General features: G+C 35.0%; 10 protein-coding genes across 10 annotated transcripts; 3 read left to right on the top strand and 7 right to left on the bottom strand.

The window, feature by feature from the left end:
- Positions 1-803: 803 nt before the first annotated feature.
- LOC133326367 (dynein axonemal heavy chain 12) lies at positions 804-18,657 on the bottom strand. The gene is made up of 11 exons (XM_061535019.1): positions 16,595-18,657; positions 13,929-14,109; positions 11,196-13,862; positions 10,824-11,138; positions 10,524-10,766; positions 8,671-8,898; positions 8,443-8,607; positions 3,885-8,367; positions 3,508-3,827; positions 1,345-2,090; positions 804-1,287 (listed from the first exon to the last, which is right to left on the bottom strand). Exons 1-11 carry the CDS (start codon positions 18,655-18,657, stop codon positions 804-806), a joined length of 11,895 nt encoding a protein of 3,964 aa, XP_061391003.1.
- A 6,267-nt stretch (positions 18,658-24,924) lies between these two features.
- Positions 24,925-41,775, bottom strand: LOC133326376 (T-box transcription factor TBX5). The gene is made up of 6 exons (XM_061535028.1): positions 41,565-41,775; positions 34,421-34,922; positions 32,480-32,636; positions 31,930-32,091; positions 28,605-28,672; positions 24,925-25,906 (listed from the first exon to the last, which is right to left on the bottom strand). Exons 1-6 carry the CDS (start codon positions 41,770-41,772, stop codon positions 24,925-24,927), a joined length of 2,079 nt encoding a protein of 692 aa, XP_061391012.1. The 5' UTR covers positions 41,773-41,775.
- A 13,857-nt stretch (positions 41,776-55,632) lies between these two features.
- LOC133326366 (uncharacterized) lies at positions 55,633-61,253 on the bottom strand. The gene is made up of 3 exons (XM_061535018.1): positions 61,183-61,253; positions 56,186-56,299; positions 55,633-56,110 (listed from the first exon to the last, which is right to left on the bottom strand). The coding sequence occupies exons 1-3, from the start codon at positions 61,241-61,243 to the stop codon at positions 55,641-55,643; spliced, it is 645 nt and encodes a 214-aa protein (XP_061391002.1). The 5' UTR covers positions 61,244-61,253; the 3' UTR covers positions 55,633-55,640.
- Positions 61,254-71,094: 9,841 nt separating this feature from the next.
- Positions 71,095-72,479, top strand: LOC133326375 (uncharacterized protein F58A4.6). The gene is made up of 3 exons (XM_061535027.1): positions 71,095-71,438; positions 71,513-71,627; positions 72,199-72,479. Exons 1-3 carry the CDS (start codon positions 71,095-71,097, stop codon positions 72,475-72,477), a joined length of 738 nt encoding a protein of 245 aa, XP_061391011.1. The 3' UTR covers positions 72,478-72,479.
- Positions 72,480-75,616: 3,137 nt separating this feature from the next.
- On the bottom strand, positions 75,617-84,446 carry LOC133326365 (bleomycin hydrolase). Its single transcript, XM_061535017.1, has 8 exons — positions 84,314-84,446; positions 78,777-78,943; positions 78,463-78,708; positions 78,264-78,401; positions 77,153-77,401; positions 76,867-77,093; positions 75,948-76,068; positions 75,617-75,883 (listed from the first exon to the last, which is right to left on the bottom strand). The coding sequence occupies exons 1-8, from the start codon at positions 84,315-84,317 to the stop codon at positions 75,668-75,670; spliced, it is 1,368 nt and encodes a 455-aa protein (XP_061391001.1). The 5' UTR covers positions 84,318-84,446; the 3' UTR covers positions 75,617-75,667.
- Positions 84,447-86,588: 2,142 nt separating this feature from the next.
- On the top strand, positions 86,589-87,814 carry LOC133326374 (uncharacterized). Its single transcript, XM_061535026.1, has one exon. The coding sequence runs from the start codon at positions 86,598-86,600 to the stop codon at positions 87,810-87,812; it is 1,215 nt and encodes a 404-aa protein (XP_061391010.1). The 5' UTR covers positions 86,589-86,597; the 3' UTR covers positions 87,813-87,814.
- A 2,729-nt stretch (positions 87,815-90,543) lies between these two features.
- Positions 90,544-91,286, bottom strand: LOC133326368 (uncharacterized). The gene is made up of 2 exons (XM_061535020.1): positions 91,097-91,286; positions 90,544-91,021 (listed from the first exon to the last, which is right to left on the bottom strand). The coding sequence occupies exons 1-2, from the start codon at positions 91,235-91,237 to the stop codon at positions 90,584-90,586; spliced, it is 579 nt and encodes a 192-aa protein (XP_061391004.1). The 5' UTR covers positions 91,238-91,286; the 3' UTR covers positions 90,544-90,583.
- Positions 91,287-92,083: 797 nt separating this feature from the next.
- LOC133326370 (ubiquitin carboxyl-terminal hydrolase 39) lies at positions 92,084-94,026 on the bottom strand. The gene is made up of 4 exons (XM_061535021.1): positions 93,973-94,026; positions 93,838-93,912; positions 92,605-93,766; positions 92,084-92,330 (listed from the first exon to the last, which is right to left on the bottom strand). The coding sequence occupies exons 1-4, from the start codon at positions 93,983-93,985 to the stop codon at positions 92,084-92,086; spliced, it is 1,497 nt and encodes a 498-aa protein (XP_061391005.1). The 5' UTR covers positions 93,986-94,026.
- A 3,165-nt stretch (positions 94,027-97,191) lies between these two features.
- LOC133326373 (uncharacterized) lies at positions 97,192-100,794 on the bottom strand. Its single transcript, XM_061535025.1, has 4 exons — positions 100,549-100,794; positions 100,247-100,473; positions 99,604-100,184; positions 97,192-99,116 (listed from the first exon to the last, which is right to left on the bottom strand). Exons 1-4 carry the CDS (start codon positions 100,741-100,743, stop codon positions 97,192-97,194), a joined length of 2,928 nt encoding a protein of 975 aa, XP_061391009.1. The 5' UTR covers positions 100,744-100,794.
- A 6,465-nt stretch (positions 100,795-107,259) lies between these two features.
- Positions 107,260-110,394, top strand: LOC133326372 (caspase-3). The gene is made up of 4 exons (XM_061535023.1): positions 107,260-107,650; positions 109,660-109,835; positions 109,910-110,066; positions 110,129-110,394. The coding sequence occupies exons 1-4, from the start codon at positions 107,281-107,283 to the stop codon at positions 110,392-110,394; spliced, it is 969 nt and encodes a 322-aa protein (XP_061391007.1). The 5' UTR covers positions 107,260-107,280.
- The last annotated feature ends 33,785 nt before the right edge of the window (positions 110,395-144,179 follow it).

The following is a 144,179-nucleotide window of genomic DNA, read 5'->3' as shown; positions in this document are numbered from 1 at the left end:
TCTTTAAAAAATCCACGCTTATTGGTCTGAAGATCCATGAAAAAATATTCTTTAAAAAATCCACGCTTATTGAAGGTCCATGAAAAAATATTCTTTAAAAAATCCACGCTTATTGAAGGTCCATGAAAAAATATTCTTTAAAAAATCCACGCTTATTGGTCTGAAGATCCATGAAAAAATATTCTTTAAAAAATCCACGCTTATTGAAGGTCCATGAAAAAATATTCTTTAAAAAATCCACGCTTATTGGTCTAAAGGTCCATGAAAAAATATTCTTTAAAAAATCCACGCTTATTGGTCTGAAGGTCCATGAAAAAATATTCTTTAAAAAATCCATGCTTATTGGTCTGAAGGTCCATGAAAAAATATTCCCTAAAAAATCCACGCTTATTTGTCTGAAGGTCCATGAAAAAATATTCTTTAAAAAATCCACGCTTATTGGTCTGAAGGTCCATGAAAAAATATTCTTTAAAAAATCCACGCTTATTGGTCTGAAGGTCCATGAAAAAATATTCTTTAAAAAATCCACGCTTATTGGTCTGAAGGTCCATGAAAAAATATTCTTTAAAAAATCCACGCTTATTGGTCTGAAGGTCCATGAAAAATATTCTTTAAAAATTTAAGCTTATTGCTCTGAAGGCCCATGAAAAAATATTCTTATTGACTTGAAAGTCTATGAAAAAAGTATTGCAAAAATCCAAGTAGAATTAACTTTTTAAAAAATGTATTTATTTTTAAGGTTATGTATAAAATAGAATAACGGAATATATAATTAATTTTTCATCGATTCTTCAGTCTCATCTCTAATCACTTGTTTGACAAATCAGGGCAGCACTACGTTTTACCCAATGTGATGGCTTGATTTTCGTATTCAAAAATACTGGTATAACATAATTCGTTGAATGACCGGTCGTCGATAGAGTTCCTTTACGTTCGGCAGTCTTATAGAGGGGACTTTTATAACGATTACCCTCCTTGAGGTCATAAATTGTGGTGGGGATGAGATAAATCGCCGGCATGGGATAGATTAAGACCTTTGGCAGCTGTTCATCTAAAATACGTTCTTGCCAATTCCATCGGGCACCCTCCAAAAACAGACCATTAATGTAGACACCATCATCCGGGGGTTGATCCCGATGATCCTCATCCAAAACCTGATGATCAAAAGTCAGTGTGTCAATGGGTATTTTATATTTGCGGGCATAATTTTGCATTGCCCCCGTGAGGAAAGCTTGGGTAAAAAAGAAACCGGATATCCAAAAGGTGGGGGGTTTGTTATTGTGGTGCCTGGAAATAGTCACACAAATTAGGGATATATCCTCTCTTAAAACTACTTCCACTTACCAATCATGCAACCAATTGAGTCGCTTAAACAAATCTTGTACATACGAAGCCAAGGGCTTTAAACTTGGATATGATTTCTTCATCCATTTGGTCGGTATGCGATTCAATTTAATTGAATTTATAACACCTTCCAGCTCAGGGGTCATAACTATTATTCCATGAACCGCTTGCTCAATATCCCTGCAGGATGCTCTAATTTCCAATTGCAACTTCAAAAACCTCTCCATTTCCTGGGTAATAACTGTGTTCATAGATTCATTATAATCCACCGGGTATTTCTTCTTAGCACCCTCCACATCCATATTGGCGGGCATTTTTGTGACAATTTCTTTCACCGTTTCCAATAGTTGTTGATCGGCATTTTGTGAACCTTCACCACCTGAGGTCACCTCACTACCCAATATCAAAATCATTGAATCCATCAATGTTTTGGTGGTTTGTAAATCCCTTGTAATGCCCGAATTGGCATGCAGACCATAAACTTCCGGTGCAGCCAAGCTGGGAAAATTCTCATCCACATAACGTAAAATTTCACGATGTTCTGTCTTGCGAGGCACAGTGAAGCTGTCATCGGTGGCAAATTTGTAGCGATTATCAGTTACAACTTCATGATTAACATAGTCGGCTAGTATGGTGACAATGGCACGACGATCCCAGGTATCTGTGACACGACCACCATAATTACACTCGGCAGTTAGGTAACCAATGGCATCATAGGGGACATGGTCATATTGATTTAGAAGCATCTGAAAAAATAAAATTAAAAATATAGTTCAGTAGGTCTTTTCTTTTAAATCTGGTTCAGAACTTTTAGAGCCCTTTCAAAAATTTATTGAGAAAATTCAGACTTATAACTATCCACGCATATTGTTCTGAAGATCAATGAAAAATATTCTTTAAAAATCCCTGCTTAAAGCTCGAAAGGTCCTTTAATAAATATTCTTTAAAAAATCCCCACTAAAAGCTCTGAAGGTTCTTTGGAAAATATTCTTTAAACAATCCCCGCTTAAAGCTCTGAAGGTCCTATGAAAAATATTCTTTAAAAAACCCCCGTTTAAAGCTCTGAAGGTCATATGAAAAATATTCTTTAAAAAACCCCCGCTTAAAGCTCTGAAGGTCCTATGAAAAATATTCTTTAAAAGACCCCCGCTTAAAGCTCTGAAGGTCCTATGAAAAATATTCTTTAAAAAACCCCACGCTTATGATCTGAAGGTCCTATGAAAAATATCCTTTAAAAAATCCACGCTTATGATCTGAAGGTCCCTTGAAAAATATTCTTTAAAAAATCCACGTTTATGATCTGAAGGTCCTATGAAAAATATTCTTTAAAAAACCCCCGCTTAAAGCTCTGAAGGTCCTATGAAAAATATTCTTTAAAAAATCCACGCTTATGATCTGAAGGTCCTATGAAAAATATTCTTTAAAAAATCCACGCTTATGATCTGAAAAATATTCTTTAAAAAATCCACGCTTATGATCTGAAAAATATTCTTTAAAAAATCCACGCTTATGATCTGAAAAATATTCTTTAAAAAATCCACGCTTATGATCTGAAAAATATTCTTTAAAAAATCCACGCTTATGATCTGAAGGTCCTATGAAAAATATTCTTTAAAAAATCCACGCTCATGATCTAAAGATCCTATGAAAAATATTCTTTAAAAAATCCACGCTTATGATCTGAAGGTCTTATGAAAAATATTCTTTAAAAAATCCACGCTTTTGATCTGATGGTCCTATGAAAAATATTTTTTAAAAAATCCATGCTTATGATCTGAAGGTCCTATGAAAAATATTTTTTAAAAAATCCACGCTTTTGATCTGATGGTCCTATGAAAAATATTCTTTAAAAAATCCACGCTTATGATCTGAAGGTCCCTTGAAAAATATTCTTTAAAAAATCCACGCTTATGATCTGAAGGTCCTATGAAAAATATTCTTTAAAAAATCCACGCTTATGATCTGAAGGTCCTATGAAAAATATTCTTTAAAAAATCCACGCTTATGATCTGAAGGTCCTATGAAAAATATTCTTTAAGAAATCCAAGCTTATCGATCTGAAGGTCCATTAAAAAATATTCCTGAAAAATCACGGTTATCAATCTGAAAGTCCATGAAAAAATATTCAGCTAGACCCTCAGAGATGGCTTCTATTCTACTTACACTCAATTGTAGCACCGATATCTGTAAATCGGACTCATTGAACCCATAGGATATATTCCAACCCAGGGGCCCATATTTACGCCTCTCCTGTACCACAGCATGAAAGAAGCAGATACCGAACAATAATCGTGTAAAGGCACGATCCTGCTTCCCCACACCCGTATAAAATGTAGGATCATTTATTGGCTCCGAATTATAAGAACGCATAATGTTCTCTTTCAAGCCCGTCGGAGGTTCATTTGTCATCTTGACACCATTCTGCAACAAGGCCACTGGGAATTGAGGTGTAGGGTAACTGGTCAGCCACAGGCGGAAGGAGGCTGGAAAAATATTTAAAATATAAAATCTATAGGTATGTGTGTATGCGTCCTACTCACGTGACGTATTGAACGTGTCCATATTCTCCCATAGATATTCCAATTTGGGCATCCATGATGCAGCCAGATGACAATTCTGCAGGCACACCCAGTGACCCATTTCCTGGGCATTTTTAATTAAATTCTGAGCAATCGGTCCCTGACCTTGACCCAACGAAATACTTTGGAAATTTTCGTCATGACCCATTTTTTCGGCAAAGGAGAGCAGCGATCCCAAAGGATCTGCTCCCGGTGATAGTATAAATATCAAAGGTGTCAATGCGGTAGATTCGATGTAGGATTTGCTAATATCAAAATCCGGAGGTGTTACAAATTGTGGACCAATTTCTGCGGCAATGAAATTCCTAATGGCCAAGAATACCTTATCCGGCCGTAGACATTTCAAAATTATGATTTTCTCAAAGCGGGTTGTGCGATTTTGCCAACCATCCGGTAGGGGTTGTAATTCCGGCTCGACATGATCATAAATTCGCTTCCAGGCAGAGGAATTTGTTCTAAATGAGCTAACAATTCCCTTGAGTTCAGGGAATTCCTCCAAACGCAGAACATTGGACCAAATATTTTCATTTATCCAAGTCGGATCAGGGTTGGCCTGTTGGCTGCCTGCAGTTTCCTTGGCCGTAGTTAGGAGATGTGATAAGTGACGCATCTGAATTTGATTGTTACCGAGAAGAATCCGCGTACACAATATAAAGGAGAACAGCAGTTTATCCTTTTCGAAAATGGAACGGCAAACAGTGTTGTAGAGATTTTTACTAACCGCATCGACCAGGAACTTGATGCGTCGAGGTAAATCTTTGGATTTATTTGCGGTCTCTATGGAATAGACATAGAGATTGATGTACCAACTCAACGAAAATTGATACATGGGATCGATGTTGGGAAGATCGGTAATGGAATAATAGAGTATGGACGAATGTATTGCCACTGGCTTATAGTTCAAACGGAAGGCCTCAATTTTGGCAGTTGTTTCGACGGAGGCTTCCTGCTTCGCCGCAATATCGGTGGAGAGGGTCTGAGATTCCCCCAGAATTTGTATGGCTCCCTCATTTTCCAAAATATCCCCCTCCGAACAGGTCAACGTTTTCAAAATCATATTTTCCGCATCAATGAGGGCCGACTTATTTTTAGCTGCCTCAGCTGTTAGGGTCATTCGTAGCTCCTGTAAATCTGGTCTCTCCTTGGCCACCACAATACTTAGCAGCTGATCTTCCAGGGCATTTTGTGTCAGAGCAAAATTTATGATCGTCACCTTATTAAAGGTTTCGGGTAAAAAGTGAGGATTCCTTAAGTTGCAGGTCATATAGAGCCGAAAATTCGGATGCAAGGGGACGATGTTATCACCCAGACTGATATACTTTTGACCACCTTGCACGAAAGTCTTTTTCAATAATATAGGGTCCAATGGGACCTCCAGTTCTTCCAGGATATTTTCAATAATTACCGGATACCCGTACTCCATGGCTTCGGCAATGATTTTCATATAATTGGCTTGATTGAATTTCACACAACTCAGACGATTTTTTCGTTCCATATTTTTCAACCAATAATTTGCCTGACCCTGAGGATCAATGAAAAGACTGTAGCGACTTGAATTTGCCGATATAATGGCATTTTCGGTGGAGAAAATATCATTCGGCAGGCCATTGATATTCCAATTTTGTATTTGTATTTCCACCCCGAGGGCTTTGAGTATGTTGTAGCCCTCCGAAACGGGTATCTCCTTGTCCACACACTTTTCATACCAGTCCTGCACACAATTGGTTCGAAATTTATAATTCATGGCCGAGAGATAGGCGATAATACCACATGAAAGTAAAATATCTCCCGGTAAATGGTCATACAAAATCTGCAAATCATCGGCAGCCTTGGTCCATCGCGACTTCTCACCACCCAACCCATCAATTAAGGATTTTGCCCGTGTCAATTTATCCTGACATAGATCTGCCTCATCTTGGGTCCTTTTCATTTCCATATTGGCCTTTTCCAGGTCCTCATTTAACTTGGCCACCTTGGCCTCCAACATGGCGGTCAATTCTCGCTTCTCATTCAAAAAGGTCATGGTGTCGGCATATTCTTTTTCGGCCGCTGCCAATTTCGCCTTTTTCGGAGCCACAATTTTCGCCACATGATCATACAAATCCATGGCAATTATCCATTGACACAGACCCTTGGCAGCACTCGAAGCCTTGGCCACAATACTTGGATTGAAGTCCTTGTGTGGTATAAAATCTTTGCGTATCTTTTTCATAATATCCGGATTAATATTGTCCTTATCAAAATCTTTCAGGGACTGAAGGAAATTTAAATCTCCCAGGATACGTTTACTGGGGCCCCAATAATCGTTAACCATTTTCCCTGTGGCAGGATCAGCAATGCGATCTGAGGGTATACCCTTAATGACACATACAGCAGCCATAACCAATTTGATAACCGAGGGTGGATTTTTCATTGATTTGACCAGGGTAATATCGGTGGGTTTTAGGGTATTCAACGCCTGTAGAGCTTCTTCGAGCACGGGAATGGCCTGGGCCAAATCTTTTTCACATTCATTTTTCAGATCCTGGGCCGCTTCAGCCTGTATGGAGGCCACCACCTCATCCTTTTTCACCTGTTCTGCAGCAGCCTGGGCCGCAATGGTCTCCTTGTTAATTTCCAACATCATTTTCCGCGAATTCTCTGCCATATCTAATAGCTTCGGTTGCAAGGCATTCAGTTCTTTTTGCATTACCGCAATGGCTTCCGCTGCACTGGCCAGGGTATCTAAACCTCCAATATAACGCAATTTCGAATCCATAACCTCTTTCTGTTTTCGTTCCATGACGGTTTGGAAGGATTGTATCAATTCGAGGAATGAGGCATTGGTGAGATAAATATGCCTTCCGGTTATCTCACAGAAGTTCTGTGACACCTTACCCGCCGTGGTATGGAAATATTGACATGTCTCCACAATGGCCTGTTTCATGTTGTCCGTAGGCACCCTTACATTTTCCAGCGAGATTTTGGCAATCATTTGCAAGGCCTCCTCCGGCCAACTTTGATACCAATCTATGGTACAACAATTCACCAGGGAGGGATATAATCTTACCCTTGTTCTCAAACTATCCCCAATAGGGGAGAGGCACAAAATTATGTGCAGCTTCCGTTTGCAGCGATTTACAAAAAATGAAAACACCTGTAGAGGTGAGATATCAATATTCCGATTGCCACCCTGGGCCGCCAGACGCACCATTTCCAAGATCTCCTGTTTCTCATCAATGGCATAAATATTCGGAACCTCTCCCTGATTCAGCAGACAATCGATGTCTTGTAAAAATAATTCCATTTTGATTTGATTCTCAGTCATCAAGAATGCGGTATGTTTATCCATACCACCCGCCTCCTTCAGAACACTTTTCAAATCATCATGCCAATCATTGGGACCATAATTTTTGGTAATTTCCGGTTGGAAAAATGATGTCTGTACCATATTTGTGGCTAATTTGGTTAGAGACTGTCGTCCCGAACCTCCCAAGCCTATTAGCAAGGCACTGGCCCCGCTGATAGATAAAATACGACAAATCCGATTCAAATGTTGCAGGGCAAAGGTGAACAGTATGATATCCATTTTGGATCTTCGTGTAGAATTATAATCCTCCAAACTGCTCGAAGCAAATTTGTACAGACTCTCAATATTGGCCACCTCTTCATAGCGCCGCTCATCCGCCACCGAATCTTCATCAAAGTACACACCAAAAAAGATGAGATTCGCCCCATCCATAGTGAAAATCCGATCACCTGTCTGTAACTCGGTGTGATATTGTTCCAAAGCCACATCCAACTTCTCCTTGAAATGCAATCGAATGCAGTCATTCAACTTCTGGAACATCCAACGCCGATCATCATCATCAATTAGCCGATCATAAAATATCCTCATGGCCTCATGATACCATAGGCGTATAAACATCTTCTTATCACTCACGGACTCTTTGCGTAACAAAGAACATCCCGTCACTACGCGGGCTATATCACGCAAATTGAAAATATAATGACTCTTGGCCGGGGTGGCCCGCATTTCGGTCTGGACCAATTTATAAATATGCTGAGTAGCCGAGACGATGGCATTGGCCATGCCAAAAACATCACTACCATGACCAGTTTTTCTTAGACCATTCAGAAGGACATTAACAAAAATCCGATTCATCGTCTCATCACTAAAGGTATCAATCGAAAAGATATTGAAATGATTGAGAAAGCGGGCATAGACATCCTGACGACTTCCACCCGGCAGGCCACATGCACTCACAAATATCAAATTGTGTATAAACACCTTGGTGCTATCTCTCAAATCATAAACATGACCATAATCGAAATATTGTCGCAGCAGCTCTAGTGGAGGTTGGGCGCCATATTCCTCTTTCATAGGCATACTCAAGTCGTCGACAAATAATACGGTCTGTTTGCCTTTAGGGGCACCATAAATACCACGTTTCCATTTTTGTAACTGGAAAAGAAACCAAAAAATTAATAAATTTAAAGTAAAACCCACGTTGGGCGCCAAATCCCTTTTTTATCATACCTTGGAAATCAGTAAGTCTTGCGTCTGATTTGCCGAAATCATCACCGTGAATGTCATAAACGCCGTCTCATAGGCCTCACCATCCAATTTATTCATAAGATAATTTTGTATATACACAGTTTTTCCGGTTCCGGTGGGTCCAACCAACAGGATTTTCTTTTTGTGCTGAAAATTAAAATTTTTTTAAATATTTATTGTAAGTGAGGTTATTTTGTGAGAACTACTCACATCAATATGCATTTTAAGCAAATGCATATACCGTGCCGTATCTATAGTTGGCACCTGAACACCAAGTGAGGTCTCCTCCACTTCCAGCCTCTTGGCAATATCATTCCATGAACGCCATGAACCTCTTTGCTTGAATATATACATATAGTCCACCAAGAGACCTTCCAAGGGCATGGATATATCCAATTTACCGATAGCTTCGGGTATGGTTTCCTCGTTGGTCCATAGCTGGAAATTAAAACTTTATATTATTAACCTCGGAATATTCGTGGGAAATCGCATATTTCAACAAATTACAAAAGAGTTCGCTTTGGCATTTTGGACACACACTGATACTACTCAAAAGATGTTTGGCATTTGAAATGGATCCACGATTTGTTTTAGCCCTCATACCATTGTCCATTTTTTTATTTTCAATGTTTTTAACCGAAGTGGCTGCAATTTGACATTCAGGGTCCTTGAGTAGCAAAAAATATCTTCGCAGAAAATGGTGATTTGAAAAGTGTCCTCATGGAGGCTGGGGGTATAGATAAACATACCGCCTTCTTGATGATTGAGAAATTAAAGTGAAATTATTTTTCAAGATATCGATTGCCTTTTAAATCAGGGTGAGGTTCTAAACATTTATGCCATTCATGAAAACAGGAGATTTGGAAAGCGTCTTTGCCAACACATTTCGATATGGGTTCATGTTTTGACATAGCCGGACTATATCCTCCCCTGGTGAATTGTTGTACCATAGGTTGGTATCAAAGTTGACCGGAGGAGGCTTGGCAAATGATTGCCAAAATCTCTTTGGAAAATGTGAGGGTGCCTACGGACAATATGAAACAGGCTATTGTGGATACATGCCAATATTTCCACACCACGGCGGGTAAGGTGTCACAGAATTTCTGGGAGATAATGATTATTGGGGGTCCCATTAAACGTATCCTAGGATATTTGAATTTCCTGCAATCCCTCAAGAATGTTGATAAGAATAACATTAATCCGGATATTATGAAAAAGATACGCAAAGATTTTGCACCACACAAGGACTTCAATTTCAGTATTGTGGCCAAGGTTTCCAGTGCTGCAAAGCAAGAATTGTACTGTGTCAATGGATAATTACCATGGACTTGTATGATCATGTGGCGAAAATTGTGGCTCCGAAAAAGTCTAAATTGGCAGAGGTCGAAAAGGAATATGCCGACACCATGACCTTCTTGAATGAGAAGCGGGAGTTGACAGCCATGTTGGTGGCCAAGGTGACAAATTTAAATGAAGACCTGCAAAAGGTCAACATGGAAATGAAAAGGACACAAGATGAAGCAGATCTATGTCAGGATAAATTAGCGAGGGCAAAATCCTTAATTGATGGTTTGGGTGGTGAAAAGTCCTGATGGACCAAAGATGCCGATGATTTGCAGGTGTATGACCATTTACCGGCAGATATTTTACTTTCCTGCGGTATTATTGCCTATCTCTCGGCCATGAATTATAAATTTCGAAACTATTGCTATTCGAAAAGATACGCAAAGATTTTATGCAACACAAGGACTTAAATCCCGATTTCGTAATTGCCATGGATTTTTACGATCATGTCAAAATTGTGGCGCCTAAAAAGCCAAACTATCAGCGGCAAAAAAGAAATTGAGAACATCTATATATGTTGATGATCCTATCCCAGTTTTACGATCTCAATGTCTGTAATTTGGTTCATATTTAAATTTTTCGGATAGCAGATAATTCACAATGACATAGTCCAGCCCCGCTAATTTAACGGAGTTTTTACATATTTCATTCTCAACCAGTTTGTCTCTCTTGGTGAATAAAAATATTCGAATTAATAAAAACTTCGACAAAAAACTTACCTCTCTATAAAACTTATCAAATTTCTCGCGTGATCTGTTATCCAAAATCCCAGCAATACCCCAAACTATACCATAAGTTATGGCAGCCTGGAAATACATGGGCAGATATTTTTGATAATCATCGGGATTTTCTTCAATGGCCTCATGTAGACACATATCAAATATATCGAAGGTTGTCTGCAGGCGATTAAATTCACCGGGTTTCAAATATTGAACGCACTGCTTGCGTATAAAATCCTGGCACTAAAAATGGAACACAAATTTAGAAATATTTTTTTTAACTGAAACCCTTTTTCCTACCGGTTCCAATAACCATGAAAACAATGCTAGGACATATGGTGAATTCTCCTCATCGGCCCAACGTTTATCGGCACGTTTTAGCCACGAGTTGGCAAAGGCACGCCAACCCAAGGAGGCCGGTTCCATATAGATCATGCCACAACGTGATACCGTGGCAGGGGAGGCTTGTGACAAATCCATTACCTCAAATATCATTGACATTTCTTTGGTCATGGTAATGACTTCGCCGGAGGTTAGACACAATTTTTTATTGTCATCCAAAACGGTGTTCATATTTTCAATCCAAACGGCATCGACGGGACCATCGAAGACAACCTAAAGGGGGGACACATTTTATAATTATTTTGGTACATTCTTTATTATCCCACTTACCCACTTCCTATCCGGTGTTGGTGTCATTGCAAATTCCCTAAAAATTCTGGCCACCAGACCATCTGTCCATTCGTAAGACACCGGATCAAAGGAACCATATAACTGATTCATGGTAATTGACTTGGGATTCATAATACCCATTTGAACATGTTGATAATAGGGACTTTTATCTGAGGCCTTCTCTTTCAGGGCTGATAAAATTTTCGCCAAAATCTCCAATGTTTTACTTTTACCAGCCATTGGATCTCCGACCAACATAAAACCATGCCTCACAATAATCATCTCATACGTCTGTATCACCTTGATGAGGAAACTTTGCGCCGGTTCCAAATCCATTTCCTCACAAAATCTATAGAATTCACCCTCAATGAGACTATAATCTATTGAAGGTAGTTCAATTCCAGGGAATATATCCGATATAATACCCTCAAACAAAGGTATATCAAATGACATAAATTTCGGTAGATTTACATCGATAAGGGAGCGTAGCAGCAAAATATCTTCCACCTCATTTGGGAATTGCTTCTTTATGTTACCACATGCGGAGAGCACGGTCTTCACTGCCCTCATACCATAATCGTAATGATTTTGCATGGACAATTGTTCGGAACATAGACGATAGGTTGTGACAATTTTAATGGCTAATTTTCGGGCATCCACAAAGCCATAGGAATACAAAGAGATTTCACCAATCATCGCATAATCAGGTACCATCATGGCCACCGAACGGAAAAGAACTTTTAAATTATCTGGCAACTCCGAACGTCCCGCATAGCCGGGATTCATGGTGATGCAAACATAGCATGCAGGATTTAATGTCAATTCGGTATTTTCAAAAACAAATTTCACTGCCTTGGCCCGCACTGCTTGAATGATTAGTAAAATTTGCTGGGCCACCACGGAGAGCACTTCCAATTCAATGCGATTAAATTCATCAAAGCAAGCCCAGGCACCGCAGGAGGCGAGACCTTTGAAAAACTTACCCATGGCCTTGTAATCTAAGCCATCGGAACAATTGAAGACCTTACATTGTACCGCCAATGCTTTGGCCAAATCTTTGGTTGTCTCCGTTTTACCCGTACCTGCCGGCCCTTCTGGCGCACCATTTAAATGCAGTTGGTATGCACCCACCAACGTGCGATAACATCTATCCGTCAAAGGGGTGATGACCAAACGATCTGAATTACCCAAATATTCATTGGCATAGGGCACAGTGGCATTGATAATCCTCACCCAACTATCATCCTCCTCCCAATAGTAACGTAACTGGGCCAACCACTGGAAATCATATTCATTGTTGATTTTCATCCTTATCAATTCCTCCACCACATCCTTGGCATGGACATCGATGACAATTAGGGACTTTATGGTAATGCGATTCAAATTGCTTATCTTTGTCGACCTCACCAAATCCACAATTTGCCGCAAATCCACATTCAGCTCTTCGAAGAAATTCTGCATGGCCGAAGCATCTGTTGCGGATTTCCTTAGACTACCATGAACATTACTGGCCCAATAGATTTGTGAGACACACAACACCACCATCTGTGGCCAATTTAAGACCCATTCATATCGCTCCAATGTGGGATAATTTTTATAAGACCATGCCATTTGTTGGCGCACCGCCTTTAACATTTCCTCTTCCACACCCAGTAACCATTTCTCCACACTGCCACCTGCGGCTGCCGTTGATACCTCATCGACAAATTTCACCACTTCCTTATCGGAACTAATCATGGATATGACATTTTTCTCTTGATCAAATTCCAAGCTATCGATGCCCTCAAAACATTTACTCAAATGCGGTAGCACTCTCAAGGGATCCTTGGTCTCGGATAGAATTTCCAACATTTCATCATTGGAGAGAAAGAAGAAGCGTGGGAAATACAAGCGTTTCTTTTCCAAATAATTATTCACGCCATTAGTAATATCATCCAGCAGCTCCACAGCCTTCACAAGGGACTCCAATAGTCCTGGGGCCGGTGCAGTTTCCATAACCAAGGGTTGACGCAAAATCATGGCCATATTTCGGCTAAAAGTTTGTTCCACAATATTAAAAAGCCTTCCCTCCTCTGGCATTTGAGCCACAATATCCTTGGACGAAAATATCGGCAGCAAATATAAAAAGTTCGCCTGCACCTTACCCCATTGATCCAGGGTTTCATTGACTCTCTTGATTTTCTCATACCAAGCCAAAACCTCCGTTTCACATGGCTTCATAAAGGCTGATCCTCTCATGGACAAAGTTTTCAAAATATGATCATCCAGAAGGGCTTGTATATCATCTAAATTAGAAAGTATCTGCACTCCTGTCTCCTTATAAGGTCCTGTGGGGAACACCCGTGTATCCCATTCATGTATCATGGCCTGCAAACTATTCCACAGTTGTAGCTCTTTATTAGCACTTATGCTTATTATTTCAAATTGATCCAATTTCGAATCCAAATTGTAATTTAAAATTTTTCGTAAAGTTGTTCCAGCATCGGGTGTAATATCGAAACCGGCTATTTCGGACATCTCCTTCCAGTGACGTTTCCTCAAGGCCGGATTGCACATGTTGTTGACAATAAACACTCCGGTGGTGAAATCTTTGATCGACTGTATCATTTTAGAACACAGACGCAATGGGACTGGATGATTATTTGGATCGGGATCTTCCGTTTGACCCTGGAGGTAGAAATATTTAACATTAGTTAACTGAGAGAAGATACTATTGTTTTGAGGGTGTATTACCTTAAATTTACACACAGGATTGTCAATGAGATCCTGTTTGATCTTCTGTCTATAGTATTTCTGATTCTTTTGAAACTCCTTGAGATAATTGTCGGTGGTATATTCCACAAATTTCGGTTCCAAATATTCAAACGGCCCATCCATCCACACATTATAATAACGCAACCAATTAATGCATAATCTAGTTAAGGAGGAATGAGAATATATACATATACGAAAATTATTTATATTTAAATTTCTGAGCAGTCTCACATAAAACTTCGAAATCTATTCTAACGATGTATCTAAGGCATTGTAATGCAAAAAACGTGCACAAGCAATCTTTTAACATTCGGTGTATTAATCACATTTTTCTAGGATTCATAAAATGGCGTCCAACTGAGTTTGAAGATTATTCTCTTAGACCTGAAATGTCACATTTTGCTAGGATTCATAAAATGGCGCCCAACTGAATTTGAAGATTATTCGCTTAGATCTGAGAACCCTAATAACCATATTGCTAGCAATTAGTTTAAAGTATCCTACGTACCTCAATCATCAAAAGACAATTATTTCACATGGAATGCAGACGCCAAATATCTTCCACCTCATTGAGAAATTGCTTCTTTAACACGTACGGAGAAGACAGTCTTCACTGCCCTTTTTTTGCATGGATAACTGTTCGGAACATAGGCGATATGTGGTGACAATTTTTATGGCTTATTCTCGAGCATAAAGTCGTAATCCTATGAAAATTTGGTGCACTAATCACAATGTGCAAGGATTTATAAAATGGCGACCAACGCAATTCGATTACACCTGTAAAATAACTATATAACATTTTGTGTACTAAACACATTTTCCAAGTATTCATAAAATGGCGCCCAACTGAATTCGATGATTATCTTATCAAACCTAAAAATCCTAATTATTACTATCGAAAATCCTAATTATTACAATAATCGCAATGATTTTCCATGGGTAACAGTTCGGAACATAGGCGATATGTGGCAACAATTTGTATGGCTAATTTTCCGACACCTACAAAACCATAGGAATACAAGCAGATTTCATCAATAATGCCAAACAATTTGATATGATTTGGTGTACTAATCACATATTCCTAAATAATCGCATATTCAAAGGTTGTTGGCAATATTTCTGAGCTTCGACTTTGTCTGAATTTGCTAAATATTTATTGTCATGGGAAACTGTTTGCTTTCCGATTCCTTCCCCAGCTACCATCTTCTTTCTAATATTATCGTAACTGGGCCAACTTTTGGGAATCACAATGTAATGTGATTTTTTTTTTTTAAATTATCGGAACCTTTATATGCTTTGGCTCGCACAGCTTGAATGCGTAGCAACAATTGCTGAGCCACCGAGACACAACCTCCATTTCATTCATGCAAAGCTCACCGTTGGAAGCGAGGCGTTTGAAAATTATGCCCGTGGCTTTGAAATATAAGCAATCGGAACCATTGAAGACCTTACATTGCACCGCCAATATTAGGGCAAATCTTTGGATGTTTCAGTTTTACCCGTCATCTGAGAAACCCTCTGATCATGTATGTGATAGGCCCTCACGAATGTACGTAATATCTATGAAGTAATGACCAATTGCCCAAATATCGATAAGCATAGGGAACTTTCTGGCACTGATAATCCTTACCCAGCTATAATTCTCCTCTCAATAGTAATATAACTGATTCAACTATTGGAAATCGCCATATGTTGTGTATTCAATATTTCTTATAATGGTTGGGTCTTTTTATAGAGGATATGTCATTGTAAAGTGTCTGCTAGTAGATTTTTATGCTCTGCGAAAATTAACTTACAAATTACAGAAACTCAGGTTTAGAAACCTGGAAAACTGGACTTCAACTTAGCTATAATTAAGACGGACTATGGAGCCTATTAAATTACATTGATTTATGATGAAAAGTTTCTTGGAAGATGTTTTTTATTCAACAGAAATGTACAATTCCAAATTACGACCACTTCATTGAGGAAATTCGGCTAAAACCTTCAATTCTTTGTTAATATGGGCGTTATGCCAAAATCGAAGATCTTTTGCAAAGCGATTTTTATCCCTTCGAGCACAGAGAGTGCCAAATTGCAGCTACTTCGGTTAAATGTTCAATACTCAAAACTTGAACCTATTACATCGAAATAATTTGGAAAATACATATGCGAATTTTGTAACACCAATGAATAGATCTGTAGGAGTGTCTGAAATAAAGAAAATAACAAAACACCAAGTGAAGGAGAAAGGCGGAGAATGCTACCAAAACAAAACACAGCCGTTTCCACGACAGAGAGGTCTACGATCCGAAACGACACGAGTCGTTCTCGGCCAACGTCTATCACCTCAGCCCATTGTGTAAAAGCAATAGGGCTGCTGCAACAACAACAACAGCCGAACAATGAATGGTGGTGTTTTTGCTTGGGAGAAATACATTTGTTTTTGTAAAAAAGAGAGGGGGAGAGAAGAAAAATGAGCCCGAATATTAGTAAAGTAGAGCGAAATAGGAACATTGTTGTGATAATAATGAAATGTTCCCTATAGAAAGGTTCCCTATAAGAAATATACGATGTGGGACGTATAGGTGTGTATATCTTTTAAAAAATTCAATATAATTTAAAAAAGTTTAACTTTTAAAATATCTAATTTTAAATCGACTTACTTCATTAACGTTGCAAAGGGATATACGAATGTCTTCAGTACATCCATTGTTGGATATTGCGTTTGCGGAATTTTAAATAATTTCTCCTCCTTATTGATCCATGCCACATAATCATCAAAGGTTTTCAGCTGATCGATAAAATTCTGTAACATTATATAATAGGATTTAAATTTCTGTGGATCACTCATATCATTGATGATGGTCATTTTTGGAATCATTTCTTCGATGTCATCATTCAACTTCTTCACCACTTCTTGGAGATGTTCCTCAAACAGAGATTTATAATTCTCCTGTTGTGATGCATTGTAGTCACATATTTCATTGATGTCATTTAACCAATTAATGGTCTTTATGGTCAAATCGAAATGGTAAGGAGACATTTCACATAACTCCACTAAGTTTGTACCCACTTGCAGGGTATATTGTATGCGATCACGTAATTCGAAAAGTTTTTCCTTTTTAACATATATCATGTATTCGGAGCTAGCTAAAAGTTCTTCTGTGGTCTTGGGTATTTCCAATGCCTTCTCTTTGATATGTTCAAATTCCGCACAAATGGCTAATTCCGTTTTAATATGCTCCTTGGTAATTTCCGCAGTGATACGGGCTATCAAACCATCTGCCACCTGTCGTAAAAGTTTGATACACTGTTCGTTATTAATTATGGCCAGCAGGAAATAATCCTGCTTCGGCTCACTGCGCAACATGTTGATGTATTCGAAGTAGGAATCAATTTTCTTGAAATATTCTTCAAATTTCTTAGGCTCTGCCAGAAAACGATCCAAATCCTCGCGTACCGCTTGACTATATAGGCCATAATATTTACGTTGATATTTATGTAGATACTGTTGTATGGGTTGATAGGTTCGACTAATGGTTTTCTTCAGACTCTCCACAAATTCATTGAGATAATTCTCGTTTAGATTGATGCGTAAATATTCCGCAGCCTGATTGACAGTGCTGGGATCGATTTGTGGTTGTATGGGTTCCATGCGATTACCCACTTCGGCAATTTCACGCACAATGGTGACATAGGTATCCTGGATTTCTTCCAAACTGGGACTGATATCTATGCCATCTCCTTCTTCGTAGCAAATTAAATTGAGCCTCAACATGGGTATGGTCTGACCATCGGAACATATCCTCAGCAGTTCATTGAGGGTACGCTGCTTTAAATTATTCATTTGCCGATTAATGAGACCTTCAATACACAGAAATATCATTGGCCACATTTTTGGAGTTGCCACACGTTTCCGATGCATTCTGCGTAGAGTATTTATGACTTTCGGATACCAGGTCCATCGCAAAAAGGTATTATAATTATCTAAAGATGTGCGACAATATTTCAGCAGAGCCTTGTGGGATATACATTCCCTTTGACCCAAGCCCAATTGTACCGCCGCAGCCTGACCCACAGTAATTTGCAGAGGTTCAAATATCACCAAATATTCGGGAAATTCTAATTCCGTGGAATTCAAAACAAACCTGACGGGTAGCTTCAAAATCAATAGCCTCTGACCAATCCTCTTACGATTTGTAACATATTTTTCATAGTTCTTCGTTTTCCCTGGCAACGTAAAACGAAAATCGGCCTTTGGTAATTCAAAATCTGCCGGATTTTCATGTGGTAGCTCGGGTTTAACCAAAATCTTTTTCATGCTATAGATTTTCATTAACCGATCAAATTCATCGTGAACATCTTTCATATAGAGCTTCACCAGATTTGGTAATTTTTGTTTTAGCCTCAGCGGAGCATAGCTAAGGATTTTCTTTTCGGTGCGTGTTAACATTTTTGGTACGGTTATTTGTCGTACAGATCTTCGTAAATTATCAACATAATGTGATTCGGGCAGATAACGTATGTCCGGTTCGGGTGGTAATCGTTTTCGTGCCAATTTCATTTTTACCTCTGCTGCCCGATATTTGAGAAAGGTGTGATGCCTTCTCTCATAGACTTTGGAGAGATGGAATTTAAGCAGCGGGTTTTTCATATATTCCTCATTGTCGTAACGATCTAAATTGGCTGGTGGGTGATACATTCGCTCCAACTTGCGGGTGAACATTTTTGTTTGGGTTTATTTATTCGATTTTTCTTTTTCAAACTTCTTTTCGAAGTTTTAATTGAATTTTTTTAAATGATTTTTTTTTAATAATTTTCGATTATTGACATTTTTCTTTGTTAGCACTTCTGTTTGTTTTTTTCTATTTTGAAATAAAATTTCTTTACCGGTGTTTATTTCCATTCAACAAAATCTGCTAGGCAATGCCGGTTGCCAAGTAACGTTCAACGATGGAAGGGTTGTATCGTTAAGGGATGTGGTGTTGGTACAAATTATTTTCCGCCATCCAATAAGCCGGAATATGATATTAAGGGCCCATACACTATAAATCATGCCGTCATGCCGATGAACCCCTTTGCGTATATGTGAGATTGACTAGTGTATGGCAAACTCTTCAATCACTATTCAAAAAAAAAATCGATTTTTGTCCCAAAAATTGCATTTTGAGTCGTAAATTCAGTTGTTTTTTATTCCGTCACAATTCTATTATTTTTGTACACAAAATTATTTACTGCCAACTTTCAAAATGAATATTTTTCACCAGATTGATAGGGTTTCATTTTCAAAATCAAAACTATTTTGATTTTCTTCATGCATTGTGTGTGTCACACATACATCAATAAACTTTCAAAAAATAACAAATACTATGATAAATGCTGTACGGCATGATGTATAGTGTATGGGGCCCTTTACAGTCATTTCGATGAGAAAGTTCGGTTAAAACTGAAAATATCAAAAATCTCGAAATATATATTCTTAAAAATACCGAAATTAAGCGGAACCTAACCTTGCTTTCCAAAATACTCCAGACACAACAGTCCAACGGATTGGTATCGGGAGATTTTGGTGGCCATTGTGCGCTGGAAATGAAGCGAGGAACCTCATTTTGTAACCATTCATGGGTGGCGCGTGCTGAGTGCGATGGTGCTGAGCAGGGACGTACGCAGGGGGGCGGCCCGGCCCCCCCCCCCCCGAAATGAATTTTTTTCACATTATATTTATGTTTGCAACAGCAATTTTTTTCATTTTTTACTACCGGGCCCCACCCCGAAATGAAATTGTGTGTACGTTGCTGGTGCTACGTCATGTTGGAATGTCCAAGGTCTGCGGCCATAATGTTTGCATGTCCAAGGCTTCAATACACCCTCCAGAATATTTTCGCGATAATATTCGGCATTTATTCTGATGCCACGGTCGATTAATACGAGCGGAGAGCGGCCCACACCATCGCTATGGCCGGCGCTTGAGTTCTAGTGGCCAACCGAAGGTGCACAGTTTTAGCTGACCTCTTCTGCAAGTAAACACGATCATTTTGTTTATTTAGAAACTGCTAGACAACGAATGTTTTCTCATCGAAGAAGACCAAATTCGGCAGTTCACCACTTTCGACCAAGCGAAGCAACTCTTTAGCACTTTTCAGTCTATTTTCTTTCTTTGCCGTTTATGTTCTTGCACCTTTTGGAATTTCAATGGCTTTACCCCGAGCTCATTTTTCAATATTTGCCGAATGGAATATTGCGATATGTTCAGCTCCAAAGCCATTTTTCGGTCACTGCGATGCGGGTTTCGATCAAGTCGCATCTTTACTTTTCGAACCATTTCTGCTGATGTTGCTGTTTCCGTCCACTTCCTTGACGTCGTGAACAGTGTGAAGTTGGTTGTTTTTCTGATTTGTCGTATTGCCAGAAAATAGTGTTCGAAAAGTCAATTCATGGAGATTTTTTAATTAGTTGAAATATAAGATTTAATACCTATATTGAAATGAGTTTAAAATTTTAAATTTTTCATATACAAATATCAATTCTATTTAGAAATTGATTTCCCCCTGACAATATCATATGTTTACTTCATAGTTTGTTTATAATTTCTTTGGTCTTTGTCATTTGCCACGAAACTTTGGTGTTTGGTGTATGAAGTACTCGCCCAGCCATAGTTAATGATAATTTCCGTAAAACATCTGTAACTAATGATGTTTGGCTGGCTGGCTGTTCACATTTTGACATTTCATTGTGTGCGTTCTTCGTTTCTTCTGATTTGTGACTGTCAGAAATGTGTCACTTCATGTCCGTGATTTGAGAAGTAAACACTCAAAAGTGTTTTTCTTCTGTTATTTTGAAAATGACACCACAAATCGATTAATGAAGTCAAGGTCACAACGGTCGGCAAAAGTCCTTTAATAATAATTTAACAAAAAAAAACTAAATACACATATTTTGAAATAGTTGCATATTAAAAATAGATTATATTGAGAAAAGTGAAAATATATTTATAGAATGAATACAAAAACACAAAAAATGAAAAATTGTTTACAAAAAATACATTCATTTATCGTAAGGGCAGTTTGTTAGGTAATCAATGTTGATTGATATTTTATTAATGAAACTTAAAAAACAAATTTTACTACTAAAAATAAATTTAAATCATTAAAAATAAATTTTAATTAAAAAAAAACAATATACAGTTTGTTGTAAATATTCGTAATTTCAGTTGAAATTAAAAACTTTCCAATTGGCAGAAAAGATTAAAAACATATTAATGGTCGTCCTCTTCACCTCCTCTAAAAGAATTTTTAACCATATCTGAAAATAAATTTCGTATATATTCACACTCGAAATACGAAAGAGCTCGCAACTACTCCTGGCTTATTTATACCCTACACAACTATGTTGTCAGGTTATTATAGTTTCAAGAGTTTCCCAATAGTAACTCCGCGAAATATTAGTTCTAGACTGAGTATACCGACACATTTATCACGAAATTTTCCATGTAGGATGGGTTCTGGCGATAGGAGACCTATTTTGTTTTTGGAAATTATCCTTTATTATTTAAGGGATTAAATTTTTTTTGGCCGTAATTGGTCGTTCCAGAGGCCGCAAATATGTTTCGAACATCACGAAATTTTACACGGAGAAGTTGATAGTATATCCAAGAGGAGGGATTACATTTTAAATTGATACCTATTATATTGTTGTAAGTACTCTGATGTGGGAGTTATACGTTAATATTTACCGGGTTCTACATATGCCGATACTGTTAAGTATTACATTTACCACACTAGAGGTCGAAATGTAGCGCTGATGGCTAGGAAATTTTCCTGGAGGTTCCAATTATGGTCAAGAACGATGTATGATGATCAGAAGATATTTAGGGAATGAAATGGACCGAAATGGACTCTAGACGCCACAAGTATAAGCCGAATATCACAAATTGTACATGGGGAAGGGGATCTGATCAACTAATTAGATTGAATATTCGGTAAATATTGGCGGGTCAAATGAAACAAAGTTCGAATATTATGGGAAGCCGTGATTGGGGAAAATATGCCAGGGTAAGAATGTGAAGCTTTAGTCTTCTAGTCGGTCAAGAGTGTGCAAATTTCGTCAAATGTTACCAAGACTATGAATATAAATGCGCTAGAAGTAGAATTTAAGTCGATGTTTATAGTTATATTTTAAGTCGATGTTTATAGTTATATTTTAAGTCGATGTGTGAGAGCTCGCATTGTCATGGTGCTCTTTGGCGGTCCTTGAAGAAAATAATATTTAACAAATTCAAAACCGGAATTTTTTTACAAAATCCAAGCCTTTGTTGGTGATTAAGAAAATATTCTTTAAACAATCCAATTATTTGTTGGTGTTTAAACAAATACTCTTTAGAAAATCCACTCGAATGATGGTTGTTGAAAAAATATTCACACCTTTGTTAGTGTTTCTCATCTTATTCGTATTTCGCATTTCTTCGAAGATTTCTGGCAAACAAATTGTGGTGTACCTCTACGTTGTCCAAGCAAAGCAGTCACATTAATGGCCAATTTTGTGAGGAAACAGTAGACCTTTTGCTTCGATGTGCTTCTTCCACGAACAACTTTCTTTTGATATGGTTTGTCTTCGAAGACATACACGGTTAGTTCTTGTTTTGTTTCGGGCTTATAGGCATGGATTCATGATTTGTAACCTGTGAAGCACCACGATCGCATTTTTCCAAAAATTTTTTCAACTAATCGACACGATGATTTTTTGAGCGATTACCAAATTGTGCGAGATTCAACGAGAACAAATGTGTTTATGTGGATGCTTCTATATCGCAGTAAGCCACATAATGATCTTGTATTTTCTTGTACTTTTCCATTTTTTTAAAGTCCCGTTTATAGTTCCGGTCTATTAGATGATAAGGAATTATGTATTAATACAGAATAATATAATGTAAATGCGGTCGCCTTGAAAAAAAAAAAACAAATTCATTATTGCCCACATATCAGGTTGTCTAGAAGGCGTATTCCTACCAATATATTTTAGAACATATTAGCAAGTAGTTTATTTTAAAGTAGCACCCCGCACTGATTTTTTGTTAATCCTTTTTTTTTATTTTCTTGCATTTGTACTTTGATAGCTAACTATGTTATGTTATTCGAAATATTTTGACAAAAAACTTAGACATCCGCTGGTCTTACTGGATGACCTAATATACATGTATGCCTTGGGTCAGGTTTTTGACATAAGCCCAATATCAATTTATCACATGTTTTTGGTATGTTTCTGTACTAAAAAATTTATTTAAAAATTTTCTAAAGAGATAATCGACAATTATGAGAATAACAGGAATCCAAAAAAAGCGAAAAATTCGTTAAGTTCGAACTGAACTTTTTATACCCTCCACCATTAGGTTGACTTTAAAAATGTCTATAATTTATATTTTTTGGTAGAAAGATTTACCATCCAAAAATACCTTAGAATATAAAATTAGAGCCAATTCGGTGGGAAAACGTGTCATATATACTAAGTAATTAGGGACACTGTTATATTGGGCTAATCAAACCTTTTGGTAAGACGAGTTTCTATCCAACGTGCCTAAAATTTCCCAAACTACCAACTTTGCAGCACCAATGCCTAACCACATATTTCAGGATAATTTATTTTTTTTTTTATTTATTTCCTCTGCATTTAAAGCCAAATTATAATTCATGAGACCAATTAAAAGTCAATTACCTAGATTCCCCAACGAATTAACATTTCATTATTAATATGTAATTTGTCATTCAGTTTGCAACACCTCGTAATATTCGCCCGAGACCCCATATACTCTTGATCAAAATAATATTTTATGTCCATTCGAGTTTTCAGTGTTTTTGTCCCATTTTCCAGACGAAGAGGTCCGATTTTTACATATCTACTATATACAAGTCCCACTCTATTTTATGTATTTTTTTGTGGTCCTAGGCGAATTGTCCTAAGCGATGTGGATGTAAAGTAGCATACCTGACTCTAGGTGGGTAAAACACAGTTTCACATAAAAAAGTTTAGGCGCACCACCCATATAAATATAACGACCATTTTCGGTATTCTTAATGGGGAAACACATAAGAGGACTTCAGGCATGGCCTTTTAAGTTGGCTTATTTTATTTTAAAGGAATAAAGGAGAACAGCGTCCAAAATCAAGTTCGACTCTGATATTCCTTTAACATCCCAGACCTGAATCCTAGCACGTGTTTCCCTCTTTTAGGTTCTAGTTCAATTTTGAAGCATATGTTTCTGAAATTTAGCATTTCGTTTTCTCCGAGTACAAAATTTCCCTTTCAGACAGTTCATAAGGTTTTTGATATATTCTTAGCATACCTATGGTACATTATTGCCCATAAGGTAGCGGTGTATTTTCTCCTTTCTGACAAAAGATACCCTACCTTGTATAATTGTACCCAATTTATAATGTAGGTTATAAAAAGTTCGGGTCGTTCGAACAAAAATGCGTGTTCACTTGTTGCAACATTCACTTCTGCTGTTATAACTTTACCCTTGTTCCCTAAAGAACCAGACAAGATATAGTTGTTGGTATCCCAAATATGATCGGAAGTACAAATTATTGGACTAAAAGAAAACAATACCCTTACATATTTAAAGTCCATATAAAATCGAGCTCCTCGTCCTCCTCCTCCTCCCAAAAATTAATAAAAACATCAATATTCAATTTAGTTAAAATTATAAAATATATTATTTACAAGTTTATTAATCAATAAAAATAAAAAAATATTTGTTTAAAATAATTATTAAAAATTGACTAAATGAAAGCATAATTGTTGTTGTTGTTTTCTTTGGTTTTTTTTATAATCTTTGGTTTATAGATAAGTGTAGATTTTTTCTGTGATATGTTTAATACTTTTTTCTTTGGTTATTCTATAAGCAGAGTTCACTCCTCCTTCATACGTCTTGACAAAATACTCTTCAGAACAATCCATCCATCCTTTAATACTATTTCCTTTTTCCTGGCCACTCTCCTTATCTTGGTACCAAATCAATGTAACCACCAGGCCTCATCATTTGATGTGCTGCCGTATTATAAAAACTTTGATAGCTACTCATGCCATATGAGTTACCGGAGGGTGACATGTTATTTGCACCCGTGAGTCCCGTTGGCGATGTGCTATTCGGTACACCATGGCTGTGGGCTTGACGCATATGACCAGTTACTTTGATTTTCTCATAGGGATTACCATAACTATGACCATGATAGTGGGGATTGTGATAGATGGGACCATAATTGGAATTATCCGTGCCGTAGGGTTGACTCAAGGTGGAGTAGATATTTGCCGTGCCCATATGGTGATGTGCCTGATGATGATGTTGCGGTGATGTCTGGGATATAACTTGTGAATTGAGATTCAAATTCAAATGGGTATGGGTGGGATGATGATGAGGCGAAGTGGTGGTCATAAGACCGGCGGTGGCTGAAGAATTCGCCAAAGATGACGTAAGTCCAGCAGTTGCAGCCGTGGCGACATTTTGACTATGTGAGCCGTTGTGACCATATGGAGAACCGCCACTGCTGCTGTGATGCGAATGATCGGTTTTGGGTGAAATGCAATTCGTATTGAGCAGGCCGTTGTGACCATTTGCCGTCTGGCTGGCCAATGTTTGATAGTTAATGAGATCAGGCGATGTACCAGTTGTGGAGGGGGTAGAGGGTGCGGTATTCATGGTGGTGGAGTGAAGATGATGACTGGCGGTTGCTGGCGATGTAATCATGGCATTGTGATTGTGATTCTCTAAATCTGCTGCTGTGGAGTTGTTGTTGGCGGCGGCTGTTTCTTTTGAATGACCCTTGAGAGATTGTTGCTGATGGTGATGATGATGTTGCTGCTGCTGCTGCTGTTGGTGATGTTGTTGTGCTTGCTGTTGTTGGGCTTGCTGATGCTGTTTCATTCTGGCATGACTTTCATGGCTCATTTGATTCATTGCCATGCTTCCTCCGTTTGGTGGTCTACAAAAACAAAACAAAAAATCAAAAATAAAAATTATAAAAATGTTCACATCAGTTTTGTTAATTTATATCACTTTTGCATATCGTTGTTATTTTTTTTATAACATTTTATAAACAATAACAATTGGCTACTTTGCACACATACACACACACAGAGACATAGAAATATTCATATAAACATTTTAATGGGTCCACCGTTTTTCCTCCAAAATATTGTTATTATTTCGAATTTTTTGTTGTTTTTGCCATTATTTCCCAAGAATAAATCCACCACAATATTGAAAATATATTGAAAGTTTTGAATTATGTTTGTTGTTATTATTATTGTTGTTCTTTGAGTGGCTACTTCGAAAAGAACTTCCACAAAACTTTTTAATTGAATATTGTTTATAATATCATCCGAAATGAAATCGATTTGTAGTGTCGAATGCATATAAAAATAGATAAACATGTTGTGTGGGTACACTGAGGTCTCGATTTACAGACTTCGAAGGATGTAATAATTTAAATTGTTTTATTAAAATAATAGACATATAATAAGAATATCCTTAAGGGCGTTATATAGCAGATTTTCAGTGAATTCAATCATTTTTTGTTCTGAGGTCAGAGTTGGCACCAGAGTTCCTTAGCTATGAAAAATAGAATGAAGTCGGAAGAACTGAGGTCAACAATTGAATCAGATGGAATTATGAGAGGACCCTCATTAGGAATACAAATCAATTTACATCAATCGGTTGGATGTCTTTATGATAAGTTTATTTCTGGATAACAAAATGGCGGAATAATTTAAAAATTATGACGAAGAAATACCAACTACAGTCAATAGAAAACACCGACCTCTGGTGTTCATGGACAAAAGTTAATTTCTGGATAACAAAATGGAGAAATAACTTCTGGATTGACTAACGTAGAAAATACCCTCCATCTGTAGCTTTATTGAAACTGTTCGGGGAAGGACTTCTTCTACAGGTCGTCAGTACACAAAGTTCTCTTTTTTGACTGCAGATGTTTTTTTTTAATGTGAAGAAGGTTCATTGTTAGTATATGACATCTATACAAATTCCCACTATAGAATACCTTTAGAAGTTCTACAGTCCTATCATCTTATATTCAGTCTTCTGCCTACAGAAAACCCCTAAATTTAATTTACTGACTATCTGTGTTTATAAAATTTCTTTAAAAGTATTCTTTAAGATTTTTTTCATATTTTCGTAGAAGACCTGGCTACGCCTCGTTCATGATATAGAAACCAATGTAGGGAATTTTGCCCCTAGATACATTCAAAACCTTTAAAAACCGACCTTAAGGACTTCTTTCTGTAGAAGATCTGTGAAGATAAAGAAGTTCAGAATCATCCTCAGAACTAAAAGCGTGATTTTTTTAAGTATATTAGTTCAACCATCCTTGGAGCTACAAGTGTGAATTTAAAAAACAAATCCAAACATTTTCGGAACTTTAAGTGTTGATTTTTAAGAATATTTTTATAAAAATCCTCAAAACCGTAGAGGTGTATTTTTCATATTTGTTAGAATTATTATAAAGACCTTTGGAACCATGAGCGTAATTTGTTAAGAATATTTCCTCTGAGCCTTAGACTTGAATCGTTTAAAAAATTTCTTAAAGTATTTCTTTAAAATTTTTCTCAGGATTTTATTTTAGAATATTATTTAGCAATTCTCAAAGCTGTAAGTGTGGGTTTTTAGGACTATTCTTGTAAAGAACCTCGGAGCCATGAATATTTTATATTCTATTCTATATGATTATTTAACTATTTTTGTAATCTGAATCGATTTTTTAAAATATTTTTTCCAGCCATCCTCAGATGTATTAAAAATATTTTTTTAAAGGATGTCTAAGGTGAAGTTTGAAAACTATTTTTGTCAAAGATTTAGAAAAAGTCGAAAGGTATTTTGACTATGGAAGGCCTATAAGAAATCTAAAACCTCTATGACTTCTGTCTTCTGAAGGTATTTTCATTTATAAAAGATCCCCAAAAGGTCATTTGCCAAGCTGCAGAAGGTCTATCCTCTGTAGAAGTCAATTGGAAGCTCTTCTTGTCGATATTGATCTCATGTACCCCCTTCTGTCTAAAAAAGTTCTACAAGCCCATCTAGAAGGACTTCTGTCTGAAGAGACAATTATCCTAGCAATTTTGAAGATTTTCTGCCCATAGATCTAGGAAATCTTTTAAATTTAAAGTTTATCCTATATGAAGGTTATTTTAATTCTTTTTTTCTCTATCCCCTATTATGCGTTACTAGAGGCCCCAGTGTATTTTTTTTTTCTCATAACTTTGAATTATGGCCTTTTTGACTTTTGACGAATCAAAACAAGCAGAAACGATATCAATAAAAAAGTGGGCGCATATCGTTAACACGCGGTCATAATTCATACGAATTCGTTTCTTCGTAATGTTTTGCACTTTTTTTTTTTGTTTCACATCTGAGGGATTTTTTTTGTTTAGTTAATGATTTGTTTGGTTTCATTTTGAATTTCAGCCACATTTTTGGGGAATTTATAGACACACAAGAAGAAGAAGAGTAATAGATTTTTTGGGAATTCCTTTCGATTGATATAAATAATAGATATTCATTCTATGGTCACAGATGTTTCTGTGTGCCCCAAAATTGTGTTATTTGTTTTGAAAATGTAATAAAAAAATCAAAAAGAAAAATAAGAAAAAATTATAAATACTTACGCATCACTTGTGCCATCATCTCTGAAACCTTTAGCAAATGGATTGCTGACAATTTTTAATTGTGTTACCTAAAATGAAAAAAAAAATAGAAAAATAAATAAAAGAAATTAACAAAAAAAAGTATATAAAAAATAAATAATTGCATACAAAAAATATAACAATATAGTTTAGGACCTTCAATAATCAGTCCTATAAAATATTTGCATTCCTTCCAAGCCCCTCGTTATTCTAAAGGGCTTCTTTCGTCCATAACCTCATTCAGAAGACGTATTCCTATAGTGTGTAGGTCAGTAGAACTTGTGGCGAATAAATTTGCTATATCATTGCCCACAACCACAAATTTAATTATTTTTAATTTTATGTACATATATATTTTATTTAAATTATTTTCGAAATTATATACATTTTTTCTGAGCATGTAAAAATGCATCATTTTTACATTTTTATATTTTTTTAAGTGAGTCTTGATTTATTTTTAATTGCCATTTAAATACCAACAAGTTCGTAAAACAAGTAAATATACGATTTTAATTTATATCAATTTATATTAGCTTTTCATTTCATCCAATATTCTATAGTTTAGTATTTTTTGAATTTAGTTTAAAATATTAATTTTTATTTATTGATTTTTTCAATTCATTTTATAATTTATGTGTATAAATTTTTCACATAAAATTTTAAATTAAAAGAGAAATTTTGCAATGAAATAATATAAATGAGAACTATTTCCAATGAAAATGCCACACTGAAAGAAGAAATTTATTTGCAAAAAACCATCGGCAATTTATCTCAATAAACAAAAAATAATTTGTGTCTTTCATAATTATGTCGCGTATGACAGCCAACCACAATAGAAGACTTTTTCATTTTTCTTTGAGGTAGACAGAGTGGAAACAGTGCCAAAATAATATTTTCTTTTAATAGAAAATAATTTAATTTAAAAATAATATTTAGAGGACAACAATTCTCGGCACCAAAGAAATTATTTTTTAAAAAAATTAACGCTTTCTCTGGGATTACTGTTATCCTGAGGTTTTCAAATATAAAATGTATCATTGCTTTTTTGGGTTCTGTTTAGTTGTTGTAGTGTTGGAGATATAGTTAGGGAACTTGTTTTGGTTTATCAATGGAAAAAAAGAAATATAAGCAATCATCTCTAATGTCCAAATATCGCCTTCTATTAGTCAAGGGGTAGAAGGAGTAGAAGCTTCAATCCCAAAATTTTAATCTGGATGATGTGCATTAAATGGAACAGCCATAGGTAAAAAAAGGTAAAAAGTCGAAGAATTTGTTTCTTTTATTGCGCTTAAATACGTAAAGCAAAGGCAAAAATACAAAGAATGACCGCATTTGTAATTTTTTCTTCTTGTTCTTTGTATAAATACTAATTTAATGACTATAAATGCCCAGACTGCAGAAATAAAAACAGCAAAATCAAAAATGTCGCGACAAAAATTCTTAAAAAAAAAAAAAACGATATGCCAAATTTTGAAAGTTCAATAATAAAGGTTGATATCTTTTATTCATGTAAAGAATATAAAAAGTTCAAAAACAATTCTCAGGGTGTTCCTATTATTAGCAGTGATGTCTAAAGTCATGTACATTTGAAGTCGCGTGAGTGACCACTCTTTTGTGGCTTTTATCTCAAAAGTTAAAAACTGGAGGCTCCTAATTATTATACCCTACACAACTATGTTGTCAGGGTATTATAGCTTTGTGCAGCCCGAAGAGTTTGTAACGCCGCGAAATATTGGTCCTAGACCTAGACTTTAAAGTATACCGATCGTCATATCTCGACTAGCTGAGTCGATCTAGACATGTGTGTCCGTCCGTCTGTCCATTATAATTTGTAAATACGATACAGGTCACAGTTATGGACCAATCTTCACAAAATTTTGCATGTAGGATGGATTCTGGCCTATGAAGAACCCTATTGTTTTTGATAAAGATCGGTTAATATTTAGGGAATGAAATGGACCAAAAACTTTATTTTTGTCTGATTTTCTGGTCGCTTCAGACACCGCTATTATGGCCCAAACCTCGCAAATTTTTACATGGAGAAGGTGATCGGGCCAAAGAATAAGCATGCCTATTTTGATAAAGATCGGTCATTATTTAGTGGGTCAAATGGACCCAGACTTTTGTGTAGAAAATGACAAAATTTGTATTCTATTGCGTATATATTTACACCTGAATGGCCTAGACCCGACAAGTTGATAGTATATCCAAGAGGAGTGGTTGACTTTTAAATTGATACCAATTATATTGTCGTATGTACTCACATGTGGGAGTTACACTTAAATATTTACTGAGATACTATTTAGTAACCCATTACCACACTAGAGTGCGGAAATATAGCGCTGATCGTTTTGATATATTCCATGAGGATGCAGGTATGGTCAAAGACAACGTCTATAATTTTCGGTTATGATCAGATAATAAACTTAATTTTTGTGTTTTTTCGAGTCATCACAACACAACCGAAGGTGAAGGGAATCTGTACTTAATATTAGTAATATTTGTTGACTTCTAATCCGTCAAGCTCAGAATATAGGACCACAGAAAGTTAGATTTCCATGGAAGTTGTGTAGGGTATCATATCTGTCGGCCCCGTCCGATTATACTGCTCCACTCACTGGTTTTTTTGTCACTGATAGTACTCCTAAAGTTCTATAAAAAAAAAAGTATTATGGGAGAAATGTAAAATAATTTAATTGTTTTCGATTTATTTAAAATTTAAAATGTGATTTTGCCTCTGAATGTCGTGTAAGTGACTGCGGAAGTGCCCATATGAATGCTTTGGCGATTCATTGACATTGCATGTTCGGATATTATGTGTAACACCAAAAAACTACAACAATAGTAGAAATGGAAAGTGGAACATATGCAAATTATTTCAGAATTTCGATTCAAACATCCTATAAATTTCAACATTTCGTAAAAATCATATCAAATGCCCCGTTCCATTAGAGTTCTCTCAAAATATCCCTTTTTCACCGCAGTTTTTATTTATGAATTTTCTACATAAATTCGAATATATTCGGTATAAGAATCGAAATCTTGTCTTTGCCCGTTCGTTCCGAATTTGAAATAATTGGTAAACACTTTTCAGTAAGCCTATATAATTTCAATTGGTTAAAGACCTCTATAAGCTTTTCGTAGGTATTATTTGTCATTTACAAATATAATTTACCTATACCCATATTTATTGTAACATATTTTGTTTTGTAACTTAAAATTTATTCCTATTCCTATTTATTCTCTTCCAAATTATTATTTATTTTTTTTATTATTGAAAACGAAAATTGTTAGTTTTACTACTTACACGTTGATTTTGATAGGCCGTTACCGCCGTAAACGAAGTCTCCGGAAATATAAAGGTCCTATAATGACTTGAATGTTCACTCTCATCCATTGAGGCATTTTTCGGTGGCAAATAGACGATATGAAAACGTGGCTGATAACGATGCATAGAATTTAAAATAATCTGAAAAAAATTAAAAGAAAAGACATTGCATTTTAAAATCCTTATACAATCAATTAATACAACAAGATTTCAATATTATAGTATGCAAACAATTTTAGCAATTGGGAATTTTCGTGGAACTCAAAGATTCAATTTGCCATAGGTCAACGTTTTGTGTTTTGACATCGATTCTTCGTGGTCCTACAGGTAATTATTTCTTGAACAGTAAAATATGAGATTTTTCATATCCAAATATTCTATCAAAGCGTCTGTCAGACGATTGTAGAAAGCTTCTTCGTAAAACTGATATTCGAGTACCAAGGAATTTTATACCCAGAGTACAATTTTGTTGCAAATAATTTAGACCAGATTTTATTAAAGAAAAAAAATGTTTTCTTCCTCAACTTACATGTCCATTTTCATCCAACTGATTGTTCGTCAATTTCAATTTATCAAAGGAAATGATCTGTTTCATCCAATTAGTACCGGGTGCCGGTGAATCGGGGTGTACGTGTATGCGTGGTGGTGAAATGGGATCAGCTTTTCCTGCCACAACCCAACTGGAACTAAAAAGTAAAAAATAGAAAAATATTAGTTTGACTGAATAAATCTGAAGTAACGTAAATATAAAAAATACAATATTTAAATACAGTTTTTTCTGTAGAAGATCACAAGAATTTTACTACTACAGAAACACTTTGAAAAAATCTTTAAAACGCCATCATAAGAACAAGATCCGGTCCTATATAAAGACACAAGAAGCATTTGATCTATGCAAATCGAATAGAATCCATTATACTGAAATATACTGAATAATTAGAAACGCTTCTATAAGTCTTATACGAAGTATACGTCCCCAAACTCTACCGTAGGGAGTTTTTTAACGCATTTTTGCAAATTCAAGACTCTTCTTTATAGACTGAATACAATTTACATGACTTCTTTTGACAGAAAATCTCCAACAGGTCCTAGATACAATAGTCGACCAGGATGAAGTCAGTAAATGTTGAAAACCGGGTCGAAAATCAATTTTAACTGATTTGACAAATTCGAAACGCTTTCTAAAATTCGACTTTTGATATCAAATACATATTTAAAGTCTACACTAAGTAAATTCAGTGAAAGGATTTACTAATATTTATCCAACATGTCTGAGGGAATTCGAAAATAAATTTCACTGTTAAAAATTTACTTTTCATTAAAATTTCTTCTCTCAATTAATTCATACCGGAAATGGGACGGGGTATTTTTAATGAGGGATTTGTCAGAACGTGTATCTATATTGAGTATCGTCTCTAGAGATGTCCAAATATCGAAATTAGGGTTGAGAGAGTTGCATTTTACAAAACTATATCCCATGAACCATAAAAATTGCATTTCCGAAATTTGTTCGATATGTCTGAAAATATTCGGAGGTGACATTTATGCTCCAATGAGCTTTGTTTCCTTTCTAAATAAATGGATTTATTTATTAAAGGCCCTATTTTAAGAAAATGTAATCGATTGTTTACAAGAATTTAGTTTGCGACATTTATCCGATATGTCTGAAGAAATTCGAAAATAATTTTTCTGTCTTATAAATTCTGTTTTTTTAATGTCTATACTCAATGAATTTAATTTGGTTTCTAAATTTACAGAATGAAATTTTTTATGGATCATATTTTATAAAATATATTCGACATATTTTATAAAAAATAAAAAAAAAAAATCAGAAGTCCAATTTCCAACCCATATAAATGAGACAAAATAATCTCTTTTAGGAAATGTATTCGACATATCTGAAGATACTCGGAAGTTTATTAAGTTCTTCAAATTTAATTTGAAAAATTAAATATTTTAATAATAAATAAATAAATATTTTTAAATACATGTTTGTTGTAGAATGAAGCCAGGACAGTATAGAACAAATAAATTAATTTTTAAATGCATAATTATCACAAAAAAAATTTATTTTTGTCATATTTCGCAGAATGTATGCAATGTGCTACAAAAATAAAAATTTCGAAATTGACCCGACATGTCTGTAAATATTCGGATGTGAAATTTACGCTCCAAATAAATAAATTATTATCTATGAATCATATTTAAAAAAAGTGTATTCGATTTGTTATACAAAGTTATATTACGATATTAATCCGATATGTCTGTCAATAATCTGACGGCATTTTCCACTCTCATTAAATTAAGTATATTTGCTATTGCTATGTATGAATTATAAATTCTGCAAAATGTATCCAATGTATCAAAAATTCGAACTAAATTTATTCAAAAAATATCAGTTTTTTCCGTGGAAAGAAAATCTTCTAAAGCTTGGTAAATATAAACATCTAGATTTAAAAATTTTACTTACTTGTGAAATGCATAACGATATCGCTTATCATCGACCGGTACAAAATCCATCATCATAATATAGGTAGCCTGGGGATCTAGCCCTCCAATTCGCACCTGAAATGTGGGAAACATACGTCGACCCGATTTCGTGACAATCATTTCGGTGCCTTGTTCATGAAATTTATCCCAAAGAGTTTTGGTTTCCAATACCACAACAGCCTGGGCCAAAGAGGGATGGAGACTTTCTTCATCTTTGCCACTGCCGTTGTTGTTGACATTTGTTGTTCCGTCTTTTTTATTTTTATTAGCTGATGATGATGATTTTTTGTTGCTATTGTTATTATTGGTGTTGCTATTGTTATTGTTGTCATTGTTGTAGTGTGTATTTGTTGCTGTTGTATTGTTGACAGATTCATCCTTTCCACTGCACGAACTATTTGTGTCAATATCCGATAGTTTCGAATCAACACTTTCAAGTGGCTTATAACTGCTGCGATCTCTTCCGGCTGTTTGAATGCAGGCTGTGAAATAGAAAAGAGACAAGGGGAGAGAGGAAGAAATGTCATTAGTGGGTGTGAGAAATTAGGGTATATGTCGAAAAAACAAACATGAGAAGAGATTCAGGATATAAAAACTATTTCGGTAATAATTTTAAAAGTTGCTGCTTGGGAGTTTAGTTTGAATGTTTGGATTTTGGCTTGGTAAAAATATTTAATTTTAGATAATTTAAATATATCCTAACATTCCATAAAACCCCCCGAAAAAAATCTTTTTTGGCATGCAACATGTGTTCACTATGCATGCCACAAAATTGCCGACAGAAAATATGTTTGTCTTGCTCGATTTCAAAGCCATTGTTGTTTATGACCCATGACCCCACAATGGCAATACCACCATCATCAAAACTAATTGCTTGGCAATCGTCCGATCAATGGAATTTCTATAACAACAAAAAATAAAAGAGATAATCTCCACTCGTTGCGCATCTCCATTCGTTTAGGGTCTGAACATACTCGGGGAATCCTTGACAAAAATACAAAGAATTGTTGATTGTCTGGGGAAATCTTTTTTTGTGTTCTCTCTCCCAAGAATGTTGCTATGTTGTTGTTGTAATTAATGAATTCGAAAATCAATTAGTATTTGGCACAAATAATTGTTTTTCTGTCAAGTGTGACGGATCTTCTTCCCCAAAGTAACACCGAATCTCTTTCTTTGCTCATTGTCGTCTTCTTCTTTGGCCGCTTTTATTCTACATCAGAATTTTAAATAGAATTTAAATTTGTTGTAGTTGCAATAAAATATTCAAACACTTGCCAGATTATTGGAATGGGAAAATGTGAGCAAAATTAGGTCGAAATTCAAACAAGACCTTTCTTGTTTGAATGTTCCCTACATTGTTTATTTATTCTACAAAAATTGTGACCTAATTTTAACGGATTGCAACAAATTTTTTCTTTGATTAATTTAGGTCGTTCAATATTCTAAATATGATTTCGAATTAGATCACATAAATATTGAAAATATAACAAATGAAGTTGTGTTGCATTTTTTGTATAAACAAGAACATATGGTCATCCTCCTGAGCAGCGATAAAACTATATGGCAAGTCTGCAACAAATGCGATTATTTGTTTTTGTGAAGAGATACAATGTTTTGAAAATGGAATGGAGAACACAAAATATGCGACCATAAATCGGATTTTTTTTAGAATACCCTTTTATATATTGTGGTGTGTGGATGATGATAACTTTCACTTCAGAAAGTGTTTTATGAATAGATCATATTCCAATATTAATGGCTCCGATTATTTTTTCCGTGTGTTGAAGACCTCTAAGTCGTCATATGTAAAAGGGCGAGCTACAAAACAACACATTACAGAAAATAAAGGCTGAATATATAATTCTCATAAATTACCAATGGAACGCTTCACAAGAAATGAGGAGCAAAATCGAATAACCAGAAGCTCTTTCTTTAATGCACAAGATCACCAGATTGTCAGGAGCTTTTCTAATACTCTGTAGCAAAAAGAGTTCCGAAGGTCGAAGGTCTCCGGAAGCTTGTCTATTTGTAGGAGAACTCTACAAAGCCCTCAAAAAGGTCCTCATATATCCTTAGGTCTATAGATGCCCTTTTGTCGTGTTTCTGTCATTCCAAAACTCTAGGCAGATTCGTAGAAGATTTTGTATCCTTAGAAGAACTTTACACCTTTTCAGATGTTATAACAAACAAATATTTCAGTTGTTAAAAACCTTATTTGCTATTTGAAAATTCCATTTGAAATTCAAATTATTCTATTTAAAAATATAATTATTTCATTTCAAATTCAAATAATTTCATTTGGAATTCAAATTTTTATATTTAAAATGCATATTATTTTATTTGAAATTCAAAGGATTTCATTTGCAATTCAAATTATTCTATTAGGAATTCGATATTTTTTAATACATTTTGAATTACAATTGTAATAATTCGATTTATAAATAGAATAATGACTTTCAAATGAAATAATTTGAATTACAAACAAAATTCTCGAATTACAAATTAGATGTAATGATCACAATTGAAATACAAATTTATAATAATATTGAAATGTCTTGAATTTTCCGGCGGTCTTTTGTTTTTGCCCATAAAATATGATTAGATGTAGAGTTGGGTAGTTCCGGAACGAACTAGTTCATTGGAACTACTCCGAGAAAGGAAAGATTGGAACTAGTTCCAACTCTTTAATTAATATAGTTCCTTTTTCTGATCTCGTTCCTTTTTGGTATCGATCTTTATTTTTTTTCTGATCTCGTTCTTTTTTGAACTAAAATGAACTATAAAAAGCAAAGAGCAAAGGAACTATGAAGAGCTAAGGAACTATATGGAACTATATTGAACAAAGGAACTATATGGAGCAAAGGAACTATTCGGAGCAAAGGCACTATTTGGAGCAAAGGAACTATATGGAGTAAAGGAACTATATAGAGCAAAGGAACTATATGGAGCAATGGAACTATAAAGAGCAAAGGAACTATATGGATCAAAGGAACTATACGTAACAATGGAACTATTTGGATCAAAGGAACTATGTGGAGTAAAGGAACTATATGGAACAAAGGAACTACGTTAAGCAACTAGTTCCTTTTTAAAAAAGGAACGAGAAAGAGCGATCCGCTACGTGAAATAGATTACCCAACTCTAATTAGATGGTCTAGTGAAGACCTCAACAATATTTTAAGCTTATAGGACATGCATTGAAGATCTTCTGTTAACAGAATATTTATATGGTCCTTATGGATACATTTCGTTTATGGAAAATTAAAAGACATTAAAAGTATTCTGTCTCCAGAAGAAGTCTGGAAAATTTTGGAGTATAACAGTTTTCCTAAAGATGTGCACTCCAATGATGTGTCTATGAGGCATTTTTTTCTTTCTTTCTTCCTGTCAAAAATGTATTCTTTAAAGGGCCTTCCACATTTAGCACAGCTGAAAAAGTCCCTGCCCTACTACAGTGAAAAAAAGTTTTTGGATAATGCATTCCTTTAAAGGACTTGTTGAAAGACTTCCTTGCTTTAGCCTTGCTTTATTCGTTGTCACATATCGAATAGTTTAATACATTTGAGCATATCCAAACTGGGCTACGAATGGTCAAATATCCATAATTTGTATGATGGAAACATTAAAAATCATTGTGTGGATTTTCTTTTCAATATTTTCATCGGTGAAAACCTCGTTTTGCCATCCACTGACTTCAACGTCTTCGATACTAATTTTGTCACGTCTAAACTGTGTATGAAAATTCTCGATGAGCCAAATGTTGTGCTTCAACTGCTCTAGGATTGGACAATGTTATTCCTGTAGCGATTCCGTAAAATGAACTAGATCGTTCAATTAGTTCCATAGTTCAATCGTTCCATAGAACATTGGCAAATGTCAGTTAATTCGATAAATTAATCGAAATATGTAAATAACGTTGGATCAAAAGGAAGCAGGTGAGCAAAAAGAAAGGACTGAAACAAATGGAACTAGGTTAACAAAATAACGGACTTAGTACCGATCGTTCCGTTTGCGAAATAGTTATTTTGAACTACTAGTTCTTTGAACTAGGTATTCTGCATACTGAAACAGCGCGATATATTCGATATTAAAAAAAAATAAAAGTTGTTGTGCATTCATAATGTATGTCAATCCATGTAAATGCGAAGCCTAGAGACAATTCGTTGTAGATGTTCCTCAAGGCAAGTCCTTGAGGAACATCTCCAACAAATTTTTTCTATATTATTTCTTTATTTCCTTTCCGAAATTCTTCTCAAGAAATGTTTTCCTTCGCATTTCATAAAATATTAGTTGTTTTTAGTTTTTTGCTAAAAAGTAAAGATCACTCCCTTAATCCTTTCCCCCTTTTCCCAGCCCATCATCTCTAAAATATAAAAAATTAATAATAATCTCAAGCAATAAATGTATCAACACAAAATGTAATTGAATTTTATTTTTTGAAGCACTTAATTAGCAATTTATAGTCATATGCTGCAAGTGTTGAGTGACACCGTTGTGCCACCGACCGACGCCACAACCAACACACGTTTGTTTGGAGGGTTTTCGAATGTAGTCACGTCAATGAAAGGATAGATGGATGGATGATATCCATAAATAATCGTCGTGTAGTCTTCACTAGGTTTCTTCTTACGGGATGAAAATGCATGGATCATACATCGGGATAGAACAAGCAAACAAGTTGCATTCTAAGCTAAATTTAGATAACATAGGCACATGCTATAGTTCGAAATTTAACATCTCCAACAGATCAACCATCCAAACAATCCGATATACATTATTACCATATAGTACAGACAGTGGCTGTTTAATTTGTGTGTTTCTTTTGTTCTATCTTAAAGCTGATCCGTTGAAATATTCCTCCTCCATTGTCTGCCAACATCGAATTACGATTTGTATTCTTCGTATTCTTATTCGCTTTGTGGTTATTGTTCACACACACACACCAAATAATAAAAACATGTAACATGAACAACACAACACAACAAAAGACCCATGGCATGTGTTAAAGGGGGAGGAAGGGAGAATGGTTTTGGGGCCATGCAAGGCATCCCCCAAAGAACATGCGTCAAATTAATCAGCTATAAGATGTAAAACAAATATGAAATATGTTCGAAATATACGCCAGCCAGATATCTGTCTGCTGATTCGATTACATTGTGAATTTTATTTCATTCCACTTTTTTTTGGTTGTAAAATTTTGTGGGGTAACGTCACATCATAATTTTGTGGGGTAACAATGTATTGTCAGACCAATTTTTTTTCCAGACTGAAGGGAGGATGACTATGTGGTAGCTGAGGTCGGATATTAATTGTATATCCTTGAGAAACTACAAAATAAATACATATATGGATAATTTTGAATCAATAATTTCGGCCAAAGACGGATTTATATTGTCCATAGTTCAAAGGAACTATTCACACAGAAACGTAGAGTTGGTTCCTTCCGGAACGAATAGTTCAAAGGAACTATTCCGCAAAGGGAATGATCGGTACTAGGCCCCTTTTTTAATTCATCAACTTCCTTGTGCTCCAATCGCGCCTTTTTGGTCTCGTTCAATTTCTTTTGCTTCTATCGTTTAACTTGATTTCCCGTCCATTCGCCCAAATAAACTGACGTGTACCAAGAACATAAGGTAACTATGGAACTAAATGAACGACTTTTCTCGATGGGTCATTCTGGAAAGAACTAGTCCAAAGGAACGACCTAGTTCTTTTTGCGGATAAAACAGAAAAAAAATCGGACCTCATCAGGAACTAAAAAAAATGATCGGTACTAGGCCAGCTTCATTTTTTTTCTCTGTCCCTATTTGTTCTCGTCCATTTCCTTTTGATTCAATCGTTCGTCTAAAATGTTCCAAATTTATTGATGTGTACTAATGAACTATGGTACCTAATAAACGACCTAGTTCTTTTTGCGGATAAAACAGAAAAAATCGGACCGCATCAGGAAAGATATAAGAAAGATTGGAACAAAATGAGTGGCGCCCAATCTCGCAACGAGTTAAATATTTTGTAGCAGTGTTTGGATATAATAAAGGACAACTGATCCTAGTCGATGCTATATGTGATAATGGGCGGCAGTCATCCCAGTGGACTGGGCACAATGAACCCACTCTAAGGTGTACAAAACTTTAACAATCGGCTGTTGATATTATCCACTATTTCGCAAGTGAAAGCAGTACCATTGGACGTGAACGATTGAACTAAACGGAACTATGGAACTAATTGAACGACCTAGTTCTCTTTGCGGATAAAACCGAAAAAATCGGAACGCATTGGGAACAATATTAGAAAGATTGGAACAAAGTGAGTGGCGACGATTTGAATATTTGTAGCAGTGTTTGGATATAATAAAAAACAACATATCCTAGTCCATGCTATATGTGATAATGGGTGGCAGTCATCCCAGTGGACTGGGTACAATGAACCCGCTCTAAGGTTTAGAAAATTTTAACAATTTCACAAATAAAAGCAATGCCATGAATTAAGCTCCGAATTGCTTCCACATAAACGGACCTCTTTAAATATAGCCCGTAGAAACAATTTCTTCAGCGATCTTGAAGCGCAGATAGACAAAACTGAGACTTTTGTGAATAAAGTCTAATCCTATTATATAAATAAATATTGAAAAATTAGAGGGTCATTGAACCATACCAACTAACTGAACCCATATGTGTTGGGCGCCACTTGAAATTTCCCTAAATTTTTTTCGCTCATACGAAAATTATTACAGGAAATTTATTTTGAATGCAAAATTGCAAAACTTTGAAATGTTTAAACTTGTTTTGAATACGTGTCGGAATCCTCTTAAACTGATGATATTTTGGATATGGCGCCCAATTAAATTTCACCATTCAATACATATTTATATTTTGACTGATGATCTTTCTGGATATGGCGCCCAATCAAATGTCACCATTGAAAAAAATATTTAAAATAGGATTTAAAAAAATCCTTTCCATCATCCGTATTAAAGGGTTTAGGAAAATGTATCACCGTTTGTGATAGGCATGTGAGAATCTATGAATCATTTTCTACCAAAAAATTATATTTCAAAAAATTACCTTAATAATTATTTATTGTATTTTTTGTAATTTTAATTCCTTACGAAATCTCGGTCTTACCTTCAATTTGTTTCATTGGACTCAGAGTGCTCATATATGGCGATGACCAATGATCTGTCGTTGAATAGCAGCCATAATCCGTAATATTGGTTGTGAGGCCGCCAGCATTGTCCATAAATGGCATGCTGGACATAAGGGCACTGGAACATTCGGTGGGACCCATTAGATTGGTGTTAGTTGGCGGGCGCATATAGACAGTTTGATGCATAGCACTTTAGATTAGATTATTACGAGATCACTTTGTTTTTTCTAAATAAAGAATTTTATTTCAATTCACTAAAAATATATTTTTGGCAATTGTCCGAATTTGATTTTATAATCCGCAATTTGTTTAATTTTGATTTATTTAACACCTTGTTTGAATTTTATTTATTTTTTGCCAACTCATTAAAATATCAATCACTTTAAGTTCAATATTTGATCCATTCAAGTTGAGAACATGTCTCGCATGTCATCGCCGTTGTTCGATTAGTTGGGGAAGGTAGGTCGGAACAAATGTTGCAATTTATTCGTTGTTGTTTTTCTTTTTTGCTATTTTTTGACACTTTTACTTTTGTTCGAACAACAGCAACAATCAAATGTGATTAGGCGTGATCAACGAATTAATTAAACTTTCAACGCGGTGTATAATATGAAAACAGGTCCATGTGTGTGATAGGCAGGCCACTAGACAGGTTATCATCAACACATCACTATTTTGGTGGTTTGGTGGGAACACGCGATATACACACGGCCAGCATCGACGGACGCTGATGATGATGACGGACTATTGTTTGTTGGCTGATTTGTTGTGAATTGACAATCGACAAAGACGTCAAGTACAATTTGCATTTTTTTTTCAAAATTCCGTTTTTTTTATTCGCCGTTCATTCATTCACTCATTGCTTCGAGTAGTTAAAGTGCGAAGTGATCCGTAAGCGTGGCACCGATCAACGAATATTATCTTTTTAATGACACGGAGTGTGAAGATTTCCTTCTTCTTTATACAAACCGAGAGCAGAAGAAGAAAATGTGGATGCGCGATGCAAAGTGGTGATACCGATACGTTACGATCGAGCAGTTTTCTTGTTTGCTTGTTGTCTTTGTAACGGGTTAGACTAAAATAAACAGACTGTTGTTGGCAGAGGCTGGCTGAATACTTCTTGAGATCGAACGTCCCGTCTATCAGATGGATGTTCCTTAAGACGACAACAACAACAGGGTGCAGATCATCAACAGAGCAGCATCATCATTGTAGCACACCATACGGCTGAGTTTTGTCGCAGCAGCGTAAGACAAACATTTTCTACTCAAAATGTAGATCGTTTGGGTGGGTTCGACCAATAGCCAGGCACTTCACAAAGTGTGAATGAGTGGAGCAAAGAATATGCCTGTGGCTACGCAAACATGTGTTGGTGTGTGAAGATCAACATCATCCGCACATACATCCATCCAACCACTTGAGTAAATTGAGTGTGAAATGAATGTATGAGAATGAAATTGTTGTTGTTGTTTTCACAAGATCAACAATTGACTCATTCTTGCTCATGGCATTTGAATACCGAAAACGAAATGAAATGGATATATACGCGACTCTGATTGGTCGGAATGTTGGATACTGTTTTCATTACTCATTTTTGAGTGTTTATTGAAAAGGGCATTTTATTCAATGATTTCGCTGACGACGGATTAAATTGTAAATTGTTACAACTATTAACGATTGTGTTTAAAACTTCGTTACTAACCTATCGCACCATAAAAAACGATGAAGAACAAATGATGGGAATTACTAATTAATTGTAACTACAGCTCAATAACAAATCAATTGTGAATATTTAGATAAACCGATATAGAATGTTTCACAGTTCCTCTTAGATTGACATCTGTTTAAAGTATGAGTAACACTTGCCTATAGGAACTGAGACTGTTGCAGTAAACAACTATCACTTCTTTTGTAGTTTCTTCAATAAAAAATAAATTAATAAATTTCTATTTCGGCGACATAACTATGACATTGGTGTATGTATGTAGGTACCAATGATTCCTATAAAAGTACTATTTCTATAACATATTCTGAACCCCAGCCGTTACGGTGGTTCTCATAATATTTTCTGAAACTAGTGTCGGATAACTACACTCAGGTGAAAGTAGCAAATTAAAAATAAGATCGAGCAAACTTTAATCTATAATGTTCAATGTAACAGAGAAATGACATTAAAATTCATTAAATTAATTATGTTCAATTTTAAAATAATATTGCTTCCACTAATAGAATTGTGATGCAACAACATTGATTTATAGTTGAAAAATATTATTTTACGTTGACATTTAAGTTGGTCAATATTAAATTAAGATTGTTTCTATCAATTTCGTGGATTTTTTTTTTTGAATCAACATTAAATCCACCTTAAATTAAGAACGTACGTTGTTAGGCAGCATTTTATTTTTTCAGGGGTTTGTGAAAATTCGAGTTTTGTGGACACTTAGAAAAATGTCAATGAAATTAAATCAATAATGAGAAATTAAAGCTGAAAACATGGTCGTCCCGAAAAATGTGTGTGCGCTTAGCATAAGTACTGAAGCCGTTGTAAGTTTTGTGGATACAAGTAAAAAAGCGTCAGTCGGTGTTGCCGACAGATATTGGAATCATAAATGTTGCAAATATTGTCCTTCTTGGGGGGAGGTACCAGGAGGAGTGGACTAATGGGTCCAATCTTCCTACTTCATAGGTTGTACAAAGTTTCGTTAAAATGGGATAGTCCGTTTGCATGTTATTATAAAATTAATTTTTAGCACAATTTTGACTATTTTGTGGGGAAAGTACCAGAAGGATTGGACCTATATTCCCAATCTTCGAACTTAAACAAAGTTTGGAAGAAATTCGATTACTCCCTTCGAGAGGACGGATAACGGACGGACGAACATGCGTAAATCGACTCCAAATTTTCTGCGGATTTTTATTCCGAGCTTGGGCAATACTTCGTGATAGTTGCAACCTCTTGCCCGATTAAAGTTCAACAGCACCGCTTCCTTACACTGACATATTTTTTGAATATAACTAATACTCATTACATCCCTTCTAATTACTTATCCAGATTCCAGATGTGCGGCTTTCAAATGTTGCCTATAGATCGACTCGAAAAAACACAAAAAATTAAGCTTTCGGTCCACTTCATCCCAATATTATTATTCGATCATCACCGTTGTCCTTGACCACAACTGGAATCTCATAGAAAATTTCAAAGCAGTAAATAAATATTTAAGTGTAACTCCCACATCCGAGTACAAACGACCATAAAATTGGTATCAATTTAAAGGTCAACCCCTCCTCTTGGATAACCTATCAACTTCTCGGGTCTATGTCCTTCAGGCTTAAATAAATACGCCATAAAACACAATTTTTGTCATTTTTCATACAAAAGTCAGCGTCCATGTGGCCTGTATCGTGTTTACAAATTATAATGGACAGACGGACGGACACACATGTCTAGATCGACACAGCTAGTCGAGATCAGTATTTCGCGGCGTTACAAACTCTTGGGGCTGCACAAAGCAATAATACCCCGACAACATAGTTGTGTAGGGTATAATAAAAATGTATTTTTTTTTTAAATTTTCTTTTTATATTATTAGTTTCTTTTACATATGTAATCAATTTGTCATTGCGTTAAGTTTAGGCCAATACAAACGTTTGTGGTTGACCGAACGATGAAATAGTTCGGATAGCTGAAGAAAATAGTTCGGATAGCTGAAATAGCTGATAGCTGACTGAACTAGTACACTTGTTCTTTCAACTGAATCGTCCATCTGAACTCGCGAACTATACATCTTTATATTCAAAGTTATTGCCGTATGTTTCAACCGAAGGTAAGAGTGAAATGGCATGTAAGGGAAATCCTTCAAGAAGACATTAGGTATATATACAGAGCCCACTTAATTTTAGACCCTTTGAACGTCCAAAACGCATTTCTAACCCAAGTGACTGTAATTTGGGTTCTCGAAACATGAATTGCTTTCTGATGAAAAATATTCGATATAGGTTTATAGTTTGGCATATTTCCCATATAGCCGTCCCGTCCCATTGAATGTTATATTAGCTTTAATTTTGTGAAAGATATAAAAAGTACGGCCCGGACGAACTTAAGGCACGTTTTCATATTTCTAACATTTCCTTTTTGGGATCGTAATATGTATACATTTCCCATTTAATTGACGTAATTTGAATATAGTATATAAAAATGTACGTATATAAAAATTAGCGTATGAATATACACCGGTGCCCAAAACTAGCGTCTATAAACACAATTTACAGAAAATGTGATGTCTTGAATTAGTGATGTGTTGAATTATAAGTTGTTTTTGTGTATCTAGAGTTCTTCAGTAGTAACAGTTCATCACGGAGGATGGCTGCAAAAGAACAGCAATTTCTACCAACCAACAAATTGTCAGAGAAGGGAAAAAACACCCATTTAGGAGTTCAACGGAGTTGGTGAGAGAATTATCGTTGGATATAGACTCAGGAACAGATCGTAGACGAGCTGTGATTACAGGTCTACATACCCGGAAACCGTCAAGAAAGCCATTTATTTCCTGAAAATGTTTGGAAAACCATACTGACGTTTATGAAGGCTTATATCAATACGGTATTTGGTATTGAAAATGGTACGGTATATAAAAGGCTCGATTTTCAATCAGTGTTTGTGGTTCATCTTCATACCAATAAAAATAAGTCCACTTTTAATTTGGATGAAGTTGAGACAATAGCTTCCAATTTAATCATTAGCATGCCATGTTAGTAAATTGTTAACGACAATTTCCAACGACAATTTTTATGTTATTGGCAATAACTCTTAAGTTTATTAAAGCTTACAAAATTCTGGGCAGAGGATCTATCAAGGTGCCAAACCATTAAAACATCCCTGGCACAGTATGACACTAGGTTTTGACACATTTTTTTACAATAAAATTATATTTATTAGTTTTATTTATATACGAAATTTTTAACGATTATCTCAAAATAAGTAGAGTAACTTCGGGTAATGTGGACTATGCGTCTAATGTGCCCCACCACCCAAATCTAAGAAAATGCTTGAAATATGTCAATGCCGCCTTGATAAACGGTTTCCTAATTAGTGAAAACAAAAATCAAACTTGTTTTTTGATAAGTAATTGCAATGTTGAAAATGTAGTAGTAAAAAATGTAGCTCTGATTGTAATAGTGTGATTTGAACATTTTTTAGTACAATAGCCGAACGTTTTTTTGCAAAATAGTCGAACCAGGGACGTACGCAGGGGGGCGGCCCGGCAACCCCGCCCCACCCCCCTCCAATTGAAATTTTTCCACAGTAAATTTATGTTTGCAACAGCGAATTTTTTCAAATTGTAATAGTGGAAGTGATGCAAATGTGGTATAGGTTGGTAATGTGGTATAGTCACTTTTTTTGTAAACTGAAAATTTTAGAATAACTGAAACATGTTCTATAGTTTGCTGTTCTCAAAAAAATAAGATAGCAATGTCCTGTTTAATTTATTTAAATCACGTTGAGAATCAGTACCAAAAATAAAATTTTTCATGAAATTGACTTTTTTTCGGTTGAAGTTTAAAAATAATTTTTTGTTTTACGGATGTACTTTAATCGTTATTACTAAAGCATTAAAATAATCAGTATGAACTAAAAATCAAATAATATGCGCGATTGCACCACATAATCACCAATTTGAAAAAAAAACTAGACATTTCTTCAGTAAACACAAGTGTAGGTAATGTGGTATACCTTGATTCTGCATGAAAAAATGCCAGCACTAGACAAAATCTCATTACTATGTGAAACATTTGTACTCTACGAGAGTCTACCATGAATCACAAGGATGAAAAACAAAGGCTATGAGTTTTAACAACTTCTCCATATAAAAATTAAATATTGCCATGTGTAGACATTATTATATAATAAAAATTAAAGTTGCACTCAACGTATCCGTTAAAAATCTTAACAGACATAAATCTCGATCTAATTCGCATTCATTAAAAACAATAAATTATATAAGATATCAATTGCAAGTGAAAATTATACTATACCACATTTACATCATGTGGTATACCACATTACCTGCACTTTTTTTAAAATCACTTTTTATGGGATTTCAAATATTTTCTCAAATATCTCTTAAATTGTTAGAATAATATTATTTTCAAATTGATACATGGAAAGACAACACATGTAGCATGTTAAGTGTAAATTTTCAATTTAATCGGATAAAAAATAAAAATTTTGCAATCTAAAAACAAATGGGTATACCACATTTGCATCACCTCCTATAGCGACCACACCTGAAATATATTTAGACAACAAATCGACTAAGTTGTGAAAACAATTTGTTTTTATTTCTTACCGTTGTTACGCCCACAACAACAAAAAACGAAAATGGTGGTCCACATTACCCAAGTTACTCTAATAATTTTTTACATTCATTATTATTACAAATTTTGTCCGTTTAATTGACAGGCATTACAGTTAATATTTTGACACATTTCAAGGTTATATAAAATTTTTCGAATAAATAAATTTTGATTTAACCTCATTAATTAGTAAACCGGGAGTCACAATGATATAAAATTCAACCGGTTTAAAGCTTAAAGTTCCCAGATTTGATGTGTATAACGTTTTTACCTTTCAACGTGAAATGGAGTTTTTGCAAAAAAAAAAAATGGGTTCCTGTTATATATCGCACCATTTTTTTTTTCATAAAATATGTCAATTTTTGTACATTGGTTGTACTTTCAATGCATACATGTGTTTTAGATTAAAAGTAATGCATAATTTTTTCACATTTTCTCGGATTTATTCGGCATTTGTATCAAGCAATACCATTGTTGGTTCCGACGCTAATATCATATGAAAAAGTTTTAAATTTTATTTTACAAAAAAATCATGTTTTTAATAAAGAAAAAAAGTGAAGTTTGTTTTTGTAATGGGAGGAGTCATAGTAACATAATTCCTCAAACATTTAAATACAGCTCCTTGAGTAATAATTTACACTCAAAGGCAGCAACAGTAACGCCCACACGTTCACAATTCCAATAAGCACACATAGAGACAGAAGTACACTCAAATCTCCCAAACCCAAATATTAGCCAGTTGAAAAGATGCTGCTCAATTGAAGAAACAACAACAACAATTTTCTTTATCGTTTGTTTACATTATCGACAATTGGTTTCAATTCATCAATCGATAATTATGCGACTTGCTGGGCACAAATCGATTGTGGGTGGAAGTGAATGTGTGCGTGTGTATTTGTGGGCAATAATGCATGCGTGTATTGTTTACTTTGCGCACTTTTAAATCGTATGATCTGTTTTTAAGATAAACAAAAAATTTTGAAAATCGTTTCCAATCATTGCAATGGGGGGAGTTTTTCATTTCGATCATAAACAATAATGGGATTCTACCCAAAGTCTGACCGAACAACATTGATTTGTGTGTGTGTCTGTATGGGTATTTTTGTACATAAAAATTATTCCAATTGTCTGTAATTAATATCACGAGCCATAGGGTGGTGGTATGATCGAAATTGTTATGCGCATATGATCGATCTATAAACAAAATGGAGTCTTGCACGTTTTTTATATTTTCTAAAGATTTTTCTTCCAAACAATTCAATTCTTTACGGGCGGTGTTTTTTCTTGTACAGCTAATGGGTTTCGTTTTTTTATTTCATTTTTTAAAAATGGTTTGTGGCTTCTGCCTGCCCCCAATATTTTTGTGGCTGATGGTGGAGCAATTGAATGCTGCGGCCTTATGTCTGAATGCTGGAAAGTACCGAACAACTCTGTGCTGGATAATTTAAATGCAATTGCCTCACTTTTGAATTTCTGTTTTTGGTATTTAATACCAATTTTTTTTTGTTTCTGTTTCTTGTCATTAACACTGTAATATTTATTTTCACCTGGTCCCTGATCTACCTATACTTTGTTTTTTTATTTTCGTTTTATTTTTATTCCATTACTTTTGTATTTTGTTTGGAGAACGAAAAACAGTTCAATGTTTTTACGAAGGTATTTTATACAAACATCAGAGTTCCAAATGTATTCTAAAACATTTTCGAGGAAAAATTTAAAAAGGCCCTCAGCAAACTAAAGCCTATAGAAAAAAATCGCTCAGGCATCAGTCTGAATTTTTTTCTATAGAAAAACATCGCTTAGAAATTAGTCTGAATTTTTTTTTCTCTAGAAAAAACTCGCTCAGATCTCAGTCCAAATTTCTTCCGATAGAAAAAAATCACTCAGACCTCGGTCTGATTTGTTTTTCTAAAGAAAAAATCGCTTGGTCTGAATATTTTCTAAAGAAAAAAAATCGCTCAGCCCTTGGTCTGAATTTTTGTCTATTGAAAAAAAAACCTCAAGCTTTGAATCGCTCATAATTGCTCAAACCTTGGTCGGAATTTTTTCTGTAAAAAAATCGCTCAGACCTTGGTCTGAGTTTTTTTATAGAAAAAAATAACTCAGACATTGGCCTGCATTTTTTCTATACAAAAATATCACTTAGACCTCAGTCTGATTTTTTTCTGTAGGAAAAATTCGTTCAGGCATTGATCTGAATTTATTTCTATAAAAAACCGCTCAGACCTTGGTCTGAATTGTTTTCTATAAAAATATCTTTGAGATCTTGGTCTCAATTTTTTTCTATAGAAAAAATCGTTCAGACCTTTGTCTGAATTTTTTCCTATAGAAAAAAATCGCTCAGACCTCGCTCTGATTTTTTTCTATAGAAAAAAATCGCTCAGACCTTGGTCAGAATTTTTTTTCTATAAAAACAAATCGCTTAGACCTTGGTCTGAATTTTTTCAATAAAAAAATTGTTCTAAAAAATATCGCTCAGAACTCAGTCTGTATTTTTTTTCTATAGAAAAAAATAGCCCAGACCTCGGTCTGATTTTTTATAGAAAAAAATCGCACAGACCTCGGCCTGTTTTGTTAAAGAAAAAATAGATTTTTTTTTTCCTATAGAAAAAAATCGCTCAGACCTTGGCCTAATTTTTTTTTATAGAAAAAATCCTCATATAGAAAAAAAAAATAGATCAATTTTGTTTGGTTAATTTTTTTCGTATCGAAAAAATTCCTACAAAGGTTACCTATTTCATCGTATTTTTATATATTTCTTAAGTTGTTTTTAATTGGGCCCTTTTGAATGCCAGGCCTTCAAAATTCCCTCTTACCTTAACTGAACCACCCACTTCTTTTTTATCATTTCGCATTTAGAGCAAAATCGTGCATCTTCGTTTCTTTGTGTTTTCTTTTAAGAACCCCCCATTTTAAATTGTGTAATTAATTGGAAGATATTTTAAATATATATTTTGTTTATTCTTTGTTTGAAATAAAAATACGCTGCAGTAGTTGCCGATTATCGCGGCAAGAAGCAAAAATTTTTAATAATGTTTTCAAAGGTAAAAATAAATTTTAGTAAAAAATTGATTTGTGACTCATTGGCGGCGATTTAAAAAAAAAACAGTTGGTTATGATTAAAATTATTTTGGGAATAAATGGTAGAACTCGATTAATTTGGAGAAAAATATGTGTGTCTCGATTCCGATAATCAGTGTTCCACTATAAATTCACTCAAAGTAAAACATTTCTGAAAGCTTATTAAACATAATTTCATTCTGACATCGCTACGATAAATAATGATTTCTGATTTTGGTATGAAATGTAAGGTGAGTTAAAATTGATTTCATCGAGAATCTGATGATAAGTTCGTGGATCTATTTTTGAAGAATTTATTTGCTTATATCTTAACATTCAATCTATCAAATATTTCTCAAAAATTCCATCATAATTCGAAATGTCGGCATGAAATCATAAAAGCCCGCCTGGCATTAAAAATGTGTGATAATATCAATCATCATTTAAAAAATCTTCGTAGAAATCCAGGTGTCCGATCAAAGCAATAGTGATTTAATTTCATGAACATTTTTGATTTGGTTTTGTATATAAATAAGAATGAATCACTCTAGTTTTTCGAGTTCTTAGTAAATTTTGAATTAGGAAAATTAGAACCGAAAGTTATTTAAAAATATTATTACAATATTTTTTTTGAAAATACTTAAAAAAATAAATCAAAATATAAAAAAAATACAATACAGTGAATGATATATGGTGTCAATATTTTTTTTTAAATTATTTCTGAAAAATACATTACAAATATTTTTGGAGATGTGTTTTAAATGATGATTTTACAACAATATTTGATCTACAAAAATTGCGCAAAGAATCTTTAAATATATTTTTTGTCATAAAAATCATTTTTAAATATATTTGTTAAGTATATAAAAACAAAGCTTTAACGATTCTAAGAACCCCACATGAAAGTAATTTTTAAAAGCCTTAAAGCTAAAGGTACGACGAACATTTGCCACATCGAAGTACCGACTTCGGATTCCAAGTGTCTTGATCGTTCCGTTAGCCTAACTTAGGAAATAATTGATTTCATTCAAACATTGCACATCGCAATAAATATTATATACTTCACCACACAGTGGTACAGGGTATTATGTCTTTGCATATGTTTGTAACAGGCAAAAGGATACGAGATAGACACATGGTTCATTTTGAGAATATACATAGAATCTGAGTTGATTTATGCATGTCCGACTGCCCGTCCGTCCTGTATTCTTGTGAACAAAGTACAGGTTGCATTTATGATCCGATTTGAATGAAATTTAGCACAAATAACTTTTTTGAACAAACCCTATTGAAATTGGAAAATCAGTTCAGATTTAGACATAGTTCCCATATATATTTTCGTCCGATTTTACCTAATTGGTGCTCCAAACTCCCAATATTTATTCGATTAAGGAAAAATTTTGAACAGCGTACTGAATTAGGTCCAGTTTGATGTCTGTGAAGTTTCGTTGAAATCGTTGAAATCTGATTTAGATATAGCTCTCATATATAGTTTCGTCCGATTCATATCAAACTCCCAAGATTGGTTCGGTTGAGACAATATTTGGCACAGCGTACTGAATTAAGTCCAGTTTGATGTCTGTGTGAAGTTTTGTTGAAATCATTTCAGATTGAGATATAGCTTTCATATATTTTCGTTCAATTTCATGCAAATGGTACACCTAGGTGACTATGTTTGGTCGCTTTACATGATATTTTTTACATATATATTTCCATCCGATTTAATCTAAATGGTATACTAAATAACTTACGATTTTTACGATTGTACCAAATTTGAACTTCAACACCTTGTATTGTATTTTGTAAAATATATTCATATGTTCGTCTCAGTTCATGCATTTAATGCACCAAATAATAAAGGTTTCTCTTAGCGAGATTTAATTGTGTATGCCACAATTGCTCTATTAGGTTCAGATTTACATACGAGGGCAGTTCGGAAAGTTCTTAGTCTAGCACAAAAAGTGAGGTATAAACTGAAAAAAGTTAAGTGTTTTGGAAACTTCCATCTCTGTTATGAGCACATGTTATATTTTGTTTCGATCTGGCAAATCCTTCATATAAAAACAGGTGTTCAAAAAAGACGCATCCGCAATTTTTTACAATAGAAAAATTAGAAATGTGTGCTTTCATTGTAAAAAATATATGAAGGAGTTGCCAGAGTTTCTATACTGTTTTTGTTGTCTATTGTTGGCCTGTTGCATGCAGATTTTTCGTTGATTTATTTCGTTAAAATATTTTTTTCTCAAACACTCCAAAAGCTACCTCATCTGCTTCCGCAAGTACCTATGCTTCAGATCCATATAACAGCACGTGTAGTATCAGCGTCTTGTAGAGTGTGAGTTTGGTCTGGCGGGAGGTGGCCTTGCTTTTGAGTTGTTTGCTCTGACCATAGTAGCATCAGTTGGTCACTATCTTTCTCCGAATTTCAAAACTGATGTCATTCATTTTGTTTATGGTGGTACCAAGGTATATAAAATCTTTGACTACCTCGAAGCTGTAGTTCTCAAGTTCCACAGTTGGTCCGAGTCTACTGGACGTCTTGCGCATTGATACCATCAGCTTGGTCTTCTCGCCGTTTACTGCCAGACCCACTTTGGCAGACGTAGGCGAGTAACATGTGTTGTTTGGTGTACAGATTACCATTTCTGTTCGCTTTTGCCTTTCGTATGACTTTTTAAACAGGATGTTAAAAATATCAGACGATAAACTGTCACCTTGTCTGAACCCTCGTTCGGTATTGAAGGGCTCCGATAGGTCCATTCCGACTTTAACTGTTGATCTTGAACTGACCACATATCTCAACATATTTGTTGTGTTGTATCTAAATATTCCTTAGCAAGCTTTTTATATTCGTATATATAAACTGTTCAACAATGGATAATTTTTTGTCAATTATTTCTATAATTACTCCCGATGTATGTGGCTGTCGATCCTCAAAAGTTTATACCTTTTAAAAAATAAATAAAACCCAACTTTCGTACTTTGTCCATGAAAAAGCTTTTCAAAAGGTCAAATTTCCTTTAAAAATAAATTTGAAACATGTCATTAACCCTAATATTATTTGCTACAAATAATAAAAAAAACTAACAATAAAATTGAACATCTAAAGAAAATGCAATTTCCAAAATGTTGGCAGTTCAAACAGAACCAAACACACAGAATGCCATCAAAAACCCCAAACTCATATTTTTCACAGGACATAGTCATCTTCGGATGGATGTAATAAACATTTGTTTTATTGTTACGACATATAAACGGCGATCTTTACAGTAGGTGTTGACAAAATCATTGGCGTCCCTTCGAACAGAGTCTGGGAGCAAAGTGTGTGTGTGTGTTTGTCTCTGGAAGTCATACAATGAATTTCTATGAATGGAAAACATGCTCTGCTCTGCTGATCTGAATGACTTTCTGTTGTTGCTTTAACTTCCAATAAGAATTCAATTAAAAACTCTGGTGTTGAAACATTTACTCTTAACATTTGCTGTTTGTTTTTCTGCTGCTCCTCCTCCTTCTTTCATTTGCAGCATTCATCAATAGTACAACAGTGCCATCATCTGGCGTTTGTTGTGTGACCCGAACAGTCAATAATGTTATGAGTTACAGTGATGAGGAAATGTGAGCAGAAAAACAATAGTGTGGTAAAAATGAAAAAAAAAAAAAAATCTTAAACAAAAAAGTTTTTTTTAAAAAAATCAACGCTTAAGGTCCTTGTAAGGCCCTTGTAAGGCCCTTGCAAGTCAACGTTTAAGGTCTTTGAAAAATATTCTTTAAAAATGCCCACTTATGGCTCTTTTGGCCCTTGAAAAAATATTTTTTAAAAAACCTCGTTTATGGCTCTGTTGGCCCTTGAAAAAATATACTTTAAAAATTCTCGCTTATGGCTCAGTTGGCCCTTGAAAAAATATTTTTCAATTGCTTATGGCTCTGTTGGCCCTCTGTGGCGCCTTGGTTGGTCATTAAAAAATATTCTTTAAAAATCCCCCCTTGGTTGGTCCTTGAAAAAATACTCTTTAAAAATCCAAGCCTTAGTTGGTCTTTGAAAAATTATTCTTTAAAAAAACCACACCTTGGTTGGTCCTTGAAAAAATATTCTTTAAAAAATCCACGCCACAAAAGAATAAAACTTTTGTACCTCACTGTATGTATGGCATGTTTGTCCAGAGAGGCAGGGGTCATCCCCACACAATGAAATAAAAATTAATTTCTTCATTGATGACTTATGGAAATATGAATACGATGGAGGAGAATAGGCGCACACACACACACATGGTAGCACTTCATAGTTGTCCCCTGCCATTCTGGCACTTCTGTAGGAAAGAATACCAAAACTCCACAACAACAATAACAAAATGTATGTAAATGAAAAACTCAAAGACATTTTCTTTGCACTCCATAAAAATTTTTATTATTGCTTTTCTTTCTTTCTTCTTCTACAAAACAAAACAAGAAGCGAACATTGAATGGAATCTACTTCCGGTAAACAAAAACCAAATGCATATCTTCAAAAGGGACAAATTATTAATTTTTCACACTTTAGGTGTTGTTGTCGTTGCCGAGGAGTGCTTAACAGAAAACTTAAAAACAAATTCGTTAATATAAAAAAAATTATAACAACTCCAATAATTCCTCTCCTCCACTCCTTAAGATTGACGGGTAACAAAGAAGGCCACAGCCATCAGGAACAATGATGATCCGAAAGTGTAGGCGGAACCCTTGGCCCAGGGAATAACTGTCTCATTGGCTTGCAAGAAATTGCAACCGGCACCCTCACAGGTGTAGCAATCGCTGAGATCGGTGCACACACCATTAGCCTGAGCGGTCGAGAGACAGCCACGTTGGAATGATTGAGTGGTGTTCATGTCATCACGGCGAATGTAACATTTGTCACCCAATTTATATGTGGGACAGATTGTGGGACGTGCAGCAATATCCAAAGAGCAAGTGCTGTTCAAATTGCCCGAACATTGGATACAGCTGAGACGATATTGTGGGAAGACGGCACCATTGCAGCCCTCCATGAAACTGCAGGTCATACATTCCATATTGTTGTTGCAGCTGGCCAAGGTGGCATTATCCAATTCGCTGGCACAGCCACGAATGGTGACACCATCTGAAAGGGTAGGAGGAAAAATGGGGAGGGGGTTACAAATAATTCCTTGTTGGGAGCTGGTGTGAAGTGACTTACCGACAACGCGTACATAGCAGGTGGAACTGGTATTGGCACATTGCTTGGCCAAGAAATTTTCAGGTTGGGTGGCACATTTGGGATCCGTCGAGGAGTTACATTGTACACAGGAGTCTGAAAGGAAAGGAAAATTGGGATTAATACATATTTAAAATTTAGGGTTCTTATAGTCCTTTCATGTAGCCCTCTAAAATATTCTTTGAAAAGTTTTTTGTTTTTTGCAAAATAGTCAGGCTGAATCCTTGTTGTTTGTGGTTTTTTTTATATAGAACAACTATTTATTAGTGGGGAATGTATAGCATTGTTCGCCAAAGGGGTGTGGTAGGGAAGACATAGTTTCGTATCACGCCATTGATCTTCATCAGTTCCCTTAGTTTTTTGTTGGGATATTTTTCCCAGAAGCTATTTATTAGTCTATAAAAGTTCAAAAATCTAAGGTCCTTGAAAAAATATATTCTTTAAAAATCCAAGCCTATTGACCAGCTGGTCTTTAAACAAATATTCTTTAAAAATCCAAGCCTATTGACCAGCTGGTCTTTAAACAAATATTCTTTAAAAATCCAAGCCTATTGACCTGCTGGTCTTTAAACAAATATTCTTTAAAAATCCACGCCTGTGATAGGACCCTGAAAATTTATTCTTTAAAAATCCACGCCTGCGATAAAAAAATATTAAAAATATCCACGCCTGTGGTAGGACCCTGAAAAAATGTTCTTTAAAAATCCACGCCTGTGATAGGACCCTGAAAAATATTCTTTTAAAATCCACGCCTGTGATAAAAATATTTTTTAAAAATATTAAAAATATCCACGCCTGTGATAGGACCCTGAAAAAATGTTCTTTAAAAATGTCCACGCCTGTGATAGGACCCTGAAAAAATGTTCTTTAAAAATATAAAAAATATCCACGCCTGTGATAGGACCCTGAAAAAATGTTCTTTAAAAATATAAAAAATATCCACGCCTGTGATAGGACCCTGAAAAAATGTTCTTTAAAAATATCCACGCCTGTGATAGGACCCTGAAAAATGTTCTTTAAAAATATCCACGCCTGTGATAGGACCCTGAAAAAATGTTCTTTAAAAGTATTAAAAATATCCACGCCTGTGATAGGACCCTGAAAAAATGTTCTTTAAAAATATCCACGCCTGTGATAGGACCCTGAAAAAATGTTCTTTAAAAATATTAAAAATATCCACGCCTGTGATAGGACCCTGAAAAAATGTTCTTTAAAAATATTAAAAATATCCACGCCTGTGATAGGACCCTGAAAAAATGTTGTTTAAAAATATCCACGCCTGTGATAGGACCCTGAAAAAATGTTCTTTAAAAATATCCACGCCTGTGATAGGACCCTGAAAAATGTTCTTTAAAAATATCCACGCCTGTGATAGGACCCTGAAAAAATGTTCTTTAAAAGTATTAAAAATATCCACGCCTGTGATAGGACCCTGAAAAAATGTTCTTTAAAAATATCCACGCCTGTGATAGGACCCTGAAAAAATGTTCTTTAAAAATATTAAAAATATCCACGCCTGTGATAGGACCCTGAAAAAATGTTCTTTAAAAATATCCACGCCTGTGATAGGACCCTGAAAAAATGTTCTTTAAAAATATTAAAAATATCCACGCCTGTGATAGGACCCTGAAAAAATGTTATTTAAAAATATCCACGCCTGTGATAGGACCCTGAAAAAATGTTCTTTAAAAATATTAAAAATATCCACGCCTGTGATAGGACCCTGAAAAAATGTTCTTTAAAAACATTAAAAATATCCACGCCTGTGATAGGACCCTGAAAAAATGTTCTTTAAAAATATTAAAAATATCCACGCCTGTGATAGGACCCTGAAAAAATGTTCTTTAAAAATATCCACGCCTGTGATAGGACCCTGAAAAAATGTTCTTTAAAAATATTAAAAATTTCCACGCCTGTGGTAGGACCCTGAAAAAATGTTCTTTAAAAATCCACGCCTGTGATAGGACCCTGAAAATTTATTCTTTTAAAATCCACGCCTGCGATAAAAAATATTAAAAATTTCCACGCCTGTGGTAGGACCCTGAAAAAATGTTCTTTAAAAATCCACGCCTGTGATAGGACCCTGAAAAATATTCTTTAAAAAATCCACGCCTGTAAAAGACCCTGAAACATATTCTTTAAAAAATCCACGCCTGTAAAAGACCCTGAAAAAAATCTACGCCCTTAAAAAACCCTGAAAAATATTCTTTAAAAAATCTACGCCTGTAAAAGACCCTTGAAAAAATATTCTTTAAAAAATCTACGCCTGTAAAAGACCCTTGAAAAAATATTCTTTAAAAAATCCACGCCTGTGATAGACCTTGAAAACATATTCTTTAAAAAAATCCAATCTACGCTAGGAATAAGTAAACGACTTTGGACTAAACGATTAATCGACATTTTGTATTGAAAAGTCAAAGTCAACTTTTGATATTTGAGGAAATCGCAAAGTCGTGATCGTCTTTCGATTTACATTATAAATACTTGGTTTATTACCTCAAAGCCCAAATTGCCCAAAAGTTTCACATTCCAGAAATTTATTTTATCTTTTGACAAAAATTCATATAAAAAATCAAATTTTTAGTCCACTGTGCATCGGTCGGTAAAATTCAAAAAATCGATTTTGAATAGGTTTGACAAAATCGAAAGATCGAAGTCGACTTTTTAGGCAACAATCTTTTAAAGGCAAAAATCGATAAGTCTAAAAATCGACTTTTTGGTCGGAAGCTCGAAAAGTCGACTTTTGCGCTCGACTACGTATCCCTAATCCACGCCTGTGAAAGATTAATAGAGTATGTGAGCTGTGATAGACCTTGAGAAAATATTCAGGGATAGCCCTTGAATACATATTTTTTATAAATCTACGTCTGTTGCTATGTTGTTCTTTGAAAACTATTCTTTAAAAATCTACGTCTAGGACAGGGATAGTCCTTGAAAAAATAAGCTTTTAAAAAATCTTCAGGTCGTCATTATTATTTTTGTCTAAGAAATTTAATATTTTTTATAAGTATTCTAAATCAGAAATCTGAACACATTTCTACCTAAAAAATAGAATTTCCATAGCTACTAAGAACACCATTTAGCCTTGTATATTTGTTTTTCATCCAATAACAAAATTATTTAAACTGTCTTTGCAGATAAGCAGGACAGCAGAGGGAGAACATTTAATCTTATCTGAAATTGATCGGACCAAAGAAAAAACAAATATATATTGATAACACATTTCAATAGTTGACATCATTTCAATTGCATAGACTCGTCGTAGATATGTACAGAAACGAATCTATGACTATGTAAAGGTGTTGGTATTACGGTTAGATAGTAAGATATAGTAAATAAACTCATATAGCAATAAATAAATACATAAATAAAAAATAAGCAACAGATATCGGCGCAATTTCTAGAGTCAATTTGTGTGTGTGTGTGTTTCTAAGGCAAAGTATAGTTATCGTAGCTAAGTTAAACATAATTTATATAACCATTCCAATTGGAATGTTTTTTTTTCAGTATTAGTCATAAACGTATTTTTATCTATTTGTATTAGTTTATCTAATGTTTATATTGTTAGTAGAGGGGAATTATGAATCATATGTGCAATATATGTAGGGTCTATGAGGTCAAAGAAAATTTTTCGATTTTCACAATTCAAACCGATTACTCTTTCAGGGTTTTTGGAATAACATATTTGCTATGATATGTGAACACGAACTGCAGCATACACTGGCATAAAGCATAAAACAACAGCGAAAGCGAATTTTCAGAATGTTTGCCAAACAAAAAATGTCCCGTCCTATTTATGATATTATGCGGTATCTAGGCGCATTTTCCTCCGGAAGTGGTTTAGGCCGAATAATCGAAACCAAACAGCAACCATCGAGCTGCTGAGTCAATTAAATATGCATATCGGATATGCATCCTGGGATATTTTCCAAAGGGAGTGATTGTAATTTGGATTTTCAATTCGTAGAAGGCTTTTCAGGAAAGCAATGTTCAGGATTCACTATACATTTGTATAGTCCTACTTTTAAAGTTGTCTAGTCCTACTTTGAGGGTTTTTGTAGTATTGCCCAACCACATTTCTTGTTTGCCAACCTTTTGAGCGCCACTTATTTTCATTGTTATGTTTACAGGTACGTCAAGTTTAGCCTCTCTTCAAGCTTGAAGGGGGGCTAATTATATAGTCGTACTTTTAAATTTGTCTAGTCCTACTTTGAGGATTTTTTAAGAATTGTCCAATCAAAGTGCTTGTTTGTAGTGCTCGTTTGGTAGGTCAAGCTTGAAGAGATGCTATATCGGTACACGTGTAGGAACAGAAAGATGTTTAGAAAATTTCTTGTCAAAAATTGTAGAGCCAATAAAAATGGACACATTTTTTTTAAACAAAAAATATTATATTCTGATATTTTAAATCCTGATTGTCTCTTCAGACACCCTCCCAAGATGTTTAGAAAATTATTTTCAGCCAACATTAGAAAAAATGTTCCCTACCAAAATCATCAATATTGGTCCCCTATATAACGGCGACGTCCCCTTTATTTTAATGATTGTTCCTAATCAGTGGATTTAATGTTGCATTGGTTTCACAAAAATTTTCTCTTTTGAATTCCTTTTTTTATAAAAAATTTTATATCCCAGTGTTCATTTTTCAATATTTCCTCAGAGAAAAATACTGAACTTTGTTCTCTATCTGATGATAATTATTATTTTTTTTTTCTATTTTTATGATAAGATTTTAATATCACACACTAAATTATTGTCCACTTAATATTTTATGATATGACAGTAATGACAAAAAATCCAAATTATTGTTCGACTTTTAAAATTAGTAGAGTTTCCACATATGGGCATACAACATCTCTATGTAGTCCTTCTTCAATTCCACAAATTTGAATTAAAACAATGTACTTCACAACAACACTTCAGTTTTGAGTCCCATCACTTTAATTATTTATTTTATTTTTTCAAAATCGTATCATTACCGGATTGGGCATAAGCCAAATACACAACGAAGACAATTCCCACAGATAATAAGAAACGCATTTTGATTTTTTTATTTCAATATTTGTTTTTGTTTGATGGTTCGTTTTCAGGTTAATCGACAACTGATTTGACAAATTTTGCTGCACTTGTTGTTATTCAACGCAAATTCGGAAGTTAACTGAAATTCCAGTGACAATGTTCGACTTTTCTACCATTCAATTGACGATCGTTAAAATACGACAAACGCACACACAAAAAGTATGGCACTAATCTTATCTAAATTATGTTAGATAAGGGGATAGACGTATGGACGGACGGACGGGCGAAGTTACGAACCAACGCGGAGGCAAACAGTGTTTTCAAACGATTGAAGTTAGTTACGTAGAAAGATAGCGCGGTGTTGGTGGCAGGTGAACAAACCTGAAATAAATTTGATATACGAATTACAAATAGATATATGACTCAGATGTTTTGTAAACAAAACAGGGGAGGGGGTGTTGAGATTAATCATCGATCAAAACTTTATGTTATTTAAGTATATATTTATATAAATCAAAAAATTCATTGCATATAGCGGGATGCAATCGATTTACAAAAAAAAATGTTTTTTCAAAGACCATCTCAGTCTAAGGCGTGGATTTTTAAAGAATATTTTTTCAAAGACCATCTCAGCCTAAGGCGTGGATTTTTAAAAGAATATTTTTTCAAAGACCTTCTCTGCCTTAGGCGTGGATTTTTAAAAGAATATTTTTTCAAAGACCATATAAGCCTAAGCCGTGGATTTTTAAAGAATTTTTTTTTTCAAAGATCATCTCTGCCTTAGGCGTGGATTTTTAAAGACATTTTATTTTCAAAGACCATCTCTGCCTTAGGCGTGAATTTAAAAAAAAAAAAATTTTAAAGACATTTTATTTTCAAAGACCATCTCTGCCTTAGGCGTGAATTTTTATTTTCAAAGACCATCTCTGCCTTAGGCGTGGATTTTTAAAGACATTTTATTTTCAAAGACCATCTCTGCCTTAGGCGTGGATTTTTAAAGACATTTTATTTTCAAAGACCATCTCTGCCTTAGGCGTGGATTTTTAAAGACATTTTATTTTCAAAGACCATCTCGGATTTTTAAAGACATTTTATTTTCAAAGACCATCTCTGCCTTAGGCTTGAATTTTTAAAGAAATTTTTTTTAAAGACATTTTATTTTCAAAGACCATCTCTGCCTTAGGCGTGGATTTTTAAAGATTTTTTTTTTCAAAGACCATCTCTGCCTTAGGCGTGGATTTTTAAAGAAATTTTTTTCAAAGACCATATAAGCCTAAGGCGTGGATTTTTAAAGAAATTTTTTTCAAAGACCATATAAGCCTAAGGCGTGGATTTTTAAAGAATTTTTTTTTCAAAGACCATATACGCCTAAGGCGTGGATTTTTAAAGAATTTTTTTTCAAAGACCATATAAGCCTAAGGCGTGGATTTTTAAAGAATTTTTTTTCAAAGACCATATAAGCCTAAGGCGTGAATTTTTAAAGAAATTTTTTTCAAAGACAATATAAGCCTAAGGCGTGGATTTTTAAAGAAATTTTTTTCAAAGACCATATAAGCCTAAGGCGTGGATTTTTAAAGAAATTTTTTTCAAAGACCATATAAAGAAATTTTTTTCAAAGGCGTGGATTTTTAAAGAAATTTTTTTCAAAGACCATATAAGCCTAAGGCGTGGATTTTTAAAGAAATTTTTTTCAAAGACCATATAAGCCTAAGGCGTGGATTTTTAAAGAAATTTTTTTCAAGGACCAAAATATATAGAAGCGTGGATTTTTAAAAAATTTTTTTTCAAGGACCAAAGTGGAGATAAGCGTGGATTTTTAAAGAAATTTTTTTCAAGGCGTGGATTTTTAAAGAAATTTTTTTCAAAGACCATATAAGCCTAAGGCGTGGATTTTTAAAGAAATTTTTTTCAAAGACCATATAAGCCTAAGGCGTGGATTTTTAAAGAAATTTTTTTCAAAGACCATATAAGCCTAAGGCGTGGATTTTTAAAGAAATTTTTTTCAAAGACCATATAAGCCTAAGGCGTGGATTTTTAAAGAAATTTTTTTCAAAGACCATATAAGCCTAAGGCGTGGATTTTTTAAAGAAATTTTTTTCAAAGACCATATAAGCCTAAGGCGTGGATTTTTAAAGAAATTTTTTTCAAAGACCATATAAGCCTAAGGCGTGGATTTTTAAAGAAATTTTTTTCAAAGACCATATAAGCCTAAGGCGTGGATTTTTAAAGAAATTTTTTTCAAAGACCATATAAGCCTAAGGCGTGGATTTTTAAAGAAATTTTTTTCAAAGACCATATAAGCCTTTTTCAGGCGTGGATTTTTAAAGAAATTTTTTTCAAAGACCATATAAGCCTAAGGCGTGGATTTTTAAAGAAATTTTTTTCAAAGACCATATAAGCCTAAGGCGTGGATTTTTAAAAGAATATTTTTTCAAAGACCATATAAGCCTAAGGCGTGGATTTTTAAAGAAATTTTTTTCAAAGACCATATAAGCCTAAGGCGTGGATTTTTAAAGAATTTTTTTTCAAAGACCATATAAGCCTAAGGCGTGGATTTTTAAAGAAATTTTTTTCAAAGACCATATAAGCCTAAGGCGTGGATTTTTAAAGAAATTTTTTTCAAAGACCATATAAGCCTAAGGCGTGGATTTTTAAAGAAATTTTTTTCAAAGACCATATAAGCCTAAGGCGTGGATTTTTTTTTAAAGAAATTTTTTTCAAAGACCATATAAGCCTAAGGCGTGGATTTTTAAAGAAATTTTTTTCAAAGACCAAAGAAATTTTTTTCATAAGCCTAAGGCGTGGATTTTTAAAGAAATTTTTTTCAAAGACCATATAAGCCTAAGGCGTGGATTTTTAAAGAAATTTTTTTCAAAGACCATATAAGCCTAAGGCGTGGATTTTTAAAGAAATTTTTTTCAAAGACCATATAAGCCTAAGGCGTGGATTTTTAAAGAAATTTTTTTCAAAGACCATATAAGCCTAAGGCGTGGATTTTTAAAGAAATTTTTTTCAAAGACCATATAAGCCTAAGGCGTGGATTTTTAAAGAAATTTTTTTTTCAAAGACCTTCCTTAATTTTTAAAGAAATTTTTTTCAAAGAACATTTAAATCTCAAATTTTTTTTCCATTTCGACTTTTGTATTGAAACACTGTTTAGAACCATTGCAGCATATTTATGCTGGCGGTTTCTTGTGATGGAATTTAAATAGGAACACAATTCAAATTTGTAGTTCATTGTTTTCCAATTAGGTGAGTCTGCTCGATGTCACCATCGTGAGATTTAATCTCTTATTCAGAAAAACAAATTTAACAGAGGACACATGTTAGTGAATAATCACAAATACAAATATCGACTTAAATATAATTTGATTTTGGAAATTCTTTGCAAACATACACGAACATATTTGAAAAATGTAGGCTACCAATATTTGCAAAAGGTATTTTGTCATAGAATAAATATTTGCAGGAGCTCTAAATTTCAAAAACGCTTAAAAATTGATAAATTGGAACATCAATTTAATAAAAATATTGAAACAAAGCATTGTAGGCCTTGATTTCCACTTTCCTCGAAACAGTTGCCGTAATTTTTAAATTAAGAAAAATTCTATCATATTTTTTCATTTGAATTGGTATGTCATGAATAGCATAATAATTACATTAAAAAATATTCGTTAGTGAGTGCAAATATTTTATTCACAACTATTATGTGTCGCTCACCCACAACCACCCATAAGAAGACGTCAATAAATTCACAGTTAGTGTTTCATTTTATATATCAAAACAAAACTCAGTAATTTTAAATAACGTTCCAATTTTTCGTTTCAAAAGTTTTACCAAACCTGTTCTGAACATGTCAGGTTTCATACAAATTTCCATACATTCAATTTGAGACGCCTGTTAACCACCCTTGTAATGGGGGCTAGGAAAATTTAAGAACACGTCATGATCGAATCATCAAGAAAAATTGTCTTACGATAAAAATTTGTCATTTAAATTTATATTTCATTAATATCGTTATTAATAGCATTATTACAAAATATACAAAAATATTCGTTCGAGGAAACCTTTATTCAGTGCAAATATTTCGAAATTTTATAACCTTTATTATCGTTTGAAATACGATTTCATTGTAAAAAATATAAAAAAAAACATGAATTAGTCATTATGTTGACTTTGTATCTATCATGCAAAAATATCAAAGGCTGGCCATTGTTTGATGGTAGGTCGCGTTTGGCATTGGGTTTCATATTTCATAATATCTATAAAGCTTTCTTCTAATATCTTTAAATAAATGGTGATGAATTGTCGTATTTGAGGGAAATGGGTTTGAAACCTTACCCATTTCCTGAAAATATTATATGTGTATATACATTGTTAAGCTCTCTGTAATTCCCTAATCAGCGGTGTCATTTATTTTTAATCGATAGAATTGTGGAATTGAAGAATGTACCAAAATTTCTGATAAGATACAACAACAACTGTAAATAGTGTTGGAATTTTTGTTGTTTGTTGTCATACCTTTGTCACAGTAGTTCGAAAAAAATTAATCATTAGATTAAACTTTTTCCCTATAGTCATTTTATTAATTCAAATAATTAATATTAAATAACATTGATTTAATGACATTAGACTAAAACTAAACAAAACGACATAAAGGATCTCCATTCTCGATGTCAAGATTTTTATAGTGAAATTTTTAAAATCTAGTTGACTTAAAATTGATAAATAACTTCTTTATTTATATAAAGGACCACGATCTGCAAATCTGCACTTGGAATGTGCCCACGTTGTACAGAACAGGGGCAGTGTTCGCTTTGGCGGATATACTCAAGAAGTACAAAGCCGATATTATTGCCTTACAGGAAATGCGATGGAAATCAGATCAATCAGACGATTACGCCCTGTATTATATCTGCCATGAAACGAGACATGAATTTGGCTGCGGATTTATGGTTAACAGGAGAATAAAAGACCTTGTCTCCAGATTTACTCCAGTAGATGAGCGAATTGCTATAATCCGTATAAAAGCGAAGTTCTTTTACATCAGTCTAATTTGCGTCCATGCTCCGACCGAAGAAAAAGATGAACAGACCAAAGACATATTTTACGAGCGCCTAGAAACAGCATATGACCGTTGCCCTGGCCATGACATTAACATTCTGCTAGGAGATTTTAATGCAAAAATCGGAAGGGAAAATATCTTTGGCCTTACCGTCGGAAAATTCAGCCTTCATGAAGAAACATCCGACAACGGCATGAGGTTGATTGACTTCGCGGCAGCAAAAAACATGGTAGTTAGCACCAGATTCAAGCATCTCGATATACACAAGGCCACCTGGATTTCTCCTGATAAAGTAACGAGAAATCAAATTGATCATGTTGTGATAGACGGAAGGCATTCATCCAGTGTTTTAGACGTCCGATCGATCCGAGGAGCGAATATCGATTCGGACCATTACCTTGTGGCTGCCAAAGTACGCACCCGTCTTAATGTTGCAGCAAAGGTGCGATCTAATACAACACGAAAACTCGACGTCGAAAAGCTGCAAACACAACAGGTAGCCGAGGCCTACTCCGCTCAACTTACCCATCTGCTTGAAGAAAGCACTTCTTGTCCCGATAATAGTATAGAAGCACAATGGCAAAGAACAAACTGCAGCAAAAAGAACAATTGGGTACCAAAAACCACCACCAAGAAACCCATGGTACGATCAGGAGTGTCGTAATGCTACTGATGTGAAAAACTATAGGGCAACCCTGCAGCAAGCAACACGTAACGTGATGGAGAATTATCGGGAGAAAAGGAGAGATGAGAAACGTGTTTTCAGAAAAAAGAAGAAAGAACAAGAAAAACGTGAGCGTGAGCAAATCGAGATGTACAGGAGTCACAGAATGAAGTCCGGAAATTTTACCAACGAGTAAAACACCAAACCGAAGGCTTTGGTGCAGGCACATCCTCCTGTAGAGATGAAGAGGGAAACCTGGTGACAGATACAGACAGCGTGTTGAGGATCTGGAAGGTGCATTTCTAAAAGCTACTAGTATCAAATAGTGGCGAACCAATAAGAGATGATGGTATAGAGTGTATACCACCTAGCCAAGATGAGGTCATAAAAGCAATTAATCGGCTCAAGAACAACAAAGCAGCAGGAGCCGATGGGTTACCACCCGAACTATTCAAGACTGGTGGCCAGATGCTGGTCAGGAGTATGCACCAGCTGATTAACACAATTTGGCTAGATGAATGCATGCCCAATGATTGGAACCTCAGCATCCTGTGTCCCGTGCACAAAAAAGGAGACAAGACGATATGTGCCAACTATAGAGGAATAAGTCTCCTTCCCATCGCATATAAAGTTCTATCCAGTGTGCTGTGTGAATGATTGAAGCCAATGGTCAATGACATCATCGGACCATACCAATGTGGCTACAGACCTGGCAAATCCACCATTGACCAGATTTTCACTCTGCGCCATATCCTGGAAAAGACCCACGAAAAACACATCGACACATACAACCTATTTGTCGACTATAAAGCCGCATTCGACAGCCCTATCCGTTCAGAGGTGTTTAAAGCCATGTCTGCGTTCGGCATTCCTACAAAATTAATACGGCTATGCAGGATAACTTTAAGTGGCACAAGGTCAGCCGTTAAAGTAGGAAAGGACCTATCGGAGCTCTTCAATACCGAACGAGGATTCAGAAAAGGTGACAGTTTGTCGTGTGATCTTTTTAACATCCTACTGGAAAAGGTCATACGAGACGCAAAGGTGAACAGAAATGGCACCCTGTACACCAAACAACATCAGTTACTCGCCTACGCCGATGACATCGATATAATGGGTCGAACATTGCGAGCGGTAACAACCACCTTTGAACAAATTGAAAAGGAATCTGCCAAAGTGGGTATCAACGCGCAAGATATCCAGTAGACTCGGACCAACTGTGGAACTTGAGAACTACAGCTTCGAGGTAGTTAAAGGCTTTATATACCTTGGTACCGCCATAAATAAAACGAATAATATCAGTTTGAAATTCGGAGAAGGATTGTGATGGCCAACAGATTCTACTATGGTCTAAGTAAGCAGTTTAGAAACAAGGCCACCTCTCGCTATTACTCTCGCTGATACTACCCGTGCTATTATATGGATCAGAAGCATGGGTACTTGCGCAAGCAGATGAGGCAGCGCTTGGGGTGTTTGAGAGAAAAATTCTCCGAAAGATCTACGGGCCGATCTCCCTCGACGGTGAATATCGGCGTCGAATGAACTACGAGCTCTACAATTTATACGCGGACATCGACATAGTCAGTCGTATTGAGCTGCAGCGACTACGGTGGCTAGGCCATGTTGTGCGGATGAATGAAGATGACCAGGTCAAAAGGCATATAAAAATGAGCCTACTGATGGTTCCCGTAGAAGGGGAAGACCACGAATTAGATTGAAATACCAAGTAGAAAACAACATCTTGGAACGTGGACTTCCAAATTGGTGGACTTGCGCACAAGACCGGCGCGCTTAGAAATCTTTTTTAAGCTCGGCTTATGGAACAACCGTTCTCTAACAAGCCAGCTAAGTAAGTAACTTCTTTATTTTTTATTTTGATTTGTTGTCTTAAAAGAAGATTTACCAAAAACAAATGCCTTTAATGTTTAATTTTTATTTGCAGATGTTTCACTGAAACTTCAGAACAGAAATATGAGATTAAGACGCCTTCAAATGAACAACCAGCTAAATATATGAAAACGTAAAGTCATCGACAAGGCCAAGGGAAGGTAATCTGGCGAGAAATTGGATTATCACAATAAAACATCTGGTCAAAATGAAACAAAACGTCAACTACAGAAGAAGGCGACATTAAAGCTAACAGTTAGTGTTTCATTTTATTTATCAAAACTAAATTTAGTAATATTCAATACCGTTTCAATTTTTCGTTTCGTTTTAATTCTACCGAAATCCACCGGCGGAAGCATTACATTCAATTTGAGACAACATTACTGAAAATGCCTGTTAACCACCATAGTAAAGGGACGAGAAAATGAACACATCATCATCGACATAGGTCAAGAGAAGACGACGAGAGGAGAAGCAGCGTTTTCAGAAGGGAAACGTGAAAAAGAATTTGCACCCACCTCCTCTCTGAATGAACACCATATTAATTTGCAAAATTGAAACGAATACTTTGATGTTGTCTATCGAATTATTTTTCAACGAATTTATTTATTATAATTATTTATCGAATTATTTTTCATCCACAAAGGTAAATTTACTCCTGATTAAGCTAAGATAACATTCCATTTAGCAACCATCTCACTACTGGAAATACAGTTTGGAAACTATCCTAAAGAAAATTGATAAGAAGGGCTAAATATGACACTTGACCGATGCTACTTCTACAAAGTTTGCCAAACTAAATAAATAAAAAAAATAATCCTCCGACCTCTACGCTTATCACAACCGACTTTAACATAACCAAAGTCCAAATTGGTACTACCTGTTTTTCCAGACCAACCATAGCTTTGATCTTATTAATTATATCTTAGAATTGGCAAAATTTTCTTCATGGTAGCATCAATATTCGATCAAGGTTGCGAATATTATCAGCCTTAAGGGCTTGTTGTTACTCAGGTTCACTTGGACTACACAACACTTGACAAAGCCAAAAAGTATCAGTCGGTGTTGTCGATAGATATATGCCCTCAGCCTGTCGAGTTGACCATTTTTACAGAGGTTCTAGATGATGTTGCTCCATAGAACAATATGCAAAGTTTGGATGAAATCGGTTACTCCCTTCGAGAGATATAGTGCCACTAGACAGACGGACGGACATTTGTAATGTGCCGTAAGTAACGATAAGGCTGAATGTATAATCAATAATAAATCAAATAATAAACAAGTAAAAAATTATCATGCGGTATTGCCAACAGAAATATACCCTCAGCCTATGGTAAAGAGGGTTGTGCAAAGATTGGTTCAAATCGGAAATTCCATTCGATTTAAATCCAATAAATATATTGAAAATGTTGACCATTTGTCCCATCTTCAGACTTGATTTAGGATTGGGAAACACAACATAAAATTATCTAAAATGGATTTGGTTCAAAGAAACATTAGCCATCGACTTGAAAGCAAAAAGTGACGCCCTATCCCCTACATTTCATTTGAGCATTTGGATTTAGCTTAAATTATTTACAAGTCTGTAAATGAGCTCCATTGATCCAATAATTTAATGTTATAAAATGAAATCAATAAAGTATAATTTTTGTTCCACACATCTTCTTCATTTCAGAAAATTGAGATATTTGAAATCTTGCTAACCTCTAACTAAGCCCACTGAATATCCGATTTTGAGCAAATATTGCACACTTTAAACTGTATAATTATCGTAGATTTAGTGCAAATATAGCCTATATCAACTGTTTGATGGTCACAGTTTTAAAAAAAATAATAAACTATTCTCTTCTCGTTAAGAAATAACGTAGCCAACATTAATAATTTTGAAGACAAAAAAATACTATAGAATTTTTTCTTAAAATTAACTGAATTATTCAATTTTTCAGTTCCATCGTTTTTTTCTATCGGCTTTACGAATCCCTAACATTATCAGCTGATTTTCACATTTCACATCACGTCTCTTCCTAAACAAATATCGCAGTTTTACATTACACTCATTCGTAAACATCTCCTTAAAGTGGACATTTTATTTTGTGTTAATGATTTATCTGCCATTCTCAGCCGTCTCCACCGTATTCGTATCATTTGGAACGTAAATCAATTGGTTCGGCATAACCAGACCAACCAATTTTACGATAGTGTGGAAGTGCAAAGTTTGCAAATTAAATGTTTAAATATTTAAAATAAAAAATAATAATGCAATTATTTATTTGTATAAGTGATTATTGGGAAAAGCGGACGTATTACCAATTACAGCCCGAAGAGAACAACAACAAATCATCAAATGTGGAAATAAATGTTTTAACAAAAAATGACATTAGGAAGCAAATAACAACAACTGCCTTAGCAGAACAACGATGTAGGACATTGAGGAGATGCCGCATCGATATAGATGGCATAGCGTTCTATTATTTGCTCAAAGAACTACTTCATTTTAAGGAATATCGTAGAATCTTGTGTTGCCATCCAGCTTTAAAAGATACTCAATTGTTGTGGCTGCAAATTGTACCACCGGCCAAGGAGATTATTGACTATCGGTGGTAGGTTGAAGAAAATTTGAATGTTATTTATAAGGAAATAAGTTATTTATTTAGTCTATTTTCATCTTGCATAGGAACCGCATGCTGGCCCGCAAATTATGGGAGAAAATCGAAACAGATTATCTAATGTCATGGCTATCCACATTGGGTGGCGGCTATTCAGCATTGGGTGAACAATTTTCTGAATGTGTAAGTACAAATGGTTTGTATGTTTAAAGTACATAATCGACTCGATTTCAAACCTCAATTCCATAGCGTATACATCGCGTTAATCCTTTCCTTTTTTTTCACTACTCCAGTAGATTATATTTGACGTTTACGCTATGAAATTGACATCTGGGATAGCGTGAATTTCAATTTATTTTTGCATGAATGGGAACCTAGCCACAAGGTTAAGATCGGTTCCAAAAACCACAATGCATCAACTACTCCAAAATCATAAACCCAACAATAGATTTATCTTATCATAGAATCTTAAAAAAAGCTTTAATAAATAATTAGCATGCATAAACATGATTAATAATTTCGTAAATTAAAATCACTTTTAAGCCTTTTTAGAGTCCGGTCGCGGATTGTTTTGAAAAATTTACCATACGTAATCCTTACTAGGACCCTTGCCATGCTTTATATTATCGAAGAAATCCGTATATCCTGAGAAATGAGCCTCACCTAAATTTAACTTGGTCCATACTCATTAATATTATACATTGACTTACATCCTTATCTAAAAAATTTTCTTTCTTTTTTTTAATTATTGTAGGCTCAAGTAGCTGGAAAAATCTCCCGGAAACAGCTACGCATCGGCATCCAATTGGGTGACCCATTCCTGCAATCACGTTGTTTACTCTACTACAGCATATCTTTAATACAAATTGGACGGTTACGAACTGCCAAATATATAATACGTTCCCAGTATGCCTTTGCCCGGGCCAATGAGGAAATGGATAGCCGTTTGGTAAAAATGTGTAAAGGCATTTGGCTGAGATTACAATATGAATATGGTCTGCGAATGAAAAAGAAAGGAAGAGCAATTGCATAGTGATGGAATTAATTTTTAGAGGACTTCAAAGACAACAACGCCACATATACGAGACGTGTAAACAATTTTCATTCTACAAAGGCGATATTTAGTGCTTTTGGATGCAAACGGCTTAAAACTCAGGGCTGTAAAATCATTGAGTACTTTGTTTGGATATTTATGTATGTTATATATTCCCCTTTTAAAAATGGCAAACATCAACTAAATTAAAGAAAATATATTCTTATGAAAAAGACATAAAAACTGAAGATTACAAATTTCCGGTAACAAAGACCCATGGAGCGAATGGAGCCATAAATAATGCTTTATTAATTTACTTATTTTATTAATGAATGCATTTGAAAATCAAAAGGACCGACCAATCAATATAGGATGGTCGTTGCCTCTTCTCATGAAAACTGAGGACCATATTCAACCCGATCATACTCGCCACAACCAAATATAGCTTGGACACAATTTTCCCCACCCAAACACGCCAGGAATGCAGAGACAGAGGGCTTCAATGATTCAACCTGAAACTTACTAGTTCAACAGATCTGAATAGAATTCATAAAGATACAGTTAACCAGACAATAGAACAAATCGGTATGAATGCCATAATCGAATAACACTCCTCATCTGTAACAGCTAAGACACGTCTAAATTCCGATTACGTGCGAACTGATGAATTCGGGCCGCATCACATGAGCCTTCCAATTATTTATAAAAGCAACCACAATTTGCGAACTTTCAGAATATGAAAACAACAACCCTTCTAGTCACCTATCAATATTATCCAACTACTTCTTCTTAGGTCTAGTAATTAAGGAGCTTACTGTCTTTTCTGACATCTGTATTGAGGATTATAATTCAGATTCCTATGTCTATAATATATAAAAAGATCTGATCCAACACCCATAGAGCTACCAACTAATGTATAGTCACCTTTGGCCATGCACGTCAAGGGAGATTTGCATAAAGGGAGGGGTATATTTTCTGATAAAAATGGTTGTTAGTATCCGAAACTACCCGAGTCTCACTATAATATCTGTTTATTATCTAAAATGACAGGAATGTTACAACAAAAAAGAAACCTTACCACGGTAGTGGTGTATACGCTAATTCCATTTACCTGACGACATCAGCAGATCGGTCTCTGAACGTTGGAACAGGGAAGCAAATTAGCCCGAATCTAGAGACTTCGTCAAACATAGCATCGGAGAACTTCCCTTTAATATGACCAGGATTTAGATACATCATCAGCAATAGCACCAACGAAACTCCTGTCTCTCCTGATGTACACTATTTTTCTCGGATGAAAATACGTTCCTCAATTTGTCATATCTGACCGTGGACACCAGAAAATTGGCCTCTGAACGGTTCCATGGGAGAGTCAATGCGAGATTTTGATATCTACTTTTCCCCTTGAATCAGTCAACCCCGAAATTTACCGCGATCATTTGAAATTCTATTCCCCAACAGCAAATCGCTCTTTGAACAAATGCAATGGAAAGCCAATTAACCTGAATGTGGAGACCTTACATAGAATCGGAGAACTTCCATCTCATATGCCTAAAATAAATATATATAAAAATATCGTCTGTAATAGCACCAACGAAATTCCTGTATCTCCTGGTGTCCGCTTTTTTTCTCGGATGAAAATGCGTTCCCAAATTTGTCACCTCTGAACGCGGACAATAGAATATTGGTCTCTGAACGGCTCCATAGGAAAGTCAATGGGTCAGAAGTCCGAAATTGTGTCAACATTACTTCAGAGAACTTCCTATCCATTCCTATGTCTACTATTTCCCAAATTTTGGCTGTGGACCGTTCTATCACCTATCAAAGCGGTCACACGAAATTATATTCCTCAAGAGCAAATAGGCCTCTGAACAGACCAACCTGAAACTGCAAACTTTCTCAAACATAGCATCGGAGAACTTTCCTCTCATATGCTCAGGATATAGAAACTTCAGAGATATTAGCTATATTTTTATGTCTACATATTTTATTTTAAATCATTGTCAAGAAATATGACCGTGCAAAAGAAAATTCAATCTACTAACTACTGACAAGTACAAGATACGTAAAATGCATCAGCAGTTGTTGCCCATAATATGGGCTAACTAAGCAATAATTTTCATAAATCTATATTTAGGTTCAATATTTGGGTATTGTTCTATACGTTCACATCGATTTTTTTACAGAAAATTTGAATTTTTCCTCTCTTTGTGTTTTCCCTTCATCTAAGCAATATATGTATGATTTTACATTATTTTGTTTTATTACACATAAACTACATTGTTTCTCCTACCAAATGGTGAAAGTTTCATTAAAATACCTCAATTCGTTGCTGAGATATAGCCGTTTACATTTTTCCTTCCGGCCAAATATAGCTGCTACTCAAGTCTGTTTGCCTAATACCTCATTTGATCAACGCAATGCATTTGTAAATTTGATTTTTCGTCAATCAACATGCCATGTTGCCATATTTTTGTTCGAAACAAAATTCTTCAGTATAGAAATATTAAAAAGTAAAGCATATTTTTAGGCGCTAAAATTTCCCCAGCCTTTTTAAATGAAAGAACAAACTGCATTTATTGCTATATTTTATGGTTTTGTTTTCAGTACTGATCCAAAATCTCCAACAATAACCCCCATATATTTGACAAATTGGGTTCTCGTGGAGGCAATGGGTAAATAATTAAATGATTTGGTGCAACCTTTATTGGGTACGACTGTAATTTATTTTGGATAATCCCTCGTAAATTCATAATAAACAAATTAAAACCACATATTAAACTTTAAGTAGCTATTTGTATGTATTTTTATAAAAATGTATAAGATTATATATTTATATAGTATAGAGATGTAGAGGGGGATAGGGTAGTGAAGAACTGCATATACATATTTATATATATTTATTTCCATTTCTTATAGAGTGATGCATAGACAAATTGGATATGAGGGGGCGTTTGGGGGTGATTTATTGCCTTTTTTGCAGAAAAGGCCAACATTGTTTATATATGGTGTGATAGAGAAAACCTTGATTTATAAAAAGCATGTTTTTTTTGGGATTGATTTTTTTCTTTATGTTGTTGTTGATTGGTTATGTGTGTGTACCATCCATCATTTGTTTAGACATTAAATTGAAATATTTAAATATTGTTGATTTTTTGTTTTAAATATTTATATAAAAAAGGTAACATTTTTATTGGGCCAAGGTGCCCATTGGATCCCATGCGGGCAATACTATAGGATCCTGATCGAACACACTTAGTATATCGGCAGGCACATATTTCTTATCGACGACAACTTCAAAACCGAATTCTTTGAACCATTCGGCTGACATTACCAGATAACCTTTTTCGCCTCGATCTTCGCCCCAGGAGTTTTCAACACGTAACTTTTTAACTTCACCATTATCCTGAATGATGAAAGAAAATATAATGTAAATTATTGTAGAGCTGGGAAGTGCAATTTCCACTTACATCCAAAGAAACCGCAGTAAATACCATGGCATGAGTCATGGCAGATTCACCATAAATAAGGCGATCAGCTTTGGTCAGAGTTTTCTGAATATCAATATCGAAGACCAGTTTGAAGTCATGGCTGAAATTGAGATGAAATAAAAATTAATATAAACAGGTAAGTGCAAATAGGCGTAAAGTTTGGTCGATCGGAATTTTTGGGAACCTTCACAATAGAGATATTAACATTTATTTCCAGAAAAGTTGCAAACAACGCATAGAACTTTACTGCAGGGAATGATGTTCGAAAGAGTGGTTAAAACAATGTTACCAAAGAAGGTTGTGTAACCCACTTTATTCCAGAAATAATGAATAAAAATGTCCTAAAATTAATTTTGGGTGTATGGCTGCTTATCTAAACAGGATCCAATCTTTATAATTTTGGCGAGGCGGGTTCACAATCCTCAAAACACCGAAATTTAATTTAATATGGGCTAAACGAAAACGTGAACGATAATTTTCAGTAAGGAATTGTCTACACAATCATATTCCAAATTGGAAAAATTGCAGCCTATTTGTGGGAATACGTTGTATTGTGGTTGATCAAAATTATCAAAATAAAAAAATGGGAGCGATTCGAAAACCTTGACCAATATTGAGATTTTTTGGTTGTTGTAGCAGGACAAAAGTTCGTATATAATGGGTTGTAAGAAAAGTCTTTGGCTGAGTAAGAATATATTCGTTCGGAACGTATCCAACTACAGCAAATTCGATGGATAAACATTATATGGATACTATCCTCAACGCACTCCAATATAACCCTTCTTCGAGCTTTACTTGTCCACATAACATTACTTGTTTTCCACAAAAATTGTTTTTTTCTCAAAGCCTTGAGATGAAATTTAGAGAATGTTCCAATATTTTTCATTTCACAACTTACACATTCAAATCTTCAATGCCTTGCTTGCCAGCAAAACGTTTACTAACTTCGCAGCCAAACCATACCGGCTCACCGGCCTTTAAACTGGCAGCAACCATTTGTAGAAGGACTTCAACGGGTTGATTATTATACAAAACAGGGCGGCCATCGACAACATTGCCTAAACAATCAACAGTATAGGCTTGATTGTATTTGCTAGATGGACGAGGATCGGTAACTAAACATACCTACAAATAAAAATATTGCATTTAATATAATTTAAAAACATAGTTTGTAGAGTTCTTACCTTGTCCTCAACATTGAATAGAGGCTTAACCTTGGTTTCATAGAATTCCAGTGGTGTAATTGGTCCCACGGAATGATAATTTTTGGTTTTATCATAATACTCCCAGGTAAATTCTTTGGATGGTATACCCAAACAAATGCCAACAACTTTATAGATTTCACCCATCATTTCATCAATTTTAGCATTGACTTCCTCATCCGAGGGATTGGTATCCATCAGGTCACGCAGTACTTTGGAATATTCACGTAGCTGGAAAAGAAAGAGGAATACAATTTGAATTTGTATTGAAAACGTAAAGAATTACAATTAAATATTTTGGTTATTAAAGAGGAGGGTCTTTGCATGGTGGAGAAAAAATCTGTATAAAACCCAAGCTTATGGGTCTGTGGATGGTTGAAAAAATGCTTATAAAATTGTCTATATTTAATCCACGTTTATGAGTGTTTATATGGTTGAAAAGAAATCTTTATAAAATCCACGCTCATGGCTCTATAGATGGTGGAAATAAAATGTTTATAAAATCCACGCTTATGGCTCTATAGATGGTAGAAATAGAATCTTTATAAAATACACGCTCATGGCTCTATAGATGGTGGAAATAAAATCCTTATACAATCTACGCTCATGGCTATATAGATGGTAGAAATAAAATCTTTATAAAATCCATGCCTATGTGTCCATAGATGACGGAAAGGAAATGTTTATAAAATCCACGTTTATAAATCTGTAGATGGTTGAAAGATACCTATATATAATCAACACTTTTAGGTTCTTAAATTGTTGACAAGAATTCTTTATAAAAAAACCCGCTTATGGTTGAAAAGAAGTATTTATAAAATTCAATCTGGATGGCTGAAATAAAATCTTTATAAAATTCAGGTCTATAATGCAATAAAAGGAAGTTCTCAGAAAATAGACGCTCTGGTTGAAAATAAAACTTTTTACGCTTATGGGTCTTTAGATGGTCAGAAATAAATCTTTATCAAATACAAATATTGTGTCTAGTAATGTTTGAAAAAAATTCTATATAAAATCCACTAGATTGATTGTACATTGTTATTTAAAAACTCATTGCTTATGGGTCTTCAAAATTGGAAAAATTCTAACTTACTTTGCTCTTCAAAACACCATTCATACGCATACTGGACTCACAACTGTAACTTTCGGGGAAACATTTCTTTGGCATAACTCCATGTTTGGTTATCAAATTAACTAGCATATCCCATTGGCCACCGTCAGAGGTGGGGTCCTGTAATACAACAAATTATAATTAAGAGTTAGAAAAAATATACCGATATTATTTTCCTTACATTCAATAAAAATGACACCAGACGTCCATCAACTTTTTCGCCACGTTTCGAAGTTTTTACAATATTATTTAGGAAATAATTGCAACGCTCAATTTTATCCCAATAGAAGAGATAAGCCTGAGAGAATTCAAATTCATCCAAGTTGTATTCTTTCATCATGGGCAAACGTAAGCAATTGAGAGCGGCAAATAGCCAGCATCTGCCGGAACTTCTTTGATTGGTAACGGGTTTGCCTTCCAATTCCACCTGTAAGCAGAAAGAAACAAAAACACATTAAAAAGGAACCTAAAAAAATGTTCAATAGGGAAACTTACTTTGTGGGTGAACACATGATTGGTGGTCTCCAAACATTTACGCGACAAACACACTTCGAACGGATCGAAACGTGAACAGACATTTTGCGCCAATACATTTTTCGGTTCATTGTAGAAGTTTTGACGCCATTTGTCCAATTTATCCTGTGTTATGGCCGAGGTAGAGGCTAAAAGAAAATTTGAGCCTTTTGAATTCATTGCAAATGAGGTGTTCAGTTGTTGTTGTTGCGGTCCGTTAATAAAAACATTTGTCAAAAGACTACGGGTCCTAAGTAGGGATCGCCTACAATTATTTGTCACTGTAATAATTTGGTTTATGCGGTAATAAAATAGGTGAATATAATTTTGAAAATTTTACACCAATGAATGATGAGTTGTTAGCGGAATGAATGGCTGGCATTGACTGATGTCATCAATGAATGTGTTTGACAACAAAATTTTGCAATGCAAAATATCAAACAAAGCATCTGAAAATCTTGAATGTTACGTTAACTATGGCAAATATTGTTGTTTAGGGCTATAAAGTGTGGGTTCTTAAACATCCAATAAATAAATAAGCTGTAATTAAATACTTGTATTGACAATTGGAATAATTAACATATTAGTATGGGGTGACTTGTATTAGAATAAAAAACTATCTACTAGAATCTAATAATAGAGTGCTTCCTTTTTCTGTTTCAGTAATATAATAAAAGATTGAAAAGTTGTTCACTGAAATGTATTTGTGTTGGGATTTTGAATACCATAATTCCAATATATTTTGTACTTCTTCTTCAGTTCTAGACTTATCACAAATGATAATAACATCGCATTGGACTTTGCTTTAGGGTGCGCGCTGCTGTTTGCCATCTCATTAAATCTCAATTTAAATAATTTTAGAATTATGTAAATATACCCCGATCTGAGTATGTTTAAGATTTGCAATAATTTATAAACAAAACGATAAGAAAATGTGCTAATATTGACAATCGACAAAATGCAAGTGTAAACACATTTTTGCTACAGCAGTGTTACGAAAGGGGGGGTTTCTTTGATAAAAAAAGTATATATTGAACAAACAAAGATACAGTGTTCAGAACGAATAGAAATGTGTAGAACGAAGAATGCTAATAAAATTTATAAGATGTTAATTAGAAGAACAATACTTATTTTTGATGGCAATTGTAATTTAAAATCAATTTAATAATAAAATCAAAGGATGTCGAATGCATATGTAGCCCAAATCGCCTAAGCAAGAGACCGGCGAAATTGGTTGCTTTAAACGATGAATGGCAGAGCTTTTCTTCTCTTAAGCGATATGTCGTTAAACAAAAAATTAGTGATATGCATGAAGAAATGCCAAAAATGGAATCCTAACAGATAAAATCAGTAAAAAATACGAAAAACACGAGGTCTTAACAGCGCTTTCTTATTTGCACAGGTACTTAAGGGGACCTCCCCCATTCTCGATTTTAAATTGTCAAGAAGATTTTCATTGGTAAATGAATACCAATGCATGTTATGGTTTGTAACTTTACCCATATATAATTGAAGATTTAAAAGAGAAGGAAAATTATTAGCAAATTTGGTTGTTGTTGTTGTTTTAGGCGATTAAAAAAAAAAGTAGTTTTTTACGAAAATAGCAGATCTTTGGAAAAATGTTTTTGGAAATTCGCATATTTTTGATCACTAACTAATTCAAAAAATAAGGAAGTTTTTCGCCCTTTGGTTTTATCCCAGTTTATACGAGAGCTATACACTCCCAGAGAATCGTGTCAAAATTTGGAACCGATTGGATTGTTAGTTTTTTAGTTATCGTGCCCGCCATTCGTAAGAACACTGCCGCGAGAAAAAATGGTTTAAAGTTTGAGAATCACTCTTGCCGTTACTTGATGCTGACACAATAAATCGGCTATATCTTCAAGTGTTCTTGAGATTTTCACTTGAAAATTTTAGGGATATTCTGGAAGTAGTGTAGACTTGTATCCTTTATATGGGGGTAACCCCCACTGCATAGAATATTTGATATACATCAAAGTTGGGAGTAAGTTATTGTTAGGAACATATCTCGGATATAAATATATATATATATTTTTAATTTGTATCACAGGTAGGTTTTGTTTATGACTTGGAGAATGGATATGGACCGTGGATACAATATTTTTTATGCAGCTGGAAATACTGCTAGAAGATTCGTTGTTTTTTAGTTCAATAAATTCAATTTGAAGCTATCAAGGTCAATTTCAATTAAATTGCAAATACTCTAGTTAGCATATGTACATTTCAATTCTTATAAGTTATTTACAAACGTGGCAAATATATCTCTATTTCTAACTATCTATATTCTGCAATTCCTGGATATTTTAAAGCCATGGCATCTCTTTTCTTCATCTAGTGCGTTTTCCTTCTATTTTGGTCCTATTTTGGTCCATTAAGTCCTGCTTTCTATTTGCCAAAATAAACTCTAGTTGTCGATCTTCGCAATCCTATATATTTTTTTTATTAAACTTCGCTTGGTGCCAAGTCCAGCCTGTATGGCGGATATATTAAAACTTTCCAACCAAACTCCCGAAGTTTCTGGCGAGTCAATGTAGGTTGTGTGGCCTAACGTTGTCCTGGTGGAACACGACACCTCTCCTTTTGGCCAATTCTGGCCGTTTCTGGTCAATTTGAAATGCTTTAAAACAGTTTTATGGTCGATTTTTAGCTCCTGGGCGATGTTACGACTGCTACTGGACTGGATATGTTTATTTCAATTTCCTTCATTAATTGCAAAATCCATAGAAGTTCCTGAGTTGCTTCAGTAAGAGCCACAAATTCTGCCTCGGTAGATGATAAAGTTACATTTGCTTGCTTTCGGCTAGCATAACTGACGACAGCATCACAAAGCTTGTAGATTTGCGATAATTGATGTCGCCTGCCCAATCAGCATCAGCAAAGTCTTTCAATTCTAAATCGCTTTTAGATCCAACGAGCAATTTCAGTCTTTAGATATTTTGACTACAGTCCAATCTCTTTCATTGGGGCAAGTAATATTGAAACAGCAACTGCAATATCTGGACGTGTATTGTTAGAGATATACAGCAGTGATCGGATAGCCTTTCGGTATAAAAATATTGCGTTCAAGCAAATTATTCGTAGTTTCCTTCAAATATCCAGGATCCATGGGTATTGGTGAAGTCTTTGGATCTTGAAGATCAAACTCATTGAATAGTTTTTTAATGTAACGTTCTTGTGAAGGAATCGAATCGAAAGAAATCGAATAAATAAATAAATAATATAAACCATCATTGCAGCTCATTCCTATCCCCAAATAGTCTTAAATCACCCAATTCCGCTATTCAAAAGTGGGATTTTCAGAATACGTAAAACATCTTAAATTTCCTCATCAGTCTTAGATGCAATAATAATGTCATCGACGTAAATCAGAACGTATGTGATTGAGTTCGTATCACTTTTAATTTATAAACAGTGTTCAGCCTTTCTCCTTCTGATTCCTGAATCAATTCGGTTTAATTTACAAACACAATTCTCTTTTCCAGGTATAATAAAACTTTCAGGTTGTTTTAAATATATATCGGTGTCTACTTTTATTTCTATTTATTGCTTGCTTTACAACAGTGTTCATAGTTTTCGCCGTATTTTTGGGAAAATCCACTCCTCTAGCTCTGATTCCTTAACTTTGAATCAATTAACTTTGAAGACCCTTTTTGCAATTTGCCAAACACAATTCTCTTTTCCAGGTATAATAAAACACGGATCCTCTTCTTCAACGAAAATGTTGTATCCATACTTTTTAGGCGGTATACCCTTGTTAGATCTTGAAGAAGTTCGACGAGTATTATCAGGATTAATTGTTACGTCATTATCTAAAATTTTCTCGTCAGATGACGATGAAAATTCCCTGACGGATTCAAAACCAAAAAATTCGTCATTACTTATCGAGTCTTGATAATACTTCTCAAGATAATATGAACTTGCAAAGTTCGATCATTTTTTTAAAAAAAGGATATTATGTAGCCCCTGTTGGCACATGTCTATAGAAGAATTTTTTAAAACCATAAACTTGGTTTTATTAAACAAGAATACTTTGGACACACATTTCTCGGGAAAGCCGGTGATAATAACGCTTTGATTTTAAAACCAATGTGAAAATACAACGATGATCAAGAACAGGACCCTAAACTCAACTTTTTTCTTTGTCTCTATCAACGAATTAAACGATGTTGATTACATAGCTTATTTTTTATCTCCAAATTATCATAATGTTCCCTCAATAATAAAAATAAAACAAAAGACAAAGACCCAAATATTCCAAAACCAAAGTTCTTTAAAAAAATTCCATTCAATTTCACTATCTTTATAAACATTTTCCGGCTTAGCACGGACTCACTCACTCATCCAACAACCTAACATCACACAAAATATATGTAGATTGCAAAAGAAGAAAAACAAAAAAACAAAGCTGTTGCATATAAACCTATTAACACAATTAACCAGATAACTGAACCTATCAACTAAACAACACTCCATGCATCAACAAAACAACAACAACAAATAGCAGTAATTGCCTTTTGGGTGCAAACAATACCACCACCGCCAACACCATCATCATCATCGCCACGATTGGCGGCGGGTGGACGACAACAACGGTTGACTGTTTGTGTTCGGTTGGTTGGTTCATTCTTTTGTCTGTGCTTTAGGTTAATTGCAAAAATTGAAAATAAAAAAACAACTTTAATTTAAATGCAAACAAAGAAGCTACACCGACCAACCACGGCATATAAACTAGATACGATGAATACGAACAAACAACAACAACGCCAATAAAATATAAAGATGTTGTTGTTGCTGTGTATAGTAGGTGCTGCTGCTGCGTATTTGCATATTGTTTTTTGTTTTTGGACAAGCTATTTGTTAGACAATGAATGGCTGCTTGTTGTTGGATAAATGGAAATAAATTCTCTTCTGTGACGACAATGACCAGCTTCGATTACTTTTTATGAGATTTCGCTTTCAGCGTCAACCATGCAGCCAAACGGCAGCATAACACATAACTTGTAGTAGCGTATGCTCCGTTGTTGTTGTTGACACAATTGTGGTTAAAAACAACATAAACACCCTCTTCTTCGTGAAGTCAAGGAACGGGAAATCTACTAAGACAAATTGCGGGCGGGCGGTCGCTCGGTCAGGGGCAGTGAGTTGCAGGCTGTCAGTTGTGGATATAGAAAATGGTGGAGAAAAATATAGTATTTGCTATTTCCATCATCGCATCTGAGCCACAACTACAATAACAACAACAATCCGTCCATCCATCTATCCATACATATTTGCCAATTACTTGGCAAATTTGCGAAAAAAAAATTACCAACACCGACAAAAAAAGCTTTGAAAATTCACTTTCATTTCTTTTTATGGGTCGACACAGGCAGCTGGAGGACATCATAATTTTTTTTTCAGGGAGTGGACAATGTTATATATGATTTACACTTTTCTTTTGGGAAATATTTTATTATTTTTTTTTAAATACTTTCTATTTTAATAATTGATTTACTTACACATTTTTTTATTTAATATTTATAACGAAAAAAAGCTTTAAATGTTTAATGATTTTGCAAATGTTCGCTTGTTTGATGCGTTTTTGGCGTTTTGATAGCACAGAACCGAGCCATACTAAAGTTAACGGCAGCGGTTCATTGTTGCGTTGTTAAAAATGACGCCGTTGTTGTGTTGAGTATTATGTTACGGCGTTAATTTTCATTAACCCTTGTTGATGCAATTGAAGTTAAAAAGTAACAAAAGCGAATAAATTAACATAACCAGCTCCGACAGATGTGAATGTGGAGACATCCAAACTATGGACCACATCACCTTTAATTGCCCTGACATTGACCAAAATACCAGACGTTCTTTATTGCAAAATCTACAAAAACTCGGAATTTATCAACATTCAATCGATATAATACTAAAATTTTTAATAATATTAGGGCATACTTTGCCTTAGCAAAATACTACAAAGATGCAGCTATACGAATTTAAAAACAAAAACTAATCAAAACTATAGTGAAATATAAGCCAATTAATTCTACCCGTAAAACACAAAAATCCCATGAAATATATGAATACCCGTGAAGGTGGCAACATAGACTCAGTGTCTCATGCCACTTTAAATTCCACCTCAAACACGGAGGAATTGATATATGAAAACATATGTCAGAAGAAGAACAAAAGCAAATTTTTTATATTAAATTACGTTTTAACGTCACGGAATATTAGTCGGATACTTTAAGATAGAGCTGTAATGCTTGGTATTCCAAATAAGGATATATCTTATTTTCCAACCAAAGAGATTCTAAATCGACATTCCGGGTCTTTGGAATTTTCTTTCGGAAAAAATTCAATACATGTCCCGCCCCTTTTTTGTTTTAAACCTTTATTTTATCGGAGGATAAGACGGACTTAACTATATGATCTACATTATTTTTAATAATAAATCTGATACGGATAATCTTGTTTAAATGAATTTAGCTATTATGGAAATAAAGGGGAAAGCACTTGCAGGGATTTGAAATCTAGTTAAAGAAAATATGCATTATGAAAACATGGACTGAAATTCTTTAAATGTGTGTTGTTATCTATATTAACATTTCTTGTTAAATTTGTACAATTTACCTACTAAAAGAAATATCGGTATATTTAAAATCATAAATGTTCTGTTTCCTACTTCGATATCATAAAGGAAAATTCGTTATCGTAGTAAATATTAGTAGATTCTTGCAGTACGGGAACAGACCAAAAATAAAATTAAAAATGAAATTACTGGTATTTGCGTTTAAACCGGAGTAAAAATGTGCCCTATTGTTTACATGAATACATTCCACATATATTAGTTGAGGTTGTTGTAGCAGCCCTATTGCTTTTGCACAATGGACTGAGCTGACAGACAGACATGATCTAGACTTGGTAAAAATATTACTATGTACAAAGTTTGGTTCAATTCATATCCGATATTTAAATTTAAAACTATTGACCAAAATGGAGGCGGACCATATTCGGTCTAGTTCTAGGCTTGTAAAAATATTACCATATGTGTGTGAAGTAATATTTATTTATTCACTTTAAAATGTACATGGTTTTATGTGGACCTGTAACTTTCGTCTTCGAACTTGTTCGATTTATGGAAAAATTAATGCAATGTGGATAGTGGACTCAGGCTAGTTTTTTAGCCTCGATTATAAATACATCAACCTTGATCATGGTATCAACATTTTTGCCGACAAAAACCGTACAATCATTTCGGCTTTGTGTGAACATTCTTTGAATGAACTGTTTCATTATACGGCATTTGTAATTGTTGATAGAGGCATTACCAATACAGATTTCAAAAAAGCTTTAGCAGGAATATATGTATCTCTTGCGGAAATATGGTCCTTCAAAGTTCCATTGGGATCTTGTATTTTCTCAAATGCATTTGATTGATATATGGGTCTCCTACGTTCCGTGGGACCCTTTTACAATATGTTTATGTGTTTGTGGGTAGCCGGTCTTTGGCCGTGGATATGTGTTTCTCCGATGAATTTAAGTTTTTCTTCTATGTCCAGGCGACCGAATTTTCTTTTTAATTAGAATAGTATTTGTGGAAAGCCGGCCTTTGGGTGGAGATGATTCAAGCTTTTTACCCTGCAACCAGAAACGTTTTATAATCGTCAATACAAAAGAATACCTCAGTCGCATAACATTTTGTAATGCCGCCTTAAAAATAAATATCACCGCATCTATTTTCCATCGCCTTCAAACTCTAACCTCCCCTACTCTGATGTTTTTCTTCAACTGTCATTGATAATGTTGCGTTTTGTTGTAATCGAAGTTCGACAACATTTGTGTTGTGCCAACGTATTTCTGAACTTCCAACAATCCATTACAGATTTCGATTCTGTGCGAATTAATGTGGAAGATGGTCTGATACGCGTAAAAGATTCCACCGATTCCACAGTGGTTGAGGTGAAAGTTGCCGAATATTTTACGATATTGACGGAAACGTTTAGCAATCTGTTGGTGGATCAAGAGAATATATCATTTCGCATAAGTGTGCAAAATGTTAAGGATTTAAGTCAATATGGTAAAGGAAGTTCCCACTCGGCACCAGCATTTCAGCTTGAGGAAGGTCAGAGCGTTTCCCTGCACTGTAAACAATGTGAATCGACGTTATGTGGCAGCCAGCGATATAGTAAAGTAAGAGAATTCCCCTCCGGCTCTATAGATATCAGTGAGTTCTTTTGTCATCATGGTCCAAGTTTTAATGATGTCCTCCTACCACGCATTGCGGATATATTTTATGGTTTCCAATTTGTAATAATAAATATGGAAAATATTCGAAATGCTAGCAAAGAACGGGAACAGCATTTATATTGCAAACGTTGTAGCAGATATTTGGGTGAAACACTATTTGAGGGTAAAGCAGCAAAATTGTGGACGGATTCCATTGCTATGAAACGTGAGGACGATATAGAAACTACGGACCTCTTCAATGTTGCGGAACATAATCTGTTACAACTGCTAATGCTAAAAGTTATAAATGAAACCTCATTACCTTCACCGGAACCACTACTACGGAATATGCATTTTACCAAAGTCCTATTGGAAACCAGTCTGGCCAATCGTAAACCCCGATATCTTTTAGTGCAAATCTTAGAAAAGAATTTACCGGTACTTAAAAACGATGACGAATTGCAGGATGTGGAAAGGAAAGATGCCGATACATTAATACATCTGTTAAATGTAGAACTTGGTGTATGTCAGGCATTTAAGTTACTGTATAGATTGATTGAAAGTGAACACCAGCCGAATGATAATTGTGATGATGTCAATGGCGAAGTAGATGAAAATGAACCTCCCATGTTATCCTATTGGCAACAGGATATTAATATACTTAAATTGAAAATATCACCTTTCCTGTTTCATGATTTATTAGACGAATTGAATTGTAATTCTTTGTTGTTACCTGAAATCTATAGAAATAATAAAGATTCATTTACACTGAGCTATATTTTTCAATAGAATGAACTAAAAGAGATTGTATTTTATAAAATCAAACGTATTTACTTATACTTAACCATGTTGGGAGGATATTGAGAGATTGTTTTGGTCCATGAGATTATGGTATATCCAAATGTCGGCCCTTGTTTAACGAGTAGATAAAAGGAGATCAAACATGATTTTTAAAGTCTTTCCAGGGGAAGCAAATTCTAAGGAAAAGCGAATATGTGGCCATATTTATGCTGAATGTTTATTTTTGTTTATGTTTACTTCGATAAACCTAGTCCGGCTAAGTTGCTTGATTGATACTTAAAGAATCGGTCTAAAATTTTTAATATTGTTAAGTGAAATGATCAAAATAGAGGGCGCAAAGGGTGATATATTTACTGAGAAATTTACATGTGACGAGGTTAACCGTACCTTTTATCCTACTGCTATTCAAAAACGTATCTTTAGCCTGTATTTTCCTAGAGTTTAGGGTAGCTTTCAAATAAGATTAGGTTTATTTAATTTGCTTCATATAACCTACAATATGTGTTCAGGTCCGCAAGATAATTGTATAGGATTATATATATATATATATATATTCATAGGATATGTATTCTATTGGACCATAATTAACTTTTTCTATTTCAAATCAAATTCTTCGGTACTGGTCCTTTGATTGTATACTTCTCGAAATTCTCCACTCATATATTATCTTTAGGGTACTACTATACAAAATATAATTAATAAAAATATTTTTTAATTAATTGTGTTGTGACTATTCCAGACGAAGTTGAAGGGCTGGTAAACTGCTCGAAAATTATAAAATATCCATGTGGACGTTCCTCCTTAGCTTATGTAAACAACTATTACCTCAAGTTGTATACAGTCAGCCGAAAGACTTTTGTTATATACCCTCATCAGACTTTTATATCGAGTTAGTTCCAGGTGTCTTGGAACCAAAAATACCCATCTGTTTGTTTGTTGAGAACGATTTTCATATTAAAATATTTCGTTCTAAATAAATTAAGTTCGAAGATGGGACCAATCGCTTCCCTATTATTGTTACCTCACCAAAAAAATGTCAACATTGTGAAAATTTTTGAATTTCAGATGATTCTGAATATCGTAATAATACCACCGTAAATCCGAATATTGAATATATCAGTCCACACATATGAACCTAATTAGGCATCCGTATTGATCCAAGCTTTGCACGTCAACATATTTTTGTCAAATCTACCTTATATCTGAAGATGGAGTGTACTGGTTTACTACTTCCAGTACCTCCCACACAAAGCATCAAAATTCGAAAATCTCATATGAGCTAATCCAATCTTATTATCAATCTTATGATTATCGTAAAATTTTTACCAAAAAAAAGTGGGTTATGGTCACATTGATTACTTTCGGGAAAGGCAGAGAAGACTATAGTTTCAGATTTACCACAAATCCTCATCAGTTCCCTTAGTTTTTTACTTGGGATATATAGGGAGTCATGTATCACTCCACTAAACAAAAAAAACCCTGCTTCCCCAATTTTGTTACGTCCACAACGTCAAGCCTAAGTACCTCTAGAGAAAAGCTCTGTTTGAGAATTCCCTAAAAGACTCAGAAAATGTTGTGGACGAACCCTAAAAATTAATAACAGAAGTCCTTAACAACCCATTGTTATTTATTAAATAAATAACAGTTAAATTTCAAACAATATTTAAATATGCAAACCCATACCTAAAATATATCATCTCTTCCCATAAGGCATACTTGATATATTCTAATATTTACATGGTATACATGTACATACGTACATATATATACATATGCCACCAAGTTGTTTCTATTACAAGCACATTTTATAGGCCCCACCCTACTTACGCGCTGGTATCCCTTTGCCACCTTATGGGGATACACAAAAAACAAAGAATAATAATAGAATCCCCAACGAACAACGTGTATGTAATGTTGTATGAGATTTATTATGAGTTTTATATTTTAATATTTCTATGTTGTTGTTATTATTATTGTTGGTAGTGGTGGTAATGATGGTGTTGATTATGATAGTCGGTACTGCTGTTATAACTGGAACATTATAATTGAACATTGTCGTAGTAATTGAAGATTTCATGTAGGTGGTGCTTTGGTTCTGGAGGAAACATTATTACTCACTCTGTGGATTAGATTGACATGCTAATGGAACGCGTAATATTTTTTTTTTTTTTGTATTTTCATATTCGATGTATGCGACACATTATTATTTTCACAACATTAAGGAGGAGTGGGCAATAATGTACTGGCGCCTTACTCCTTTTTATTTTTTGCTGATTTTTTTAGAAACACTAACATGCGAATATATATTGTGTTGATTACTTTGATGGTCGGTCCCATGCCATTGGGATAAATATAGGCGGTATTCGATGTTGGTTGGTGTTGGTGGTCAATATGAACATACCCTTTTTTTGGTATGTCTGTCTATCGCTGGTAGGCAGCGACAGCGATAATGTTAAGCTTTAAATATCGTACTATTTGCAGGGAACCTTGTCTAAGCATAAATAGCTTGCCGTCCATTTCTCCCCTTCCCCCACACTTTCCGTAGATGTTTTCAGTAGAAGAAGATGGTGCTCTAAATTGTGGTGACGAAATACTGGTGAACATAGAATGACAACAACGGCGATGGCGAAAACATTAACATTTCTTCTTGAATGATTGAAAATTTTGATTTTGTGCCAAGTGTGTGTGTGAAGTATATGAGAGTGTGTCGTCTTTTGACCATGACTTAATGTGCCGTCACACGGCTTCTCTTTGGGCCTTTACTTGGCTAATTTACGCATTTGCTTGGTCTGTTCGGCCATGGCAATTTCAGCGGTATCTGCCTTATTAATCATATCATCCAAACGATCCAAATGTGAGGTCATCTTCTTGTTAATATCCAACTTGGCTTGTCGTATCTTCTCTGTTGGTATGACGGGTTCGCCTTCTTTGTGTTTCATTTCATCCAAAACTTTGGCGGCTTCATTAAGATTTGTGGCATTTGCCGTGGTGTTGCGTCTACTGGTCCCGGCCGATGAAGTGTTCGATGAGGAAGCCTCAATGTCTACGGAGCCGGAACGTCCAAATATATTGGAAAGACTACCCGCAGCACTTTGTTTAAAACGGAAGATTTTCTGTTGTGTGGACGATAGAATGCTATTCAATTCATCAAGTTTACTGTTAGCACTTTGCATAGTTTCATCTTGTTCCTCAAGGGCCTAGAAAATAATCGACCAACAACAACATCAATTATATGTTATTTAGTTTGCAATTATGGTTTGTCCCGTCCTTACCTGTGCCTCTGCCGCTAATTGTTCTTCTTGTTCCTTTTGTAAACGTTCTGCTCGTGCCTTTTCAAATTCTTCTTGATTGGGTTTTTCAATGCCCAACAATTCGGCCCTCATGCATTCAAATTCATAAGTTCCCTCAGCCATAGTGGATTAAGCGTTGAATAAACCTTTACTGTTTTGGAAGTTGATGCGTATTAAAGACAGGATAGGATTTTTTTGCGTTAGGTTTAGTTTTTCCCCTTTAAGGAAAATTAACTAGAGCAAACAAGTATGATATGCGTTCGCGTTTGTTTGTGGCTCAGTGTGTGTGTGCTTTTAATATGTTTTCCTAATGCTTGAGCTGGCGCATGAGCTTTAACTTTAAGAGAACAAAATTACACCATTTCCGAATTTTATAGTCGAAATTGAATTTGAAAGGCTTTTAAATGTATGGGAATATAAAAGAGTTAGGGATGTAGGATGAAACCACTGAGAACACAAAATATGTCATGGAATCAAATTTTGTTGTAAAAAGCGGCTAATACACAACATATCTGGGACCTTTATATACAGGCTATGTCAAAAAATTATCCCTCTCAAATTTTTTCTGTAAGCATGTCTATGCTCTTAAATAAGGCGAATGGGGAATATCAATAACATACGAACTTAATCTAAGAAAGTCGAAAATGGTACGGGGCGTCCAAGTAAAAACATGGATCTACATTGAAATACTTATACGATGAAGTTTTTTACCCTCCAATAACCCGAAAAGTCAAATTACAGTCTCGTCGGTTGAAATAGATATTTAAAATCGAGCTGGATCTTCATATTAGCACAATGACAAAACATGGATGCATATTTAAAATGTTCTGTTAAGAAGTTAGTTAAACCAATCTGTCATGGAAACAATCTACAATTGTAGTGTTGCCATGGAATAAAATTATTCCACCCTAATACTCACATTTACAATCTCTTAAAATAAAATAATTGTTTTCTTAAATAAATATTTTTTTATTCAGTACATCTTTCATAAATCTGAATATACGATTCTGTTAGGGTAATCATTTGGGGTAGGATTTCGGTGACATGTAAATCTTGCATTTCATACCACTGGCCATTGGCTTTGTGTAACATATGCACTCGATATGTACCCTTATTTGGTTCTCCATCGTGTACAATATTCGCTACCAGATTATATTTACAATTGCCAACCTTTTCACGATTTTGTATGGAGAGGATGTCGCCAAAATCTACATTTCTGGGAGATAAAAAATAAAATTTTGGATAAATATGAGATGACCTATACAACGGTCCTACACATAAAGTCTTAGTATAGTGAGTTGCCTGTTCGTTTGAAAGAATGGAGATGTATGAGACTGGCTGTGTGAGACCATGGAATTAAGGTATATGTGTGATAGAAATTAAGTTGATAAATTTGTGGTAAATGATGGATATAAATTTATCAATAGAGATAGATAATCAAATCACTTTGGTTTCTATCTCACATTTCATCAGTTTACGTCCATACTTACTTGATGGGGAAATTAACAATTGTGGGATTCTTTTCCAAAAAGAAAGTATTTTTGGTAAAACGTTTTATGTACAGAATAATAAATTGTGGCAGGCGGGCAACTTCGAAACGCTTTAGGAAATTATCCTTATAGGTTTTGTATTCCTTTTCGGTGGTACCATTAAATTTTGATAGCAACTGATATAAATTCACCTGGGGTATAATATTTTCACGGAATTCATCGGTAAACAATGGTGGTGGTGGTAGATCACATGTCAAATATAAGAAATTTGTTGTTTCACATTTTTCTTGATATTCTTCGGTGGCCAATAGCAATGATTTTTGGGTGTCATCTAAATCAACTGGAGGTATTTTCCTAGTGTAGATTTTCATTTCACCCAAAAATGTTTTATAAATTACGGAAGAATCGATTTTCTTTGTGCCCTTTAAGGCTCGATGAAGAGTATGCAGGAACCATGATAGGAAATCAATTGGATCACCTTGTTCGGTGATTTGAAATCGTTTATTAGACCATAATACCACAGCCTGTAACATTTCATGGGGTGATACATGGGCCTTAAAATTACGTGGATTCCACATTTTACGCATTAGCTCACCAAAACGTTGTACCAAATTGAATATCGAATCACCTGGTGGTCTTTTAATTTTTGCATAATGTTGCTCCCTCAAGAAGTAATCGCGCAGTGGACCCACATGCGACAAAGCATGTAACACCACATTACAATAATCATTGGCTTTGATGTTATTCAAACCCACAACACCCGGTAAATATAGAGTACCATCAACGGTACGAGAATATTTCGGATCTGCTTTGTCGAGATTTTTTATATCTGCCGGAGAAAATGTGGGATTCAGCACAAATTTTATATCATCCAGTGACGAGTCAATAATTTCATAATTATCTGGCAAACAATAGAATCGAAGCGTTTGCAAATTCAGGAACACATGATGAGCCTCAGCCACGGAATGCGTGTAGGCATGTGTATTTGTTCCTCTACCCTGGAAATATTTGCCACACACCAGACAGGCATAAACATTAATACGGGTCAATGATATCGAACATAATTTCTCAAAATCGAAATCCAATAGTGGCCGATTTATGGTATCCAGATACGGACAGACACGATATTTGGGATTGAATGCTGATGGAGTTTCCAGTTCCTCTGTGAGGGAAAAGAAAGTTTCATGTTATATTTCTAGACCCTTCGCAAACAGCACACATTTGTTTACATACCATCATCTTCATTGCCTGTATTTTCCTTGTTGGATTCCTCCAGTTTGGGTTTCTTTTCGAACGGCTCTTCAGTTGCTGTTCAATAAGAAGGATTTATTTAATTAAAAATTCACATTTTTATTGAGAAAAACTTACCGTTTCCAGACATTTTTTATGTTAAAATTCCAGTAATAAACGTATGTTTACAATTTGTGGCTTTGGAGATGACACAACTATCGATAACTAAGGCAATCTGCCGGCATGCCGATTGTTATCGTTGTCGTATGTATTTGAGATTGAGTACAATTGACGCTGGGCGTGTGGCGATTTATACACCAATATATATTTTTTTGAACGTTTTTAGAATATTCAAACATTCAAAGTGACTGAAATATAACCATAGTAGTTTTGACAAAGACATCGATAAAATTGTTTTAGTTGTTTAAAAATTATCTGAAAATTATTCTAAAATACAAAGATTTTTGTAATTTGAATCCTGTTTAATGAAAACATTACGCGCTACATCTAAATAAGTGCTTAAAAAGTGAACCATCTGTAGGTTAGTCCAATAGACGTTATTTTCCTATGTAAGTTTGTTAAAAATTCATATAAAGACATTTTTGATCAAAACGGATATTCAATGAACTCATATGACATTTACTAATTTCACAATTGGTATGTTCCCGTACGGAAGAATCTACTAGATTTTACTATTAGATTGGGGGAAAATCCATTAGTTTTTCGTCGAAAATGTCGATAAAATTGGAGAAATTATCGAAGTTGAATCGACCATAAAACCGTTTTAAACTATTTACACAAAGCTGGATTCAAAAAGAAGCTCGATGTTTGTGCCGCACCAATTAACAGAAAAAATCTGCGAAGCTTTGGCCAAACGGAATGATATAGACCAATTTCTCAAACGGATGGTGACTGGAGTTGAGAAATGGATCACATACGAAAACCCATTGAGAAAACGATCGTGGACAAAGAGGACTAACGGCCAGGAAGGTTCTGCTATGCATTTGGTGGGACTGGAAGGGGATTATTTATTATGAGTTTCTTCCATATGGCCGAACCCTAAATTCGTTCTCTACTGTCAACAATTGGAACGTTTGAAGATAGCAATTGACCAAAAACGGCCAGAATTTGACAACAAGAGAGGTGTCGTTCCACCAGGACAATGCTAGGCCCCACACACATCTACAGGGACTCGCCAGAAACTTCGGCAGCTTGGTTGGGAAGTTTTTATGCATCCGCCATACAGTCCGGACTTGGCACCAAGCGATTATCATATTTTTCTTGCATTGCAAAATTTGTTTAATGATAAAAATTTGATAAAAGCATTTGTAACAGAGGCAGGCTTAACTCTAGAAAATCGACTTTTCCACTAATTATGATTTGTTTTTTTCTTGTAAATATTTGAAAGCAGGACTTTATATCCGGTTCTACGAGAGGCATTTTAAAGGTTATAAAAATACCTCTCTCAAAATGGCAACAAACCATGCAAAAAATCGGTGCATATTTGGCCCAAATCGGACATTCCGATGCATGTTAAATAAAGTCCTAAAGTTCATATAAAAATAATCAATTTCTTTAGTAGATTCTTACAGTACGAGAACAGACCAAATGTTGATGTTCTAAATGGAGTGAACCAATAAATCCCAAGTTTGGTAAACATTTCACTATGATTTGCATCAAATCGGATACTCTATTTGCTAATATAAGATTTAGAAATTGTAAAAATGTTGGCATTTTGCGGGAAAGCTACCGAAAGGTTATAGATTTTTCAGAATGTGTGGCCACATCTAAAAGATATATGTTTAGTAAAACATATAAGGATGTGCAAAGTTTGAATCAAATCGGATTCTTGTTTCGCATGACACGTTCTGTTTTCAGCAATAGTTCAATTATTGTGCAGAGAAGGTATCGATATTCCTCAACTTCGAACTTCTATGAAGAAAGAAAATAGAACGATGTGCAAGTTCAGAAATGGTCAAAATGTTGTCATTTTGCAGGAAAGCTACTAGAGAAGTTGATCGACGGTGTAAAAATGTATTAAAATAAATAGATATTTTAGAATGTGTGACCACGTCTATAAGATATATGTTTAGTAAAACATATTAGCATGTGCAAAGTTTGAATCAAATCAGATTCTTGTTTCGCATGACACGTTCTGTTTTCAGGAATAGGTAGAGACATTTTGAACTTTGTAGTCTTCCACAACAATCCCGAATAACACAGAATGTTAGGTTCCCTTAAACGAAATTTACCTTGTCTTATGGTTTAAATAGTAAATGAATTTATTAAAATTCGGTCGTTGCGAGGTACCCCCTGATATCAAAACTATTTGTAGCATTTTTTGTGAAACCACAATGATCTATTTTCAGGAATAATTACTTTTTTTCTTCCAGTATAAATAAATATCCCACTAGAAACGGTGTATCACTCATTTATTTATATAATTTCGATTTGTTTATTCTTAAATATAAATTACCACTTCATATTTTTGTTCTTCTGTTAAAAAAGTCTAGTCCGATCAAACAGTTCACGTTAGTTGGTCGGTCGATCGGTCGGTGTATCGGATAAAATACCACATACCTTAGCATTATTACAAAGTAAAACAATTAATTGTTGTTTTTGTAGAATATAATATATATGTATGTATTTATTTGTTTATTTCTCAAAATACAAAAAATGATTGTTTGTTGTTTAATACTAAAATACATTTCATATGAATACACATACACACAGATTTCAGAATTAATAACCAACCACAATAAACGAAAGAAAAAATAAAACATAAAAGTTTTAAATAAAATAAATGTATATTCTTATATATTGGTTTTTTATACACAATAACTAAAACAAGAAGGCGAAGAAGACGAGAAAAAGATAAATTAAAGTTCAGTGTTCAATAACCTGTTGTGATTTTTTTGATTCAAATCGGTTTCTCAGAGCATTAGAATAATGAACTAATAAAAAAGTTGTTGCTTATTATTGTCTAATTGGATTTAATTTTGATTAAACAAAACGTTTTTAACAAAGTGATACATTTAGTAATTGAAACGACTTATATATTACCAATTTATTTGGTTACTAATTTGCAAAGTTTTCAAATTAATAAATTGGAAATAAGCATTTTAAAACTTAGTAATAAAGTAGAAAGAAGATCAAGAAAAGAGAATATTTTTTACGATAATAATAAAAATTAAAAAATAAAAACTCATTTACAAAATAAAAAACATGTGATCTATTAAATTGTTTGTGTTTTACACTAATTTTTAATTTTTTTAACGCAACGCATAAAAAAACAATATACGAAAGTTCTACTCTCTAACTATGTATTTCACTCGCGGCCTATAAATAATTCCACAATTAATAAGGATTAACTGCTGCTAGACCCACACGACCAGCTGATCGTGAAAATACCGGTTCAGCATAACTATGACGATAACCTTTTGCCATGCTCGATATGCCGCCACCACCACCTCCGACACTGCTGCTACCTTTGCCACCATGTTGCGCCGCTGATGTTGGCATACCCAAACCACTGCCGGGTGGCGAAACTTTACCATTGGCTGGTGCTGGATAATGTGATGATTCGATGCGCTGTTGATGACCTCTTTCCGGTGTGTAATCACGCCTGCTGGAATATTCCCGTGAATGATCACGTATACGCTCCTCACGATAACGTGCCGATTGTGGTGGCATTTCATCACGATAACGTGATGAAGGTGGTGGAATATCATCTCGGTATTCACCACTATCCAAGCGATTACGTGATTCACCCCGTTTGGAAGATGGATCCCGATTACGAGTATCGCCACGCATGTGACCACCACGTCCTCCCACCTCTAGGTGTGGTAAGACCTGTTGTGGTGCTGCCTTTGATCTACCATGATCCAACCATTGATCACGTGATCGGGAACGTGAACGAAACTCTGGTGGTGGACTATCATATACATGCTCCTCATCACTCCAATCGTCATAGGGTCGTGTTGTGTGTTCCGGTGTAGTGGAAGGACCCCTTTGACGGGATTTATATTCTAGGGGTTCTTTTTCATCGGGCATATCATAACCTGATCTTCCCGACCTTTCCATGGAACGGAATTTATCCTTGGCATCTTTGAAACGATCCTTGTTCGAGGAGCTTTCATATTCAGCACGAACTGCCGACCTGTGGCCATGGGCAGGATAGCCATTGTTATAACTGAAATCAGGGTCCTCATCGTGATGTGAATGGGTTTTGCTGCGTTGACTCAGTTTACTCTGCAGAGGTTCCTTTGACCGTGGTACATTTATATCGGCACTGTTATCGTACGATTTATAACGCATGGCAGTGGACTTCATTAGTTTCTCCATACTTTCAATGTAGGGAATACTTTCCGGTTCCCTGTAGGGGTTACGTTCTTTGCTGCGTGACAAATGTTCCCTATCGCCACGTGATGAATGATGTTCTGGTTCAGGATCACGTTCATGTGAACGATGTCTTAATCTTTCGGTCTCACGACGTTCATGGGTTCTGGCACCAGGACGTTCGGCAGTACGATGACTTAATTCAGAGTGTTCGGGTGAATTGGATTCACGATGATAGGAGTTACCATATTTTCCGGAACTGCTGGTATTTTGTTCAAATGGTAAATCAGCCGGGTCAACATAACGGTGTTTGCCACCATAACGTTGGACCTCTTCATGGGCATAACTTTTTGTTGGCAATGGCTTAGATTTGCTGGAATATTCAATGTATTTTTGTTTATCGGTTAGATTCTCCTTGCGATGATAACTGGAATGTCCGAGGGGTAATGGACCATCAGCATCATCAATGTAATCATCGAGATTTTTGCTTGATTTTGATTTAAAACGTTGCTCAGCTGATTCCACATGATTAAGATAGGCATTTTTACGATCTTCGTGTAGCTTGGATCGGCCCTTATCTTCGTGAGCGAATTGTTGTTCACTTTGTAAAACTCGATTAATTTTCGAATCATAATTTGTGGGTCTAACAATGATGGGTTTAATTTCATCTTCGCGGCACCATGAATTGGAAGCTGGAGTTTTTGAACGATTTACATCTCGTTCAATAATGGGCACCTTTTCGGGTTTAGTGGCAGCAGCACTGCGTGGTGTATATGGCTTGGCAGGCAAATCTCTCAGATAGCCATCATCCCGTGGGTGTACAGCATTTTTGCGTGACAAATTTACATGATGTTGACTTATTGGGGCCGAACGTTCCATTGCTATTTGTGATGGTTTCAGGGCTATGACTGAATTGTCGGCTTCATTGCTCCAGTGGTCGTCGTCTGCAAAAATGAAGTGGAAACAGATAAGTAAAGAATTATGGCATTGGAGGTTGGAATATAGATACGTAAAGTTTTTTAGATGTCTTTGGATTGGAAAAATATAGATCTATCTGATTCTGACCTCCTCTTGGGAGGTAGTCAGACTCTGAAAACGTCAAAACTGAATGCAGATTGCTGTGTCTGAATTGCAAAATTTAAAATTTTGAAGGGGCAAAGAGTTTTTTCCTTAAGGTTCCCACACACTGCATATCACTCTATCCTGCTGATGCAGAGTTTGACCTTTACAAGTCAATCTCAAGCATACTTAAATGGATTAATCAGCAGGATAGCGCATTCTTTTTTGATGGAAAAACTGTGTGGCCTTTTGAGATGCAAAATGTGAACGGTCGCAAAATTTGGCCGCACTGTAATTCCAACCTTTTAGTGCGAACACCCCTCAAAAAGATCTTTTCACATTTAACTCCCCAAAGTGAAACACCTTACTTACCACTTGAACTATTTATGTCCTGACGTTCGGGACTAGGTGCCAAATCCGAGCCAATACCAGAAGAACCGCGTGATGAAACCTGTTTACCACCACCGCCAACATTGCTACCCGCCGATATATTTGGCGATGCAGCCGGTCTGTCACTGCCAACAATCAACGAATTACGGCATCTACGCAATTCGATAGCTGCCAGATTACCCTTAGATCTATGCACCGTATCATAATCTCTTGGTGGCAACAACAACGGTGGACCATTGCCATTCAATTTGGCACGCAATTCTGCTGCCAATGAATCAAATAGTTCGTTGTTTTGGGCCGGTAAAGGCAATGGAGGCTTGATGCCTGATGGTGAACGTGACATTGGAGAATTGCCATTTATATCATCACTACCCTCCGATTCACGAGTACTATTGCCCGTATCGCTACCCATGGAGGAGAGTAGGCGTTTGGGTGGTGCTTCATGTCGTGATCTGGAATGTTGTTGTTGTGAATGATGTTGTGCTGATTCCTTTTTGTTGTTGTGCAACAAATCATCATGACTGGAATTTTTGGCCGCGGGCATGCCCGGGATGATGCCCAATCTGGAAGAGAGAGGAGTGCATTAGAAAACCAAGACAAAGAACTGATTGTTTGAAATTCATACCTTGATTCCAGTTCTTCAAAACGTTTTTGATTTTCGGGACGATTTATTAAAATCTGCAGCTGTTGATTTAGAGCCTCGGCTGTGGTTTCCGAATCACAGCGATAGGCATGTACATGCAGTGGACACTTGGTTATGGGGTTATATAGCAACAATACGCAGGCGACTATATCATCTGTCTGAACCGAACTGGTTATGGCACTGTGTGGTATAAAATGTTTGGAAGAGCCCTGTCAAAAACGAAAGATAATGAATTATCGGGATTCAGTTTGAATGTTAAAGTATGTTTTTTCTATTGACCTTACCTGTATAATTTTAATTCCTTTATGTGATACTTGTAGGGTTACTTTAATGGGTTCCTGTGACCGTGATCTATCTATCAGATACGGCAGCACGGAATTTATGACTCGATTTCCACGTAAGCCTTTGGCTTCTTCTGCTCCTAGAAACCAGACATAGTATGAAGCCTTCTGGACATCTCGACGCAATCGTAGCGCCATTTTGTTGTATTTACTGTTAGACGAGAAATTTCGTTGTTGTTTCGGAAATGTTTAGCTGTAAAAAGAGAGGAAGAATAAGACACAAAATTACTATGAATATTGAAAAGTGAAATTTAAGAAGAATACAAATTCATGCAACCAACTTCTTCCGGTCCTAACATTCTAAATGAAAATCAATCAATGATGACTACGCAAGCAAGTCCATCACAACTATGTTTTGAATTTAAAAATTCCGTTTTGTTGTAATAGTGAAAACGTGCTCTAAAAACTTTCTCATATTACAGCGACGCACAAACATCCTCGTTGCAGATCGTGAATTTGTTACGTCTGAATGAAACATTGCCAGAAGTAGGGTTTCGCATATTTTATGTAGAGTTTTTGTTGTTGTTTTTAGTTTTTGATTAGGTTGGTTTGGTTTGCCATGCTTTTCATTTTCTTTAAATTTTAATTTTATAGTCGGTCGAATCGGATATTAAAAGTGTGCCACCAACCATGGCATTGCTGGCAAATGGAAATCGAGGTGCAGTACACCAAAGTGCAGTGTCGTCGTCGGCGACGTGTGCAATCTGGCAATGCATATCGTAATATTAAACACAAAGTAATAATTTTTATTTGAGGTGTTATGGTTTTTGATTTTGAAGTTGGTGTGTATTGGGGTGGCAAGGGAAAATTATTTTTTACATAAAAAATAATTAAATTAGTTGTATTTTTTTATTCTGAAACAAAATTCAAAATTTAGTTTTCCAATAGGAAATAAATCTAAAAAATACTCTATGGTCGGAGAAGAATCTCGAAGAACAAACATTGAAATGTGTTTATGTGTCCAAATTTAAAATAGGTGAAGAGTAAAAAATTTACATGATTAAAAATCATTAGATTTTTATCTGATCTCCGTCGATAAATACTGCAGCGTATATGTAGGGGTGGTGAGGAAAAAAATTAATGCCTCAAAAAATAAAAAAATGTCCAAATTGAAAATTTTTTCATTAAAAACCAATTTTGGATTCAGGACTGAGGATTGTTTATAGATGTATATTAGTGTGGTGTGGAAAGATATGTTGCTCTATAAAAATTCTTCTGTGAAGAAATTGCCTCATTAAGCGAGAATTTATTTAGTTTCTTTGAATAAAATAATATATTTAAATATTTAATAAATAATAAATATTTATTGAAAAAAGACGGATTTCAGTTCAAGTAGTATTTTTTATAGATGTCTAAGTATTAATATTGGGGTGGGGAGAAAAAATATTTATTTCCAACTAACTGAACTAATTGAAGTTCTTTCTAAAATCAGTTTAATGAGAATTTTTATAGATAAATATTAGGGTGGGGAGGTAAAATACTTTTGTTTTTTGTTTAGAAAAAATAACTTAGTTGTATAGAAAAAATATTTTTTTATTAGCTATGCTGAAAAGTGGGAAATGTGCAAAATTTAGAAACACAAACTGGCATCAGTAAAGTGATAATTTTGGTCATGGTCAATATTAGTTTGTAGAGGAAAAAGTACATTTTTGGCATAAAATAAAATTTCTATTGAGTTGTTATTTTTTCCTTTAGAGGAAAAAATCAGATCGCAATTAATCGAAGAATAATTTTCTATAAATAGCCATGTATTAGGGTGGGAAGAAAAAACTTTTTTTGAATATTTCGGAGAAGAATTTCTACTACTTTAAGAAAAGTATTTGTTGTTTTCTACCCTAATATTGACACTATGAATTACAAATCGAAATATCATGAAATATAACGTTAGGTTCGGTCGAGCCGAACTTTTTGTAACCTTGAAGGAAAGTAGGACAAGGACATTTAAAAAAACTACGTTAGAATTTTCATCTGATAACCTGAAACGCGAAATAACAACCACTATGCGAAAAATGCGACTAGGACGTTCTAAACATCTAAAACGGGATGGGGTCGCTATGTACGATTGCAGTTCGGAAAGTTCTTAGCCTAGCACGACAAATGCGATATTAACAGAAAAAAGTTAAGTATTTTGGAAACTTCCATCTCTGTTATGAACACATGTTAAATTTTGCTTCGATCTGGCAACTCCTTCGTATAGAAACAGGTTTTTAAAAAAGACGCAACCGGAATTTTTTACAATCGAAAAATTAGAAATGCGTGCTCAAGATCTATTAATAAGGCCACCCAGCTAGCGAAAGTCAGCTAGTGTCAAAAATTTGTCTTTTGTTTACGTTTTCATTATGGAAGTCAATTCACAATAACGGATTTTGACAGCAAACTTAAGGGGCAGCTGATATCCAGCTGGTCTCCCTGACGACCTTATTAATAGGCCATGTGCGTGATTTCATTGTAATAAAATTGCGGATCCGTCTTTTTTCAACACCTGTTTCTACATGGAGGAGTTGCCAGATGAAAACAAAATTTAAAATATGTATATAATCTGTTTATACCGCGTTGTGATGGGCTAAGAACTTTAGGTGGTATGTGATTGTGCTAGGCTAAGAACTTTAGCTTGTATGCGAAAAGTTCGACCTATATTGAATATTTCCAGCAGGGAGATTTTCTACCAATTAAAAACACACAACCCAAAAATTGAAAATCAGAAATGACAAATTACAGTTAAATCGCCGGCAGCTAGAACCTTAAAATATATAAAATATTAGTGGTTATGAAAATATATTTCAAGATACTTATAATAGGACAGAATTTTAATACTAATTTTCATCTATAAGAAAGAAATCGACTTCGATTGGGGAAATTCGGTCTGGTTAATGGTTTTGGCTGAATTTCTCCATAGAAGTCGAAGACACTTAAAATGGAGTGGTACCTCTTTGTCAAAACATGAACCTTGACCAATTTTTTGCGTGAAACTCCGTTAACAATGAGGCCCCTAAACTATAGTCTCTTCGGTTTAAAAAATTAGCTGGACAAACATTAAAATAGTTATGACCCTAAAGATACTAATAATCGGGCGATATTATTAATAATCATAATGCTAAGTTATATAAATTTGGACCCCCAAAGAACTTCGTTAGCGCTTAAAACACCTACACCTATTATTCACTATACTTAGGGACATAAAAAATTTATTTTCATGTGTCCTTTTAAGATATATTCCATTTTTTCATGAACTTTCTAGTTATTAGATATATTTGCGGTTTACCCTAATATACATTGCACCCAAAAAATAAGCAACAAATATATTTCATGTGCACTTTTTTTAAATTTGATTTCGTTCTTGATAATACTTTGTGGAGACATTTACCAGCATTGTTGTTGTTATGGCATATAGTACTTCGAAAAAATATTGTTGTTGTTACTTTTTTTTTGTCTTGGAAGTGGAGGTGGTGGTTGGAGTAACAATCAATTTGGTTAAATCTTTGCGGTTAAATGTTTAGTTTCGAAAAAAAGACTCAAAAATTACCATTTTACACATGCGCACTGACACAATTCGAACAATCTAACCAACTAACACACTTATTTACATACAGCTGACATTTGGGCTATATATGTGTGTATGTATGTGGTGTATTTGTTTAAAGGTTTCTAAGAAAACAAACTAAACGTGAACTAAACACACATAAATACATACATGCCTATATAAATAACTCTTTAAATGTGTTTATATGCTCATGAATTAATGATACACCCACTACAAACTGAAACCTCCACCCACCCCCCAACGTCCGCTTCAAAAACGACTTTAATGCGATCATTTAAAATTAACTGTAAAGAAGAAATTTCTTTCTTTATTTATCCGTCACGCTTACACACCCGCATACATACAACATTTCATTAATTGTCGCAATAACAAACAACAACAAAAAAATCGTGGAATACCTTAACAAAATATTTTAAAATTACTTTGATACGCAATGTAATATCCGAACGGTATTTTAACTTCCTAAAAAATTTTGAAAATCTTGAAAAAGAAAAACACAAAACTAAGTTATTAAATACTTTTATTAATGGGGCTTAGACAAATGTTTACTCTTCTTCTTAATTAGATTAGTTTGGCACGAGTTTACCGGAATTGTAAAGAACTGTTTTCAAATTACTGTACCTCTACTCCAACCTAATACCTCAAGAGACCATAAAGCATTACTATCTTGCCGCAGAGAAGTCTGGGTTGATAGATTTGGTGACGCGAGGAAGGTGCTTATGTTAAAGACAAATCCCTATGATACCACAGGTCATATGTGGAAAGATCATCTCTAAAAAATGATACATAATTTTCAAAATTAGGCACTAGTGTTTTTCAAAATGCATAGGGTATATCTACCTTTCTCTTTATTATGGCCTTCACTTATTCGATATATTAGAAGGATTTGTTAGCCAATTTGAGAAGCGCCACTGTACCTACTTCGGAAAAGGAGACCACCAAACCGATGCTGGACGGACCAGTCGGCTATAGGACCTCAGTAAAATGGAGGTTGAAAGTTCTGCAACTTATACCAATTTACATTAAGTTCGCGAGGTCACTAAAAGTTCACAGGGTTACTGCAAGTTTTACAGAACTCTATCAGTTCGTGAATAAAGCTGATAAACTCATAGTTCGCTATGAGTTTATCAGCTTTATCGAGGTTCACCAGCTCATTATAAGTGTGTTTTTAACCTTTATTTTATATTTTAGGCTTTATGGAGGTTAACATGTGAGTCTAATCAAAAACCTTTCATTCCCCAACTCTTCTGTAATCATGTTGCAGATTATTATTAGCTCACCAAGTTAATAACGACCATCGGCCCACATCATGTTCAGAAGTTTATGATAAGTTCACCCACTGGATTTCCCCCAACCCGTTAGGAGTTGTGCAGCTCATCCCAATTTACTATAAGTTCGCGAGTTCATTATAAGTTCTCAGGGTTACTGCAAGTTCTACAGAACACTATGAGTTCATGGGTATGGGTTCATCAGCTCACTTTGAGTTCCGCAGTTACATCAGTTAAGTATAAGTTCCCGAGGTTCACCGGTTTATTTTGAGTTCACCAGTTTACTGTGAATTCGTCATCTTACAAAAAATTCGCATGTTTACTGTGAGTTCGCCAGCCTTCTATGGATTCAACAGTTCACTATAAGTTCGCCAGTTCACTATGAGTTCAACAACATAAACAAAATGCTCATGTTTACTATAACTATAAGTTCGCCAGCCCAGTTCACTATAAGTTTACCAGTTTACTGTGAGTTCGACATCTTACAAAAAGTTCGCATGTTTACTGTGAGTTCGCTAACTCATTATGAGTTCGCCAGATCACTATAAGTTCGCCCGCCAACTATTGGTTCAACAGTTTACTATAAGTTCGCCAGTTCACTATGAGTTCAACAACATACACAAAATTCTCATATCTACTAAGTTTGCCTTTTCACTATGAGTTCAACAACTTACAAAAAGTTCACATGTTTACCATGAGTTTGTCAGATCACTATAAGTTCTGCAGTTTTATCCTTTAACAAAAAGTTGGCGAGGTTCACCAGCTCATTATGAGTTCACCAAATCATTATAAGTTTGCCAGTTCAATATGTGTTTACCAGTTCACTATAACTTCGATAGTTCACTATGAATTTTACAGTTCATTATGAGTTCAAAAACTTAAAAAATGTTCAAATGTTTACTATGTGTTCGCTAGCTCACTATAAGTTCGACAACTCAGTATTAGTTCACTTTGAGTTCTCTAGCTCCCTTTGAGTTCACCAGCTCAATATGAGTCCACCAGCTCATTTTAAGTTTACAAGTCTACAATTTAACCAGCTCACTGTGAATAAATCCGTTCATTATGAGTTCAAAAGCTCCCAATGAGTTCGCCAGCTCAATATGAGTTCACCAGCTCAGAGTTCATAAGCTCACTATAAATTCCCCAGCTCACTATGAGTTTACTCTTCACTATAAGTTCAGAACATCACTCTGCGTTCCAGAGTCTAGCAACTCACAATAAAATAATTCAATAGTCCACTATTTGTTCACTGGCTCTTTATGAGTTCATCAGATCACTGTCAGTTCATTAGCTCACCATCATTTCCCAACTCACTATTAGTTCGTCAGGTCATTTCATAGCACTTCCACATATATTAAACAACATAGCATACGTTTCCTAGTTCGCGATAGGTTCGGTAGTTCCTCAGTCCTCTAAAAGCTTGACATACACCAATTACTTCAATAGCTCATCTGGAGTTCAGAACAACATTACAATTTTTTTCCGGTGACTTAATGTGTCAGAGGTCCTATAAAATCAATTTTTTACCCTAAATGTCTTTCAGTGTAGTTTAATTTATAACAAAATTTGATTTCTCTTCAAATCACTATCAAAAAAACAAATGAGCAAATTTTAGTTTCGACGAAAACAGAACAAATATTCATGAAATTCAAGGGTTTACAAAAACAAGGAGAACGAACAACGAACCTGATAAGATAACATTATAAACAATCACACAGGCATACGCACACATTCACCTGTACAAATCAACTTCATATCTTAAAGAGTATTGATAGAATTCTAACGAACAACAATTTTAGTTCCCCTTTAGCTGTCTAACCTGCCGATAGCTAGTATTAGTTAGTGCTACTGCAACGGGTCAACAAAATGGACGAATCCGATTTTTCATTTGGTATAAAATCCAGCAAAAAGAAACATGACAAAGCCGATGCAACAAGTTGCAGTTCCAACAACAACAGCAACAACAACACACAATACAATACAGAGGGCCATCATGACGATTCGGCGAAAAAGGAAATATTCTCAATAGCCACGGATGAGGATGAATATCGTAACGATAACCCGTATACGGGGATTGCATTGATTTTCAATCACAAAGATGTTAAGGGCCAGAAGCCGCGTGCCGGCACTGAAAAAGACAGAGATGATATGCAAAATACCCTATTGAAGTTCGGCTTTGATGTACGGGTCTATGATGATTTGACCTTTGCGGAAGTTAGTGAAAAATTGAAAGCAAGTAAGTAGCGATCATTGATGATTAATAATTTTATTCTTTCTCTCCTTTTTTACCAAAAAAACCCGTGCTCTTTTAATCGATTGTTATGAGAGATCGGTTCCTCATTGTTCCCTCTCTGCCTTAGCCAATTTGAAATATATTTGTTTTCTTATCAGAATTTTTGTTTTTCCCGTTGGTACACTCATAATTGTGTTGTTTGAAAACAAAGCCAATTTTTTGTACCCGGAGGGGGTTTTGTTATCTATCGATATATACATATTGTGATTCGTTTGGCCTAACAACGTTTGTTTGCCGACAAATCGGCGGTATCACTGACACATAAACAAAAACTATACTCTCCTTATCTTCCTATTGTCAGTCAAAACAAATGCATGGACATTACAAAAAATGTATTGGAATTGTTGTTGTATTTCAAGATATCTCTTGGGTGGGATTAGTAAAAAAGATCGATTGTAATGAAACGGTAGTCATTGCGGTTCCAGAATATATGATTTTTTTTGGGAAAATACGACAATATGTGAAATCAGTAATTAGGTTCACAATAATTTCACCAGAAGTTCGGCAGTTTACTAAGTATGAGTTATCTAGATCACTATAAGTTCGTCAGTTTACTATGAGTTCTCCACCTCACTATAAATTCGCCAGCTCACCATAAGTTCGTTAAGTTCTCCACCTCACTATGAGTTGTTCAGTTCCCTAAAACTTAGCATGTTCGCCAAAAGTTTCATAGTTCACTAAGATTGAGTTCAACAGATAATTTGCCTCACATTAAGTTTGTCAGATCAACACAATAATTTCGTCAGTTCACTATGAGTTCGTCATCTTACTTTGAGTTCACAAGTTTACTATGAGCTAGCTCACTACGAGTTCGTCAGTTCACTATAAGTTCCGTAGCTCACTATGAGATCGTTACTTCGCTACGAGTTATCCAGCCAGTTCACTATAAGTTCGCCAGATCACTATAAGTTTTCTAGCTCACTATGAGTTCTCCAGCTCATTATAAGTTCTCCAGTTCACTAAAACTTCGTATGTTCGCCAAAAAAATTCCATAATTTATTATGATTGAATCTACCAGAAAAGTTTGCCAGCTCATTATAAGTTTGTCAGTTCAATATAAGTTCGTCAGTTCACTATGAGTTCGCCAGTTCACTATAAGTTCCGTAGCTCACTATGAGATCGTTACTTCGCTACGAGTTATCCAGCCAGTTCACTATAAGTTCTCCAAATCACTATAAGTTTTCTAGCTCACTATGAGTTCTCCAGCTCACTATAAGATCTCCAGTTCATTAAAACTTCGTATGTTCGCCAAAAAAATTCCATAATTTACTATGATTGAATCTACCAGAAAAGTTTGCTAGCTTGTTTGTCAGTTCAATATAAGTTCGTCAGTTCACTATGAGTTCGCCAGCTCACTATGAGTTCACTATGTGTTCACCAGCTCACTACGAGTTCCCCAGCTATGAGTTCGCCAACAAAATATAAGTTTGTCAGTTCACTATAAGTTCGTAACTTCGCTACGAGTTATCCAGCTTACTATGAGTTCGCCAGCTCACTATGAGTTCGACAGATCACTATGAGTTCGCCAGTTCACTATGTGTTCGCCAGCTCACTATGGGTTCGCCAGCTAAATATAAGTTCGTCTGTTCACTATAAATTCGCCAGATAAATATGAGATCCCCAGCTCACTATAAATTCGTCAATTCACGATTAGTTCCCAAGATTTATATAATAAAGCTCACTATATTCGTTCGGCAAGCTCATTGTAAGTTCGTCAGGCTTCCTTGAATTCGCCAGTTCACTATAAATTCGTCAGCTCACTACAAGTTCGATAGAGGACCTTCGGAGGAGGCCATTAACTCTTATGCTTTGCAGAGAACTCTAATCTCGCCAGGTGGCTACAACTTGAGTTCTCTAGATCATTATGAGATCGTCAGCTTGCTATAAGTTCGCTCACTATAGGTCCTCTCTTTTCCTGAATTTTCTTATATCTCATTTTTCTATAATTTCAGCTTCCCAAGAAGATCACAGTCAAAATGATTGTCTTGTGGTGGTGGTAATGTCCCATGGGCTGGAAGGCAAGGTATATGCTCGAGATATGAGCTATCCCGTGGAACGTTTGTGGAACCCATTTTTGGGTCAGAATTGTAAATCGTTAATCAATAAACCCAAATTGTTCTTTATACAGGTAATTATATAATTTTACAATGCCTCCTGATAAGCTATCAACCTTCTCATAATTTCCCCTCCCCCTCGCTTTAGGCATGTCGTGGAGAGAACTTAGAAAAGGCTGTTACCTATACAACAGAATTTGCACCCATGTCACGGGCTTTGGATGCCACGCCCGCCAAACCACCAACCATAACTTATGCCATACCCAATACGGCGGATATTTTGGTTATGTATTCGACATTTGAAAGTAAGCGAGATGATTATTTCCAATTCCTCTTCTTCTACTGAAACCGTATTTCTTTCTTCCAGAATTCTATTCATTCCGCAATGTGGAAAGTGGTTCCTGGTTCATACAAACTGTTTGTGAGGTATTCAATCGTGCCGCCAAAACTGATGCTATCACCGAACAAGGTGCAGAATTGTTGAAGCTGCTGACAACTGTCAACCGCATGGTGGCCTATGAATATCAATCGAATGCCCGCCTAGAGGCATTCAATCAAATGAAAGAGATGCCAAATTTTATGTCGACTCTGACAAAAACCTTCTATTTGCGTGTCAAGAAGCCGAGACAATGAATAAGAGGACTAACTGGGGGATGTACCAAAAAAAAATCACAAAAAAATTTAAATTTAAAAAATGAGTCACTTAGCGTTAAAAAAATACATTAAAATTAAATTACGAATAGAACAAAAACAACAAAAAGAAAAAAAAAACAAATATATTTAGAACAAGAAAATACATTTTAATAGAAGTCTGCATACTTTGTAGTTGTTGGTGTTGTGCTGTTATCTATTTATTAATATTGTTGGCCCATAAAAAAGTGTTATTGTTATCTGGACATAAGATTTATTAACAACAACAAAAAGAGCATTACCAGCCACCTGTTATACTCAAAGAGTCGAAAGGGAGGGTGATGACAGGAGGAACGCTAATTTCAATAACATTAGAAATTTGATATTCATAGACCTAGTCATAATAAGTTATTAAAATTCAGTTGTACAACCCATTATAATTTCGATTGTCCTCTTTAAGTTCACCTGAGGCCAACATAAAATCGACAACTCATAAGTTCGACAGATCAATAAAATAGTTCGCTAATTATCATAAGTTTTAGCTCACAATAAGTTCATCAGTTTCATATAAATTCGCCGGCTCACTATAAGTTCATCAGCACATTATGAGTTCGTCAGTTCACTATAACTTCGCTATGTCACTATAAGTTCTCCAGCTTACTATGAGTTCGCCAGGCCACGATATGTACGCCTGCTCACTATAAGTTCGCCAGCTTACTATAAGTTTGCAGCTTACTGCAAGTTCGCCATCTTACTATAAGTTCGCCATCTTACTATAAGTTCTCCAACTCACTATATGTTCACTAGCTTGCTATTAGTTCACTAGCTCATTATAAGTTCGACAGCTCACTATAAGTTTACCAGCTCCTTATAATTTCGCCAGCTCACTATAATTTCGCCAGCTCACTATAAGTTCGCCAGCTCACTACAATTTCACCTGCTCCTTATATGTTCGACAGCTCATTATAAGTTCGACAGCTTACTATAAGTTCGCCAGTTCACTATAAGTTCGCTAGCTCACTATAAGTTCTCCAGCTTACTATTAGTTCGCCAGCTCACTATAAATTCACCAGCTCACTATAAATTCGCCAGCTCACCATAAGCCCACGATATGTTCGCCAGCTTACTATGAGTTCGCCAGTTTACTATAAGTTCGCCAACTCACTACAATTTCACCTGCTCCTTATAAGTTCGACAGCTCATTATAAGTTCGACAGCTTACTATAAGTTCGCCAGATCACTATAAGTTCGCTAGCTCACTATAAGTTCTCCAGCTTACTATTAGTTTGCCAGCTCACTATAAATTCACCAGCTCACTATAAATTCGCCAGCTCACTATAAATTCGCCAGCTCACTATAAATTCGCCAGCTCACTATATGCTCACTAGCTTAAACTCTCCAGTTCACTATAAGTTCTCCAGCTTACTATGAGTTCACCAGATCACTACAGTTTTTCCAGCTTGCTAAAGTTCATCAGTTCGCTTTACATTCGCCAGCTCATTATAAAGCCGTCAGACAACTATAAGTACATATAGTCCGAACAGGAACCCCGAGAAAGCAAAATGCAAAATAACAACCAGCTTGCTTGGAAAACAGGGTCGGACCTTCATGGACATATAAAAAACTTAAAACTTAAATTTCGATCTGAATACCGATAATGCCAAATTGCATCTAGTTTGACTGGAGAAGTCCGGCTAGGATTTTAAAAATGTTCTAAATTGACTGGGAACCTAATATGGATCTAGTTCCAAAAATGTTCAGTAGGGATTTTTTATCTTTAAAACGGCAAAATGCCGATTAAGGGGACCCCCCCCCATTCTCGGGGTCAAAATTTTTGTTGATCAGTAGGGATTTTTTATCTTTAAAACGGCAAAATGCCGATTAAATGCGAATTTGGGGTTTCAGACTTCAAATTAGGAAAATAGGGGTAGAAGCATCAAAATAGATAGAATCGTTCGGTTATCTACATGGGACAATATCGAAAAATATACCCCAATTACCTTTAAAAATATTTTAAAAGAATCCACGCCTATCTGTTGGGTATCTTAAAAAATATTTTAAAAGAATCCACACCTATCTGTTAGCTACCTTAATAAAACAGTTTAAAAAATCCACGCCTATCTGTTGGCTACCTTAAAAAACATTTTAAAAAATCCATGCCTATCTGTTGGCCACCTTAACTAAATATTTTAAAATAATCCACGCCTCTTTTGGGTATCTTGAAAGTCGATGGTCTTAAAAATAGCTAAAACTAGTGTACACCCTTACACATTTTCTGTTCGGAAGTTTTTAATTTTAATTCTTCTTTGAAAATTCGAAATTTCAAATTAAACCATTTTGGCTCGGAAAATAGGGCTATGATCTTTAAAATGTCTGAAATCGATTGGGACTTTATTTGGTCGCCATTCCAACTATTTCCAATTGGTGCATTCGGAAAAATACATTTAATTTTCTCTCTAACTTATGGTGGAGGTAATAAAAATAATTCGAAAACTTACTCGTCAATGAGAATAAACAAAATACCTAAACTCGCCCATAATTGGGCGCCATGTAGATATACGCTGACTCCGAAGCATATTTCGAAGTGGGGATTTCCAATTGGTGCATTTGGAAAAAATTCATTTAATTTTCTCTCTAACTTATGGTGGAGGTTATTAAATTAATTCGACAGCTCACTCGTCAATGATAATAAACAAAATACCTAAACTCGCCCATAATTGGGCGCCATGTATTTTTACACTGACTCAGAAACATATTTTGAACTACGGATTTCGACAGCACATTTTAAATTCTTTAACCCAACAACTGAGCCAATGAAGAATTTCAAACGCGGTCTAAGCTTTGGAAATTCCATTCATATTCCTGTTAAATTGTGACCTACTTTGCCGACTATAATAATCGGATCTGTAAACTGTTCCAAATTCAAATTTTGTTTATTTTCATTGCTTCAAAAAATTATAAATATTCCTGACATATTTAATATTCATTGAGCAATTTGGAGCGATCATTTATATAGCTCACTTTAAATATTCTCGTCGTTGTTGTTGTTGTTGGCCATATGATTATAATTAAATAGCGGTAGCAGCAATTGGAGCAGTCGACTAGACTAGACGTGTTTTGTTTTGCATTTTAGCAAAGAAAAAATCTCAACGATCCATAAAATTTGTTTTGCCCTCCCCAAGAAAGTAAGTGAAACAATGAAACCGACACCATCCGTCAGGTAAGTCACTCATTCATTCACTCATTCCGACCGAGATTCATTATTGTACACAATACGTCGGATGTAAATGCGATGTATGAAGAGAAATGACTGACTTGACTGCCTGAATTGTTTCGAGTTCTGGACATGCATGAAATGATATTTTCGTTCTGTTTCAAATTTCCCATTCAGATCATTTGGAGTGCGAGCTGACTAAGAACACGAGATGAATATGCATTAGAAGAAGATAGAATTGGCAAAAGAGGTAGTCAGCAAAAAAAAAGAACTTTCACATTTTTGCTGCTGCTGCTGTTGTTCGGCAAAACATTTGTTAACCCCAGAGGTGAGTGGCAATGGAATTTGGAAAAAATAATGGGTTATTGCAAAAAATATGTTTAAGAGAAATTACCCTCAATCTAACGTCTCTATTAGGTCGCTTAAAAATATATTTAAAATATTAGGACTCCTAAAAATGCACACATATATAATATTTATGCCCTTCATCACACTGTGGTACAGGGTATTATGTCTTTGTGCATATGTTTGTAACAGGTTCCTTTTGAGAATATGCCGTCCGTCCGTCCGTCTGTAGATGTTAAATTTTAAACAAAGTACAGGTCGCATTTATGATCCGATTTGGATGAAATTTGGCACAAGTCACTTATTTGGCCCAAGGACGAACCCTATTGAAATTTAAGAAAATCGTTTCAGATTAAAATATAGGTCCCGTATATAGTTTTGTCCGATTTAAGGTAAAAAGGGCACCAAAGTCCCTATGTATCATTCGATTTGCCCGAAATTTGGCACAGCGTAATGAATAAGGTCTAGAATGATATGTGCAAAGTTTCGTGAAAATCGGTTCAGATTAAGATATAGGTCCCGTATATAGTTTCGTCCGATTTAAGGTAAAAAGGGCACCAAAGTCCCTATATATCTTTCGATTTGCACAAAATTTGGCACAGCGTAATGAATAAGGTCTAGAATGATGTGTGCAAAGTTTCATGAAAATCGGTTCAAATTTAGATATAGCTCCCGTATATAGTTTCGTCCGATTTAAGGTAAATTGTGTACCAATGTTCCCATATGTCATTCGATTTGCAAGAAATTTGGCACAGCGCACTGAATTAGATCTAGAATGATGTGTGTCAAGTTTTGAGAAAATCAGGGTAATGAATAAGGGGCACCAAAGACCCTCTAGAAAATTTGGCATGTACTGCCAGAATGTGTGTGCCAAGTTTCGTGAAAATCAGTTCAGATTTAGATATAGCTCCCATATATAGTTTCGCCCGATTTTAGGAATTGGTGCACCAAAGTCCCTGGAAATCTTTTCATTTGCACGAATTTTGGGATAGCGTACTGAATTAAGTCTAGAATGATGTGTGCAAATTTTCGTGACAATCGGTCCAAATTTAGATATAGCTCCCATATATATTTGCATCCGATTTAAGGTAATTGGTGGACCAAAGACCCTATATATCTTTCGATTTGCACGAATTTTGGGATAGCGTACTTAATTAAGGCTAGAATGGCGTGTGCTAAGTTTAGTGAAAATCGGTTCAGATTTATATATAGCTCTCATATATATTTTCGTCCGATTTTAAGTAATTGGTGCACCAAAGTCCAGAATGATGTTGCTAAGCTTCGTGAAAAGATCCATAGCTAGGCTGATTGACACAACGTACTGAAGTAATATAAATTAGTCTGTGGCAAGTTTCCCTGAAATCGGTTCAGATATAGATATATAACAAACACGCGTCGTCTGTTAGGATACATATGTACAATATACTCAAAGTGGTGAAGGGTATCATATAGTCGGCCCAGTCCGACTTTACTACTTTCTTTACTGGTTTTTGAATTAAAGAACCCAAAATATGATAGGTTTTTTTTTAATATATATGCCTTCTATAATGACATTCAATGTACAACGGTTTATCGAACTATTGAACTTGTCATTGCTCTTGCCCTAAATTCACTCTTTTCCGCTTAATATTTTTTTTCGTTGCCTATATTTAATTTAAACAAAAATAGTAACCATAGATTTTAATTTAACGCTAACTAAGTTATTAACATGAAACTAATTTGTCTAAAACGTCTATTCATTTTGGCTAATTGAAATTTCGTCCATTACTTCAAAGTCAGCAACCACCAAACACCATCAGCAACCACCAATCTTTAAGAGATCGTTGTACTCCGCAATGGATTTCATGACTCTGTTATTTTTCTTGTCGTTGTTGTTTTTTCTTGACATTCAATGGCAGTGAACTCTTTTTTGGCATAATTATCTTGTAAACTTTTGGTGAATATGTTTTGAATACCACTTTTATGGTTTTTGACGACTGTGTCGAAAAGTCATTAAAAGGTGTGCGAAATCGCTTCGAATACAAATTGATCTATAATTGAGTGGGGCAAAAATAGAAATAAATGCATGGTATTGAAAGCAATTTGGAGAAACGAATTCTAAAAGAATCTGATCTATATTAATAAAAGAGTAAAGTAATTGACTAACTGGGCTTTCGAACTTTTGGACTATGCGAAAAGTACTAAAATGTACTAAATTTGGTACAAATTCGTAGAATGTAAATGGATAGGTCTACAATCATGGAATTTGGAATGCGAAAAAGGGTTGAGATATAGGTTCTATTTAAGGAAATGGTTTCGAAAGCGTGTAATCATGTGTACGAAAAGTACTATATGGTACTATATTTGGTACAAATTTAATTTGGAGATACAAATCGAGCTGGAATCCTGGAATTTGAAATTAACATTACCGTCGGAGTGTAGAATTGGGATATGAACGTAGTTTTGGAATTTTTTTGCTCATGTGTACGAAAAGTACTAAATCGTACCATAATCGGTACACTTTGGATTTGGGTGAACCGATAGAGCGGGAATAATGAAATTTGGAGTCAGGATTGGGGTCAGTATTCAGTTTATGAAATTAATACTTATGGGTACTAAATGGTACTAATTTGGTACAATTTGAATTTTAGGTGAACCAATAGAGCTAGAATCATGAAATTTGAAGTCAGGATCACTGTTGGGTGTAAGATTGAGATATGTAAAAGTTTTACAAATGAATACTAATGTGTAATAAATTTGGTACAATTAGATTTGTGAACCGATACAGTTGGAATCCTGAAACTTGGATTTAGGGTCACTGTGGGGGTAGGTAGGAAGTTTTAGTAATATGTACTATGTGTACTTAATTTGGTACAATTTAAATTGTGGGTGAAGCGATAGAGTTGGAATCCTGAAATTTTGATTTAGGATCACTATGGAGGTGTAGGATTGGGGTATGTAGGAAGATTTGGAAATTGATACTACTATGTACTAAATATAGTACTATTTGAATCGTGGGTGAACCGATATAGTTGGAATCCTGAAACTTGGACTTAGAATCACTATGGGGGTGTAGGTTTGTGGTAAGAAATATGTTTTAGAAATTCGTACTACTGTGTCCTAAATTTGGTACAATTTGAATTATAGGTGAACCGATAAAGTTGGAATCCTGAAACTTGGATTTAGGATCAAGTGTGGATAGTAGGATTGGGGTAAGTAGAATATTTTGGAAATTTGTACGACTGTGTACTAAATTTGGTACAATTTGAATCGTGGGTGAACCGATAGAGTTAGAATCATGAAACTTGGATTAGGGATCACTGTGAGCGTGCTGGTTGAGGAATGTACTTATGGAAACAATGTGTGCTAAATGGAACTACATTTGGTATAATTTGGATTTGGGTGAACCTTTAGCGCTCGAATCATGAAATTTGGTACTAAATGGTACTCAAAGTCAATTTATGGTTGATATTAATGTGTGAATTTTTTAGTTTTTAGTTTCAATTTTTATTCTCATACCGCTGAATGATGAAGGCCGATTTCAGGTGATTAATCGCACAAAACGTCCATGCCTAGCCCACATGAAGAATCCCAAAGTGAAATACAAAGAAACAAATCAATTTTCAAAAAAAGAAATAAAACACAATCATGGAATTTTGTACTTTAGGTGTAGCTGGCGGGAAGGTTGGGATTAATTTCGACATTTAATTTTGTTTTTGCCCAAATATGTATTTGGAAGAAAGCCAGAAAGTGGCGTCTTCGTCGTCGTCGACAGCATTTCTTTTGATGTCAATACCTTAAAAAAATTTTGCACGAATGTGAGGATGATGATCATCAGGCGAACAAGTTAATAAAGAAATAAATTGAGTGAGTGTGATCCGAGATGCGAGAGCTGGCATATATAGACAACAACACAAAAACAACAAAATAACAACAACTGAATTCAGGTAAAACAAAAACTTTAATTTCAGTTGAATATTGGCATGGTGCAGTTTTAGCTTTTATATTACGCTGGTGACATGAAACGAAGACGACGACTTTCGCTAATTTCGCTGGCACCAGCAACAACAACAATAACAGAAAAATCTGTTCATACACAATTGGTCATAATGCCAGAGCAGCACACCTGTAGCAAAAATTACTCTATGTGTGTTTGTGTGTATTGAACAACAATACCACTTGTTGCTGTTGTTGTTGCTGTATTGACTTTTATAATGGCCATGCACCTTTTGTTGTTACAACTTGTTGCTGCCGCTTCTGCATTGATGTTGCCAGGTCTGGCTATAAACCATACTCGGTCGATGTTGCTTCGTTTCGTTATTTACTTCTGGTGTGTGAGCTTGAGGCCATATTTGTTGTAGGACTGGTTGGAGGTATACTGCAGTGATTAGTGTTGCCACTTTGAGATTTTTCACGACAAAAAAAATCAGTTCTTGAAATCGTCTGTAGAAAATAGGTCGTATAGAGGTTTCCAATTCAATGACCCGAAGTCTCTTGGAGAAAAAAATAGAAAAAAATAATGTTTTTTATACAGAAAACCATTTGGATGTATCGCATATTCAATCTGAAGTTCTAGGATCTAAAAGACAGAATACTTCTTGGAAAGTCTTTCGTCGAACCCTGGAGGTTTTCTTTTCAAAAAGAAAGACGCATTATTTACACATGACCTCGTAGAGTTTCTTAAAAATATATTTTTTTAAAAATCCACGTCTATGTAGAGACAGAAGGTCGTTAGAGGGCTTAAAAAACAGAACACCCGAGAAAGGGGTTCTATAGAATACAAAAGGTATTTATATGTCTCCCATGAACAGAAGACTTGTGGGGGTCTTCTATAGAAATATTATCTCTGGAGGCATTCTAGAGAGAGATGCATTTTATACTATTCTCTTGAGCTCTTCTAGATGTATTCTACAAGCATAAGACCTCAGGAGGTCTACTATACAGAATACCTCAAGATGTATTCTATGGACCTAAGGAAGACTACTATACACAGAAGACCTCTCACCTTCCCTAGATGTGTGTTCTCTATTGATAGAAAGATTCTCTATAGATAGAAAGAGTGTCGTCTCTTGGCAGAAGACCTTCTGTTGGTCCTTTATAAACATAGGACCTTCTGGAGGGGTTCTTTATAATACTGTGTCTTCTATAAGTGGAAGGCCCACAAGATGCCTTCCATAGATGACAGAAATTGTGGGAGTCTTCTATGGAAGCAAAAACTTTTCTGAGGACGTCAATACCAAAATCATTTCGGCGCCACCTATATACCATTTAGGTTCCTCTAAAGACAATAAGCCCTCCGTAGTTCTTATAAAATTACAAAATTTGTGGAGCTCTTTTATAGTAATAACCCCCCAATAAAAATATAATTTGGGCGCCACGTAAATACATATAGTCCTCCAGAGTTTTTATATGGACCCTTTTTAAAACAGTAGGCCTGCAGAAGAACTCCTATAGACAATATATCCTCATATATGGTAAAAATTGTGGGGAGTCTTTTATGGACACAAAACCTCCTCTGGAGGTCGTCACAACGTAGATCATTTGGGCTGCGCCTATGTACCATTTTGGATCCTTTATACAGAAGGTCCTCTGGAGGTCTTTTATGGTCCCTTCTAGGTTTTCTATAAAATGTTATATACAGCAGAACTTGTGGAGGCCCAAATGATCTTCGTATGAGGGTTTGTCTATAGAAAAAGACTCATACGAAGATCATTTGGGCGCCACATATGTACCACTTTGGATCCTTTAAAAAGTATGTCCTATTTGATCCCTATTGGAATTTCTATAATATTTAATATACTGCAGAACATGTGCAGGTACTTTATAGAAAAAAAAACAACTTTTCTTGTCGTCAATAACAATATCATTTGGGCGCCACATAAATACAAATAATCCTCCAAAGTTTTTATATAAACCCTTTGGACAAAATATCTTTTCTACATTTCTTATAGACATCCCACACGCTGGAGGTCTTCTAGGGACACATGTAACTCCTACATTTTGTTTGCTGGTTGCCTCTCATAGACTGATGTTACGTCCTTCTTCACTCAGACTATTTTATGGATATCATTGTCCAGTAGAGGTTCATGTGGACATCTTTTAGAGACTCTTTTGTAGGTTTTCTGTTGAATCTTTAGAAGACTATTCGCAGATTTTTTAACATGTAGACAATAATTTGGAAGACCTTCCTACATAGACAATTCTCGAAGGTTCCCAAGAGGATTTATATATAAAGACCATCCTCTGTAGGATTTTATATATGACATTCATATAGATGTATGACATCCTCCTTTTGGAGATCTGTTTTAAAGTGGACTCCTTTTTGTGGTTAAAAGTCTGAATACTTCTCCCTAATAGACGAGAGACCTTATTGAGGTTACCAATAGGATGGAAACCAGTGCGTTTCCTAATCGGAGGTTGGTACATTTGGGAACTTCAGCTATTGGTCTTCATTAGAATGGGTTCTTCATAAGAAGTTCTTCTATTGAAAATAACTATTCTGGAGGTTAGGGAGATTTCAAAGACCAATGTAGGAACTTCATTTGTTGGTCAGTCTAAAAATAATCTTCATCGGGAGTTATTCCGGGATTTACGATAAATTTTTGTTTTCATTATAAAATGTAGACTCATTATGGCTCCACTTTGACTTCAAGTTTTGGACACTATTTAGGACAAAGTGGTATATTAAGTGGCCACACTCCCCACTTTGCTAATAACAGGCATCCATCCATCCATCTAATCTCTGTTAGCTAGCCATCCATAAGTAGAAAGCGAAATACGGCCTTTTGATGGTAAATAAATGAATGGAGGGTATGGACGGGCATGGAAGAGCTTCGGATGTAACCCAACAATGGCCAAGCAACTAGACTAACTCTTGGGAATAAACTAAAGCAGGCCTCTGACTGGCCGCCATGATCTTTAACGAAAAAAATAATGCAAAAGTGTGCACCAGCAGCAGCCAGCCAGCGTTCAGCATTATCAGCATCTTTGATTTCATTGTTCGGCTTTTGTTTTCTTGTTGTTGTTGGCGCTACTCAGGTTGTTGTTTTTGTGCGACGACATACAATTTCGAATAGTGAAAGTTAGTGGAGGAAAAAAACTCACAAGCATTCATTCACTTTGGCTCCCATATGTGAGCCCGGTGAGCAAGTGATTCACACACAACCACCACCACCAGCACCAATTGAAAAAAATCACTGCCCGGAGGGAAAGGAGACCCACTCAATGGCATTTCACACTTTTTTTCATCGAAGGCTGAACCTAAGCTTGTCAAAATCAAATTAATTAACATTGGGCCCAAAGAAAAAAATAAAATAAAATGGAAATAAAAAAAAGCGAAAAGGCAAGCAAGACGTTTGCGATGAAATGCCATTCATGCTGCCATCCAGTCAGCTTGCCTGCATGCTAGTTAGCATTGTCTGAACGACCTTCCCCCGCAACTCTCTGTCCCTATATTATGACATTAAAAGTGGCTCTCCCTAAAAAAAAGCTACACATTCCGAAAAAAGCAAATGTTAACGATTTTTCCATCATTAAATGTTGGCATTGTTTTATTTTTGTTGTTGTTTTTTTTTTGGTCGGATTGTACTACAAATCTATTTTTTTTCTGTTTCATCTTCTCCATACAATCCATTCTCTGTTGTTGTTGTTTTTTCTGTTCACCTCTACTAGGGTAATTTGCTCGAAATATATGTCGATATTTATTAGCACCCCATGATATTTCAATGTTGTCTCGCCACGGCGACCTGACCATTGCTGTTCCGCTGCCAATGATCGTGATCATGATGGTATTTCCATTCTATAAACAAAGATGTGACTTATTTTTTCGAGCTGTTGTTGTTTTTGTTTTTGCATTGTCTTCTTGAAGTTATACGCCTCTAACCAGCAGCTTCAGATATACTTTTTTTAAAGTGTAAAAAGTGATGAGATTTTGTTTTAAAAAAATATCTGCGAAACAGAAGTTCATCCATTGGGTACCCCCTCTTAAAAAGAAGTAATGATTTCAGTTCAAGGAGAACATGTTGAGATTGTCTTTTTTTGTTGTATGTTGTTTCTTTTTTATTGTTGTTGGTTTATTTATTTTTGAAGTCGCGGAACACAATTCCGAAAGTTAGTCAGAGGGATAGACAATCGAATTGGTACCAAAAAAATATTATTATTATATCATAAACCGAAAACATGTGTATGAGCATGCACATATTTCTTCGGTAAGGTAAGGAAGGGGTATCGCCAGAAATAATATTACGTAGTTCTTTTTTTAATGACATGATAATTAATTAAGTTTCATGTTTTACAACAGCAAATTTTTGGGAAGGTCTGGTGATATTCTGTTTATCTTTTGTCTCCATCAGACCACCATGAGGAGGATTTTTACATACAAAATAATTTTATATCGATGGAGGACGTTTAGCAGTTCGTCCAGGAGAGAAGTTCTCCAGGAGACTCTTCCTTTGAACCTTTGGAAGATTTGCGAAAATATCGCTTTTAGGTGCAGAGATACAACTGGAGATCTTTTTCAAAGAGAACTACTTCTGGTGGCCTGAAAACTTAATATAAAATCTCTGTAGATGGAGAACGTTAAGGAGTTTGTCCAGGAGAGGTTCCGAAGAAAGTTCTCTAGAGACTATCTTTTTGAACCTTTAGAAGACCATTTGGAGATTTTTTATACAGATAACCCTCTGGAAGATCTTTGAAAATATCGTTTTTAGGTGTAGAGGTACAACTGGAGATCTTTTTCAAAGATAACTAATTCTGGTGGCCTGAAAACTCAATATAAAACCTCTGCGCTTTTATTGACAGATCAACTTTATTTCAAAAAATATCCGGTGTTCAAAATAGACGAGGGACCACTTTGAGGTCCCTAATAGGAAAGAAATCAGATATCTACGTTAGAAGTACTTTATGAACTTTATTTTTTGTTCGACTAAAATATGCCCTCATCAGAATAAGTTCTTCAAGGTCACCAAATAGTTTCATAACAAGTTCTTCAACAGGAATAAACTCTTTTAGAGGTTAGTGACATTCAAAATACCCATTTTGGAACTTAATTTTTCAGTCGGCTCGAGAGGACTAATATACACAGAAAACCTATTGAAGTCTTCAAAAAAAAAAAGACTTTTGTAGACAAGGAAGACCTTCTGTTGGTCAATTATACACATAACACCTTCTGAATGTTTTCTTTACACACTTGGGTCTTCTATAAGTGGAAGGCTCACAGGAGGTCTTCCATGGATTACAGAATCTCCTTTATGTATAATTTTGGATCCTCTAAATACTGTAAGTCATCGATAGGTTCTGACCTTTCTATAAAGTTTTATAGACAGCAAAACTTGTGGAAAAACAACATCCTTTAATGTCGTCAATAGTAATATCATTTGGGCGCCACATTAACTATTTTGGAAGTTAGCGACATTCTTATGGAAATTTTTCTGTATACAGACAATTTTCTGGAATATGTTCTCACATAGAGTACTCCCGAAGATCCGTGGGAAAACATACATATATGTAAAGGCCCGACATATATGTTTAATTTAGATGTATTTAATTTAGATGTATGACATATACAAGATCATCCAGGTGATTCTTAGGTGTATACGTGCTTCTGGAAATCTGTTTTAAAGTGGTCTGAATACTTCCACTAATGCTTCTATTGGCAGATGACCTTTCATACACAAATAACTGCCGGTGGTCTCCAATAGACGAGAGACCTTTTTGAAGTCATCAATTGGAAGGAAACTAGAGAGCTTCATATGAAATTTTCAAACATGAAGTAATTATTATGGAGGTTAGGGACACTTTTAAGACCCTTATTGGTACATAATTTTTGTTCGGTTTAAACCTTTAAACCTTTCATCAATCGACAGAAAATGAGAGAGCTTCAAAAGAAGTTCTTTAACAGGGGCATTCTAAAGACCCATTTTGAAGCATTATTTTGTTGTCGGGTGACTTCGTTAGTAGTAGTTTTGTAACAGGTACAATGGGCCTGTCCTCAATAACAAGAAAAATCGATAGTTTCATAAAAAATGCTTAAAGAGGAAATAACTTTTTGGAGATTATCGCTAACACAAAGCCCATTTTGGCAATTATTTTTTGGTCGGGTTAAATACAAAAGCCTTCATCAGAATAAGTTATTCTACAGGTAACAGGGGCCTTTCACCAATAGAAATGAAACCAGACAGCTTCATAAGAAATTCTTACAGACGAAAAAAATATTCTGGAGGTTGTCAACATTCTAAAAACCCATTTTGGAACTTCATTTTTGGTCGGTTTAGAAAAAAAACAATTGTTCGTCAGAAGTTATTCCAACATGTAAAACACGCTTCTCTCAAATTATATTATATACATATTTATATTTTATGTTTTTGATGACTTCCAAAAAAATCTCCAGAGGTAATTGTTACTGTAGAAATATAGGTGATCAATATTTGTAAGTTCTCCAATGGGTCTTATATGCACCGCTGGATCCCAGAAAACGTTTTAAAGATTGTGAACCTCGCAAATCACAAAGGTCTTTTAGACACTTTGCAATTCGCTTTGATAGCACAAAAATATACACAAACAGAGGAGAAAATTCGGTCTATGATACCCTCTAATGCTTCGGATATAAATCAATACACAATAAATAGGTATTCCATTTAACGCAGCTGACTACCTGATTAACTTTCAAAGTGCAGGCACAATAAATAGGTAGTCCATTTAGCGCAGCTGATGACAAAGTGCGTAATTTCTACTTGAATTCGATGTGCAATGTTGCCAACCATGAGAAATATGGAAGTAATATTAAAATATGAAACGATTTGGCGCAACATTTACTGATATCGGATCAAAATATATACGGGAGCTATATCAATAATCGGAACCGATTGGAACGGAATTTAATGTACGACCATTTAGAACAAATCGTAATATTTAACTCAATTCGAAAAGCTATGTAACATTTCGTATTAATCTGACAAGCTTTAGATATTTGGTGCACCATTTAGAGGAAGAAAATATATATGGGAGCGAGAGCTACACACGTAATGGACGACTCAATTCAAAATTTCGTGTCAATCAAATAAACCTGGGGTCTTTGGTGAACCTTTACATAAAATCGGGCGACATTATATATGCCAGTCACATCTAAATCTGACACAATTGTCACCAAATTTCAATAGGGGTTAAGTCAATTTCAGGAGCTATGCCAAATTTTATCTTATTCGATATATATTTCTTATAAATGCGTCCTGCACTTTTTTACAACAATATATGGACGGACATAAATAATTTATAGATATTCTCAAAAGTAACCACGGGTCTACTTCGTTTCCCTTTTCCTGTTACAAACATATGCCCAAATACATAATACCCTGTTTCGTAGTGTGGTGTAGGGTATACTCGTACAAATCTTTAAAGCCGGTTTGTATTTTTTAGATCCATTTATTACCTTACGTTTATTTCCAGTATATTGATTTAAGTTTTAATAAAAATAATTACCTGAAATTAGAAAATAAATATTTATTATTAATTTATAATTAAAATTAAAGAAATCTTAGATTATTTTCTAAAAATTGTATATCATATAAAAATCATAAATCTTTTAGTTTTCTTTTGGGGCGAACACATGATTGCATAATTCCATTATCAAAACAAATGTATTTTTAATAATATAATTTCAAAAAAGAAAAGCATTTAAATTATTTCATAATATTGTATTACGTGCTATAAATTGGAAAATAATTTGATTGTTAAACAAATCAAAATTTCTCTCTCAAAGACACACACAAAAATTATGATAAAAAGATTTCAAATCAAAGAAAAAAATTCCTTCAGGTCAAATCAAATTATAATTATTAACAAATTATCAAATTTTGATGGTTTGGATACTGTCTGTATTGGGGGGTTGAATTGAGTAGCACGAGTATAACCGAAATGTTTGTGTTTTTAATGTCAACTAAGTTTGGCTGGATGACTGTTGATATTTCGTTTAAGAGAGAGAGAGGAGGGGTATTAATATTAAACGTGAATATTATTTGTTTTTTTTTAACAAAAAATAAAAGAAAAAAGACAATGTTTATACCAATCATGCTCACTATATATGTATGTGTTTTGTATTTGGTTTTATGCTTATTAAAACCAAATTTGTTTAATATTATGTTTCTGTTTTATTTTGTTTGCCAATTATTTGTATATTAGGAAAAAACCACACAGAAAGAGAGAGAAACTTAATTAAAAAACCAACAATGCCAAAACACTCAACATGTCGATCATTAATTGACCATTAGCTATGACCATTTTTTTTCTTTTCAAATTTTGAGTTGAGTTGGTTTGCCATTAAAAAAGAACAGGAAATGTTTCATTTTTATTATTATAATGTTGCTGATTTGATTCGAATTTTTCGAACAAAGAACAGATCATGATAAACTACGTCATGAAAAAAATAATAATAATGAACAAGAAGGTGAATGATTGATTTACATTTTTGTTTCATAACTCACAGGGTTAAATGTTCTTTTAGAAAAATAGTTCAATCGGCATAAGAATAATAATGATTTTTTTTATAAATGACCGGTATTATGAAGGGTTCAAGTTCGTTTCATTCAATTGGGGAAGCTTTGTTTCCCCAAAATAAGGTTATGTGTTCAATTGTTCCAGAATTAGAATATTGAAAGTGAATGTTTGGTTCTTTGTTTGCAATTAAGGTTATCTATTCTTTTTAGAATAGAAATAGTTATTATCTGTTCTTTTTTAAGATTTTTAAAAGAATAGAATTGTGTGGCAACATTCCACATATGTCAAAACATTAAAAACATTAAAAAATTAAAAAATTATCAAGACATTTTCTGCGATGATTTAAAGAAATTAGACATTTCTTTTGAATATTTTTAGAGTTGGAAGGTTAATATTCATTTATTAATAACTAGCATATACCCGCTACTTCGTTAGCGAATGCGGGAATTATTTCAAACCCAATACCAACCAATATTAACACTTTTAGAACCGTTTAGTACCTATGTCCTCTTATAGTACTCAACCCTACACACAAATTCTGACCGCAAAAGAAATCTAGCTCTATACAAAATTTGGTGTCATTTTTTACCCTTTACCTTTTACCCTTTGTACTCTTGTAAAATTTCCAAATTTCAAATATAGCTCACCCAAATCCAAATTAAGTACCAGTTAGTATCCATTAATATAAATTGCCATTACTCATAACAATCATAAATACGAATTTCCAACACTTCCCACATAGCCCAATCTTAATTACAAATTTCAGGATTCTATCGGTTCACCTAAATCCTATTTGTTTCAAATTTAATGCCATTTAATACACATAAGTACAAATTTCCATTACTACCTACATCATGCAATCCAATGAATATCTTATTACTCAATTTCAATATTTCAGCTCTATCGGTTAGTTTTTAATTTAAACTGTACCAATTATAGTGGCAATTAGTACACATTAGTAGACATTTCCAAAACTTCCTACATGCCCCAATACAACACCCCAACAGTGATCCTAACCACCATTTGGTACCATTTAGTACACATTTCAAATTGTACCAAATTTAGTACACAGTAGTACCAATTTCCAAATCTTTCTACATACCCCAACCCTACACCTCAACAGTAATCCTGACTCTAAATTTCCTGATTCCTTCTATTGGTTCATCTAAAATTCAAATTGTACCATTTAGTACCCATAAGTATTATTTTCTTAAACTGATTTCTGACCCCAATCCCACACCCCTACAGTGATCCTAACTTCAAATTTCATTGTTCTCGCTCTATCGGTTCACCCAAATCCAAAATGTACCGATTATAGTACGATTTAGTACTTTTCGTACACTTAGGTAACATATTTCCAAAACTACGTTCATATCTCAATCCTACACTCCGACGGTAATTGTAATTTCAAATTCCAGCACGATTTGTATCTCCAACTTAAATTTGTACCGAATGTACATGAGTACACGCTTTCCAAACTCTCATCATATCTACCCTACTTCTCAACCTTAATTTGTATTCGAAATTTCAAGTTTTTAGCTCAATCCATTCACATGCTACGAAATTGTACCAAATTTAGTACATTTCAGTACTTTTCGGATACCATTAGTTCGAATTTCCAAAAAGCCTTTTGCTACATCTATTCTACACTCCATCAGTGACCCTCAATCTTAATTCAGAGTTCTAGCTCTACTGGTTCGCCAAATACAAATGGTATCACATTCAGTACTTTTCGTACCGTTTTAGTACAAATTTCCAAAAACCCAGCCTTATCTTTCACCTCTGGACAAAGAGTGACCCTCACCCAAAATTTCAAGATTCTAGCTTCAGCCGTCAGGGAGTTAATCACTTTACTCTTTTATTCGTATAGATTACCTTTACAATTTTTCCCTAGCTCAAAATTAAAATTCTTAACACTACATCTTTAAATGTGGCATTTTTAATGTCATAGCATTGGCAACACTGCAACTCTCCCATTTGTCACATCTTCAGTTGTCAACAATTCTTAAAACGGCCGGTCGCGAATTCTACACTCCGAAAGTAAAAGCCTTCATTTAAAGAAATTAATAGTGAAATATTAAATAAATATAATAAATATTGTAATATAATATCCAATTAATAAAATAATATCGAAATAATAGTGTTTTCATTTAAATTTAATAAAGAAAAATAGTGTCATTGTTTTGTTGTCCCTTTTCCTATGAGAGTCATGTGTGAGAGGCAATTGGTGTTGTTGTTTTTTGTGTTACCGCTTAAATTGTGATCATTCATTTCGGTTGACATTTGAACTCGTTTGCATAATTCGGTTCTTTGAATGACAAGTGGGACACAAGTGTCGTTTACAGGTGTCAATGAGAATCTGCACTAATGCACATTTTCTAATTAGAAAGTGTTTGAAGTACTCTCATTGTATACAATAACAAACAATATGGCAGTAAATAAGGCAGCTGTTAAAGCGTTGGTAAGTTTGTTTACAAAACATGACAATTAGTCAATAAGGAAAAAATAAAAATTAATTGGACATTGAGAGGTTTGCAGTGTCTGAAAGCGTGTTAATATTTAAAGATTATTTTTTCAAAGATTTATAAAAATATTTTCTAAGATCATAATAAGGCGTAGAAGTGGTAAAAAGGTGTTTTGATTTTTTTTAAAATATTATTTCAAAGCCACAAAAAATCGTAGATTTTTTAAAAATATTTTTTTAGGACAATAACAATGCGCAGATCATAAAAACATATATAGTTTCTCATAACCATAACAAGACGTAGATATGTTAGAAATATTTTGGAACAAGTTGAATTTAGGGGCTCATCTCGGATTTGTCTGAAATTTTTGCAACAGGTAGGTCTCGTCTCCCCGATCACAAAAAAAATATATGACTTTCACCGGGGAAGTCCATAATTCCCGAGAAATGGGCCTCTGAAGTTCTGAAATTCCTATGCTTTATTATTTATGAATCGATGAAGGTAATATTGGTATGGTTGCAAAGCCTACAATTTATATTTTCACTTAAATTCGTCTTAATTAAATATCTTTCAAAATAGGCGTCCTTTGGCCGGGGATTTAAGACTTTCTCCTATGGACAGACGGAAAATTCTGCTAACGCATCAATTTTTTTTAACTATTTTTTCCTAAATAGCCGCCTTCGGCGGGGGATTAATTACTTTCTCCTATGGACAGGTGGAAAATTTGGCTACGCGATTAAAATTTCCTTTATATCAAAATGTTCCTTGTATAGCCGGCCTTCGGCCGGGGATTTAAGATTTTCTCCTATGGACAGATATGCGATCGAAATTTTCTTTTAAATAAACATGTTTCTCTAAATATCCGCCAATATTACCATAATCTGTTCATAAAGTTCCAAGTTATGAGTATATGAATTCCGGAACTTCAGATGTCCATATATCGGATATTATGGACTTCCCCCATGAAAGTCATATATTTTCGTGATCAGGGAGACGAGACCTACCTGTGGCAAAAATTCAGACAAATCCGAGATGAACCCCTAAACTCAACTTAAGCCAATATAGTTAAAGGGCATAACAAGGCGTAATTTTTAAAAAAAAAAAATATTTTTTTAAGACCATAACTAGGCGTAATTTTTTTAAAGGTATTTTTATGATATTTTTTGAAAAAATCTATTACAATAACATTACGTATTTTTTTTTTTAATTTTTCAAAAGATTTACAGATGCTAGACTTTTTTAATGTTTTTTGAAGGATTTACAGACACTAGACTTTTTATTAAATATTTTTGGAGCTGTAAGGTTAATATGTGCTGGGACAATTGTCACCAGAATCGCGGAATAATTAATAATTGCATATACCATAAATTAAAATTCATAAAACTACACTTTTGACCAAATCCATATCTGGAGTTTTTATTCACATTCAATTAATGTGATAACATTGGCAACACTGTTACTCTCGCATTTGTAACTTCTTCAGTTGTCAACAATTCTTAAAACGGCCGGTCGCGAGTTCTACACTCCGAAAGTAAAAGCCTTCATTTAAAAAATTAATAGTAAAATATGTAATAAAAAGTGTTAATTATTGCAATTTAATATCTAATTGATAAAATAATATCAAAATAATAGTGTTTTATGTGAATTTAATGAAAAAAATAGAGCTTGTTTCATCTTGCCATGAGAAAGTCATTGCTTTGTTGTCCCTTTGCGTATTAGAGTTGTGTGTGAGCTTTCTTGTGAGAGGCAATTTGTGTTGTTGTTTTTTGTGCTACCGGCTAAATTGTGATCGTTCGTTTGACATTTGAACTCGTTTGCATAATTCGGTTCGTTTAATGTCGTTTTGTGGTGACAAGTCTTTTTTACAAGTGTCAATGAGAGTGTGCATTAGACAGGGGTTTGATGTATTTGCATAGTATTCTCATTGCATATTTTTGTATAATAACAACAATATGGTAGCAAATAAAGCAGTGCTTAATGAGTTGGTAAGTTTGTTTACAATACATGACAATTAGTCAACAAGGAATATATAACTGTCAATTGGACAATGAGAGGTATATAATGGTCTGTAAACATTTAAAAAATTTTCTTACCGCCCACCTAATCCACAGTGTTGTTTATTGATAAACTGTTTTTATTTATTAGGGTTTGGAATTTTATTAAGTAATTTTAATTAAGTATAGTGAAATATTAAGTATTTAATGGGAACCCTGAGGCTGATGCTGGAAATTAAATATTTAATATCAGGTTATTTTTTCGCCAAAAACAAGCGAATGTCTCCTCTTTCAGAAATATTAAGGCGGTTTCTTTCTTTGTTCATGATGTCGTTAACAGCGCTAAATCCTGATTCGACTAAATATGAGGTAGGAAACGGTATTAATAATTTGAACACCTCTTTCCGCATATTTGGATATAAAAGAGATATTTTTTATGTGGCCACAACTTTTAGTATCCGCCATTTTCGAAACTCTGTTTACAATCTCCTTCATTTTTTATTCCTAATAGTTCTTCTTGATACTTTGTATAAGCTTAATTAGCATTAGCTGTAAAGGGATTTTTCACATTTAAATTCAAAACGCCTTAAAATATATAATATACTTAGGAAAATCCTACCGCCCACCAAAAAGTACGTATCGCCCACTAGTGGGCGGTAGGGACCAGGTTGAATATCGCTGCTCTAGACACACCTTTAAGTATACCGATCATATCTCGACTAGCTTAGTCGATCTAGACATGTGTGTTCCTCTGTCCATTATAATTTTTAAATACGATACACGCCACAGTTAAGGACCAATCTTTATGAAATTTTGCATGTAGGATGGGTTCTGGCTAATGAAGACCGCTATTGTTTTTGGTAAAGATCGATTAATATATAGGGGATACAATGGACCAAATACTTAATTATGGCTTGAACATAGCGATATTTTATATGGTAATCCATTACCACACTAGAAGGCGAAAACATAGCGCTGATTGCCTTGAAATTCTCTATGAGGTTCCAGGTTGTGGTCAAGGACAACACATATAATTTTTGTTGATGATCAGATTATAATTTTGGGATGAAGTGGACCTAAAACTTAATTTTGTTTTGAGTTTTTCGAGTCGATCTATAGCCCAAAATTATAAGAACATCACAAATAACCCACGGTGAAGGGAATCTGGACAATTATTTAAAACGTCTGTATTTAATATAAGTTCGGTAAAAATGTCTGTGGAAGATCGGATAAGATGGCATAGATTTTTTAAAAATATTTTTTCAACAATTTTTAATTTGTTTTTATTGATCTTTTCTTTTAATACATTCACATTTTCCAATCAAGACTAAATGTAATAAATCAAACAAATTACTACACAATATTTGAAGCAATTGAAGATTTTATGCAAATATGTATAGCTCTCTCTCTCTAAGAAGAGTCTCCGTCTTAGTTTATTTACGACCTAGGCGACACATTATGATTGAGACGTGATTGAATCCCAACACAATATGCAAATATCTCAATACCCATAACAAAATAACACATTGCAAATACATATTTCCGCATATCAACAATTTCCACATACAAACAAATTTATTACCCTCACCTGATTCGGTCAAAATGAAATTGAAATTAGCATAACTAAATAGATTAGAACTTCTTGCCGTTTTTACTGTGGTTGTTGTATTGCTTCTAAAGGTGTTTCGATCAAGCGTAGAAGATTTATGTTGAAGACGTTCTCTGTTTGGCAGTCATGGATCATTTAAAATTCTGTTTTAGAACTCAGCTGGAAGATATTTCTTAATTTGGTGGCTATTTCAAATTGGTATTCAATTGAAGATTTTGAAAGCTATGCTAGAAACTAATCATTTGATTGATAAAAATCGTGGAATAAATGAGGTCACGTTTGTTCTATTTAAAGAGTGCAGTTTTGATAAATCAAGTTTAGGAGTGTGTTAACGAAATGGGTGTACGAAAATTCTTGGTTAGTCATGCATACAAATTATCCCATTCCCTCCAATTTTGAATTTGATTAACTGAAAAACTATTCCACTGAAATTATCCGCACAAAAGGTCATTCCGTAATCATAATACTTATCTATCATTAAACAGTGGTTATTTTGTTGCCCACAGACAATTTGCTGAATATATCCGAAGGAATTAGGTGTTGTTGTGTAGTAAATCTCATATTTAAGTCAATAGATTTGAACACACCCACGTAAATGTTATTTTCTGCTCTTGGTATTTCAATACTTCAAATCATCGTTCAACATTCACAACTAAACAACAACTGCAGATTCATTGAACATTTTTTTTTGGGGCTTGTCGTAGCTTCAAGAACAAATGCTGTTCCGAAAGTAGGTAGACAGATGTCTAAGTATATGCAAAAGCAATTCAAGTAGGTAGTTGGAATGTATGTCAAATGTTGGATTATGACAACGATTTTTTTCATCTCTAGTGTCTTATCGAAATATTCTCTTTTTGTAAATACAGTACAAATTGTTTCTGAGATTCACCTTGGGTAATATAAAATTAGCCCTACATTTGGTATTTAAAAAAAATTAAATACAAATTTTAAAATATTTTTTCTAAAATCCAAAAAGGCGTAGATTTTTTTAAAAATATTTTTTAAGGGTTGCGTAGGAGATGATAGACACCAAGCAACGGCTCTGATTGGCTTTAACTTGGCGAAGTCCAGGCTTATCTTGGTCCCTCTTTCATCTCAATTGTGGATACTGACCTCCACGCGGTGCCACCTGGGGCAGCTATTTTCATCACCCGATGAAATAGTGAGCTAATATGTGCCGCGAGTTTACCCATAGTTGCCCACTCTCGGAAAACCCAACCTATAATGAAAAAGAAAGCCAAACTCCCCTAATGTTGACGACGCCCGAAACGAATAAAGGACCACGATCTGCGAATCTGAACATGGAATGTGCGCAGAATAGGCGCAGTGCTCGCTTTGGCCGATGTACTAAAGAAGTACAAAGCCGATATTATTGTTTTACAGGGAATGTTATGCTAAGGATCTGGAAGGAGCATTTTGAAAAACTTCTGGTATCAAATAGTAGCGGTGAAGAGGATACCCCAGCCATGATGAAGTCAGAATAGCAATCAATCGATTGAAGAATAATAATATAGTAGCAGGTGCCGATGGGTTACAAGCCGAACTATTCAATACAGGTGGTCAGATGCTGGTAAGGAGCATACACCAGCTGATTAGTAAAATTTGGCTAGAAGAATGCATGCCAAATGATTGGAACCTCAGCATCCTGTGTCCCGTGCAAAAAAGGAGACAGGAAATACGATGGTGAGGATCTGGAAGGAGCATTTTGATAAACTTCTGGTATCAAATAGTAGCAGTGAAGAGGATACCCCAGAACCGATAATAGATGACGGTATAAAGTGTATACCACCTAACCAAGATGAAGTCAGAATAGCAATCAATCGGCTGAAGAATAATAAAGCAGCAGGTGCCGATGGGTTACAAGCAGAACTATTCAAGATGGGTGGTCAGATGCTGGTAAGGAGCATACACCAGCTGATTAGTACAATTTGGGTAGAAGAATGCATGCTCAATGATTGGAGCCTCAGCATCCTGTGTCCCGTTCACAAAAAAGGAGACAAGCCGATATGTGCCAACTATAGAGGAATAAGTCTCCTTCCCATCGCATATAAAGTGCTATCCAGCGTACTGTGTTAACGACTGAAGCCAATGGCCAATGACATTATTGGACCATACGAATGCGGCTTCAGACCTGGTAAATCCACCATCTTCACTCTGCGCCGAAACCCGGAAAAAAAACCACATCGACACATACCACCTATTTGTCGACAACAAAGCCGCATTCGACAGCCCTATCCGTTCAAAGGTGTGTAAAGCCTTGGTATAAAGCGTTTGGCATTCCTGTAAAATGTATACGGCTACGCAGGATAACTTTAACTGTCACAAGATCAGCAGTTAAAGTCGGAAAGGACCTCTCGGAGCCCTTTAATACCGAACGAGTATTCAAACAAGGCGATAGTTTGTCGTGTGACCTTTTTAACATCCTGCTGGAAAAGGTCATACGAGAAGCAAAAGTGAACAGAAATGGCACTCTGTACACCAAACAACACATGTTACTCGCCTACGCAGATGACATCGACATAATGGGTCGAACATTGAGAGCTGTAACAACTACCTTTGAACAAATTGAGAAGGAGTCTGCCAAAGTGGGTCTGACCGAAAACGGCGAGAAGACCAAGCGGATGGTATCAACGCGCGAGACGTCCAGTAGACTCGGACCAACTGTGGAACTTGAGAACTACAGCTTCGAGGTTGTCAATGATTTTATATACCTTGGTACCGCCATAAATTAAACGAATGACATCAGTTTTAGAATTCGGAGAAGGATAGTGATGGCCAACCGATGCTACTATCGTCTGAGCAAACAACTCAAAAGCAAGGCCCCCTCCCGCCAGACCAAACTCACACCCTACAAGACGCTGATACTACCCGTGCTGTTATATGGATCTGAAGCATGGGTACTTGCGTAAGCAGATGAGGCAGCTCTTGTAATGTTTTGAGAGAAAATTTCTCCGAAAGATGGGCCGATTTGCGTTGAAGGTGAATATCGCCGTCGAATGAACCATGAGTTGTACCAGCTATTCTCGGACATGGACATTGTTAGACGTATATAGCTGCAGCGACTACGTTGGCTAGGTCATATTGTGAGAATGCCCCAGCCCAGAAGGCATATAAAAGTGAACCAGCTGATGGTTCACGCAGAAGGGGAAGGCCAAGAAAGATCAAGTGGAAGACAACATTGCCGAAAATGGTCTTTCAAATTGGAAAAACTGCGCAATAGACCGACGCGCCTGGAAATCTTTTCTAAGCTCGGCTTATGAAACGAACGTTCTGTCACAAGCCAGCTATGAAAGTAAGTATTTTTAAGGAAACCAATTTTTTGAAATATTTTGTCAAAGGTCGTAAAAAGCCTAGTTTTTTTAAATATATTTGCAAAAAGAGATTTTCTGACTCTGTTGGTCAACAATACTGCTCATATGACAATGGACGTACGGTCTGATAAGGTATTTTTGACAATCAATGTCGAGGATAAATTAATTTAGGTACAGAGGAAAGCACATCTCACTCAACATGCTGGTCTACAATGGTTGCGAACGATTTCTATAATCAATATGTAGACGACACCAACAATTCTTGTGGGACTTGAAGTCCTCCAACTGATAAGAAAGGAAAGTGTGTCAAAACTTGCTCTTTTAAGCCCGAATTCATAGGCATTTATAATGTAGAGTATATCAAATTCGGTTCAAAAATCTCATACATTTGTAAGAAAAAAATTCTCAACGAAATGCTTTTAACAAACATTTGACTCAGCTGCGTTCCGTTTCGAAATGTTTCAATTAAGGTGGGTATGTAAATGAAGGCACCTCATGCCATAGAATTTATTTTCAAATGCCAATTTTTCTGCCTTCATAGCGCAATTCAGTATTCCAAGAATGACACCCACAAAACCCATCACTCCAAAATAATTGAAACAAAAAAAGGGGAGATTTTTTCGCAAAATTAAATAACGTTGCCGTTTCTAAACTTGTTTATTTTGCTAACGACATTATAAACATTTATTAAATGTTATAAAATGGTTAATATATTTTTTTCACTTAAAAAAATATTTTCACAAAACACAACGCTGTTAATAGCTTGGACAACGGCAACAGTGCCACCAAAAACAAGAAAAATGAAAATAATTTAAATTGTCCGTCAGAAGAATACTTGTTTTGCGAATTAAATTAAATGAAAGTGACGGTGATGTCTGAGGTGACGCTCTTTTTATGGATTTGGCGTGGCGAAGTGCCTGTGCTTTGGCTGATTTGTGTTGTTTTTTTTGCACTTTTCAGCAAAAAAACTTGACTTGCTATCGGTTGTTATTTTCTTGTCGGTGTGAATGAGTGTGTGCGATTTTTTTTGACAGTTTTCTAACAAAAGTGGATTACTTTCATTTGCGGTACATTGTATGTGCCACACTCGCTCACTCACTCACCGCACACACATAAATTCATTTCGCCTGTGCGGCATAGTTGGGTGGACAGACGGACGGACAGCGATATCGTGCAAAAAAAGTAGAAAACTGATTTTTTTTGAACTGCAAAAAAATCTACTACCGCACAATTTCGCACATAATTATTCAATTTGCATTGAATTTCTTTGTTTTTTTCTTGCTCGTCTTCTTTTTTTCTTCTTCTTTTCATTCGACATTGAAATCACTTGTCATAGCCTTTAAGAGATTCTGTTTTTCAACTGCGTGATGTGCCACTATTTCCGACCACACACACACGAAAGGAGAAATGCTGTTCTACTTCTTTGGGTTATAGAAAATTCCAAAACGAAATGTTTTGCAAATGTCAAAGCCATGAAGGCGAAAACTTGTGAGAAGAAAAACGGAGAAAATTAATTCTATAGATTAGATTCCATGCCAGAGACTCAATAAGAAAATCATCACCAAAAGGTGAAAATTCAAATATTATTGTCAAACCCGAATAATCGCAGCTACTATCGATCTATAATTGCTTCAATGCGGTATGATCTGTAATTAAACTAATTTCATAGTAGAAATAGGTAAATCTCGCCTGAATACTTATTGTGGTGTCCAATATTTATTGTTGCTCGTCTTTGTGAAAAAATAATTCTCGGCTCTAAAACTACGCTGTAAGTCCATAAACCGGTATCGGAACTTCAACGATGACCTAATCACTTATCATAAATGACATTTGATGTTTCTCCTTTGAGAGTAGGGTTTCACAGGTCTATATTCGACTAACAAAAATACTGATATAAATTGGAAAAGTCGACATGGAGTGTTCCTGACAAATTTTATTCGCAAAATGTTCGGAAGCCTGTGTTGAGTCTTTACATTACTTCAATGGTAATGCTTAAGCAACTCGATGAACCTGGAGTCAAGTATATAACAGTTGAATCATTCATGTGATTTCAAGAAGCTAGGTCCAGCAGAACAGTCCCGTTACGATTTTGCGGCAAGTATGGCATTAAAAGTGGATCATACAGGTCGGCTTTCTTCTCAGTGATGAAAAATTAATCTTTCTGCGTTCTCAACATATCCAGAAGTAGAAGTAGATAATGAGCAAAATACAGCTTTCACATGGTTGGCAACATTGCACATCGAATTCAAGTAGTTCGACTGTTAATCGAATCGTCAGCAGATCTAAATGGACTACCTTTTTATTATGCCCTACTTCAATTATAGCAGGCACAGTTAGAATTTACTACAGACTAAATGGTGCTTGAGTTAGTACCGCACGGTTTCACTCGAGTTGTGTCGTTTAGGAACGAAATAGTTCAAACGAACTATTCCGAACCAGGAACGATCGGAACTAGATTCGGTTCTTTCGTGCATCTAGTTCTTTTTGCTACAGTCTTCTTGATATCTTCATATTTCGAAATTACCTGTGAAGCTAATGATTGTAGGGCCATGACTTTAGGTCATATTAGCGATAATTAATATTAAAGGTTTAGCATTTACTGAAAAGTATGAACGTTTCTGAATGAACTAGTTCAAGGAATTAATCCCAACCATGGACGATCGGAACTAGGTTCAGTTCTTTTGATCATCTAGTTTTTTTTGCTCCAGTCGTTTCTTTTTGCGTTCGTTCAACTAGTTCCTTTGGATCCAATCGTTCATTGACCGAATGAACTGCTGATGCTTCTTCGGAACCAACCGCTTCAGGAACGAGATTCCGCAACTCTAGTCTTCACTCAGTTTTGTGAAATTTGTGACAGGATAAGTCTAAAAATTGTCATGTAAAGCAGCAACTTTCTGGGTAGAAACATTAACGCGTTAACGTTTTGAGAAAACCTGGTCACGAATTCAATTGTACAACATTTGGAACCAGCAGTGAAAAGTCGTCATTGCCATTTCCTCAAAAATCAAAAGCCAATAGCCACTTTTCAATACAAAAGTCGATTAATCGATTTACTTATCCCTAATTCAGCCTATGTTAAGTATAATTGCCCAAAGGTCAGCAACACCACATCAATGATCAGGCCTGAACCATGGCACAATAAATAGGCAATCCATTTAGCGCAGCTGACTATTCGATTAACTGTCAAAGTGTAATGTTTCCAACCAAGAGAAATGGTCGATGGAAAACTGATTCTGATCACAAACCAAATGCTGGGTTTAAGTTCGATAGCCTTTTCAAGTCGTCTGCGCAAGCCATTGCTTTATGGAAAAAGCTTAGAAGTAGGTAAAAAGTTGTCAAGTCGCTAGCCGGCAGCACTTAGGCCGTTAACAAAGATACCTCTTATAATGTAATAGACCGATCAGTGGTAAATTATACGACACCAGTGTGGTTTGCGAATGTAAGTGATACGCAGTGGAAGAATATCAATGCACTGAGAACAGCAACAGGGTGACTTCACATGACCCCAGTGGACCATCTTTATGAGGAGACGAAGATGTTGCGCGTCCATTGTCATAATCTTATGGATAGAGAGATCAGGAGGGACCTTCACGATCTTGTTGATTCAGACCTGATATCAAGCTGGATGACATTCAGACAGATGTTGTCTCAATATCGTGTGAATACTATAATCAGAGACCACACCCATCTATCGCAGCAGAGAAGAACCAGTTATCCCGACAAACACGAGTTGTCTTAGCTCAACAAAGATCAAGATGGTGGGAACAGCAAAATATATCGTGTGAATACCATAATCGGGGGACACCTCCGCCCATCGCAGCAGAGGAGAACCAGTTGCTCCGACAAACACGATTAGTCTTAGCTCAACTAAGATCGGGATGGTGCGACCGCCTCAATTCCTATTGGACAAGAATTGACGGCTCCAAACGTAACACATGCCCTGCATGTGGACTAGGAACACACGACAAGTTGCACTTCTTCATCTGCCGTGCTAAGCCGACTCACCTATCATCGAATTCTCTATTCAAGTTGCTGCATATTTGAATTTGGAACCAGAAACAGACCTATTAAATACTGATTTTTGTATAAGTTTAAATATCTCCGAAAAGCTGCGAGATAGTATGTGAAGCTAACTAGTGCTTGCTTCATTATTAACCACGATATTTCGAACTACTTGAAATCGAATGGGAAGGTCACCATCACCATCTTCCTCTTGCCAAACAAAAACATTCACAAATCGCCATTGCCATTGCAACGACAACAGCCACTTTTCAATGTCGCCACTTAAACTTGATATCACTTTCAATTGACAAAACTTAATTTGGTGAAATTAACCACACACCGCGAACATCGCGCAGACGCACATTGTTTAGTAATTACAAATTTAAAAAAAAAAACCTGCAATGCTTCTTTAAGTACCAAGTGAGACTCAACTTCAATTTTGTTTTTACGACCAATAAAAATAAAACTCCACTTGTTATGTGGCGAAGTACTAGTCTGCGCGTAGTTATAGGTATGTCTGTCTGCAGCATGTACTTATGTTCCCATATGATATGGACACGCAGCTTTTACTTTAAACCAAAATTATGTCATCTTGAAAGTGTTATGAGCCATAATAACCATCCATGCCCAATGTCCATAACTCCGAGACATTCATCAACGTTGTCGTGAAAACATAAAACCATGAAATAATTAGCCATGATTGTCCATGCCCTGCCGCACAGTTTCGCTGTTCGACAGCGCGGAGGGATACTTCAATGTAAATTATGCATAACGAAAAGTGCGTTTGTTTGCCCATTCATGTCCAGCTGAAACTGTTGGGTATCTCTCACCACGCTGAGAGATACATTTCAAGACGCACAACTGTGAGCGGTAGATCTGACATTATGAAGGTAATCTGTAACTTGAAATACCAGTATTGGTTGGACATTCGCTGTGATGATGAACGAGGGAATATCATTTTGATGGTTATGATTTTGTCGATTGTTTGCGAGTAAGCGTTTCTCAAATTTTTAAGTTCATTAAATACAGATTGAGTTCATTGGTACAAAATTTTTATTTTGTATATATGCGGATTTGGCATTTTCAAGTTATAAAATAAACTACACACATGCGCACATACCAGTTTACAATGGCGTAAATAAATCGTAAAATTATTACATTTATAGGTGAATAAATTGTAATTAGTAGTGAATGTTAAAGAAAAATTAACTGCTCAGTGGTCTCCAATAAATTGAGAATGACATAACACCAGCTCTTATTGGCTAATTTTGATAGACATAGAAAATTCAAGTTGATAGATGGAAGTATCAAATTGGCCAATGGTTTTCGAAATAAGACTGAGCACATGATGGAAATACTCTTCACAGATCAAATTCTAGAACAAGGAGTTTAATGATACAAACATTGTGTATAGGGATAAGTAAATCGACTTTCGACTAATCGATTAATCGACTAAAGTCTAAAAGTCCATTTAGCGCAGCTGATGTCTTGATTAACTGTCAATGTGGGTAATTTTTACTTGAATTCGATGTGCAGTGTTGCCAACCATTTGAAATATTATATGGAAAATTTGACAGATAATCGAGGCAAAACCAAAGGTTTTTGTTTTGATACATCACCTTATTATTGCATCATGATATCCCTAATTGTGTGTTTGAGATTTGGCTAAGCAGGATGGTATGTTTAAGTAATTCAACGGAGAAAACTGAGTATAACAGATAAATTTATAATTGACACAGTGGGACAAACAAGAACATTTTTGAAAAATAACAAGGACATATTAATATTAAATGCATATAAAAGGGCGAAAATCAGTAGCAATATATAAAAAGGACTATGAAATGGAAATGAAGGATATAATTCAAGACATGTGTACATACCGCAGATTAAAAAGAGATCCAACGACCACTCTTCAAAATAAAAATAACAAACTGGTGGATAAACTACATAATCTGAACGAAATAAATATGATCGGAAAGAACTGTTCAATGACGAATACCTCTCTCGCTATGGTGACATACGGCCTACCATAGATTCACAAAGACGAAATACCCTACGACCGATATGCTCATCCATAAATTCAACTACCCACGTACTGTCCAAATACATTGTAGTCATTTTAAAACATTTGGCGAAGGAATCAGCATACAATATCAAGATGCAGTAGATTTTAATATAAAAAATCATTAATGTGAATATAGAAGAAGACAATCTTTAATATCATTTGACGTAGTGTCGTTGTTTCCCAGCGTTCCAATAAACTTAGCAATTACGCCGATCGTCGAAAAATGGAACATACTGAAGCACTTTACCAGAATACCAAAAGATTTATTTATAGAAATACTGACTCTGTATAAAAGACTCCAAATATTTTATATTTTAAGGCAAGATGTACGAACAACACAAGCGAAGTAGGAAAACAATTGTGATATTAATGAAATGTTTACATTTTTTGGAAAACATAGCGGCTTTCTCGTGATTATAAGAATTTTTACTTGTATTCAAAGCGGAGTATATGTACATTAGGCAAAAAATTAACTTTTAAATTAACTATCAACATATAAAAATATCCATTAATAATTTTTTTCTGTGTATTTTCTGTATAGGCAAGTTTTCGATAAACACTTGTTGTATAGAAAGATTGTCGACAACCAAGTTTATTTCTATCTAATATAAATAATAAAGGTGTGTGGATAAAAATATGCAAAACATTTCAAAAAATATTCAAACACAACCAGACTTGACAATATCAATCAACCGGCAATGTCTTTCTCCACCCCTTTCATAAGTTATATCACCATTATTTTTTGTTTCCACTTCGTATCCATGGAAACCCGTATTCTTATATAAGAATCTCCAAAGTCTTTTGTTTCTCCACAACAAAAGACAATTCAAATGCTATGTTTTGGCGCCCAAACAGCTAAACACACACAAAAGCCAACTTGACAAGTGTTAAATACTGAAGCGAACTATGTAACGATTACGTGACGGTCCGGCAGGTTGATATTCTAGATAAGAATAACACCATTACGACCACCACCACCATCATTATTTTTTTGTTTTGCTAGCGAACTAGAATCTTGTTATGCTTCATTCCAAAGTGTTTGGGAATAAATTATTGTTGGTGGTTTTGTTGTTGTTGCTTTTTCGGAAACATGACGGCGAGTTTGTAGTTGAGGAAAAAGTGGGCGTTTATTTAGACCATATAATAATTGAAGTTACCACAATTCATTGGTTCGGGTTAATAATAACGTTGACCGGTTTGCTGGTTGATCTTTTTCGTTGTTGTTATAATAATACATACCACAGGGTTTTGTTTTTAGAAGGTTGGAATTGTTGGTACAGTACGAAATAGGATCATGTTCCTTCGAAAAAAAGTCAAGTGTAATGAAAAAAAACCTTCGCATCAAGGGTTTTTTTGTTAGATACAGGATTCTAAACGTTGATTTATAATAAGGGAAATCGTAAACCGAATTAGTATTGGAACAAGGGAGTCTTAATATCGAACTTGTAGATCCTGGATTAATAAAATTGAGTGAGGTTGATATGTTAGTCGCTAGTACATCTCAATCATTTAAAATGGAAATAGAAAAAAATTATTGTTGAGTTCATAGCTAAAAATTCCAAAACGCTGATACTATACGTGCTGGTGTACGGATCACAAGCATGGGCACTTGCGCAAACCGATGAGGCTACTTTTGGTGTGTTTGGGACAAAAATTCTCTGAAAGATCTACGGACAGATCTGCGACGATGGTAAATATTGGTGTCGAATGAACCACGAGCTTATCCATCTATACACGGACATCGACAAAGTCAGTCGTATTGAGCGGCTGCAGTGGCTAGGACATGTTGTGTGAATGGATGAGGATGTCTACTGATGGTTCACGCAGAAGGGAAAGGCCGGTAGCATGGTCTTTCTAATTGGAAAAAGTGCGAACATGTTCGAAGCTCATGGAAATCTTTTTTAAGTTCGGCTTATAGAACAAGTGTTCTGTCTCGAGCCAGCTAAGTATGCAAGGCATATTTATGGTATTATAATTAAAAAAATAGAAATATATAGCTAAATATCTGTTTCAGAACCTGCAAGAATATAGACATTTTTACTATAATAACCACTTGTTCTTCGTGATGTCGAAAAAATAGTAAAAAATATCAGAGATTGTTGCCGAAAGATATATACCATCCATTTATGGTTTGCGGAGGTATAAAATTTTAATTTTTTATCAACCTTGGGAGGTACGGGAAGAAGTTGCTCTATATACTCCAGTTACGGACTTGATATAGATTGGGCAAAACTATTGCGATTAGTAAAGTTTGGATTAAATCGGTAATTCCATTCGTTTGATATTGGATTAAACATTTTTTTGAAATGTTGACA

The sequence above is a fragment of the Musca vetustissima genome, unplaced genomic scaffold, assembly GCF_032173495.1.
Source record: "Musca vetustissima isolate MV318-11 ecotype Yass unplaced genomic scaffold, APGP_CSIRO_Mvet_v1 utg25321, whole genome shotgun sequence".
NCBI lineage: Eukaryota > Metazoa > Arthropoda > Insecta > Diptera > Muscidae > Musca > Musca vetustissima.
This window is presented reverse-complemented; position numbering and strand designations above follow the sequence as displayed.

Bases quoted from the DNA above. Each gene is read 5' to 3' on its own strand.
- LOC133326367 (XM_061535019.1), bottom strand. From the start codon at position 18,657: ATGTTCACCCGCAAGTTGGAGCGAATGTATCACCCACCAGCCAATTTA. The intron at 14,110-16,594 runs GTAAGTCGATTT...CTCCTTAACTAG, and splicing joins CCCTTTGCAACGTTAATGAA to ATTATGCATTAATTGGTTGC. The intron at 8,608-8,670 runs GTGAGTAGTTCT...TTTAATTTTCAG, and splicing joins TGCTTAAAATGCATATTGAT to CACAAAAAGAAAATCCTGTT.
- LOC133326376 (XM_061535028.1), bottom strand. From the start codon at position 41,772: ATGCATCAAACTGTCTATATGCGCCCGCCAACTAACACCAATCTAATG. The intron at 32,637-34,420 runs GTAAGTAAAATT...TTTACTTTTTAG, and splicing joins TATCGTTATGCATTTCACAA to TTCCAGTTGGGTTGTGGCAG. The intron at 32,092-32,479 runs GTAAGTTGAGGA...AATTTTTTTCAG, and splicing joins AGTTGGATGAAAATGGACAT to ATTATTTTAAATTCTATGCA.
- LOC133326366 (XM_061535018.1), bottom strand. From the start codon at position 61,243: ATGCGTTTCTTATTATCTGTGGGAATTGTCTTCGTTGTGTATTTGGCT. The intron at 56,300-61,182 runs GTAATGATACGA...CTTTCCTTTCAG, and splicing joins TTTGGCTTATGCCCAATCCG to ACTCCTGTGTACAATGTAAC. The intron at 56,111-56,185 runs GTAAGTCACTTC...CTACCCTTTCAG, and splicing joins CTGCTATGTACGCGTTGTCG to ATGGTGTCACCATTCGTGGC.
- LOC133326375 (XM_061535027.1), top strand. From the start codon at position 71,095: ATGCAATTATTTATTTGTATAAGTGATTATTGGGAAAAGCGGACGTAT. The intron at 71,439-71,512 runs GTAGGTTGAAGA...CATCTTGCATAG, and splicing joins GAGATTATTGACTATCGGTG to GAACCGCATGCTGGCCCGCA. The intron at 71,628-72,198 runs GTAAGTACAAAT...TAATTATTGTAG, and splicing joins GTGAACAATTTTCTGAATGT to GCTCAAGTAGCTGGAAAAAT.
- LOC133326365 (XM_061535017.1), bottom strand. The intron at 77,402-78,263 runs GTAAGTTAGAAT...TTTCTTTTCCAG, and splicing joins ATGGTGTTTTGAAGAGCAAA to CTACGTGAATATTCCAAAGT. The intron at 77,094-77,152 runs GTAAGAACTCTA...TTTTATTTGTAG, and splicing joins TATTCAATGTTGAGGACAAG to GTATGTTTAGTTACCGATCC.
- LOC133326374 (XM_061535026.1), top strand. From the start codon at position 86,598: ATGTTGCGTTTTGTTGTAATCGAAGTTCGACAACATTTGTGTTGTGCC.
- LOC133326368 (XM_061535020.1), bottom strand. From the start codon at position 91,237: ATGGCTGAGGGAACTTATGAATTTGAATGCATGAGGGCCGAATTGTTG. The intron at 91,022-91,096 runs GTAAGGACGGGA...ATTATTTTCTAG, and splicing joins AATTAGCGGCAGAGGCACAG to GCCCTTGAGGAACAAGATGA.
- LOC133326370 (XM_061535021.1), bottom strand. The intron at 93,767-93,837 runs GTATGTAAACAA...TTTCCCTCACAG, and splicing joins TACAGGCAATGAAGATGATG to AGGAACTGGAAACTCCATCA. The intron at 92,331-92,604 runs GTAAGTATGGAC...TTTATCTCCCAG, and splicing joins ATTGTTAATTTCCCCATCAA to AAATGTAGATTTTGGCGACA.
- LOC133326373 (XM_061535025.1), bottom strand. From the start codon at position 100,743: ATGGCGCTACGATTGCGTCGAGATGTCCAGAAGGCTTCATACTATGTC. The intron at 100,185-100,246 runs GTATGAATTTCA...TCTCTCTTCCAG, and splicing joins TTTGAAGAACTGGAATCAAG to ATTGGGCATCATCCCGGGCA. The intron at 99,117-99,603 runs GTAAGTAAGGTG...TCATTTTTGCAG, and splicing joins GGACATAAATAGTTCAAGTG to ACGACGACCACTGGAGCAAT.
- LOC133326372 (XM_061535023.1), top strand. From the start codon at position 107,281: ATGGACGAATCCGATTTTTCATTTGGTATAAAATCCAGCAAAAAGAAA. The intron at 109,836-109,909 runs GTAATTATATAA...CCCTCGCTTTAG, and splicing joins CCAAATTGTTCTTTATACAG to GCATGTCGTGGAGAGAACTT. The intron at 110,067-110,128 runs GTAAGCGAGATG...TCTTTCTTCCAG, and splicing joins TATGTATTCGACATTTGAAA to AATTCTATTCATTCCGCAAT.